Genomic DNA, 126,906 nt, shown 5'->3' on the forward strand with positions numbered 1-126,906 from the left:
TTGGATTATAAAATCTGTCTATTGGGTAGAGACACCATACATCTTGAAGACAAAGATGAGTACTTTTAACTTATCCAAACTTGGAAAAAAAGGCTTTTCTGCCCCGGCTTCAACTTCTGCAAGCCCAGTCTGCCACAAAACGATTACTGTGATGTTACAACAGGAGAAGACTGACACCCAACAGAAGGACACTCAAGCAGTTCTACAAGCAATCCAGGATGCTAACGCTGCCCAGTCTGTTATAGCATCTAAAAACCATCAAGAGTTGAAAAGTGATTTAGACAAAATGAACCAAAGAATTATTAATATAGACGCCCAAATGGAAGAATTTAAAAAGACAATTGTAGAAAATCAACAAGGAATCCAAAAACTGGAACACAAGTCAATGGAGGTGGACTAGAAACTGGAAGACCTGAAAGATGAAAACCAAAAACTGATGCAAATTAATGGAGAACTGGAAGAGTCTTTGGCTGTTATAGAAATGGAGTAAGCATCATACTTTTTAAGATTTCAAAATATACAGGAAGATAAGGAAGAGGATCCTTTGGAACTGATGACAGAGTTGCTGGGAGAGGTACTTGGATTCGGGAAGTCACAAATGATAGAGGAACTGGACCAGGTGTTGTTGTTGTTGTTAGCTGCGAAGTCGTGTCCGACCCATCGCGACCCTATGGACAACATTCCTCCAGGCCTTCCTGTCCTCTACCATCTTCTGGAGTCCATTTAAGCTCGCGCCTACTGCTTCAGTGACTCCATCCAGCCACCTCATTCTCTGTCGTCCCCTTCTTCTATTGCCCTCGATCTTTCCCAGCATTAGGCTCTTCTCCAGTGAGTCCTTCCTTCTCATTAGGTGGCCAAAGTACTTGAGTTTTAGCTTCAGAATCTGGCCTTCTAAAGAGCAGTCAGGATTGATCTCCTCTAGGACTGACCGGTTTGATCGCCTTGCAGTCCAAGGGACTTGCAGGAGTCTTCTCCAGCACCACAGTTCAAAGGCCTCAATTCTTTGGCGCTCAGCCTTTCTTATGGTCCAACTTTCACTGCCATACATTGCAACTGGGAAGACCATAGCCTTGACTATACGCACTTTTGTTGACAGGGTGATGTCTCTGCTTTTTAGTGTGCTGTCTAGATTTGCCATGGCTTTCCTCCCCAGGAGCAAGCGTCTTTTAATTTCTTGGCTACAGTCCCCGTCTGCAGTGATCTTGGAGCCCAGGAAAATAAAATCTGTCACTACCTCCATTTCTTCCCCATCTATTTGCCAGGAATTGAGAGGGCCAGATGCCATGATCTTGGTTTTCTTAATGTTAAGTTTCAACCCAAGTTTTGCACTCTCCTTCTTCACCTGCAACAAGAGGCTCTTTAGTTCTTCTTCACTTTCTGCCATTAGAGTGGTATCATCTGCGTATCTTAGGTTGTTGATATTTCTTCCGGCAATCTTAATTCCAACTTTTGATTCATCTAGCCCTGCCTTTCTCATGATGTGCTCTGCATATAAGTTAAATAGGCAGGGCGACAGTATACAGCCTTGCCGGACTCCTTTCCCAATTTTGAACCAATCAGTGGTTCCGTGTCCAGTTCTCACTGGACCAGGTATATCGTGTTAACTCCAACTATGCTAGAAGTAATAAGGTGCCCAGAGAAGTGCATGTCAGATTTTTAAAGAGAGCTACAAGAGATGAGATCCTGAGAAAAGTGAGAGATGAACCGCTGAAATACAAAGAAAAAGAAATTGTGGTTCTCAAGCAAATCCCTAGATGGATAAGAGAGGCTCAAAGAGACTACCACTTTTTAACTAAGAAACTTGTTGAAAACGGAGGGAACTTCAGATGGTTGATTCCAGAAGGGATCTTAATCTACTGGGATATGAAAAGATACAGACTGGATGCACCACTTAAAGCATTGGAGTTCTTTGATAGCCACAGAGCCTTTCTGGAGACAGATGACTCGGAATCCAAGAAACAAGACGAAGCACAAGTGGAAAGTGAGACTGATCAAAGAGTAAGAGAAGAAACCAAAGAAACTAAAATTACATACTCTTATCCAGAAGATGGCGCAAGACCAAGAGACCAGAGACAGATAAGATCGACTAGGACACGGGTCCTTTGAGCCGTCTCCTGCGGCTCCCAGTCGCCTGGTATGCGCGCACCTCTCCGAACGGGTGGAGGTGCATGCGCAGCTCTCCAAACCTTTAAGGCGGAGCTCGGCCCAGAGAAGCGGGAACTGGAGGGGCCACGATTTCCCCTCCAGAGGAAGAAGGCGCTGGATGCAGCCGGCCCCGCGGGGAAGGGGGAGCGGCGGTGGGGGGGACGGAAAAGTCGCAGAAACGGTAAGAGAGATGCTGACTGGCGGCGGCCTCAGAGGAGGCGGAGGGGGGGAGGGAGGGAAGGGTGACCGGGCAGGGGAGGGGGGGTGAGACAGAAGGAAAAGGGAAACTCATCCCACAGAGCGGTTGCGAAAAGAGGGAGGAGATAAGCCAGCCCGGTACCTAGATCCGCTTCCTGTGTCTCCTCCACTCTGCCATGATGTCCCCGTTTGGTCTCCTGGTGACGTGGGGCTGAGCCAGAAAAGGGGGAGGTGGAGACTGAGGGAGGGAGGGACGGAGGGAGGTAGGGAGGAAGGAAGAGAGAGAGAGAGACGGAGCCAGTGTCAGCCAGCGGGCTCACGAGGGGCAGCAACCTCGCGAGAGGCCGCGCGCAAGCCATTAAGTAACGCACGCGAGCCCTTGGGGAGGTGGGGCGGGAGTGCGGTCCGGCCGCTGGGCTTCTTTTCCCTCTTGTCCGCATCGCTGCAAGAAATTGCGTTGTTTGGGGACGGCGACGCTCACCCATTCACACACTGTCCAAACGCTGGTCATTTGCTGCGGGGCTCCCGCTTGGAAGGGAAGGGAAGGAGCAGTGAAGAGGCCGGGCTTCCTTCGGGGGGCCTTTCATTCCTGTACAAGGGGGAAGGGGAACTCTCTGTGCTTTTGTGTGTGCGTGTGTGTGTGTGTGTGGCCCATCTGCAAAGCTGCCGAGGAAGGAGAAGCGGGATACTGGTTGGCTGGGGGAGCGGCAAAAGTGGGGGAGAGAGAGAGAGAGAGAGAGAGAGAAATGGCTCCGCCTTTGGTTCCCCCTCCTAAAGCATAGGGGCGCTAGAGAAAGTTTGGAGTTGGGTAAGGAAGCGCAAAATTCAGGAAGGAAAGCGGGGCGGCGGGCGAACGGGAGAACCGGGAGCATTGGGGGGGCAGAGGGGAGCGATTACTGTCTCGCTACTAAAACGAGGGCCGGCCACTCCGCTGGGGCGAGCGTGCCTGTCCTGCTCCCTTTATCTTCCAAGCGGTGCTGCTCAGCGGAGACGGCGACGACGACCTCGGAGTCACAGCCTAGAAATGCTAAGAATGCGGGGCGGCCGCCGGCAGTGGAAAGCAGGAAACATCGGGGCTTGAGATCTCGCTTCCCCCCCTTCCTCCCTCTCTCGTGCTTTACATACACACACACACACACACACACGCACACACAAAAGCACAGAGAGTTCTTCCTCCTTGTACAAGAATGAAAGGCCCCCCGAAGGAAGCCCGGAGACCTGCCGCGTTGACGAACATGGCAGCTGTGCAAACGGGATGGCGGCGGTTTGGAGAGTGCGCGTGCACCTCTCCCAAGGATGGCGGCAGCTTTCTGATGCCTCCGGATGGAATTGCATCCATTAGCAGCAGCGCCAAGAGCATCCGCCGGGGTAAACGAGGGGAAGGGCAGCTCCCCCAGCCTCGCAGATCCTCGGGAGCGGCAAGGACCGGGTTTCTGCTCAGAGGGAGGGGGGAGCGCAGCTCGCACGGTCTGGCTTCGTCCTCTGGCCCGGCCCAAACGCCGCCTCTCTCGCCCCCTGCACCAGGGCCAGGGGCCAGGTTGGGCACGCGAGGCGTTGTTCCCCTCCCGCAGGGCAGCCACGGAGCAGACAAAGAAGGGAGGGACGTGCTCCCTCCTTCTGCCACCCTCCGGAAAAGCGGGCGGGGGGCGGGCTTCCTGGCCGGGCTTCTTTGGGATGCTGGCGCCTGAACAAAGGGCGGGAGCCGCCCAAGGTGGGCTGCAGCAACTCGCTTCTCTGCCCCCCTCCAGGCAAGCGGGGCTTCGTCCCCCGCCTCTCCAGACCTGCCCGCAGTGCTCCGACCCTCCCACTTTTAAAAGCCGCTGTTCTTAGGAGAAAAGCCCCCGTCGCCCCCTCCCCCCTGCATGCGCCGGCCTGGCCCCGTTTGACGAATGCGGCAGGTCTCCGGACGGGACGGCGCGCACCTCTCCAAAGGAGAGACCCGTCGCCGTGCAGGTGCCTCCCATTTTGCGCATGCGCAAAATGTTTTTTGCGCATGCGCAAAATGTTTTTTGCGCATGCGCGTGAGTGGACACACGCGCACGCACTTTTTGCGGCTCCCACTTTTTTGTTTGTGTGACGGAACCGGTTCTGAGTGGCTCTTTTCCTTTTTCCGGTTGCTGACCCCTGGACTAGGAGATTAAGACCCAGATATAATTGAAAAAGATGGAGAAAATTGGCATGGGTCTGGACTACCTATGGGAGCACCTGCTGCTGGCGTCAACTTCCCTTCGTCCTGTGCGCTCCCACAGAGAGGGCCTCCTCAGGGTGCCGTCGGTCAGGGATTGCCAGCTGGCAGCCCCCAGGGGGAGAGCATCCTCTGTGGGTGCACCAACCCTTTGGAATCAACTGCCTGTTGAGCTCCGGACGGCTCCCAACCTTCGCTCTTTCCGCCGTGATCTGAAGACTTGGTTGTTTGAACAGGCCGGCCTGGACTAAGAGTTTGAGTTTATTTTAACTATTTATTGTTAGGGCCAATTAATTTAATTTTCTTTTTAACTTTTGTATGTTGCATTTTATTGCCCTGAGTCCTTTGGGAGAAGGGCGGTATAGAAATTTAATAAAATAAATAAATAAATAAATAAAATTGGGATTTTATCAGTAAATATCAATGGCTTAAACTCCCCCTCCAAAAGGAAGAAAATTTTTACACATTTACAAAAATAAAAAATGGATATAGAACAGGAAGAAAGGGTGTTGAGAGAAGGGACAAGAGCAAAAGAGGCAAAAGAGCAAAGAGATGAGAATGAGAGCAACTAAAACTTCAAATAAATAAATATGGAAGAAGAGATAAAAGCAATTTTGATAAATGTAAATGGACTAAATTCAGCTATAAAAAGAAAAAGAACACTAAGTAAATTGGGGAAATTAAAAATGGACATAATTTGCTTACAAGAAGTTCATATTAAGAAACAACATAAAAATCTACTAGAATATCCAAAATTGGGAGAATTATATACCTCACTTGCAGATCAGAATAAAAGAGGTGTGGTATTATATATTCAAAAAGCAATACAAATTACATTGCTATATTCAGATGAAGAAGGGCAAATTTTAATGGTGGAAGTAATTATGAATTGTAAAAAAACTTTATTGGTACTGATTTATGCCCCAAATGAAAACCAAGAAAATTTCTATTCCAAATTACACCAGAAAATAATAGAATTGGAATTCGAAAGCGTATGTATTTTTGGAGATTTCAATGCTATCATAAAGGCCGGGCTGGATCATAATACAGCAAAAAAAACCAAGACCTTAAGGAGAACACTTTCAAAATCTTTTCATAATATGGTGGATGAATTAAATATATTAGATGTTTGGAGAGAAAAATATCCGGAAAAGAAGCAATATACATTCTATTCTAACAGATACATTCTGGTCGAGAATAGATATGACATGGACATCAATAGACTTATTTACAAGTACACCAATTATAAACATAGAAACAAGCGCATGGGCAGAGCACAACCCAGTCACAATTATATGGAAAGGACAAAAAAAAGAGAACAAGATGGACATTAAATCAAACTGTATTGAATGAAAAAGACTTCCAGCAATATATGGAAAAAGAAATGACTTTCTTCTTTAAGGAAAACAAAACAGAAGATACCTCACTTCAAAATGTCTGGGATACGGTGAAAGCATACATGAGAGGACTTGCTATATCTTATATGGGGGAAAAGAATAAACAGAAAAGACAAATTAGGGAAAAACTGGAGGAAGAATATAAGACTATTGAGAAAGAATTAGAGAAAGATACACAAAACAAAAAGATAAAACATTTAATGGAGTTGAACAAGCATAAAATGAGCTTAATAGAAAATGAAGAGGTGGCAAGGAAAATAAAGGCAGCTAAACAAACCTTTTTGGAACATGCAAACAAACCAGGGAGATGGTTGACATATAAAATTAAAAAGGAGAAAGAGAAGAGATGGATTAAACAACTGGAAGATGCTGATACGATAAAACAATTCTTGGAAAAAACAGAGATACCTAAAGTACCAGAAAAATTTAAAAAGCTACTAGAAGAGAAAATAACAATGATGGAATTAACAGAAGCAATTAAAAAACAAAAGAATGGCAAAACACCAGGACCAGATGGGTTACCAGCGGAACTATATAGAATATTGCAGGAACTGTTAGGCAATGTAATGCTGGAACTCTATAATGAACTCCTCTCTGAAGCTAAGATACCAGATTCATGGTCGGAAGCACTTATTACCCTGATACCAAAGGAAGAAACAAAAATACAGAAAATAAAGAACTATAGACCGATTTCCTTGCTGAATGTGGACTATAAAATATTTGCATCAATCATGGCCGAAAGACTTAAAAAGTTCCTAAACGAATTTATACATTTGGATCAAAATGGGTTCCTGCCCAAAAGACAGATTAGAGACAATATGCAAATTATATTAAACACATTAGAATATTATGAAACACATCCCGAAAAACTGATGGCATTGATGTTTTTGGATGCGCAGAAAGCATTCGACAATGTGAATTGGCAATTCATGATAAGACAACTACAGATTATGGATTTTGGGGAGAAATTTATAAATGTAATTAGAGCAATCTACAATACGCAAATAGCCAAAATAATGATTAATGGATATATGACTGAAAAGATCAACATTATGAAGGGAACAAGGCAGGGATGCCCTTTATCCCCATTATTGTTTGTATTGACACTAGAGATACTAAATAGAACTATAAGACAGAATAAGAATATAAAAGGTATGAAAGTTAAGAGAGAAGAATATAAGCTACAAGCCTTTGCAGACGATTTAGTATTTATCTTGGAGGAGCCACTAGAGACAGGACCTGTATTAATAGAACAAATAGAAAAATATGGTGAGGTAGTAGGTTTGAATAATAAAGATAAAACAAAAGATAAAACAAAAATGTTAGTGAAAAATATTACTGAAAAACAAAAAAAGGAATTGATGGGAAAGTTAGAGATACAGATTGTAAAGAAGGTAAAATATCTGGGGATTCACCTGACAGCAAGATGTACAACAATAAAGAAGATAACTATTATAAATTGAAAAGACAAATTGAAGTAGATTTGGATAAATGGAAAAAGGTACAACTTAATGAGTAGGATTGTAATAATCAAAATGAATATATTACCATGATTGTTGTTTTTGTTTTCAACAATACCAATAAGATCGGAAAAGAAATATTTTGAGGGGCTAAATAAAATAATTTTGAAATGTATTTGGCAGAGGAAAAAGGCAAGGATTAATTTAAAAATGTTACAGGATGCAAGACTCAGAGGTGGGTTTAGCTTACCTAATTGGGAATTATATTACCAGGCTGCAGCAATGTCATGGATGAGAGAATGGATTTTACTGAGGCATACTAGATTATTGACATTAGAGGGACATGATTTACAGTTGGGATGGCATGTGTTCATATGGTATGGAAAAAATAGAATAAACAGCTATTTCCAGAGACATCATATCAGGAATTCTTTCTTGATGGGAGAAAATAAAGAGGAAGCATTACTTGAGAATTCTAGATTGGCTCTCAACTATGGAAGTGTTAATACACCCCAATATTTTTAACATGGAAAATATTATAAGATATAAAGACCTACTAACAGACAAGGGGAAGCTGAAAGCCAAACAATTAGAGGAACAAGGAATAAAGATGGATTGGTACATGAGAATGCAAATAAAATCTAGATATGAAAAAGATGCTAAAATAGATGGTTTTAATTTGGGGAGAACAGAGTTAGATGAAATACGGGAACTGAAGAAAAATGGATTAAAAATGTATAGCTACTTATTATATAAGGAATTAGATGAGGAGCAAGTTAGGGAGTCAATGATAAAATGGTCAAGAAATTTTGGATATACGATTGAATTAGAAAGATGGCAGCAATTGTGGGAAAGAAACTATAAACTGACAATGGCGACAGCATATAAAGAAAATATGTACAAGATGTTTTACAGATGGCATATGTCTCCAGAAGGACTAGCTAAAATGTTTAAGGACAGATCTATGAAATGTTGGAAATGCCATCAAATACCAGGCTCTTTCTATCATAAGTGGTGGATGTGTGCAGAAGCTAAAACCTATTGAAACATAATCAAATCAAGGATAGAAAAGATGATACAATAACATATAGAATTAAGACCAGAAATATTCCTGTTGGGTATTTTACCAGAGAAATATAGCAAAAAGAACACGTTTGATTATTCATATAACCACTGCAGCTAGGATTGTGTTTGCACAAAACTGGAAGGCACTGAAAGCTCCTCCAGAAGAAGAGGTGATCAGGAAAATAATGGAATGTGCGGAAATGAATAGATTAACAATGATAATTAAAGATAAGACAGAGTCAGAGTATTATGAAATTTGGGGAAAATTTTACGAGTGGGTGAAAAAGAGAATATGTTTAAAAGACGGCTAACACTAATTTAGATGGAAGAAAAATGAGGAGATTAGGAGGGAGACCCAGGCGACACAGTATTGCATAACCGGAGGTAGTATAAAAATTTATAGAAGTATATACTGAGAAGGTGAGATTTATAAAAATATTGATGTAATAGAAAATTAATGTTATCATACCTAATACAGATATTGAAAATCTAAGGAGAGCTCGGACATTATCCCTGAATTGTATCAGAAGAGGAATGGGAGGGAAGAAATGAGAGGAGAGAGGGGAGAGAGTAGAGGAGCGGGAAGGAAGTAGGAAGGTTGGAGGAAAAGAGGGGGAGAAGTGGGGAGAAACAGGAGGGGAGTGATAAGGGAAAGAGGAGAGGAGAGGAAGAAGAGGCAAGTAGGAAAGAAAGGAGAAAGGGAGAAAGAAAGTAGAGAAGAGGAAACAGAGAGAAGAAGGGTGGATACAGTGAAAGGGGAAATGGACAAGCAGCACCCAAACTTATGTGTATGTATCTATGTATTGTAGTATATTTGTTGACTTGTTTGTGGAAGAAATGGAAAAATAAAAATGAATATATATATAATATAATAAGAGCCTTGGTGGAGCAGTGGGCTAATGCCTCCTTAAGTAACACCAGCTGCCTGCAATTAGTGCAGGTTCGCATCCCACCAGGCTCAAGGTTGACTCAGCCTTCCATCCTTCCGAGGTAGGTAAAATGAGGACCCAGATTGTTGGGGGCAATTAAGCTGACTTTGTAATAATGCCGCTTGGGGGGGGTGAAAGCCCTAATAAGCAGGCATATACATATATACATAGAATGAAGGCTACTGCTAAGCTTGTAAGCCGCCCTGAGTCTTTGGAGAAGGGCGGGATATAAATGGAATTTATATATATATATATATATATATATATATATATATATATATATATATATATATATATATATATATATATATATATATATATATATATATATATATATATATATATATATATATATATATATATATATATATATATATATATGTAAAGGTAAAGGTTCCCCCGCACATGCGTGCTAGTCGTTTCCGACTCTAGGGTCCGGTGCTCATCTCCGTTTCATAGCCGAAGAGCCAGCATTTGTCCGAGGACGTCTCCGTGGTCATGTGGCTGGCATGACTAGACGCCAAAGGCGCACGGAACGCTGTTACCTTCCCACCATAGTGGTCCCTATTTTTCTACTTGCATTTTTACGTGCTTTCGAACTGCTAGGTGGGCAGAAGCTGGGACGAGTAACAGGCGCTCACTCTGTTACGCGGCACTCGGGATTCGACCCGCCAAACTGTCGACCTTCTGATCGACAAGCTCAGCGTCCTAACCCACTGAGCCACCGCGTCCCTTCATATATATATATATATATATATATATATATATATATATATATATATATATATATATATATATATACAAAGCAAGGACTTTGTCACAGGTCCTTGCCACTGATCTTGGAGGGGGGGGAAGAGGTCTGAGTTAAAGAACAGTTCTTGACAAACTGTATATATATATATATATATATATATATATATATATATATATATATATATATATATATATATATATATATATATATATATAAAAGGGACGCGGTGGCTCAGTGGGTTAGGATGCTGAGCTTGTCGATCGGAAGGTCGGCAGTTTGGCGGGTCGAATCCCGAGTGCCGCGTAGCAGAGTGAGCGCCTGTTACTCGTCCCAGCTTCTGCCAACCTAGCAGTTCGAAAGCATGTAAAAAATGCAAGTAGAAAAATAGGGACCACTACGGTGGGAAGGTAACAGCGTTCCGTGCGCCTTTGGCGTCTAGTCATGCCGGCCACATGACCTGTGACAAAGTCCTTGCTTTGTGGCCGTTCTGGAAAACAGTTCCTAAGCTGATCGATATGGTGACGGACAACTCGCCCACCCTCTAGGCCCACTTTGTATGAGAGAGAACCTGACATTTTAGTGATTTTCCCTGGCACTCACAAGTTCCCATGCCCATAGTTCCTGGCCCACACCCTGTCGCCCACTTGCAGCCCCCTCGGGAGTTTTGGGCGAGAGGCCTCTGCTGCCACCCGGTCTGGGTGCAACCTGTCCAATTTCGCGATTAGTCGCCTCCCCCAGTGCAGCTCCACTGGGCTTTTCCCTGTAGCCATGCATGGCATGGAATGTTGGCAAAGCAAAAAGTTGGCCAGTCTGTGGTGCCAGTCCCCAGTCACTATACGCCTCAAAGACTCTTTTGTTGTGCAAACCATACTTTCGGCTTGACCATTAGTAGATGGGTGAAACAGGGCCAATATCGCATGCCTAATGAGATTTGCTCTCAGGAACGCCTGAAATTCTGCCGCAGTAAATTGGGCCTTGTTATTGGACACTACAACGTCTGGCAGCCTGTGCATGGCAAAGAGTTTCCTAAGCACCTGGATGGTCCTAGCAGTAGTCATGTTTGCAATTGGTATAACTTCTAGCCATTTAGAGTGGCTGTCAACCACTATAAGAAAGAGCTGTCTCTGAAAGGGCCCAGCGAATCTATGTGAATCCTAGACCAGGGAGTGTGAGTCTCCTCCCACCTGTGAACTGGAGCATGCGGCATTTCAGGCCTTGATTGCTGGCATGTATAACATCCATGCACCTGGGCCTCAATGGCTCTATCTAATCCTGGCCACCATAAATAGCTTCTAGCTAAAGCTTTCATGCGAACAATACCCGGATGGCCTTCATGCAGTGATTGCAAAACCCTGTCTCTTAGAGAAGTAGGAACTATGACCCTGTTCCCCCAAAGAATACAACCCTTGTGAGCTGAGGGTTCATGTCTCCTTGTAAAATAGCTCTGAAACTCAGGATCTGGGCTTTTATCCAGCCACCCTGTGTGTATCCAAGATAGCACTCTACTTAGAGTCTTGTCTGCTGCCGTTTCTGCAGCAATGTCCCCCGGGTGGAGGGGAAACTCCGACAAGTCCTGGATGGACAAAACGTGGGCCGCTGGGGAACTAACCGACAGAAGTGCCTTCAATTCCTGGAAAATCTTTTTGTGAACGCTAGTCCACTTCCATGAAGCATTTTTATCCAGGAGCCTGTGAAGCGGCTCCGCCACTGCGGCCTTGTTAGGAAGGAATGTGTGGTAAAAATTGAGGAGGCCCAGGAATGCCTGCAGCTCTCCTTTTGTTTTAGGGCTAGGTGCCAACTGAATGGCTTTTACTTTAGACTCAGCGGGGTGAATGCCATCAGCATCAATGCGAAACCCTAAGAATTCAGTTGAAGGGACTTCAATACTGCACTTATTCTTTTTAAGCTTGAGGCCTGCTTCTCGCAGCCTTTGCAGGACGGCTCTGAGCCTCCTTGCTAGCACCTCAGTGGATTCACTGGTGATGAGCACATCATCAAAATAGGGGCAAACCCCCGGAATGCTCTTGAGTGTACGTTCCATGATGCCCTGAAAAATGCCCAGGGCTACACTGACCCCAAATTGCAGGCACTTTACTTTAAACGTCCCCCTGTGGGTTACAATTGTCTGTGCCGCAGCCGTGGCCTCATCAACAGGAAGTTGTTGATAGGCCTGAGCCAAATCTAATTTCGCAAAAATGGTGCCACCCTGCAAAGATGCCAGGATGTGGCTTACTACTGGTACTGGGTATGTGTGCTGGTTGAGTCAGTGGCGTAGCGTGGTTTGTCAGCACCCGGGGCAAGGCAAGTGACGTCACGGCACCGCCGAAAAGACACGACCCGCAGCGGCGTAGACTTTCCAAGAAGAGTCGCGCGCATGCGGGATGCTTCCGGGTCCCTCTCGAGGGCGGCTGGGCGGGGCTCCGACCTGCAAGAGCCACTGCATTCAAGCTCGCACGTGAGCCCCGCTAAATAAAGCCACGCATGCGCACGAAGCTAGGCCGGCCGGCCGGCAGGTCCGTCTTCGCTCGGCCAAGCCTGCCGGGGTGCCTGCGGGGCGCTTGTGGTTGGCCTGAGCCTGGGCGGAGAGTTGGGTGCTTCTATTTATTTTATTCAGTTTATGTGGCCGCCCATCTCACCTGCCGGACTCGTTTCGCTTTGCAAGAAAGAGCAGCTTGAGAGCGGAGCCAAGCCGACTCTGTGCAGCCCTTGGGGCTCCCTGAGCAGCTCAGTGTGAGCGCGCCCCCCCCAGATGTTGCGCCCGGTGCGGCCGGCCCCCCCTGCACCCCCCACGCTACGCCACTGGGTTGAGTGCATGATTAATTGTGCATTTATAATCTGCACAGATTCTGACCTCCCCATTGGCTTTTAGTGGTGTTACAATTGGGGTCTCCCACTCACCCAATCTACTGGCTGCAAAACACCCTGTTCAACAAGTTTATCTAGTTTAGTGTCTTTTTTGTGTTTAAGGGCAAATGGGACCCTACGAAGTTTAATCCTTACTGACATTACATTTGGATCTAGTTTGAATGCTATTGGCGGGCCCGTGTATGTTCCCAGAGCTAAATCAAACACATCTGCGAATTCCTCGCATACTGTCGCTAGACTCGTGACTTGTGTCTGCTTGATTCCTGTTACTTGGATGCCTAGTGCATCAAACCAATAGAGTCCGATCAGGCTCGTTCGCTGGCCCCCTACTACGACAACATCCAGGTGCCCTGAAAACCCCTTAAATTTAACGGCTAGTGTGGCCTCACCCTTGACTGTGACTCTGGCATTCTGAAAATCAGTTAGTACAATGTCAGAAGGCCTCAGCTTGGCCCATCTCTTACTGTGACTACAAACGAAATTAAATGTTTCAAGGGAAATAATAGAAACGGCAGAGCCTGTGTCCAGCTCCATCTTTCAGGGGACCGCTTGCAGCTCCACCCAAAGTCTAAACTTGGGCTTAATTGGACGGTGAGCCCTGGTACGGCAAATGCTTCTGCAGCTGGAGTAAAACCCCATGCTGTACTGTCTCAGGGTCCCAGTACCTCTCCTGGTTGGATCTTCTGACTGGCGATTCGATGGCCAGTCCTTTAGGCAACCTCTGCAGATGGAAGCAATGTGGCCTGTCTTTCCGCAGGCCCGGCACGTGGCTCTCCGGAACCTACAGTCCTAGACATCTAAGGAAGGGATCTGCCTTGTAAGTGGCCTCATGTTGCTTGTTGCTGTGATGCTGTTGGTTGAGTTCTTTGTGTAGCTTGTTGACTTCTTTATTGTCTTTGGGGTCTTCTGTGTGTTTGGCATCCTCGTGGTGGACGGCTTCTTTGCGTTGTGCAGTTTTGGCGGGCTGCATGGCTCGTACGGCCCCGCTGGCAGCTTCATCTGCCATGACTTCCTTCTGTGCATCTGAAAATGATAGAAACTCTTTGGCGAAAAGCTTCTGCTGCAGCTCTCGGTTGTGGAGACCGCAGACAAGCCAATCTCATAATCTCTCCTTGACATCAGAGAACTGGCACAGGCGTGCAGCGTGCCTCAAAGTCGCAATGTACTCGGACGCAGTTTCACCTGGTTGATGTACTCTTTGCTCAAATGCATAGTGCCAAGCAATTACCGACAGCTTGGGCTGGAAATGGTCTCCGAGCTTCATCTTCAAGTCCGCAAAGGATACGGACTCCAAAGGTGTTGGCGCGAACAGGTTCTGTGCTATGTCGAATGTTGGTGGGCCACACACATAGAGGAGTGTGGTGGCCTTCAGTCCGTCCTTGGCGACCTGGTTCACTCGAAGGTAGTTCTCGACCCTGGACAGGTACGAGAACCACTCTTCTGGATGTTTAGTGTTGAATTCTTCCAGCTTTCCGACCTTGGCCATTTCTGCTGGTCTTCGCGGCTGGTGCTTGGCGTCTTCGACTCCTGCTCCTCCGTTGCCCATGGACTGGTTCTCTGAGCGCGTGGTCACTAGCGTGGCTGTGCTAACCGACCGTGGGGGGGAATTGGTTTTCCCGCCAGGCGTGTGCTGCCTCTCCTCTAGTGACTTTCAGCTCCATTGAAGAAGCAGAATTCCACCTTTGTCGCCAGTGTGATGTACTGGGTTCATTACTTAATGGCGAAGATGAGACGAGTGAGTTCAGCAAAGATCATTGTTTATTGCTTGCAGGATCTGAACTGAGAAACAGGGCTGCGAATGCAGCAATTTATACCCTGGCCTCTAGGTGGCAGCCAATAGGTTTAAAGCAACCTATTGCCGCCCTAGAGGCAACCAATAGCAGCACTGGAGGCGGGTTGTCTGAGGAGTTGGGAGCCATTAGCCAGCTTCCCTGCTCAAGCAACCTCCCAGCAATTACCCATGTGGTGTTCCCTTAACAAAACAAGCCCAATACATTACAGAAGGTGGCAGAGAAGATGGCTGCTTGGTAGCTTCATAGGGCCCTGGATGAAATGGATTATCTTCACCTCTTCCAGTCAGCATTCAGGACTGGTTATGGGACATAAACAACATTAGTTACACTTGTGGATGATCTCTGGTGAGAGCAGGATGGAGGTAATGCAACCTTCCTTGGTTTCCTTTACTTCTTGGCAGCTTTCAGTACCATTAATAATAATAATAATAAGTTGGAAGGTACCTTGGAGGTCATCTAGTCCAACCCCTGCTCAGGCAGAAAACCCTATACCATTTCAGACAAGTGGCTGGCCAGTCTCTTCTTAAAAACTTCCAGTGTTGGAGCATTCACCGCTTCTGGAGGCAGGTTGTTCCACTGGTTAGTTGTTCTAACTGTCAGGAAGTTTCTCCTTAGTTCTAGTTTGCTTCTCTCCTGGACTAATTTCCATCCATTGCTTCTTGCCCTGCTTTCAGGTGCTTTGGAGAATAGCTTGACTCCCTCTTCTTTGTGGCAGCCCCTGAGATATTGGAACACTGCTATCATGTCACCCCTCACCCTTCTCTTCGTTAAACTACACATACCCAATTCCAGCAACCATTCCCTATATGTTTTAGCCTCCAGTCCCCCAATCATCTTTGTTGCTCTTCTCTGTACCCTTTCTAGAGTCTCGACATCTTTTTTACATCGTGGTGACCAAAACTGGATGCAGTATTCCAGGTGTGGCCTTACCAAAGCATTGTAAAGTGGTATTAGTACTTCACGCAATCTTGATTCTATCCCTCTGTTAATGCAGCCTAGCACTGTGTTGGCTTTTTTGGCAGCTACAGCACACTGCTGGCTCATATTTAAGTGATTGTCCACTAGGACTCTGAGATCTCTCACACAGTTGCTACTATTGAGCAAGGTACCACCTATACTATACCTGTGCATTTGATTTTTCCTGCCTAAATGTAGAACCTTACTTTTTTCACCATTGAATTTCATTTTGTTAGATAGTGCCCACTGTTTGAGTCTGCCCAGATCCTCCTCTATCTTAAGCCTATCTTCTGAAGTATTGGCTATTCCTGCCAGCTTGGTGTCGTCTGCAAATTTGATGAGTTCCCCATCTATCCCCTCATCCAAATTGTTGATGAAGATGTTGAAGAGCACTGGGCCCAGAACAGAGCCCTGCGGCACCCCAGTACACACTTCCTTCCATGTAGATGCAGTTCCATTGAGGACCACAAGCTGAGTATGCCCTGTCAGCCAACTACGAATCCATCTGGTGGTGATGCTATCTAACCCACATTTTTCTATCTTATCAAGTAGTAGGTTGTGATCTACTTTATCAAATGCCTTACTGAAGTCCAAGTAAATTATAACTACATCATTCCTCTGGTCCACTAATTTTGTCACTTGGTCAAAGAATGCAATAAGATTTGTCTGGCATGAACTGTTTTTGACAAACCCGTGTTGGCTTTTAGTGATAACTTTGTTCGCATCAAGGTGTTCGCTGATTTGTTGTTTAATTATTTTTTCCAGAATCTTCCCAGGTATTGAGGTCAGGCTGATAGGTCTGTAGTTTCCTGGATCTATTTTTTCCCCTTTTTTGAAGATGGGAACTACATCAGCTCTCTTCCAGTCCTCTGGTAGTTCCCCAGTGCTGCAGGATCTTTGAAAAATACTTACCATTTTCTTACCTATCTTAACTTGCGTTTCTATTCTGTTTTTTATGGCACTGGTTTTGGTAGGTTGGACTGTTTTTTCCCTTTGTGTAAAGACAGATGCAAAAAATGAGTTAAATAGTTCTGCTTTCTCCCTGTTGCTTGTCACCTTCTTGCCACTTTCCCCCACTAATGGACCAATCATTTCCTTAACTTTTTACTTGTTTCTTATATGTTGAAAGAAGTTTTTTTTGTTATTTTTGACTTTGGTCGCAAGCCTTAGTTCATTTTGAGCCTTAGCTTCTATCACTTCATCTTTGCAGGCACGGGCTGTTTGCTGATATTGTGCCTTAGTTATGTGCCCCTCTTTCCACTTCTTATACTTGTCCTTTTTATCTTTCAGTTTATCAGAGTTCTTTATGCAGCCATGCTGATTTCTTTTGAAAGCTGTTATTTTTCTTCTTTGTTGGTATTGTGCTAGACTGGGCCTTTATTATCTCACTTTTCAAAATTTCCCAAGCTTCTTGAATTGTTTTCCCCTTTAGGATTCTCATCCACGGAATTCTTCCCAAGGTCTCTCTAAGTTTATTGAAATTAGCTCTTTTAAAGTCCAAGACTCTAGTTTGGCTGTATTCTATTGCTTGTGCTTCCATAATGTTGAATTCCAATATTGCATGATCACTTCCGCTCAAGGTTCCTGTGGCTTCGACACTTTCTATCATTTCATCTCTGTTAGTGAGAACTAAATCCAATATGGCTAATCCCCTAGTTCCCTTCTCTACTTTTTGAGAGAGAATGTTGTCTGCTAGGTTTGTCAGGAATCTTTTTGATCTTCCACTTGCTGCAGAATTTGTCTCCCAGTTGATATCAGGGTAATTAAAGTCCCCCATTACTATTGTGATGCGCTTCCTACATATCTTAGTTAACTGACTAGCAAAAAGTTCATCTATTTCCTCTGCTTGGTTGGGTGTTGACCATGGTGTTGTTTTGAACTGGCTACAGATGGGTCTTATGCTGATTTGGCTCCAATCAGTGTTAATATGGACCAGTCCATGCAGCTCCTTGTGGCAATCCCAGGGCACCGTAGTTTCTCCTGTTTAACTTCTAAATAAAGCTGCTGGGTGAGATTATCCATAACCAAGGGTTAAAGTATCATCAGTACATATATAATGCTCAACTCTATATTTCCACCCTGGATGCTGTTACTGCCCACTCATGGTGCCTGGAGGTTGTGGGGGTCTGGATGGGAGACATGTTTTGACTGAACCCTGGCAAGAGCAAAAGGACTTAAATGTGTAGTGCTTCAAGATCTGGAACTTTAACATTTTTAATTGTGGATAGGCTTGTACTACCACAGACAGACCCAGTGCACAACTTGAGATATCTCCTGTACTCATGACTCCTGCTCAAAAAACAGGTGACAGTTGCAGCTAGAACCTTTGCATTACTCCATATTCTGTGCCAGTTGAAACCTTTCTCAGACTGGGGATCCATACACTCAGGCATTCAAGATGTCAGTCTCATGCTTGGACTATTGCATGCCTGAAGAGTATTTGGAAATTACAACTGCTGCAGACTGCAGCAGCATGGGCAGTTCTAGGGTGGCCCATGTTATATTGCTCTTCCATGAGCCACATTGGCTGCCAGGTTTGCTTTCAGATGCAATTCAGTGTTGGCTATTGCCTTTAAAGCCCTTTATTGTGTACAGTAGGTCCAGGTAATCTGAAGAACCATCTCATCCCAATGGAATTGGCCTGCACCACCTGTGCTGGAAGAAGCATGTGGACCCCATCAGTCAAGGAATTTCTGCTATTGGGGCCCAGGAGAAGATCATTTTCTTCCCTTTGGAACATCAAATCCCACCAAAGTGAGATCTGCACCCACCCTGCTGACCTTCCATAAAGACTTGAAGACCTGGGTCTGCAGGTAAACTGGGGCCCCAACAAGGGTGTACCATTCTGTAGGTGGCTATTGGATTAAGAAAAGCTTCACCCCTCTGTGCGTACTTTGTGCTCCTCTCCTCCCTTCTTTTAACTGTACAGGTAGTCCCTGACATATAACAACTGAGCCCAAAATTTCTATTGCAAGGCAGTTGTTAAGTGAGTTTTGTACTATTTTATAACTTTTTGGCACAGATTATGTGAACCACTGCAGTTGTTTAGTGAATCATGCAGTTAAGAGAAAGTCTGTCTTCACTCTTGACTTTGCTTGTTGAATGCTGGCTGGGAAGGTTACAAATGGTGATCACAGGACCTCAGGAAGTGCAACTGTCATAAGTACTTGCCAGTTGCCAAGTGTCCAAATTTTGATTACATGACCATGGGGATGCTGCTAGCTGTTACTGTGAAAATTGATCATGGGTCACTTTTTTCATTGGTGTTATAATTTTGAACAGTCACTAAACGAATGATTTAAGTTGAGGATATTATATTTGTTATTTATTGTTTTATCATTTTAATGCCTGCCAGTTCTAATGTTTGTAAACTGTCTAGAGCAGGGGTGTCAAACTGCCGGCCCACAGGCCAGATGTGTCATCCAGAAGCCGCGCCCACCCATTGCCAGCAATGGCAAAACCATCCCGATACATTGCGCAATGTCACGTGACGTTGCGAGTTTGACATGTCTGGTCTAGAGTCATCTCTAGATGATATGGGTAATACACAAATCAAATAATAATTTAACATTTTAATTTAAATCTACATTGGCTCTTTATTTTAATGGCTTGCTCAACCTATTAATTTTATTTGCTTTTAGTTTTAAAATGTTAAAGTTTCTTAAATATTAATTGAAAATATTTGTACATAAAATTGTATTAGAGAATTTTAAAAGTAAAACTTTAATTTTCATTTAGATTTTACTGTTCATGGTATTTTTCTATATAAAATTTATTTATGTTTATTTATGTTTTTATTTCATTGAATTTGATCCCACATGTAGAAATAGTCTCTAGTAATTAGACAAAAGTCATTAGGGTTATTAGCTAAAAAAGCTGGATGGAACATTTTAATTTTAAAATAACATCCTTTTTGATTACTACTTGCTTGACAATAAAACAAACTAAGGGTTTGTTATTCTGATGGTCTGCTTAAAAAATGTCTCATAAAATCTGGCCAGCTACAGTGAAAATGTTTTCTAGAGCTTCCAGATATACTGGGAAGGCAAGTACTGTATTACTACCTCTAGTTAACAAATTGTGAAAATCTGGATCTTTGGCTTGAACATCAGATTATTTATGCTAAGATTCACTAAAGATAAATGTTTCTGGGCCTAAAAGTATATTTTCAGAACTTCCTCAAAATTCTATATTTATGCAATTTTCTCGAAACAGTAAGGTAGGTACTAAAACTCACTGTTTAATGTAATTTGGCTCGATATTTTCTCGTAGGCCTAATACTATTATTTTTTAAATTGCCCTTGAAGAATTATCGCTCTTTTCTAAGATTAAATAAAAACCCTCTTTTTTCAAATTAAACATTAACAAAATCCTTTCTTTCAAACATGAGCATGAGCTTTGTTACAAATGAATTCAGATGAAGCTTTTTCCAAAAAACAATATGTTTATGAGTTAAGGGAGGTAGAAAATGGGAACTTATTTTGAACACCAAATCTGAGCTGATCTCAATCCTTTTGCAAGAAATGTCTTTCTGGTTATCCAAATATTCTTAATTTATCCAAGAATTTAGGGAGAATACTATTATTAAATAATTAGGACCTAGTAGTTCTACCAGTAGATCAAGATTAATCTTCTACCCACTCCTTCCACATGTAAATATTTTATAGGCATTTCTCTCTATAAATACAGTATTATTATATTCTGAGCTTGTTCAGAGTTGCTATGTTAGGTAGATGGGCACCATGGAAATCCAATATATATTATAAATATTTAAAATGTGCAAAATGCATAATGTGCAAAGGCTAACTGTAAGTATAACAAAGGTATATTAATATTCTCAATGGTAAGGTACCATACATTATTATATTTTGGTACGCTACTACCAAAATGTACTACACTGCTTGGTGTACTATATTTAACTAATATATGAAGTAGTGGGAAACATGGCTTCCTGCTGAAAACATTCATCCACTATTATACCTAAAAAAATGGCTTCAATCAGCATTGTTTTCTCCCACTTAAGTTCATTTTGAGTTTCAAAAGATTTCTTGGAGTGGGTTTAATTATACAGATGTTTGCCAGAAGTGCATTTGTCGAAATATTAAAATCCTCTCACATTGATATTCCTAAGGAAATAGATGTTTTTGTTAATAATGCAAGGAAACATAGAATTTGTACACTAGTTTGTTTCATACCATTTGAACTAGCTTAACTGAGCAGCAATGCTTCGTTAGGCCACAATAGTTATATCTGAAACCATAACATACCTGCACTTCTTATAACTATATACTCAAATGTTCACTCTTCATATATTAATCCTAGCACAATGTATTCAAGACTGCATTAACATTTTGATGGAATTAAAATCCAAGGAGCAATTTTACCAGGACAGAAATTAGATTAATTGGGAACATACTAAAAAAAATAATCAAGAAAAAGAATTGCACAATCATCAATTTTAAATTAAAGAATTGCCTCTATCAAATGATCGATCTTTAGTGCATTAGTGCTACCATGATACAGGAATTTTATTTTAAAATTATAATATAAAAACAATTTGAATTTTCAAGCACGTTTTTGTTCCTATATAAGCTTTTACAAACATTTGAAGTTATTTAAAAATTTCCCCACTTATGCTTATAACATTCTCAGCTACTTTTGATTGGAAAAAAAATCATACAACAATGGACATTGAACATACCCAATTCTACTTGCATTATTGAAGCATTCCATTATTTTTTTTATAACATGTCCCTTGTATTGGACACAGTTGCTTCTTTCACAAGTGAGGCAAGAACATTTTTATATCTGTCTAGTACCATCTGAGCAGAAGGTCTTTCAGATGCATTTTTTTTACATGCTGCATGTATACTGAATAAGTGAAATCTGACAAGATCACTCCCATCGACATCTCCCAAAAGAAAGTTAGAAACATCAGGGATTTTCCATATGTCTATCATTTCGTTATAGGGAGGCATGAGATGGTTTTCAAAAGGTACTTCTTTTCCATATGGCCATAGTTGCTCAGGAGCAACCCATTCACCTTCCAGTTCCCGATGACCACACTTGATCAATTCACCAGCCCTCCTGTTCAAGAGGGGCAAGGCATCCAAGTCATTCACAACCACATGAAAGCTGCTGGTCAATAAATATTGTGACAGTGTTTTATTCAGATCATTGGAGTCACACATAACAAAAGTGCCAAGGGGGTTGTTGTGTAAAAAATGGATAATGCTCACATAGTCTATGGCAAGCAGAAATCTGTTATGCCATGTATTGTAATTTTTATATTTTGGAAGGTTCAATATCTCATTAACATTTTTCAAGGATCCAAATGGGTGGTACTCTGTAAGAATCGTGAACTCCTCTTCACAATATCCAAGGAGTTTGACCACATGCTTGCTTTGTAACTTTTTTAGTGCCTGAAGCCCATGAATAAAGTCTTCTTGTAACTCTGGCACAGTTAGCTGGGAAAGTGCCACTTTGTTTTCTTTCCACTCAGAAAGAAAAACCTAGAAAGAAAAGGGGAAATGAAGAGAATTATGCATATGTGTCTCACACATACAGCCACTAATGTTCACTATTATTTAAACATGCTATTTATTTTATGAGTTGCTGGGATCCACACCTTTACTAAGTATCCAGTTATAACAAAGGCCACTATATGTCATTATTTCAAACGATCGTGCATAAGAGAAAACTAGTCAGCAGCATTTAAGTAAATTTGTGTTGCTTACAAAAGTGGGTCAAATCCATCTATAATCATATCTATAAACAGATATGGAGTGTTTTCTATAAATGAACAAGAATTTTTTTTATTATAGTACATATACATACATCTCTTCCCAGGTTTTATTTGATAGACATTGGCGTATTTTAAAGTATAGTATCCTTATTTAAATTTCTAAATATTTAATTGTCTCCTTCCAAATGTTAGCTTAGAATATTTCTCTGTCTTTATGAAATGGGTGGGTTTTTCTTACAGCTCAGCTCAGTCATACTCAGTGTCTATAAAGCTAAGAAACTTGAAAGGATTCCACTGAGCATTTCTTTTCCCAAGTAAGTGGAACGAGAAAATGGAAAAAGCAGCTGGGAATTAAAATTCAATTGTTTTCTAATCCAGGTGGTAACAGCACCATTTGGCCATCCCCAACTTTTATCTTCAAAGAGGAGAGTTCATTTATCAATCTAGTAATCAGATGTAAATAACACAAGAAAAATTAGTAAATACCATGTCTATGCCTTATCTCAACAAAAACATTTTGTTTAGAAATAAATACTTCAGTAAATGTAAATAACTTATAAGCACTTATATTTAAATTTGTATTTATTTTTAGACATCGTCCACATTCCTCTGGAATCATCAGCGTTTACTTACAAAACAATTCCAAACACTCCAGAAGTGGTGAATGCTCCAACACTGGAAGTTTTTAAGAAGAGACTGGACAGCCATTTGCCTGAAATGGTATAGGGTTTCCTGCCTGAGCAGGAGGTTGGACTAGATTACCTCCAAGGTCCCTTCCAACTTCTATTAAGAGCCTTGGTGGAGCAGTGGACTAATGCCTCCTTAAGTAACACCAGCTGCCTGCAATTAGTGCAGGTTCGCATCCCACCAGGCTCAAGGTTGACTCAGCCTTCCATCCTTCCGAGGTAGGTAAAATGAGGACCCAGATTGTTGGGGGCAATTAAGCTGACTTTGTAATAATGCCGCTTGGGGGGTGTATGAAAGCCCTAATAAGCAGGCATATACATAGAATGAAGGCTACTGCTAAGCTTGTAAGCCGCCCTGAGTCTTCGGAGAAGGGCGGGATATAAATGGAATTAAAATAAAATAAAATAAAAATTATATTATTATTATTATTATTATTATTATTATTATTATTAACAACAAAAATGCATGTAACGCGTTATTTAGAACTTTTTCCAATAGAAATATTAAGAAAATCAATTTCTTCAGCAGCATCTTAATGGAAAGGGGAAGTGACCAAAGTAATGTTGTGTTGATATGACAGAAACTCTACTCTTTTGTAAATGTGTTGTGACTGCTTATCTATACAAAACAATGTAATATTGATTTCATCATTTTGACAACAGTAATAGATTCTGAGAATGCCTATGCATCTCTATGTATATTGGGGTTATCATTAGTCACAAAAAGAGATCTGGAAGTCCCAAATGTGCTTTTTCATGAGGCAATTGGAGTTTCTTTTTTCTCTTTGAAGGCGTTTTGCTGAAGAAGCTTCTTCAGCTCTGACTGGATGTGAGGAATGGAAGGATTTATACTCCTTGCTGACAGCTGGTCATTTATAGTGTATAAATTCTTCCATTCCCTCCCATCCAGTCAGAGCTGAAGAAGCTTCTTGGATGAGAAGCAAAACATCTTCAAAGAGAAAAAAGAAAGTCCAGTTGCCTTGTGAAAAAGCACATTTGGGACAACCATGACCTGCATGACTGAGAATCTCCATAGACATTTAGTGACCTGGGAATTCATAGAATATTTTATTATGTTTGAGTCCATTAACTTATACAAACCATTTTTACAGCTCCTTCATCAACATATTTCAGTTTACGGACTTCTCTTTTTATAGTCTTGCAAGACAGCCATGGTGAGCAATTCTTCATAGTTCCTAATTTGAAGTTGCCATGTGGGCAGAAATTTTGCTCAACATTGGATTCTCCATTGGAAAAATATACATTGCCAAAGTATTGGTAGAGAAACAAGATCACAAGCAGCAGAGTTAAAAGCAAAAAGAAGGGTAAAAGGATCAGCTTTTGCTTAATATCATTTTTAAAATCACAAGCCTTTTTTGTCCATGTTGTAACTATCATCTTTCATAATTTCTGAAAAATAAACAGTAACAAATTATTAATTGAACATAACAAACCAGCAAATGGGGTGATAGTCAAGTTAAATATTTCAGAATATTTTTTATACTGTTAGGATTTTATTTTTGTACATAGCAATTCTATGGTCTCAAAATATGGCAAGAAATATACATATAAAAAGAGTTAATGTTAAAGTGATAGTTATTTCATAAATCATGATCTATTGAAACAATTTTGCACACATGGGAAAAATATGCTTTGATCCAATTCATTCAAATGCTAAATACACATCTATTTGCATCTGTTTCACTGATACATATTAGATTCAATTAATATTTTCATGTAAAGAAACCAAATAATTTCAAATTATATTTGCTGAAGCAAAATATTCCATTGCCTTCTAGAGAACATGATGAAATATATTATAAGGGAACATATGTACACATCACTTGTGGAGCTATGAAAGGAAAGCAGATTTTGTTCATGACTTGGTTCTGCTCTTTGGTTACATAAGAACTTTACTGTACTACTTATAGGTATCTTAATGAACTATAAAGCTTGTTTGACTATCAAATTCTATGGATCTCTGCTAGAAATAATTAATGTTTTCATCATTGGTATTACCCTAATTCCAATATTTTAAGTCCTGCTGGCTTTAATGATTTCAGCAGCAAATATTTACTTTCAATAGTACTGTATACATGACTACTGACAAATAGGTCTAGCTGAATTCACTAAGGCTTTCAAATAAATTTTAAAAATTTATAAATTTAAGCGTATAAATGAAAACAAAATATAAATTCATGGAAGCCACATTCTTTTCTAACTGCTTTTTAAAATCTGACTATTTCTCAGGGAGTTTTGCGCGTTTTCACTTCTTAGAGATGGTTTTATATAGAGAATGTAATGGAATATATTTCTACCGATATGCCTAAATTAATGTATAGAAACAGATAGGAGCTGGAAAAACTGAGTAAAAAAAATAATAAAAATCTTTCTAGTTTGCAGCATCCCAGAAATTCTAGGCAGAATGAAATAAACTATTATTCAATAGATTTGTCCTATTGTACTAGGCTTACCTGTTTCCTATCTTTACAGCTTATATATTGTTGTCAATATCGGCATAATACAATCCCAGTATTCTCTGCTTTGAGCCACATGAGTTGTCCGTCGTTTGCGCATAGAGATAAAACAGTGTAGAGTCACATATCCCCTTGCTTTAGTCTTTTGGATTCTAATTGAAATGTAAACCTTTCCTGCAGTGGAGTGAACAGATGAAACTTATTTCTATTTATTTCTTAACAAGAAAATTTGGAAAACTAAAAATATAATTGGTTGGCTTTTACTACAAACTTGTGCATTAATCCAATTTAGATCATTTTGGGAGATTTAAATGTTTATAGATATATATTTGAATGGACAATATGTACGTTGTATTACAATAGCTTCTCAGAGCATCCAAATAACAGTCCTTTACTCCCTAGTTCATGCTTTTCTCTTTCTCACCATATCTAAAATCTTAATATGATTTTTTTTGGACATTAAAAATGCAAAATAGAAATGCTTAACTAAAAAATGTAAAATAAAGTGCATTCAGAAAGTATTCAAATCCCCTTCACATTTGTCAATTTTGTTATGCTGCAGTCTGATCCTACAATTGTTGAAATTCACTTTTTTCTCATTAATCTATACTCAGTACCCCATAATGACAAAATGAAAATAGAATTTTAGAAATGCCTGTAAATTTATTAAAAAGGAAAAAACCCTGACATATCACTTTGGCATAAGTATTAAGACTGTTCACTAGTACTTTGTTGAAGCACCTCTGACAGCAACTGCAGCCTTGAGTCTTTGGGGGTATGACAACAAGCTTTGCACACCTGGATTGGGAGATATTCCGCATTGTTCCTTTCACATTCTCTCAAGTTCAGTCAAGCTGGATGGCCTCTCAAGTTCAGTCAAGCTGGATGGCGACCTTCGGTGGACCGCTATTTTCAGGTTCTCCAGAAATATTCATCAGGGTTCAAATCAGAGCTCTGACTGGGGCACTCTAGAACATTTACAGAGTTGTCCCTAAGCCACTCCTCTGTTGTCTTGACTGGTGCTTAGGATCATTGTCAAGTTGGAAAATGAACCTTCGGCACAGTGTGAAGTCCTGAGCGCTGTGGAACAGGTTTTCATTGAGGATATACTGTACTTTGCTCCATTCAGCTTTCCCTCAACCCTTACCAGTCTCCTAGTCCCTGCTGCTGAAAATACCCCCAAAGGATAATGTTGCCACCACCATGCTTCACTGTTGGGATGATATCAGGCAGGTGATAAGCGGTGCCTAATTTCCTTCAGACATAATGTTTACAGTTGAAGCCAAACAGTTTCATCAGACCAAAGAATCTTGTTTCTCACAATCTGAGAGTCCTTCAGGTGCTTTTTTGCAAATTCTAAGCAGGCTTTCATGTGTTTTGCACTGAGAAGAGGCTTCTGTCTAGCCACTCTGCCATAGAGCCCATATCATGGAGGGTTGCAGTGATAGTTGTCCTTCTGGAACTCTGTCCCATCTCCACATAAGATCTCTGGAACTCAGCCAGAGTGACCATTGGGTTTTTGGTCACTTCTCTTATTAAAGCCCTTCTCCCATGATTGCTCAGTTTGGTCGACCAGCTCTTGGAAGAGTCTTGGTTGTGCCAAACCTCTTTCATTTGAGAATTATGGAGGTCACTGTGCTCTTAAGAACCTTCACTGCAGCAGAAATTTTATTGTAGCCTTCCCCAGATCTGTGCCTTGCAATAATCCTGTCTCTGAGCTCCGCAGGCAGTTCCTTTGACCTCATAGCTTTTGCTCTGTTACAGTATGCATTGTCAGCTGTGAGACCTTCTATAGAGTGGTGTGTACCTTTCCAATTCTTGTCCCTATGTAATTTACCACATGTAGACTCCAATCAAGGTGTAGAAATATGTCTGCCATGATCAAGAGAAATGGGGAGCACCAGAGCTAAATTTCAAGTATTGTTGCAAAAGGTTTGAATAATTATGCCACTGTGTTAATTCATTTTTCTTTTTAATAAATTTACAAATAATTGTAAAATTCTGTTTTCATTTTGTCATTATCAGATACTAAGTATAGATTAATGAGGAAAAAATGAATTTCAACAACTGAAGGATCTGGCTGCAGCATAACAAAATTGACAAAAGTGAAGAGGGTCTGAATATTTTCTCAATTCACTGTATATTCCTTAGAGCTTTGCTGCCTTTAACCTTCCACAATTCTTTCCCCATAATTCTAATATGTTATGAAGTTTTATTTTCACTCCATTTTTATACTAAGATATGTCTCTGTCTATAGTTTCGAATCCCGAGTGCCGCGTAACAGAGTGAGCGCCTGTTACTCGTCCCAGCTTCTGCCAACCTAGCAGTTCGAAAGCACGTAAAATGCAAGTAGAAAAACAGGGACCACTCCGGTGGGAAGGTAACAGCGTTCCGTGCGCCTTTGGCGTCTAGTCATGCCAGCCACATGACCACGGAGACGGCATGTGGATCAACTAAGGAAGAGATTTCCAGAATGGTCACTAAGTGAGTATGGGGGTACTAGTTCCTCTCGTAGTTATCAAGCTGGCACACAGGCTAGCTCTTATCCTACCTATCAGCATTTTTAGCACACAGCAGGTTTCGAGTCCGAAGAGGACCAAGACAGCATGGAGGTGCAACAGGAAACCTCTGATCAGTCAGATCAGCCAAACTACAGCGACCACTGCGGCCACGCTGCTTCAAGCTTTGACTCTGGGGTGGGCCTACCAGGTGAGGCCAGCCAGAGCAATCCTCCATCCTCAGACTCTCCAGCACAGAAGAGCATGAACACGCCTGGCCTGCCAGGTAAGTTGGTAGACCACAGAGTGGGTGGAACTCAAAGACGTTCTTCATGGCCTCACAGGCCACCTGCATACCTTGCTGACTATGTTGTCAAATAAGACAAAGTATTGTAAATGGTTTACCAGCTTGTGGGCATGCCCACTGTTTTTTGGATTTTGTTAATCAACATGTAATAGGTTGCATTGCATACTGAAAGGGGATTAACAGAGAAAACAATTCTCAGAAAAGTGTCTGTAACTTCGTTGTAGTCCACTTGTACTTAGGGTAGTGTAATACTACTGGCAAGGGACGCGGTGGCTCAGTGGGTTAGGACGCTGAGCTTGTCGATCAGAAGGTCGGCAGTTTGGCGGGTCGAATCCCGAGTGCTGCGTAACAGAGTGAGCGCCTGTTACTTGTCCCAGCTTCTGCCAACCTAGCAGTTCGAAAGCACATAAAAATGCAAGTAGAAAAATAGGGACCACTCCGGTGGGAAGGTAACAGCGTTCCGTGCGCCTTTGGCGTCTAGTCATGCCGGCCACATGACCACGGAGACGTCCTTGGACAAGCGCTGGCTCTTCGGCTTTCAAACGGAGATGAGCACCGGCCCCTAGAGTTGGAAACGACTAGCACACATGTGCGGGGGAACCTTTACCTTTACCTAATACTACTGGCAGAACAGCAAAGCTGTCTTTAGTCTCATTGCATGCAACCTATACACTGCACGTCTGAGGTCACGTTATGATTATTCTACCTTGAATGGGGCCAAACATTCAATTTAGCATTGGAGGTTAAGAGTGAATCATAATCCTTAAATGTCAAAGGTTATAATGTTTGTTCCTTAAAAGGGGAAGGGGTGTTATGTATTGAGCTTTTGGGAATACCCTATCACTTGTACGCTGGAAAGCTAATGGTTCTCCAGCAACACAGATAGGATTTTACAGTCCAGACTGCAGTTAACTTGGCGGGAATGATGGGTTCAGTCTGATTTGTTGTTAAGACTATGAGAGACTATATAAAGACTGCATGGATACCCTTAACCCTCAGTACAGTTCTAGTTATGAATAAAGCAACTATTCTTCTGTACTTATCTGCCTGGCGTCTTTTCTGCTCGTCTGAACCCGAAACATAACAAACAGTATTATAAGTTGTGAGTTTATTTTGTAAGTATCAAGTTGAAATGTATAATTAGAATTGTATTGGAAATGTATTCTCTAACTAGAGCAATGTTTCTCAATCTTGACAACCTTGCTATGCAAAAGACTTCAACTCCCAGAATTCCTCACCCAGCATGAAGCTGAGGTCCTCGCAGCTTAACTGCTCAGAAATCAGAAATTTATCAGAAATGACCGCAGTGATTTAAAACAGATATCTGAAGGAGCAGAAGTATTTAAAATTGACAAACGACAAAGCCTAAAGCCGAGTGAATGAAAAAGAAAAAAAGTTTAAGTCTAGTCACTCGAGCCCCGCTTTCACAGCCTTTGCTGCTCTCTTCAGTGGTCAAGACCACCTTACTCTACCCAACTGCGGCGATTATTCAATAGCAGCACCAGTCGTTGTTTCATCCCCAAATATCGCGGAGCGCGCGCGAGGCGTGGGGAAGAAACGGAGAGCAGGAAGCGGTCTCCCCCTCCTTCTGGCAGAGCGGCGCACTCCTCCGCTTTCGAGGGAGAGAGGCTGCGAGTATGGTGGCGTCGGATTGTCGGGGCCGCTCGGCTGCTTATCTCGGAGGGGCCCTTATCGCGCTCCTTGTGTCGGGCTTAGCTCAGCCCCACGGTATGCTTTGTCTTCCCCGCCGCAGTATCTCCCTTCGTACCTCGTAAGCGTTGCCTCCTTCGGTCCTTTGCAGGTCTAGCAGGAGCTTTTTACAGGCGCAGCAGAATTCCTTAGCTTTCTGTTTTGCCCAGTGAAAAGAGGCTCGACTCGAGAAGAACTCCCTCAGCGGTGGGAGTCGACAGTCAGCTAGGGAGGAGGGAGAGAGAGAGAAGGAAAAGAAGGAAGGCCGCCCCGCTTTTAGTGAATGGCTTCATCATGCCTTGCTTTAACGGCGCAGTTGCTTGCAGTTTACTGTATTATTTTCTCTCTCTGAAGAGATTAGGAGATGCTTAGAAACCACAATCAAAAACTAAACATGCACTTAAATCCAGTGCCTGAGATAAAAAAGCTGTGGACCAGTTCTTCTTCACAATTCTTGTGGATCTTGTTGGCTCTGTCGTATTCACTCTAGTCTCCAGCTTTTGGCTAGTGATCATACTTGATGTCCTACCTGTCCCTAAATCACAGCTTGCTTCTCTGTCCGAATTAAGTTACCAATTTTGCAAATGCTAAAAAATTAGGGATGTCATAACAGACATCCAACAGCACTTTGGCTCCACCTTGTGGTTGTGTATATTATCTAATGTAGACCAGATGGGTCATTCCTATCAACTATTTGCTCACTGATTTCTTTCTCTTCTTCTGCTTTCACTCAGCTATGGTCTTCCTGATATATAAATCTAAATCGCAAATGAAGAAATTGGGCTTTTATATGTGAATTTATCTTCAGTTTAACAAGGAAATGTCGCGGGACAATTAACAGTCCGACCGGTTCATTTGCATGGTCAATATCAAAGAAAAGAAATCCAAAACATGTTCTATAGTAAAAGTTGTTTAATGAGAAAACAAAAAACCTAGACTGACTGCATTCTCTCATCAGGCAGAAGAACAAAGTAAAGTAGTAACTGTGGGAAACTTTTTCTAGGCCTGCACACAAAACTGTTTAAAACCAAAACATGGCTGGACATAGCTGGAGTCACTATGGTTACATGATAAGATAATAACACAGGTGCAGAGCAGAAAGAGATGTACACTTAGGAATGAGCGAAGCTGGCAAAACTAAAAAAACATGCAGTGACATTTCTCAAAAATATTCTTCAGCAATGAGGGCTTTTCTCTTTTTTTTTCAAAAATAATAAATTATTCATTATTTATTAATCTTAAAATAAAATTAATTCCAGGCTTAGAAAAGTATTTTAAGGAGATGATATGGAATAGCCTTCTGTTACATCTGTTGCAATTTTCTAGAAGTTAGTTAAGACAAAACCTTTGGAGAGTATGTAGCAGTTGGTATGTTATTTGCTATAGTATTATTATTAGGCAGTTTTATTATATTGGTTATTTATGTTATCACTATATAATGCAATATTTAACTATGTTGGTAAGGTTACTTGGTATTAAGAGAACATATAACAATCACATTATATTGCTGGTTATGTTTTCATTTCTGAAATGTTTTTGAGATCTCAAAGTACACAAGAAAAAAGAGACAATTCCAGGATTCTCAATTTTTCCAAACTAGCTAGACATAAATACCCAATTCTGATTTTTTTTAATACATAAATATTTAATCACCTTCATTTTTAATTCTAGATATATCCAGACGTCCTCTGTGGAACTTGAAAATGGATCAAGCTTTATTACAAATTCATAATGAGTTGCTCATTGACAACTTGTCCATTTATTGGGTCTCAGATTATTGTTATGAGGTAATTAAAATCCTGAAGGGAGGGAAAAGTCCTATAATCAAAATACCTGTAAAATGATTCAAATTGGTTAAAATGCTTCATCTGAACAAACTGCAATTCATACTTGTAAATCATGATTTGTATTTGAACTGTGTGACTGTTATGGAAGAAAACTGGTTTAATCAGAAGCAAATATATTCAGCTAGCCCAATGAAATACATTTTATTTTAGATACTAGAATTCTAAATATATAAAATCAAGGTAATTTTAAAATCTTAGAATATAAATATATAGCTTGGACTCACTGGAGAAGAGCCTAATGCTGGGAAAGATTGAGGGCAATAGAAGAAGGGGATGACAGAGAATGAGGTGGCTGGATGGAGTTACTGAAGCAGTAGGCGTGACCTTAAAAGGACTCCAGAAGATGGTAGAGGACAGGAAGGCCTGGGGGAATGTTGTCCATGGGGTTGCGATGGATCAGACATGACTTTGCAACTAACAACAACAACATAGCTTCACCCAGTAACTATTTCTTTTAGAATAAATCACATTGTTTATTTTAGATCCAGTAACCCTTCTATTAGTTTTTAATTTTAAAGATAAGAATATTGGTTCACCTATAGCAAGGCAAATCAATCTGTAATTTTTCCTCATTTTTTTAGTGTTTGGAACAGGAGTTGATTTCTATCCAGATGAACAGAACATCTAAAAAAGCTCACGTAGCTATAGATACTCAGCATGCCCTCACGCTGAGGGTCAATCATTTTAAAGAAGGAGAACTATGCAGGTTAGTCCTTTTAAGATGCATAGCTTCTGCTGTGTGGTTATCTCTTAGAGAAATTACAGAGGTATTGTAAGTAATTTATTTAGATAATTTATCCAAAAAGGGACTGAAATGTCTATTTAGATATATTATTTAATTTTATACTAAAATATTAATGTTATGTAAACAAAATTCAACAGGCAGCAGTAGTTGCTGGCTCTTTAACATATCCAAACATCTGTGAAAAAATTATATTAGAGATAATAAATGGTAGGATAAACGGTTCAAAGATAAAAATCACTAAATTACTGCAAATGAAATGATGTATAATACGAGGAAAGTGAACATACTGAGAATTGTTGAGATTTGCATATATTCCATAAGCATACATATCAATAAGAAAACATCCAAGTATATTCATATTGCTTAAAGCTCTCTGTTTCTTTAGCACTTATAAAATGTTCAGGTATGTTGGAGTCTCCAAGCTATGTGAGCAGTAATAGCATTTTCTGTGAGAAGTATGAAACCTCTTCCTTAAGAATTTTGATAACCTCATGTATCAAATATTAACACATCTGGAAAACCTGGATGACTTTAAGGTTATATTTAATGGAGTTGTTTATATTTAGTTCTTTTAAACTTTTAAGGGCACTATGTTCATATGTTGTCAAAATTGTTCTAACTTGATCTAATTTTGCAAGTATTTTTTTCTTTTTGCTGTCTCTAGGATTCATTATCATTTTGGAGAATATGGAAACTATTCCTTAAGAATTAGGCATCTCCAGAGCAACATCATAAACATTACATGTGACATAATAATCAATCAAAGTCCTCTCAACAGCTATCTCCGTATGTTACTTTAAACTTTTATAACTTGTTTGTTATAATGTTTGCCTTAATTTGTTTAGAAAACTAGTTGTTGTATAGTCATGTTTGGCTTAAGTATTTCTATTTAACTGTACTATCACATCTCAGTTTCAGGGATGGTGAATCTTTTAGAGACCGAGTGCCCAAAGTGCAACCCAAAACCTACTTATGTATTGTCGGGTGCCGGGTGGGTGTGGCCCATTGTGTGGGCATGGCTGCAGTGGTAACAGCAGACTGGGTAGGACTAAAAAGTTCAATCAATCAATTCCAACTTTGCGAGATCTTTTTTCCTCCACAAGAAGTTGAAATTCATTGATTGATTGAAACTTTTTTTTTGCACATGGCCTAAAGTGAAAAGGTTTTATAAAACCCAGCTGAAGGCCTAGGACTGGGGTGATTGCACGTGTGCCTACAGAGAGGGCTCTGCGTAGCATCTGTGGCACACGTGCCATAGGTTTGCCACCACGGCTATATCCTATGAACAAAAAGAACTTAAAACTTACAGAGTGGAAATCTGCTAACTAACATTTCAGCCTCTTTTCTCCCATGCTTGATAATATTATAAATAACCTTTAAAGGCTTCAACAATGGGTCAGCTGTAGTATTATATTTAACTATGATGGGTACAAGGTTGTGCATTGGAAAGGAAAAATTAGACAAGGCAGGGGGAGACAAGATTTGGCATGAAAAGAACGTAGGACATCAGATGAGCAATAGCTGAATTAGTGGAAGCATTCCATCCAGGTTATGGGAGGTAATGGTTTTATTATATTCTGTGCTGATAAGGCCACTCTTGAAGCACTGTGTCTATTTCTGGGCGCTCCATTTTAAAAGGAAGAACATAGAATATGTTTGGTAGTTAGTCTCTGTTGAAACTGGGAATACAAAAAAAAACCCTAATAAGTTGAAATTATAGAATTTAGCTGAATATTAGGAAGAATTTTCTAAGAATGAAGCAATAGTCTTAGTCTGCCTAAAACAGTGGTAAGCTATCCTAAGAGCCATGGTGGTGCAGAGGTTAGAATGTAGTATTGCAGGCTGACCCTGCACTGCACAGGAGTTTGATCCTGAATGGCTTAAGGTTGACTCAGCCTTCCATCCTTCCGAAGTCGGTAAAATAAGGACCCAGATTGTTGGAGGCAATATGCTGACTCTGTAAACTGCTTAGAGCAGACATGTCAAACACAAGGCCCGGGGGCCAGATCCGGCCCGCGAAGTGGTTTCATGTTGCCCGCGAAGCCATCCTGGAAACAGTGAGGGAACGGCCCTGGCTGCCTTGGGCCTGGCCCAGAGACCCTCCTCCTGCCAGAGACCCTCAGATCTGTCCCACTCCTGCCCAGGCCCCCATAGGCACCCTTGATGCGAACGATGTAGAGCTGGCCACGCCCACCCAGTAGGGCATACACACTCTAGCCATGCCCACCCAGTAGGCCACGCCCACCCGGCCTCCTGAGGGCAACTGCAATGCTGATGTGGCACTCAATGAAATTGAGTTTGACACCCCTGGCTTAGAGAGTGCTGCAAAGCACTGTAAAGGGGTATATAAGCCTAAGTGCTGTTGTTATTGCTGTCCCCTTGTGGCTTTGAAAAGTTAATAATAGATTAATAAGGATTGGAATAGAAAACTAACTGTGAGACTCTTCTAACTCATAATGATGTGATTATGCGAATATTGAATATGCTTCTGTTGAGAAAATGAAAGAATATAATCAATTAGTAAGATTCTACATTTAGGCAAGAAAAACCAAATGTACAGATATAGTATAGGGCACAGGTCTGCAACCCGCGGCTCCGGAGCCGCATGCGGCTCTTTCAGCTGTCTCTTGCGGCTCCCGGTCTTCTGCCATGTGCAGTCAAAAAAAAAAGTGGGACTAAAAAGTTCAACCAATCAATTCAAATATGCAGGGTAGGTGCATATCTCACCTTGGCTCCACTCTTCAGTCAAACCCTGTTCTGCGCATGCGTGCATGTAAGCGCATGCACACATATTTTTTGCAGCTCCTTTTGTGAGGGAACGGGTTCCGAGTGGCTCTTTCACTGTTTCAGGTTGCTGACCCCTGGTATAGGGGATACTTTGCTCAATAGTAGTAACTGTGAAAGGGACCTCAGAGTCCTAGTGGACAATCACTTCAATATGAGCCAGCAGTGTGCTGCAGCTGCCAAAAAAGCCAACACAGTGCTAGGCTGCATTAACAAAGGGGTAGAATCAAGATCACGTGAAGTATTAATACCACTTTACAATGCCTTGGTAAGGCCACACTTGGAAAACTGCATCCAGTTTTGGTCACCATGATGTAAAAAAGATATTGAGGCTCTGGAAAGAGTACAGAGAAGAGCAACAAAGATGATTAGAGGTCTGGAGGCTAAAACATATAAGGAACGGCTGCTGGAATTGGGTATGTCTAGTTTAAGAAGAGAAGGACTAGGGGTGACATGATAGCAGTGTTCCAATATCTCAGGGACTGCTACAAAGAAGAGGGAGTCAAGCTATTCTCTAAAGCGCCCAAAGGCAGGACCAGAAGCAACGGATGGAAACTAATCAAGGAGAGAAGCAATCTAGAACTAAGGAGAAACTTCCTGACAGTTAGAACAATTAACCAGTGGAACAACCTGCCTCCAGAAGCGGTGAATGCTCCAACACTGGAAGTTTTTAAGAGACTGGACAGCCATTTGTGTGAAATGGTATAGGGTTTCCTGCCTGAGCAGGGGTTTGGACCAGATGACCTCCAAGGTCCCTTCCAACTTTACTATTATGATTATGAATTAAAAAATGATTGGAAAAATAAGGATGTTTCCCCCTGCTCCCTTCTTACCTCAGAGGAGTGTATGGTTGATAGCTGGCACTGGAGGAAAGCCCTGTGGATATATATTTAGCTCTTTATTTATTGCAAGCATTTTAATGTTTTCTTTTAAAGTTTTGTGATGAACAGATATAAAATTGTTTAGAATATATAAGCAGCATAAATGGAAGTATTATGTAAAATTAATCATGATGGAGCTTGATGAAAAAAATCTTTGACTTACAACAGTTTGTTTAGTGACCTTTCAAAGTTACAATGGAAAAAGTGAGTTACAGCCATTTTTCTCACTTTACTGCTGTAGCATCCCCATGGTCTCATGATCAAAATTCAGATTTTTCAGAGGCAACTGACTCATTTTTTTTATGGTTTCAGTGTCCCGGGGTCACCTTTAGCAACCTTCTGACAAGCAAAATCAATGAGGAAGCCAGATTCACTTAACAGCTGCGTTAGTAATTTAACAACTGCAGCGATTCACTTAACAACTGGGCAAAAAAGGCTTAAAATGATGCAAAACTCACTTAACTGTCTTGCTTATCAATGGATATTTTAGGCTTACTTGTGGTCATAAGTTGAAGACTACCTGTATCAACACCAACTGTTACAGGCCTCAGAAAAAGGACAACTACTGCAACACCATGGCTTCTAATCCCAGCCTCTTGAGTCAGTCCAGAAGGATGCCATGATTGATGGTATCAAAACCCACTGAGAGATCAAAGAAAGCCAGATGGATGAACTATCCCATCCCACATCCACCAAAGGTGATCAAAGGCATAATTAGTGCCACCTTCCATAAAAAGGGGAAGTTGGAAACTGGTTGATATTGTCCATTGTGGGCTTCTTAAGGAGAAGGCAGACAACTATCTCTTTGAAGCAAATGGAGCCACCTTCTCCCATAAGAAAATATTAACCTTATGTGGATCTAAAACAGGTAGAGGAACTCACGTTCAAGGACTTTATCCACTTCATCATAATGAACAGGTTCAAATTCTTCCCAGATTATCACTCAAGAACATGCCTCAGGTAGTGCCATAGAACCTGTACAGCTGTAGTCTAACCCCAAGTGAATCTGAACAACTTCATCCTACAGTTTCCTAGGATGGTCTTCTCTCTGTCATGTAAGAATTGGAATTAAAATTGGTTGTAGCAACAATTCAGTTTAAGTTTAAGATAGGACTTCATAACTGAGATTATATAACAGCCACAAGCATTTTCTTGTGTATTATAAAGAATGACTACAGTATGTGAATATATTCAAGTCTCTTGTGTATTACTTATATAACAGAGTCTGTGTATTTCATATTTGAGGAAAACTAGGAACAGTATTCATTTTTTATTTTTGGATTTCTGAGTTCCTTTTCTCTTGAACATTTCAGTCAAGATGACTGGCAATTCCTTGATCTATTATTAACATGAAGTTCTAGCAATTTGGATTATGTATCTTCTGTTTTTCTTCATCCAACCAACCTGTATCTGATACTAAATAGTATTTTAGGATTTGAGTAATTTCTGTAGATTTCAATTCTTAAGGATTTGAGACAACGAGAAACAGGATTATGCTTCCAGGTTTCTTTATTAAAAATATGTCAGTTTCTTATGGCCAGTCCTATTTGTCTAACCCATAACGTAGGTTCTTCAGTCACCAGAATTAATAAAGATTGTTGTTGATCTATTTTCTGAATGTCTGTAGAGCTTCTCAGTCATCCAGGTCAAAGGTGCTTTTTCAAAAGGCTTTCAAGAAAAAAGCAAAGGAAGTCTAGTTGCCTTTTGAAAAAGCACCATTGGTACAAGATGTATTTTCTAATGCTATCAACCTTTTAAAAAAATATAAAGTGTGCAACTAGATTGCAGTTCTAAAAGCAGAAATGTTTAAAATTCAGTTAATGCTGAAAGATGTCAATTAAAAGAGGCTGATCAAGAATCTCTCTGATTGCAATATAAAAATATGAAGCAGAACTGGGGAGTGGTACAGTAGCCATTGAGAAAGGGAATGTTGGGATTAAACTTTGCATGAACCAGTTGGAATTAAGCATCCCCAGTTTTTACTCCTAACCATATACGAGTATACGTAGAGATGCAGGTAGTTCTCATTTAGCAGGCAGTGACTGTTCAGAATGATAGCAATCATGAAAAATTTCACCCTTAGTTACTACCTATTGAACTGTGCTTGACCTTGTTTCCCCTTCCCCCCTCACAGAGCAGAGATTGTCTAAACAAGTTTCCTGAGCTGCTTGTGGCACAGCATGTCCCTTAAAAAGTGCTAAGCAGTTGTTAACAAGTTCAGCTCTGTGTTCTTAATTAGTAGATTAGAAATCTTCCACCTGCTGGCTGCTGCCTGACACTGACAAGACTTTAATTACTTTCACATTACAGTGAAGGCTTTTGTTACCTAAGCCACTGGCTAGGGAAACAGCTATGGTTAATGCATTCTTTTCAATGTTTATTCCTCATTGTGTGCCTGCTTAGTCTTTTGTAATCTCCTCTTCTCCAAATAATGTAAATGCACAAACGTTAATATAAATACAAACATTAATGTAAATATAAACTTTCTTGCCAATTATCTCAATTTTGGAGTGAGCATTCATTTAATTATTGAGTTCCCAATTCCAATTGTAGTTGCTGAATGAGGACTATCTGTAGTTAGCCGAGCCTCTGAACTTTTATTTCCTTCCCATGTCTGAAAGACTTAAATGTTGCATGTCTTTGGAACAGGGTTAGTATAGATTGGACGAATGTTCTCAAAGTTTTCATCACCTCTCTCAGTTCAATCTTTATACTGATTTCTCTCTCATTCCATAATAGAGGAGAGTACAGGTAGTTAGAAAGTTTAAATAACTCAGGTTTTCCTATCACCATGTTTCCCCCCTAAATAGAGTTTGTCTTTATTCTTCTTTCATGCAAGCTCTAGCCTTAAGAATATTTATGAAAGTTTTATTTCTGACTTTAGCATTTTCCTTTCCACATACAGTATTCTGTATAAAGATATCTTTTTGCAGCAAGAAATTAATAAATGTGAACTCCAAATCTGTTCAAGAAATATAAAAAGAAATGTTATAATAGCACATACTATCTTCTTAATTTACATGCACATCTTTTATCAATTTACTGCTTTTTACATTATTGGTATTTCAGCTGCTTCCCCCACTCTCCTTAGTTATTCTTGATGCTCATGATTTCAACGGAACTGTTTCCATTCCTGTTGCTGCAATATCTGATGATTTCTTTCTGGCAGCTGTCAAAGCACATTAGCAAGAAATGTAGTTATGTAGGCTACTTTTAGGGTATTGTATGGATGCCATATAATCTTTATTATACTTGAACCTACCTTACTTAGTGTTTAATCTTAATATTTTAATATGTTGTTACACTTTGCTATGGTATAATGTATAATCATTTTTTCCTATCCATTCCTTTTCCAGGAAGCCTACATAAAAATGTTTATTACAGTGAAGACCTTTTATAATGGTTCTTGAAAGAGTTGAATAATTTAGAAAATTTGGTATTTCACAAAAAAGTTTGTCAAAATGTGAAAAAGAAATCTATTTTTATGGATTACATTAAACAATGTGGTTAAACATGGGGACACCATGTTTTTCTTTGTGTTTGTACAAAATTTGGTTTCCAACCTTCAAAATAAACTAAAGCCATTTCAATTACAAACCTGATAAATATAAATGGACCTTTTTTTAAAAAAAAAGTATGAAAATAATTGTTTTAGAATATATATACTATTGTGTTTTCTTTTATGCAGCTATTTTATTTGCATTTCTCATCTACATGGCTATTTTCATTATTCTGATGATTGGACAGATTTGCATAAAGTAAGTAAATATTTTAAAATAAGAATGAATTGGATGTATACATTATTTTTTCATATTTGCATGTTAAAGTCAGTTCAACCATTGAACAATAGAGCAGTATATTAAGATTTTTCCTAGAAATCTTTCTCAAAATGTATATTTTTGGGGTAGTATTTTCTTTATTAAGGAAAGGGCCTTCAGGGGGACTTTCTCCACTTACAATTTCATCAGTGGGCTCCCAGAGTTGCTTGTTTTGAAAGCAACTTCAAAGCTTTGAAGAGCTTCAAAGTGCTTGATTGTGACTGGATAATGATGATTTTAGATGAACGTTTGTGGTACTCAAGACTAAAGTTGATTTTCTAAATTTCTGTTTTATAGCACTGAACAAGTCAGAAATTGGTTCTTCAAAAAGATGGATCCTAGAGAAACTGATCGACTTATTAATTCAGTAAGATCTTTAATAGTGGGATCACATAAATTAGTTTTCAGAGTTCACTCTGCTGTTTTCTGAGACAAATAAGTCGTGAAAGCTTAACTATATGGGCTGATAATTAGATTTTTCTCTACAAATGAATTGTCTTCTAATGAGCTCAATTGTGCACGTTGACCATAAAACCTGAGAGCTTTATGATCATGAAATAATTCTGTAAATATTCAGAATTCAAAACTTCAAAGTATTTGAAGATAACCTAGCATCACTGCATCTGAGTTGCTTTTCATGTAAGTGCTTCAGACACTAGTTCTATGATTTTTTGCTTAACGAGATAAAAGTCAATCTGAGTTTAGTAAAGCATATACCTGCATAAATATCATTGTTTCAGCCTAAATATGTTGAGTAATTATCATTAATATGATATTAGTACTGACCTATGTTTAGTTAAGCTAGAGAAGAATGCTATACTTATTCATTGTTATGCTCTAGAATGAGGCCAAATATAATTACGAGAGCACCAGATGTGTCTCTGTATTCCTTTTGCAATCTTAATTACCAATTGGTACAGTGGTGAATGTACAAAATTAGCCCAAGCTGTTGGTGTTAATGGGCTCATTTGGACATTTAAGAATATAGGAAGCACTCTTAACCACGTAGTTGCTGTGGAGGGCATGACTAAATACCACAGTAAAATATCCATTTCTGAGATGGCAAATTATTAAGCAAAACAAAAGCAAATTGATGAGTCTTAAAAACCAATTAACTTTTCCCCTAGTCTTTCAAGAGTTGAGTTCTGAACTCCTCAATACCGAACTATATATTTTCCCACAGACAGCATAACATAGTATTTTATTTTATTTACAGTCAATGACCAGTAATAATACTGTTGCCTATCCCAGGTCCTTGGTAAGGACTCAATAGGTAGACAGAAATGTTAAATCCAGTCTGAACATCTGGCTGACTGTGTGAATAACAATAGCAATAATAATAATAGTAGTAGTAGTAGTAATAGAGTTGGATGGGACCTTGGAAGTCTTCTAGTCCAACCCCCTGCTCAGACAGGAAACTCTATCCCATTTCAGACAAATGGTTGTCCAGTCTCTTCTTCAAAACTTCATGTTGGAGCACTCACAACCTCTGGAGGTAGGTTGTTCCACTGATTAATTGTTCTAACTCTCAGGAAATTTCTCCTTAGTTCTAGGTTGCTTCTCTCTTTGATTAGTTTCCATCCATTGCTTCTTGTCCTGCCTTCTGGTGCTTTGGAGAATAGCTTGACTCCCTCTTCTTTGTGACAACCCCTGAGATATTGGAACATTGCTATCATGTCACCTCGTCCTTCTCTTAATTAGACTAGACATACCCAATTCCAGCAACCATTCTTTATATGTTTTAGCCTTCAGTCCCCCAATCATCTTTGTTGCTCTTCTCTGTATTTTTTCTAGAATCTCAACATTTTTTTATATCATGGTGATCAAAACTGGATGGAGTATTCCATGTGGGCATAACCAAGGCATTATAAAGTGGTATTAACATTTCACATGATATTGATTCTATCCCTCCGTAAATGCAGTCTAGCACTGTGTTGGCTTTTTTGGCAGCTGCAGCACACTGTTGGCTCATATTTGAGTGATTGTCCACTAGGATTCTAGAAAAAAAAAGATTCCAAGGTCCCTCTACTATTGAGCCAGGTACCACCTACTGTACCTGTGCATTAGGTTTTTTTTTGCCTAAATGGAGAATCTTACTTTTTTTCACCACAATTTCATTTTGTTAGATAGCGCCCAATGTTCAAGTCTCTCAAGACCCTGCTGTATCTTAAGCCTATCTTCTGGAGTGTTGGCTATTCCTGCTGGCTTGGTGTCATCTGCAAATTTGATGAGTTCCCCATCTCATCAAATCATTGAAGATATTGAAGAGCCCTGGGCCCAGAACAGAGCACTGGGGCATCCCACTACACACTTCCCTTCATGTAGGACCATTGAGAACCACATGCTGAGTATGGTCGATCAGCCAGCTATGAATCCATCTGCTAGTGATGCTGTCTAACCCATATTTTTCTAAGTAGTAGACTGTGGTCTACTTTATCAAATGCCTTACTGAAGTTCAAGTAAATTATATCCATAGCATTCCTCTGGTCCACTAGTTTTGTCATCTGGTCAAAGAATGCAATAAGATTTGTCTGGCATGATCTGTTTTTGACAAACCCATGTTGGCTTTCGGTAATGACCTTGTTTGCTTCTAGGTGTTTGCTGATTCATTGCTTGATTATTTTTTCCAAAATCTTCCCAGGTATTGAGGTCAGACTGATAGGTCTATAGTTTCCTGGATCCATTTTTTTTCTTTTTTGAAGATGGGAACTTTATCAGCTCTTTTCCAGTCCTCTGGTAGTTTTCCAGAGCTCCAGGATCTTTGAAAAATATAGTTCAGTGGTTCTAAAATCACAACTGCCAATTCCTTCAGAACCTTGGGGTGTAATCTATCTGGTCCTGGTGATTTGAACTCGTCTAGGGTGGACAGGTGGTCACTTACCATTTTCTTGACTATCTTAACTTGTGTTTCTAATGTTTTTTACGGTGTTGTTTTTGATAGGTTGGACTGTTTTTCCCTTTGTGTAAAGACAGATCCAAAAAGAAATAAAGTACTTCTTCTTCCTCCCTTTTACTTGTCACTTCTTGCCACATTCTCCCACTATAATGGCCCAATCATTTCCTTAATTTTTTCTTCTTTTTTATATGTTGAAAGAAGCTTTTTTATTTTTGACTTTTTTCAAAAATTCATTTTGAGCCTTAGCTTTCCTCACTTCATCTTTGCACACTTGGGCTATTTGCTGCTATTCTGTCTTAGTTATGTGCTCCTCTTTCCACTTTTTATACTTGTCCTTTTTGTCTTTCAGTTTATCAGAGAGTTCTTTATGCAGCCATGCTGGTTTCTTTTGAGAGCTGTTATTTTTCTTCTTCATTGGTATTGTGCTAGACTGGGCTTTTATAATCTCACTTTTCAAAATTTCCCAAGGTTCTTGAGTTGTTTTCCCCTTGAGGTTTCTCATCCATTGAATCCTTCCCAAGCTGTCTCTAAGTTTATTGAAATTAGCTCTCTTGAAGTCCAAGACTCTAGTTTGACTATGTTCTATTGCTTGTGCTTCCATAATGTTGAATTCCAATATTGCATGATCACTCTCCCCACTCCTCCAATGTTCCTGTGGCTTCAACACCTTCACATCATTTCATCTCTGTTAGTGAGAATTAAGTCCAATATGGATGATCCCCTAGTTTCCTTTTCTACTTTTTGGGAGACAAAGTTGTCTGCTAGGTTTGCCGGGAATCTGTTTGATCTTCCACTTGCTGCAGAGTTTGTCTCCCAGTTGATATCAGGGTAATTAAAGTCCCCCATTACTATTGTGCTTCCTACATAGCTTAGTTAACTGACTAGCAAAAAGTTCATCTATTTCCTCTGGTTGGGTGGCCTATAGTATACACCTATGGCAATGTCATTTTTTTCCTTTTTCATTGACCCAAATGCATCCGAGACAGTTTTCATCATTGTTGTGCTCTATTTCTGTAGAGATGTAGTTATTTCTTATAGAGAGAGCAACTCCACTTCCTCTTTTATTTGGTCTGTTTCTTTTAAATAATTTGAATCCCTTTAGCTGTGTGTTCCATTTGTGGGTTTCATCCCACCAAGTTTCTGTAATGGCAACAGTATCACATCTGCCGTCATTTACCTGAATAATAAATACTAAAACTGGTAAATGGTATTCTATTTTGTAGCATGACAACTTTCCAGACATGTTGTAGTAAAAATAACCTTAAATATTATATAAAAACATTATTTTAAAACTGTAAAATAAAATTAAAAATTAAGAAAGACAGGAAACTGGTAGGATTGAAGGAAAACAATGCTAGAAATATCCAATTCAATACAGAACATGGCATGTGAAAAAAATACAGTGAATAGATTATGAAAAGACAAGGGTTCTGAGGGTTCTGCAACGGGTGATTCATGGGGATCAAACTGGGTTTATTAGTGGTAGGCAAATGAAAAATAATGTGAGGCATATAGTAGATGTGTTGGAATTTTTGGAAAGGAACAACCAGATCCCTGCGGCGCTAATTTTTTTAGACGCTGAAAAAGCTTTTGATCAACTGAATTGGCAATTTTTGATGAAAGTTTTAGATAAAATGAATTTTGGGGATAAATTTTTGCAACCAATTAGGGCATTATATCAAAAACAAACTGCCCGAATAATAGTTAACAATAGCCTGACAGAAGTATGTAATATTGAGAAGGGCACAAGGCAAGGGTGTCCGTTATCGCCCTTGTTATTTGTGTTAACATTGGAGATATTATTGGTAAAAATACGAAATTCGGAAAGAATTAAGGGTATACAGATTAGAGATCAGGATTATAGATTGAGAGCGTTCGCAGAGGATCTGGTTGTTACAGTGACCCAGCCGGAGAGCTCTGTTGTGGACCTGATGGAGATAATAATGCAATATGGGAAGGTTTCTGGATTTAAAGTTAATGTACAAAAAACTAAAATTTTGGCTAAAAACATGACAGCATCGCAAAAGGCCCTTTTAGAAGGGTTAACTGGACTTGAGATTGTCAAAAGGGTTAAATATTTGGGGGTGTTTTTGTCGCCCTCTAATACAAAATTATATAAAAATAACTATGAAAAATTATGGGGAAAAATCCAAAAAGAAATGGAGAGTTGGGAAAAACTGCAATTGTCTTTGTTGGGGCGAATCGCAGCAGTAAAAATGAATGTCCTGCCTAAATTTTTATTTTTATTTCAAATGATACCGGTTCTTAAGAAAGATTCTAATTTGGAGGAATGGCAGAGAGGTATCAACAAATTTGTTTGGGCAGGGAAAAGGCCACGAGTTAAACTTAAGATTATGCAGGATACTCGTGAAAGAGGTGGTCTTAAAATGCCTAATCTTAAATTATATTATGAAGCTGTTGCGTTAGCAGGTATAAGTGATTGGATTAATTTGACACAAGAGAGATTATTAAATCTTGAGGGGCACGACTTGCTGTTTGGCTGGCATGCATATTTGTTGTATGATAAGAAGGTAGATAAGGTGTTTAGAGTGCATATTTTAAGACAGGCATTGCTGAGAGTTTGGAAGAAGTACAGACATAAGCTAGATTGCAAGATACCATTGTGGGCAATTCCAAAACACGCAATAGAAAATATACATGCTGGCTTTAAACATGATGTGACTACGTACAAGGAGATCCTCAGCTTGGAAAGAAATGTTTGGTGTTTGAAATCATATAGCCTCTTGCGAGATGAGAAGGTTGTTCAAAATTGGTTTCAATATACTCAGTTACGGGCCAGGTGGAAAGAAGACCAGAAAATTGGCTTTACAATGACTGATGAAAATCTGATAAAGCAAATTAGAAATCAGGGACCAGCACATATTAAACGGATATATCTTGCATTGATAGAGATTGATTCAGAAACAGAACTTGTTAAGGACTGTATGATAAAATGGGCCCAAAACATCCAAGAAGTTATTACAATGGACACGTGGGAAAAGATTTGGGTGAGGAACGTAAAATTTACACAAGCTCAAAATTTAAGAGAGAACTTTTATAAAATGTTTTATAGATGGCATCTAGATCCTAAAAAGCTTGCAAGTATGTATCCGAATTATCAGCCAAAATGCTGGAGATGTGGTGATGAAGATGCAACATATTTTCATGAATGGTGGACTTGTAAAAAGATCAAGGTTTTCTGGATAAAAATTTGGTGGAATATGCAGAAGATTTTTAAGCAAAGGATAAAGTTTTGTCCGCAACTCTTCTTGTTGGGAATAATCACGGATGCTACGGTTGTGGACACTAAGTTGATGTTAAATTTAATTACGGCAGCAAGACTTTTGATAGGTCAGTATTGGAAGAAAGAGGAACTGCCGACTATAGAAGAATGGACTTTAAAGGTTTCCGACCTGGCAGAGATGGCGAAGATTTCGGCTTATTTGAAAGATCACTCGCAAGAACGTTATATTATGGAATGGAGAAAATGGATTGAGTATATCCAGAACAAGTATAGGGTTAAGAAGTTTCATGTAGCATTTGAATAAGTCTTCTTTCTTTTTTTTTTCTTTTTTAGCTTCTCTATATATATTTAATATTATTAAGGTTTGTCTTATCTTATAAAAGCTAGAGAGATGGATTTTAGAGTTTATGGTTGTTAGTATATGGTTGTTTACGATTGTTTTTTTTATATATACCTTGTATTTAGCTCTGGGAAGTCGGGGGGGAGGGGGGGAGGGGGGAGAGGTAGGGGGGTGGGAGAAGGGAGGGGGAGGGGGGACTGTTAAAGATAAACTGTATGTTAAAACTTTTCAATAAAAAAAAAAAGACAAGACCTTTATCAAACTTAACAATTTTATAACTAGTTTTTCATACTTAATTTTTCCTTGTCTCCTTCATTTTTAGGAGCTTGGATCTCCAAGCAGAATAGATTCCATTGGTGGTGAATTCCCAGTAGGAGTATGGAACACTGCTTCCTCTCTACAGAGACTTCGTTCCCTGGATACCTTCAGAGGGTAAATTACAGTTCTGGATAATTCCTTACAATTTTTCTGTAAATATCTTTGAGGATATTATCAGCTGAGATTTATAGGTGCAGTAGTATTCACATTCATAAAGTAGTAATGACAGCTATCAAGAGTGGAACCCTTTTGTCCTATTCAGTGATGGTGTAAGTAACAACAGAATGATACAACTGGTACAATCTGGACACTTCCTGTTCTTTACTGTGATTAGAAACTGGACTCATCTCAGATTCAGTTCATATGCCCCTGAAGTAATAGAAATCATTACTTTGGTTTTGGAAGTTCTGATTTCCTGTTAGGTTGTTCTGTTGAACAACTGAACTTGCTCTTAGAAAAGAAAATACAACAGACTTAAGGCTCTTCTGGATGGGATTACTGATCTGGTAACTGTGAGCAACATCATACCTGCTTGAGCCCTCATCAGACTTAAACTTGCCTACTTGGGAGGAGGGTAAACTAGTCTGCTGGGTTTCTCTGAGGAAATGAAAGAATACCTGTCTTTATTTTGAATACCTCTATTTCTTTGATGAACTTTCTCAACCTGTTGTCACTGACATAGCAGTATTGGGTAGCAATCAGGGAAATGTATCTTAACATACCTAGAAAATCCATATTGAGGGACACTATTATTTGTTTATTTCTTAAATTTATGTGTCACCCATCTTATCAGAGATCATGTCAGCTGAAAATCCTTGACTGACAGGGACTGCAGCATGCGTTCTCAGCCACTGGAAAGGATCTTTGGTTTTCAGCTAATCATTGCATTTTCAACTATCCTATTTACTCACAAACGAAGCTCCCCATCTCCCCAAGGTCTCTGTTTGGATAAAAGGTGATTGAGCGCCTATGGAAGCCTTGGAAACGCAGTGATTCACTGACTTTCCAAGTGTCCCTAGGCACTCAAACACCTTTTATCCAAACAGAGACCTTGGGGAGATAGGGAGATTTTTCTGTATGCAATGCAACACTTCAAAACGCAGCGATTCGTTGTCTTTCCAAGTGTCCCTAAACGCTCAAATACTTTGTATCCAAATGGAGACTTTGGGGAGATGGGGAGATCCTGTGTGTGAATACAGTGCTTCAAAACACAGCAATTTGCTGCGTTTCCAAGTGTCCCTAGACACTCAAAATCCTTTTAGTTAGGATTAAGTCCAGATTAAATAATTGATCCTTTGGTTTGTACCTCCATCCTTTGAGTGACAAGGTTGTTAGCTAGGCATGTCGAAAATCTGTTCAGTCTCCAGTTTGTTGCAGAGTTTGTTTCCCAGTTGTTGTTGGGGTACTTAAAATCCCCAATTACTACAGTATTGTTTTTCCTGCACACCTCAGTTTACTGATTAGCAAAACATTCAGTTTCTTCTGCTTGGTTGAGTAGCCCTTAGTTGTCCTAAAAATTGGTTTCCTTCTTCTTCAAAATTTAGTTTATAGCCCTTCAGAGTAGCTGAACCAGATGTTTAACAAACACATTCTTCCCAATCTTTGTGAAATACAGCCCATCTCTTGCCAGTCCTTTCTGCAAATAATGTATACTATGGTCCTGTAATCCAAAGTTCTGTTAGTGGCACCATCTGTTCAGCCAAGGTTTTACCTCTAAATTCCTCCATTCCTTTATTGGGTTTTGTCCTTCCATTGGAAGTATAGATGAAAACACCACCTGCGGTCCAAAACTCTTTTGCCTTCTTGCCTAACTGCTCACAGTCTGTTGATAATTTTTTCAGGCTCTTTGTTGCCTTGTTCATGCCAACATGAAAAAGGAGAAAGAGGTAATAATAGGTGAGCTGAATTATTTAAAAAAGGATCTCTGTCACATCTTGATCTTTGCATTTGAGAGAAAACCTCCCTCTCTATATAGGTTGTCTGATCTACAGATTGCTGATTCTGTTCCTCTGAGAAGTGAGTCAGTGTGTGATAGTGGCGAATATCTGTACAGGTGGAGAATGAGGGTGGAGGTTCATTCTCCGAGCTTGTGGGTTGCTTTCTGAATGTTTCGTTACCATGCTAGGTAATATATTCAGTAGAGTTTAGGGGATGTCAGTATCAGTGTTCTGCTTATAAGGGCCTTGTGTAGTCAGTAAGTCATGTGATGGGAAGGTCATGTTAGGTGAGGGTCACATCAGGTGAGGATCTTGTGATGGGGAGGTCATATGAGGTGAGGGTCATTGGGAGATGAAGTGCTGATTTGTGTTTTGTGTGGGTTGGTTGAAGGTCAGTGCCATCACTGGTTGGCTGTGCAGTTGATTTGAATTCTGGGGGGTTTGTAGGGTGGTTATGGGTCGATGTGTCTGCTGATGGAGTGCCAGGCTTCAATAAATTCATGTGCACAGCGGGCGGTAGTGTGGACAATGATTTTTTTATTGCTCCAATCGAATTGATGCTGTTCGATGTCAATATAGAAATTAGGGATTTGGGATCGTGGTAATTGATTGCCAGCTGGTATTTGTGGATTCTGATTTTCAATTGACGTGATGTTTGTCCCACATAGAATTAGTTGCAGTTGTTACAGTTGGATTAGTAAATTACATTATTTCTTTCATCCTTCTGTATCTTGTTTTTGGTTCTGGATAATTTCTGGATATTCCTAGAGGTTGGAGAATTCTGTCTGTCATTTCCAACATCCCTTTTGTGTATGGTAGGGTTAGTTTTTGTATAATGGTTGATTGTGTAAGTTGGATGCTGTGTGTTAGAATATGAAGTTTTTTGGATAGCTATTACAGAGAAAGACATCTAGCAGCCATTTCTCTTCCACTTTTTTTAGTGCTGTGGTGCCGCAGTGTGTCTTGGCCCTTCTGAAGAGGGTTTGGATGCACTATGTGCAGTGGAATGGTTGCTTATAAAGTGAGGGTCTGGGTTTGCGGTAGTGAGTCAGTACCATAAGCCTTTTTTAGAAAGGAGGGGGAAACTCAGCAGATTAGTCTTCTTTGTGATAATAGTTTTCTTCCTGTCACTGGAATATTTGGTGAAGACCCTTTTCCAGATGCCTACATGTTTTCTCCTACAGAGAGGATATCAAATAAGTTATTGAGCTCCAGTGGCTGGGACAGTCTTCTTAGGGTTGTTTTGTCCTCTGAGTGACATGCTGCCATTACTATTCCCCAAGAGCAGGGGTGTCAAAACTGCCAGCCCTCGGGCCAGATGCATCACAACAAAATCGTGCCCACCCCATTGCTGGCAATGAGGAAAAGGTTCCGATACGTCGTGCAACGTCACAAGTTTGACATGTCTGCCCTAGAGCTTTGTTTTTCCTGGTAGTTGTTTCTTCCTTCGTGTTTTCAGTGTGAATACAGATGTCTGCCTTTGCTAAGTATTCTTCATTTACTCAGAGGAGTCTCAAAGGGGTTACACATGCCTCTAGACTCATCATTTCTTCTCCAGCAATCCAATCAGTTGGCGCTTGGTGCATGTATAATTTGAGTCCTCTATGGGCAGGAATAAGGGACGCAGTGGCTCAGAGGGTTAGGACGCTAAGCTTGTTGATCAGAAGGTCGGCAGTTTGGCAGGTCGAATCCCGAGTGCTGCGTAACAGAGTGAGTGCCTGTTACTCGTCCCAGCTTCTGCCAATCTAGCAGTTCGAAAGCACGTAAAAATGCAAGTAGAAAAATAGGGACCACTACGGTGGCAAGGTAACAGTGTTCCATGCGCCTTTAGCGTCTAGTCATGCCGGCCACATGACCACGGAGACGTCCTCGGATAAGTGCTGGCTCTTCAGCTTTGAAACGGAGATGAGCACCGGCCCCTAGATTCAGAAACGACTAGCACGCATGTGCGGGGGAACCTTTACCTTTACCTTTTATGGGCAGGAATATAAATGTAGTACATTCATTGGAAGCCATCAAGGTGCTAGTCTGTTTCTCTATGACTTGTTACTCTTCAGGGTTGTACAGGTGCAAATAGATCTTCCCTTGTAGATTTTCTGATTCAGATTCTTAGCTTAATCTACTGAACAAGTCCCTGTGATCCCAGTAAATACAAGGAAAACTATCTTTTTAACAATCTTTTCAATACATTGGTCCTTATGGCAAAGAGAATTTTTTGAGTTTAATAAATTCAATAAATTTATTCAAATTCAATAAATAAATACATTCACCAACCTTATTTTAGAAGATTAGTCTTTTGCTCCCTCTTGTGCCTCATATTGAAAAAATATTTAAATACGACGTGAAAACAAATCAGGTATTCTTCTCATCTAATTGTATCATATCAGAAAGCCTTCTATACTCACAAAACACAGCTTATACATCCACAAAGAAGCAGGCAGAGAAATAAAAAAAATCAATCAGGACACACAAGAGAAGAGAAAATTTAGTTATCACTTTGCAATTAATGTAAAAAAGGAATAGAAAAGGGTAAATCCAAGCTTCCTTAGTTCAGTGTATATCTGTCATGCCCCCTCCTTACCATTTCATTTACTGGAGTTCCAAAAAGGAGAAAGAACAACAAAAAGGAAAAGATAGTTTGCAAACCAAAAAAAGACTCCTTTCTAATGCAAAAGGCAAATATGTAACTAAAAATGTTTAAGATGTAGTAGGCAATTTTTATTGTGCATATTTTTTTTTAAATTACCATTTTTCCCAAGGGGAAAATCTTGGAAGCCCCACCTCCAAGCTGAACTCACCTGAGAAACTTCTTGCTTCAGGTTTCTTCAAACCTCTTGTATTTGTTTGGAAACCCAGTAGAGAAATGGGCATTTTCTGCTCATGTGATTACAAGTCTTGAGTAGAGCTTTCATTTTGGCCCCCAAAACTATTAAAAGTTCTCATCACACTGGCTGGGTGAGCGGTCTAGGAAGAAAATGAGCATTTAAGATTGACCAATCGCAACAGAGATATATTGTGGAATGGAGAAGATGGATTGAATATATTCAGAATAAATATGGGACTAAAAAGTTTCATCTAGCATTTGAATAAGTAGTGGTTTTATATGATGTATAATTAGTTATTTGTTATTTGTTAGCAATATGATGACTATGGAGAGTTAAAGTACGACAGAATTTAATGTTTTACTTTTGGGTTGTTAGCATATTTTAGCTTATGTTTGTAATACTATACCCTGTATTCAGCTCTGGGAAGTCAGGGAGGGGGGAGGGGTGGGTTGGGGAGAGGGGAGGGAGAGGAGGGGTTTTTTCTTTTTTTGTTTCTTTTTTCTATCTTAAAAATGTATTGTAAAACTTTTCAATAAAAAAAAAGATTGACCATGCCATTTTGGCAGCTATTTTGTGAAAGCATTCATAAAATCTTTTAAGTATTTCTACTGGTCCCTTTTAATGTTACTATCCCACCCTAACCCCCCCCCCCCTAAAAAAATTCTTTGGTAATGTTTAAAAGAATATTTTCTCTATATTATCACAATTTGGAAGATAACAATATTGATCAAATCTATTAATTTAAGACTTTTTGCAGAACAATATATTTATCATTGTAACAATTGTAACAATTTAAAAAGTTCATTCAGAATTGTTAATATATGCATTCAGTGTTTGATTATGATTTTTGTTTGACTTTATAGCCTGGCACTTACAATTATGGTCTTTGTGAATTATGGTGGAGGAAAATATTGGTTTTTCAAGCATCAGAGCTGGAATGGTAAAATATTCAAAATCCATTTGTCCTCTCACTTTAATTATATAAAATGAAATTGTCTCATTTACTGTTCTTTGGGAGTTTGGGAGTTTTTAAAATTCACTGTTGCAACTAATGTTCAGTAGTTGTGGATGGGCAAGCAGCCATGAAAGTGGGGGGGGAGGAGAGAGGGAGGGATGGGGAGGGAAGAATGGGGCCTGTATGTACCGTAGTTTGAAATAGAAGATTCAGAATAAATATTGTAACAGCTTCTTTTTTTAGCTTCTTTCACTTCAGAATGCTGCTACTCAATGTGGTGACCTTGTATTATGTGTTTTTGAAAGTTCAGAGTGTATTTGTTAACTGTTAATAATATTTTAGAACTAAATATTTTATTTAAGTATCTTAAGAATAGTTAGTAGTTCTCCACTGTTATGAACATTAATTGTCTGTTAATGTCTGTTTCTCTTTATAGGCTTAACTATAGCAGACCTCGTCTTTCCATGGTAATTCATGTTGATTGCTAATACCTTGAATTAAACTAAGTCCATTCAGAAGAAATCCATATGGGAATACCTCTCATTGGACTGTCAGTTTGGTCAGGACAAGTTGACTTGGATTCTTAATTATCTTAATAGTTACTGTTTCCAGTGACTTTCTTTAATCTTTAGTTTTAGTGTAAAATGGTAATAAGTAAACATAGTTCCAAATCTTTATTTTATTTTTTTATTTTTTAAATAAAATTTCCAGTCATTTCCAAAAGATAAAAAACTTAACACTGCCACGCAGTTCATTTAACAGAAGGCTGCTCTACACTTCCCCACCATGAGAGACCCACTGGCTGTTTCTCAAGGAGAGGAATACATGAAATCCTTATCTCATCTGTGTTGTAAATGTTAGTTGCAAATGTGACATCACCAAGTCTTTTGTTGCTCTTTCCACTTCTACTGGTTCAAGTTTCCTGAGTGGTCTATCTGCTCATCTGCATTCCATTATAGGCATATGTTTCATTGCTGAGAAAGGACTGGACTTGGAAGTCCATGCACATAGTGCTTCTTTGAGCTGGCATAATTTTCTGCTGGCTTCCCTCTCTCCTTTGCACTAAGTTCTTACTTTTGCAGTTTTTCTCAGGCAATCTTAGATTGGTAAGTATTCATTCTTTCACAGTCAACTATATTTGGTATTTCAGTAGAGGTCTATTTCAATCTTTTTTTCCATCTTAGAATTTAAAGAACATTCACCAGTGACAATAATGTGATTTCACTGAGGAAGTTATACCACAAGAAGTGGGGAACATCAGTGCTATGTTATTGGCACTTATTCCCGTAAACTGTAACTTTCTTTTACTTCATTAGTGATTGCACTCTGATCCAAAAGCTTTTAAGCATGTTCTGACACAGAGCAGAAGCAAAACATAATGACTATAAATGCTCACACTTTAGGAATATAGAATATAAAATAATAGAATAGGAAGAACCGTGGAGGTCTTCTAGTTCAACCTCCTGCTCAAGAAGGAGACCCTATACCATTCCAGACAAGTGGCTGTCCAATGTCTTCTCAAAAACCTCCAAAAACCCTCAACTTCTGGAGGCAAGCTGTTCCATTGATTAATTGTTTTTACTGTCAGAAACTTCTCCTTACTTCTAGATTGGATATTTCTTTGATAGCTTTCCATCAGTTACTTCGCGTCCTGCCTTCAGGTGGTTTGGAGAATAGGTTTAACCCACTCTTCTTTGACAGCTCCTTAAATATTTGAAGGCTGCTGTCTTCACCCTTACTCCTTTTCTTTGTTAGACTAGACACATACCAATTCATGCAACTGTTCATCATATTTTAGACTCCAGTCCCTTAATCATCTTTGTTCTTTTCTACACTGAGTCTCAAGATCTTTTTTGTATACTGGACGCAGTATTCCAAGTGTGATCTTACCAAGGGATTATAAAGCAGTAATAACACTCTGTTCTTAATTAATGAAAATAGAGCTAGAAGGGAGCTTGGAAGTCTTCTAATCCAATCCCCTGCTCAAGCAGGGAACCCTATATCATTTCAGAGAGATGCTGTCCAGTCCTTTTCTTAAAAACCTCCAGTGACGAAAGCACCCACAACTTCTGAAGGCAAACTCTTCCACTGGTTAATTGTTATCACTGTTAGGAAGTTTCTCCTTAATTCCAGATTGCTTCTCTCCCTGATTAATTTCCATCCATTATTTCTTGTCTTGCCTTCTGGAGCTTTGGAAAATAAGTTGATCTCTTCATTGTGGCAGCACCTCAAATACTGGAATACTGCTATCATGTTCCCCCTAGTCCTTCTTTTCTCTAAACTAGTCATACCCAATTTCTGCAACCGTTCTTCATATGTTTTTGTCTCTAGGCCCCTAATCATCTTAGTTGCTCTTTGCATTTTTTACAAAGTCTCAACATACACACTATATGTGTGAAGTTCAAGGTGCTAACGATGACTTACAAAGCCCTACATGGCATGGGTCCGGACTACCTTCGGGAGCACCTTCTGCCGATGTCAGCACCCCACCGTCCTGTGCGCTCCCACAGAGAGGGCCTCCTCAGGGTGCCACCGCTCAAGGAATGTCGGCTGGTGGCCCCCAGGGGGAGGGCATTCTCAGTGGGTGCGCCAGCCCTCTGGAACACCTTACCAACAGAAATCCGGATGGCCCCTAACCTCCGTACCTTCCGTCGCGACTTAAAAACTTTCCTGTTTCAGCAGGCTGGCCTGGCATGATAGCGTTAATTGGGGTCCCAGTTTGTGTTCATTAGTGTTTCTTATTATTTTTATTGTTCGATCTGTATACCTTCCTTCCTCTGTACACCGCCCCGAGTCCCTCGGGAGAAGGGCGGTTTATAAAAACTAATAATAAATAAATATATTATAAATCTGTGCTGCTTTTTTGGCAGCTGCAGCACACTGCTAGCTCATACTTAAGTAATTGTTCACTAGAACTCCCAGATCACAGTTTACTGCTCTTGGGGCAGGTATCACCTATTCTATTCCTGGGCATTTGGGTTTTCTTGCATAAGTGAAAAAAACTTACTTTTCTCATTACTGAATTGCATTTAGTTGGATAGGGGCCAGTGTTAAAGTATATTAAGTTCCTTCTGGAATCTGAGTCTTATCTTCTAAAGTGTTGGCTATTCCCTTCAGCTTGGTGTCATCTGCAAATTGGATGAGTTGCTCTTCTATCCTCTCATCTGAATTGTTTATGAAGATGTGAAAAGTATTAGGCCTAGAACAGAATCTTGAGGTCCCCCATTACATGCATGCCTCTATATCGATATAGTTTCATTGAAGACTACACTCTCAGTGCAGTTGATCAGCCAACTGCAAATCCATCTGGTGGTGATGTTGTCTATCCCACATTTTTTTATATGGGGATAAAGAAGTAGGCTGTATCTCAGTAGTTTGGGTAAAGGAGGGCTTTTGGATGAAAATCTGGAAAGTAACAGATACAAGGAAGGCTCTTATCAAACTGGTAAGAGTAAAAACAGAATGTTGGAGTAGTTGATCACATAAAAATGTGCTCCACATGGATTGTACTATGGAGCCCACAAAAGAACTGCTGAGAATATGAATGTCAAAGACAACTCAAGTCTTTTGCATTTTCTAGTAATATTGACATGAAGAATTAGTTTTCTGGAATTCGTTGTAGATATTTGGGGAAGAGAGGAACTGTTGAACTATTTCTCTAATATTCAAATAATCCTTCTTTCATTGCCTTCACAAGATTCATGTCTGTTTATCTACAGTTTCTCGGTTCTTGGAGATAATTTCATCATCATGTAATATATGTCTTTTTCTGATTTTCTCTCTCTCCTTTTCCCTTTTAGGTTTGTATTTATTATGGGCACTTCTGTTTCACTGTCTCTCAGTGCCATGTTGAGACGAGGTTATTCCAAATGGCAATTGCTGGGCAAAGTCTTATGGAGAAGTCTCCTCCTATTTTTAATAGGACTCATAGTTGTAAACCCAAATTATTGCCTTGGACCCTGTAAGTGCTAAGAGATTTATATTTTTCATATTGACTAAAAATGTGCCCCTTTGTTTGTATATCATAATAGAATTTTGGGGAAAAAAACAAGAGCCTTGGTGGAGCAGTGGGCTAATGCCTCCTTAAAGTAACACCAGCTGCCTGCAATTAGTGCAGGTTCGCATCCCACCAGGCTCAAGGTTGACTCAGCCTTCCATCCTTCCGAGGTAGGTAAAATGAGGACCCAGACTGTTGGGGGCAATTAAGCTGACTTTGTAATAATGCTGCTTGGGAGGTGTGTGAAAGCCCTAATAAGCAGGCATATACATAGAATGAAGGCTACTGCTAAGCTTGTAAGCCGCCCTGAGTCTTCGGAGAAGGGCGGGATATAAATGGAATTAAAATAAAAAATAAATAAATATGGTGGAACTATGCACAAACCATTGCAACTACATAAGTTGCAAAAGTTACCTTTCATATTGTTTCCAAATCATTGTAACATTCACCCCACTTTAATGCACATAAAGAGGGTAAATCTAAGTACTATAAAGGGAGTGGAATGATATGACTTTGAAAGCAACATGAGAGTTTGGAGGATAAATTTATATTTAATTTAGGTATCAGAATTAACAGTTTTTGTTCTGATTCATTTATTTTTCTAATCCAATAAATCATTTTGGAGACACCTGGTTGAAAACACGTTCTTTTTTCTTCTATTATTTACCTCAGAAGTTACAGAAATTAATGCTGTTTAGTAAAATTCTTTCATGTAGGCATTGACCCTGCCCCTTCTCCCATAGTCTGCAGTCTGAAATCTTTTAATTTATTCATATTATCTTCCAGGTTCTTTATGCTAATCTTGGGTACTAAGAATTTTAAAAAATGGTTAAGGAAAGCTTTACACATTCTTTCATACAGAGATTTAGTACATATCAGTTAAATTACGTGACTTAAAATCCATTTCATGTGAGCAATTTCCAGGCATATACTCTTTTTTTGATCTTTCAAATCCAATCTTTATTATCAGCAGGTTGATACATTACATGGACAATGACTTTCTCTTTATCATAGAAAAATGTATATTGCACAGATATAAACATTATTTCTCTCTTTTAAGCATATATATATAGCACATTATATAAATAGGATTTGGATTTAGGTACTCAGCATTGCTGTACTACAAATGTATGCTTCAACTGTAGATGAAATGATGATGAAACTGAACCTTTTTTACACTTTTTTTACAACTTTTTTACAGTCAGCTTCAAGGTGCTCTTATGCAAATACCAGAAAAGGATTTTTTTGTGTATTATGGGCAATTTCAGGCCAAGAAAAAGTTGCAAGAATAGTAGGCAAGTTTGGGCTAAATGAACAGAATGAAGCTGGTGATCACCTAGCATAATTTTGCCAGGAAAATCATCTCATCATAATGAATACATGGTTTGTTCAATAGAAACAATGTTTAGGCACATGGACAGTACCAGGTGGACAACAATAAAATCAGATAGACTTCACATTGCCAACAACACTGCAAAGGTTCAGTTGCATCTGTTAAGACATTACTGGGATTGATTATAACTCAGACTATCAACTATTAATGGCTAAACTGAAGCTCCAACTGTGCAAAGTGAAAAAATGTACTATCCTCCCAAAATTCAATATAAACTCCATCTCACCTAGGTACACCATAAAAATTAAGAATAGGGTTGAACCACTGAATCTGGAAGGGAAAGACCCAAATGAACAGTGGTGAGAGATCCAAGCTAATATCATGGAAATTGCTGGAAAGTATGTGTCGTGTCAAAACCAAAGGGAGCAAATAAATGGCTATCTGGTGACATCAAAAAAATATGATCAGCATAGTGCCGCCAGAGCCAAAGGTAATAAGGATGAAGTCAAAAAGCTGAATGTAATTTTCCAACATGAAGTCAGGAAAGACAAAAATAAGCAGTGGGAGAAGCAGTGTCAATGTCTGGAAGAAGCTAACAGGAAGGGACATACTAGGGTCGTGTTTGCTGTAGTGAAAATGGTGCAGTCCAGCTTTTCAACACAACAAGGAGTTGTTAAAAAGACTGCAGTGGGGATGTATTGAATGACCAGCAGAAGATAAAGAGCAGGTGGACATAATGTACGGAAGGACTCTATAGCAGTTTGACATATCATCAAGATGACAATGATGACTATTCAATTAACAGCAAACATCTCGAAAGAAGAAATAGAATGGGCCATAGAGAAATGGCTGAAATGGAAAGCCCCAGTTATTAATGGAATACCTACAGAATTATTAAGATCAATGCACTTATGGATTATGGAAAAGGCACACGAATATCAAAATGATCTATATATGTGTTTTATAGATTACAGAAAAGCTTTTGACTGTGTAGAACACAATAAGCGATGTTTGGCTTTGTGTAATCAGGTATTCCAATCCAACTGATTAGACTTACCAGATCACTATACACTGATCAGAAGGCAACAGTGAGAAGACTCTATGGCAAAACAGATTGGTTTGGGATCAGTAAGGGAGTAAGAGATGCAGTTTATTGTCATAGTTGTTCAATGTGTATTGCTGAAGTGATCATGCAGAAATTAGACCTGGAATTGATTTGAGAGTGAAGATTCACTTTGGCCGAAACTAAGGAGGACCTGGAAAAAATTATCTGGAAAATAAAGGACGAAAGTGAAAAAAAGTAGGATTGAGTCTTAACTTCAGGAAAACAAAGATGCAGATGGACATGAGATGTTTAAAATGAACAAGGAAGAAATTGAATTAGTTTGAGAATTTATCTTCCTTGGATAAAAAATTGCTCAAGGTGGTAGTTCCACACCTGAAATCAAACACACGATAACCTTAGACTGCACTCCAATGGTTAATATGAATAAGATCTGGAAAAGCAGAATTATTGATATAAATACAAAAAAGCACACTAGTTACAGAAACAGACTTCCCTATAATGATGTATGGATGTGAGAGTTGGATACTAAGAATGGCTAACCGAAGAAGAATTAATGCCTTTGAACTGTGTTGGTGGCATAAATTATTGCATATACCCAGGACAGCCAAAGAGGTGTGCTGAATTATATAAAACCAGAAACATCAGTAGAAGCCAAAATCAAAAGACTGTGTCTGATTTACTTTGGCCATGCATGCAAATTCATTGGAGAAGTGAATGATGTTAGGAATGGTTAGTGGACCAAAAAGATGGGACAAATAAAAAAACACGCTGGCTTGATTCCATCCAAACTGATTCAAAGATGAACATCCGGCAACTGAAAGAAGCTATTCTTGACAGGGTAGCATGGAGAACATTTGCCTATAAAGTAGCCAAGATCAGACACGACTGAACTGTTAAAACTAAACTAAATAATAATTACATAGGACTAGGGGTGACTGATAGCACTCTTCCGATATTTGAATGACTGCCAATGAAAGGAGGGAGCAACATATTCTCCGCAGCACCTGAAGGCAGGACAAGCAACAGATGGAAGCTTATCAGAGGGAGATCCAACCTAGAACTAAGGAGAAATTTCCTGACAATGAGAACAATTAATCAGTTGAACAGCTTACTGCAGAAATAGTGGGTGCTCCAGCACTGGAGGTTTTTCAGAAGAGTTTGGACACCCATTTAAAATGGCATGTCTCCAGCATGAGCAGGGGGTTGGACTACAAGACCTCCAAAGTCCCTTCCAACTCTGTTACTCTGTTACTGTTACATTCACACACAAGGTAGCACTCTCTTTTCTAACATAGCAAAATAAAAAGTGGGATGTCTTTGTCTGGGCACAGTAGGAAAATAGGGGAGCTCTGATCTTTAAAAGCTAATATGCTATAGCCTTTGTTATTTTGATATTTTCAAACATGAATGTAATTTTATCTAATTACATACTTATGTCATTGTGTAAACTGATAAACTAGGACAAAAAAATATTAATTTTATGGTTAAAATTTTTGGTGTTATAATGCTGAAAAAAATCTTAACTGTACAAATTGCCCTACAACTTTATAATCCTATTCATAGAAAATAGACTGATTGGTAACGTAACCAGTTGAAAAATTTCATAAACGTTGTATCCTTTTGTTAAGAAGTTTATGTTTTAGAGCAATATAGACAGAGTAGCTTGGACACCTAAATAAGATGGGCTAACAAGAAATTGATGACTACTGAGATTAATACTGGAATTATTAACCTCAATATCTCAATATTACTTTTCCCATTTCCAATCAAGAAAATTAAGTTTCCTTTTTTCCTACAGAATCTTTTTTAAAGTAATTGGGTTAATTTGCTTAGATTAAAATACAGTTATAACACTGTTAATTTGGAAACAAATATATATTGGTCAGCATCAGATCTACTTATGTATCCATTATTCTGTACACTTTTATGCTCACTTATATTACTTTTTTTGGTTATTTTTTTTAGTGTCCTTGGATAATCTACGAATTCCAGGTGTGCTCCAAAGATTGGCTTGCACATATTTTGTTGTTGCGACACTAGAACTGCTCTTTGCCAAACCTGCACCTGAGAACAGTACTCTGGTCAGTGAATGGTTTAACAGAAATATACCAACATAAAGTGAAGAGAATATTTAGTTCGGTGTTCAACACAATTATTCCTCAACACTTGGTAAACAAACTGGCCCTATTAGGTTTTAATATCCTTCATATAACTGGATAGGGATGCGGTGGCTCAGTGGGTTAGGATGCTAAGCTTGTCGATCAGAAGGTCGGTAGTTTGGCGGGTTGAATCCCGAGTGCCGCATAACAGAGTGAGCACCTGTTACTCGTCCCAGCTTCTGCCAACCTAGCAGTTCGAAAGCACGTAAAAATGCAAGTAGAAAAATAGGGACCACTACAGTGGGAAGGTAACAGTGTTCCGTGCACCTCTGGCATCTAGTCATGCCGGCCACATGACCATGGAGACGTCCTCGGACAAGTGCGCTGCCTCTTCGGCTTTGAAACAGAGATGAGCACCGGCCCCTAGAGTTGGAAACAACTAGCACGCATTTACGGGGGAACCTTTACCTTTACCTATATAACTGGATACTTGATTTCTTTATTGATAGGCCCCAGGCTGTAAGAGTTGAAAGAAAAGTTTCCAATTCCATCTCCTTGAGTACAGGTTCCCCACAGGGCTGTGTCTTGAGTCCATTACCTTTCACTTTGATGACTCATGACTGCTGTGGCAAATAAAATAAAACTGAATGGTGAGTGAGAACACAGCTATGTAAATGAAGTGATTCTCGCTGAACATAGAGAAGGCACGGTAATGATGGCAGCAAGGAAGCAATAGGGTTTCAGAAATGATTTAGATAGAGGTATCTTTTTTCAGGATGCTTTAAAGAGTACTACATCAGAATAATTTTCAGAGCATGCCAGCCCTACAAAACAGGGCTTTTGTGCTGCTATGAGTGTCATCTGGTGGAGCTGTTCCTGAAAGTTTTAAAGCATTCTTCAGCTGGGTCCAAAAGGTGACTTCAGGTATCCCGTAGAAGTCTCCCATGAAAAATTATTAAACTTTTCAAGAATAACTTTGCTAATTTCTGCTTCTTGTTCTTGTCATTCAATATTTGATATGTGGTTAGATTATAGAATGTTTATCTAGATAGGATAGGTCAGGGGTAGGCAACCTTGGCCCTTTTATGACTCGTGGACTTCAACTCCCAGAATTCCTGAGCCAGCATGTCCACGAGTCATAAAAGAGCCAAAGTTGCCTACCCCTGGGATAGGTAAAGAACCAAAGAAAGGAGTGAGTAATGAGCTTTGGGATTAAGTAGGCCTTTCCTAATGCTTTACTGAGGTGCTTTACTGTTGCTAGCTCTTTTAAAGTTTAATATTGTTAACATTTGTTTGTTTTCTTTGCTAATGAATGTATTGCACTTTTATGGACTGCTCTGAAAAGTAGAAAATGGAAGAATAATGAAATTAAGTTAATAGATAACAAATCAGTTATCTGGCTGTAATACTTGATCAGGACTGAGAACTACTGAAATAGCCTAGGCCAGGGGTGTCAAACTCAATTTCATTGAGGGCCACATCAGCATTGTAGTTGCCCTCGGCGGGCCGGGTGGGTATGGCCAGGGTGGGCGTGGCCTACTGGGTGGGCATGGCTGGAGTGCGTATGGCCTACTGGGTGGGCATGGCCAGCTCTACATCGTTGGCATCAAGGGTGCCTATGGGGGCCTGGGCAGGAGTGGGACAGATCTGAGGGTCTCTGGCAGAAGGAGGGTCTCTGGGCCAGGGCCAAGGCAGCGGGGGCCGTTCCCTCACTGTTTCCAGGATGGCTTCGCGGGCCACATGAAACCACTTCACGGGCCAGATCCGGCCCCCGGGCCTTGTGTTTGACATGTCTGGCCTAGGCACTAAATACAAATGTATGAGCTTCTATTAGTTCTCCTTTGCCATTCTGGAGAAAAAAGATTGGACCAGAACTATGTTAGTCAGTGGCTGAAGTTAACTACTGTTATGAAGATACTTAATAGAAGAAAAATTCTTGAAAGTATACAAATAGTATTGAGTGAATACCTCCAGCAAATCCAGCACTTGTAGGAGTTTCATGATGAAACCTGAATTATTCATATTTTACTTTTCTTTGTGTGTTTTAATAGGAGACTTCCTACCCTGCTCTTCAGGATATTCTTCCATATTGGCCCCAGTGGCTTTTTATGTTGGCCCTTGAAGGACTTTGGCTGGGCCTCACCTTCCTTCTGAGTGTACCTGGGTGTCCAAAGTCAGTTGAAGCTTAAATCCTTTTTCTTTTTTCAATGTTATCTTTTCCGGATACCTATGGGATTTAATATACTGTTCTGATTAATAACATTAATGTTAACAATATTCTCATGAGGAAGCCTCACTGAAATCAGTTGGAGCTAGCTATTCCAAGAGTGCTATTTATCCTTAGGCTGCCTTTTTTTTTTACAGTGATTTGCATATGAAACTCCTAAAGGGCTGTGAATATGGCTTAGATATGACACATAATCAGGCTAAGAATTTTGTCATGAGGTTCCTGTTTTGGGATTTTGATGGAGAGTGGGAATGGCAGTTAGATGAGATGATGGATTGTGGCCAGTTCTGGAAATTGTCAACATATTCTAGAAAACATTGTACATCTATCAGATTATAAAGCTGCTTTCTCTTTATGTTAACACTACTAATAAGAGCTCCTGACCCTTTCAAATCAGCCTGCTCACATCCATGCTAACATATGACTCAGATTTTTTTTCCCCTCCTGTAGAGGCTACATAGGACCTGGAGGTATTGGCAGTTTTGGAAATTTTCCCAATTGTACCGGAGGAGCGGCAGCTTATATTGATCATTTGCTTCTAGGAGGAAACCATATCTATCAACACCCATCTTCTAACGTGAGTTAAACATTCCAAACATCTATCAACTATTTATAAAATGGTTCAACCTGCTGTTTATCACTGCTTATTAAGAATATTGGAAGGCAAAACTTTTATTTTAATTTTTGGAATTCTTCAAAGCTGCTGCCAGCTTCTTACTTTCTGTAGTTATTCCTTGAAATCAAGTTACTGTTCTGCTTATGTTTAGATAATACTTTCATTAGATATAGAATGCTATTTTTAAAAGATAAAGAAAATACAGTTTATGTGATAGAACTTTCTCACAATTTCATTCAAAATAGGAAAACAACATTACTATTTTTTAATTTCTTAAAGTAATTTTATGATTGCATATTGCAGAAATAGTTGAGGTTCCCTGTGTCCAACACTTTAGAAAAGGGGCAGATAAGAAATACAATGGCTGGAGCAATCTCACCTATTTTTCAGTAAGTTCTAGTGCTAGCAATAAGTAGAAGCACATAGCTATTTTTTTCCTGTCTTCACTTCATCCTGTCCTACTGAACAATAATTTCAGTCAGTTACTGCTATTGTTAAAACACCTATACATTTGTAATAGCTCTAAACCAGGGGTGTCAAACTGCCGGCCTACAGGCCGGACATGTCATCCGGAAGCCACGCCCACCCCATTGCCGGCAATGGCAAAACAGTCCCGATACGTCTCACAACGTCACGTGATGTCGCGAGTTTGACATGTCTGCTCTAAATTTACTTTAGGTCTCCTATTTTAAAATAAAAAAATAAATTTAAAATAAATTAAACAAATAAATTAATTTTCTCCATTCAGATGTCTAGCACTAAGTGACAGTAGGCATAGGTAACTCCCATGCAGTTCTTACTTTCTAACTGGAATGAAATAACCGTGCCTATGTGTCCCTGTCTTGTGACATAGAAGTTCAGGGTCAGAAGAAATATCTGAGCAGACAAAATTTCTAGATCTAAAGTTGTGCATAGGGTTACACAAGAGCATTCTGATGCTTCAATTGGTGCGAAGCATGGAGGTCCGGGCAGTCTTTGGGTCCCCTAGAGTGGCCTGTGTTAGGCTGCTGTTCTGTGAGCTGCATTTGACAGCTGGTTTGCTTTCGGGTGCAATTCAAGATAATGGTTATTACCTATAAAGGCGTGCATGGCATGAATCCAGGTTACTTGAGGAACCATCTCAACCATGCTGGGTAGAGGACACATGCTATGGATCCTGTTTGGTCAAGGAATTCTGGCTGGTGAGGTCCAGAAATAAGAGCCTTCTCTGCAATGGTGCCAGCCCTTTGGAACATCTTGTGCCCCCAGGGTAAGATCTGCCTTCACCCTTCTTCAGTAAGAGTCTGAAGTCCTGGCTGTGCCATTTGGTCTGAGACGCAACGGGGGAGTATCATGCTGGCAGTGGTAATGGACTATTAGTGGATCCTATCTCCCCTGCTGCGCATCCTGCTTCCATTTTGTTTTTAATACAAGTTTTATTAATTTGTTAATTTTACATCCAGGTATTTATGAAGCAATATGGTGGTTGGGTAGTTAAATGTAAACAATAGCAAATAACAAAATCATTTGTAAATAGCTCAAATTACATCAACAAAAATTCCCTCTCAGATTCCCTTAGTTATAATAACATAGTCAAATTAATCAAATTAGTACATTTCTAATTGTAACACAATCAGTTAGAACAATTTTCAATATATTTTCACTTATACATATCCATGTCCATGTCCTGTTTTTGAGTTTTACCTAATTGCAATAGAATATTCCAAAGTAGCCTATAATATATAAAAGAAAACTTAATTTTTGGGTAACCCCCATTTCCCCCATTTCATTATATAGTAATTATTCTGTCTAAAATACATATATTGTTCATTTTGGTGCATTTTTATTTTATACAAGTTTATTCTGTTTAACATCTTAATAGTATAAATCAATTCTAATAGCTAACTTTCCTTTCCCTTAAAAGTCTAAAAGCTAAGTATAAAATCAGTATGTATCTTTTAAAGAGTCCCATTAGCCCATTAAGAAAAAGTTTAAGCTCTATCATTGCAACAAATATATTCAATTTATCATCTTAATAGTTCATCAATTATTAAAATATCTTTTATTATATCATTGCAGATTCTATAATATAATTCAAAGTTATGTTCTGATAGCTAATCTATTTCATTATATAGTAATTATCGTGTCTGAAATACATACATATTTTATTTGTCATCAAAGTATGCTTTATTGTTTATGGCTAATTTTCATTCCCTTAAAAATCTAGATCCTAAATATAAAATTAGTTTATATCTTATAACAGTTTCCCTTGGCCCATTTAAGGAAAATTTAAGCTTTATTATTGCAAATCCTAATGTAGAACAGGAAAAAAAATCATTTTTTAAATCTAACTCTAGCTTTCTTCTTGTGCCAGGCAGGCTTCCCTATCATTGCCTTTAACTTCTCAAATGTGTCTCCCTTTCTTCCTACACACGTTGTTTGAATACAGGGAGACCATCCAGTTATCAATTTTTCAAAGAATGATCTCTTTATAGTCATTAGATTTTCGTTCTAATAAATCCAATCTCCATGTTTGGCGTAGTACAGTTGTCATTAATTCAATCTGGTCTTCTTCTCCTTTCAAATCCATCTGGTTTAGATAAGAGGTCATGTATGGTAATTATTGTTTGGTTGGTTAAAGTCTTAATGTACTGTATTTGAAGGCCTTTGGCATCCTCCATCTTAGTATTGCTTTCTTCAGTTTGTGTTGTATGTTGAATTGTACCTTTTATAGTTAAAATCAAAGTTTGGGTATCAAGGCTCTCAGTAGCTTGTACTTGTTGTACTTTAAAGTCCCCTATTTTGTTGTTGATTTCCTCATCCTCTGTTAGTTTTTGGGTTGTCAGTTCGTCAATTGAAGTCAGAGTCTCATTAGATGAGTTTATGCTGTCACATTTGTCTTTAAGTCTGGCTTTTATTTCTGCAGTCATTGCCAAAATTGTATCAAGTATGAGTTTATAGTCAAGTGGTGGGATGTATTCTTCCATTTCTTTAGTATTTTGCAGCTAGGCCTTTAGTGGAGGCTATTTTAATAAAAGTCAATAAATGTCCACCTCCACTATTCCTAAAGGTTGTTTTCAGTGCCAGGTGTTCCCAATTTTTATCTTTAAAGATAATGTCAAGGATAAATCTGTTACAGCCAGATCTCAAGAGTAAAAAAAAGGTTTACTTGCTATACCAGGTTTCACCACAAGATGTCCTCAAGAACATGTACAGTCCTTTTCCAGACTAATATAATATAAGGCTTTTATCCAATTAATTCATTTTTAGCAGTAAATAGGGTAGTAGGTCCCCGCAGAAATAAGCAATAAAAACTTTTTAGTGGCCCAAAAATTCCAAAAGTACAAATAGGTTTGCTTAGTTATTTAGCTTAGTCATTCGATTTCTTTTGAGGCTTTAAGGTTTTAATTCCTCAAGTAAGCAGTCGCCGATCTTTCAAGAAGGGGGGAAAAGATTTCCAGGAAAGTCCCACAGGAAAGTAATTAGGGAAGTAAGAAAGGTAAGGTCTCACCCAAATCTTCCAGATTGCTTCGTTGTGCTTGATAGTGATTTTGGCTTTCAGCAGGGAACGGCTTAGTGATTGGCCATGTTAATGGCCGATCTCTTCTTCTTCGGGCCAGAGGAGCAACTCCGGATCAAACGGAGGGCTGCCGCCCTTCCGCAATTGCAGAGAGCGCCTCCTCATGGTGGTCGCCTCTCCAGTGCAACTTTTAACCCTTTTCAGGGTTCTCCAAGGTAGACCAGACGGCGGGGAGAGGCTTCTTCCTGCATGTCTGACAGCCCCGTGCGCACAAACCGGAAGCCCTGCTTCCATTTTTAACCATAACTTTGTATTCTTACTGTTTTGTATACTTATATACCTCATTACTGTTATTAGATCTATCTTATCTATCTATATTTATGATTTTACTGCTTTTAATGTAAGCTGTCCAGAGGCATCTCACAGGGAGATGGATGGCAAACAAATTTTGTAAATAAAAAAAGTGTTGTTTCAGTGCTAAATCAAAATGTATTTAGGTTAGCAACTAATGTTTCTACAAAATTAAAGGCTAAACAGAATTTCTAATGTACCCTTCTCAATCCCTAGGTATTGTATCTTACTACTGTCCCCTTTGACCCTGAAGGAATTTTAGGAACAATAAATTCTGTTCTTATGGCATTTTTGGGACTTCAGGTATTGTTTTCTCTTGCCCTTCATAAGCAGAAAATCTTCATCAAATGCTATAGATATTATAATTCCCTATATGAGTATGAGGGATGGGAGGTCCTTCCATAGGAATAATAATCCAAGTGTTGTTCAAATAGGCTTTTTGGAACAACACAAGGAAATACTTTAACATTTCAGACAAGACATAGAACTAAAGAATTAACTATTTAATAACTGCTCTTATTTAGACTACATTACAGAAAAAATGTAATATGGTTAAGAAAAACATACCCCAAAATCAGATTAGATGAAGATATTAGTAGAACTATTTAATGCTGCATTAGAGTGCAATGTTTACATCATGAACTAGATCTCAATTTCACTCTATTAGTCTGCTACAGCCATTCTAAGCCACATTTAATGTTGTTGTTTTTCTTTAAGGGAGGAAAAATTCTTTTGTTTTATAAAGATCAGCATAAGCAAATAATTCTTCGATTTTGTGTATGGAGTATAATAATGGTAAGTTACAAATATTGCCTTGTTAGGTCAAGTACTATATTTATTTCTCAATTCTTTTTAAATGTTATTTTCTGGTAAATTTGGCTCAAAAGAGATGAATACTTCCTCAGCTGCAGTAAACTGAATTTAGAGTTCTTTAGAGGATCACACTAATCACTGGGTCTTGATGGACTACATCCCAGAGTTCTGAAGGAACTGAAAGATGTGATTCTAGAACCATTGAAACATATCTTTCAAAGTTCTTGGATCACCAAGGAACTAACTGCCTGAAGACTGGAAAAGAACTGATATAGCCCCCATCTTTAAAAAGGGGGAAAAATAGATCCAGGAAAGTACAGACCAATCAGCCTGATATCATTTCTTGGGAAGATCTTAGAAAATATAATCAGGCAACAAATCTGCGATCACCTAGAAACAAACAAGATTATAACCAGAAGCCAAAAACAGAAGTGACCAAATAGATCAGCAAAATGCTGTGGACCTAGTATACGTAGATTTCAGTAAAGCATTTGATAAAGTAGACCAAAACCTACTTGTTTGCAAGTTACAGATAGACAGCACCACCAGCAGGTGGATTTGTAACTAGCTGACAAAATTGTAACTGTCTTAAGTATAAACCAGGTGAAATTTGGCTTAATGCCAGTAACTTGTGAGAAAAATCTTGGCATCCTAGAAGACAATCCCTTAAATATGAGCCAACAGTGTACAGCAGCAGCCAAAAAAGCCAATGCAATACCTAAGCTGCATTAACAGAGGGATAGAATCAAGATGGTACTGTCCATACAGCTTTCATGGCAAACATACTGGAGTGGTTTGCCATTTCCTTCTCCAGAGCTTCTTGTTGCGGGTGAAGAAGGAGAGTGCAAAGGTTGGGTTGAAACTTAACATTAAGAAAACCAAGATCATGGCATCCGGCCCTCTCAATTCCTGGCAAATAGATGGGGAAGAAATGGAGGTAGTGACAGATTTTATTTTCCTGGGCTCCATGATCACTGCAGATGGGGACTGTAGCCAAGAAATTAAAAGACGCTTGCTCCTGGGGAGGAAAGCCATGGCAAATCTAGACAGCACACTAAAAAGTAGTGACATTACCCTATCAACAAAAGTGCATATAGTCAAGGCTGTGGTCTTCCCAGTTGCAATGTATGGCTGTGAAAGTTGGACCATAAGAAAGGCTTAGCGCCAAAGTATTGAGGCCTTTGAACTATGGTGCTGGAGAAGACTCCTGCGAGTCCCTTGGACTGCAAGGCGATCAAACCGGTCAGTCCTAGAGGAAATCAACCCTGACTGCTCTTTATAAGGCCAGATCCTGAAGTTGAAATTCAAATACTTTGGCCACCTAATGAGAAGGAAGGACTCACTGGAGAAGAGCCTAATGCTGGGAAAGATTTGAGGGCAAGAGAAGAATGGGACGACAGAGAATGAGGTGGCTGGATGGAGTTACTGAAGCAGTAGGCATGAGCTTAAATGGACTCCAGAAGATGGTAGAGGACAGGAAGGCCTGGAGGAACGTTGTCCATGGGGTCGCAATCGGTCGGACATGATTTTGCAGCTAACAACAGGCTCAAGATGATGTGAAGTTCTGGTACCGCTTTACAAAGCTTTAGTAAGACCACACTTGGAATACTGTTTTTAATTTGGTTACCACAATATAAAAAAGATGTTGTGACTCTGGAAAGTGTAGAGCAGAGGTCCCCAACCTATGGGCCATGGGCCACTACCAGGCTGTGGCCTATTGATCACCGGCTGCATGAGTGGCTGGCCAGTGCATGCATACATGTGTGCATGCTCTGCCCTTGCACTGGCGCTAGGAGAGCCGCAAGCTGGCACTAGGAGAGCCATGCACTGGTGCTAGCAGCCGCATTTACAGAGCTCTGTTTGCGCACACGCAGCCACATTTGCATTTGTGCACATGCACGCATAAAGGTGCCTATCCCTCCCTTACTCAGCGGGCCGCCAAGAAAGATTGGTGACCCCTGGTGTACATAACAGCAATAAAAATAATTAGGGGGCTGGAGGCTAAAATATACGAAGAATGGTTTCAGGAATTAAGTATGTCTATTCTAATGAAAAAGGGACGCGGTGGCTCAGTGGGTTAGGACGCTGAGCTTGTCGATCAGAAGGTCGGCAGTTTGGCGGGTCGAATCCCGAGTGCCGCGTAACAGTGAGCGCCTGTTACTCGTCCCAGCTTCTGCCCACCTAGCAGTTCGAAAGCACGTAAAAATGCAAGTAGAAAAATAGGGACCACTATGGTGGGAAGGTAACAGCGTTCCGTGCGCCTTTGGCGTCTAGTCATGCCGGCCACATGACCACGGAGACGTCCTCGGACAAACGCTGGCTCTTCGGCTATGAAACGGAGATGAGCACCGGCCCCTAGAGTCGGAAACGACTAGCACGCATGTGCGGGGGAACCTTTACCTTTACCTTATTCTAATGAAAAGGACTAGGGATGAAATGACAGCACTCTTCTAATATTTGAGGGGCTCTTACCAAAAGCCAAGACAAGAAACAATGATTGGAAACTAACCAGAGAAGCAGTCTAGAACTAAGAAGAAATTTCCTAACAGTGAGAGCAATCAACCCATGGAATAGCTTGCCTCCAGAAGTTGTGGGTGCTCCATCACTGGAGGTTTTCAAAAAGAGACTGGACAACCATTTGTCCGAAATGGTTTAGGGTTTCCTGCTGAAGCAGGGGGTTGGACTAGAAGACTATGAGGTCTCTTCTAACTCTATTATTCTATGTTGTAGAATTGGCAAAGCAACAGCAGAGCAAGTCAAGCGTGACATCAAATAGGAGTTTGTCAGGAGCTGAGCAGTAGGAAGACATAAGTTGTAGGAAGACATAAAGAATGAAAAAGAGCAATCAGTGAAACTGTATGTTCTGAGGGATTGTATGCTGTGAGGAGTGGAAAAAAAATCTTAAAAGCTGTTGATTGGAAGAGGTATATACCGAAAGCTCCCAAATGCATACTACAAATGATTGAGTGATTCTATGAATATAAGGCAGTCTTCCAGAGAATGAACTAACAAAGCAAGTGAGCAGAAAAATCAAATAGAACATTCTGTAAATCCAGCATTTATTTTCATTTAAAATATCTGTGGGTTTTTTTTAGGGCATCATTTCTATGGCGTTGACAAAATGCTCAAAAGATGAAGGCTTGATTCCAGTTAACAAGAATTTATGGTGAGGAACATATGCAGTCATTTTATTCTATAAACTGATATTTGATAGAAAAATCTTGGATTACTTTTTTGATGTTCTTGCAGGTCAATTTCATACGTGACAACACTGAGCAGCTTTGCCTTTATACTTCTACTGTTGATATACTATCTTATAGATGTTCAGAAGGTATGGTCAGGTGCTCCATTTTTCTATCCAGGTGAGTATGCTTAAAAAAAATTGTATTATCTTTTTTCAGATTAAAGATCAAGATGGCTGTGAAGAACTAGGTAGATTTTCTTCATCTTTTGATTCATACTGGGCAGTTTCTATCTCTCCCACCCTTCCGGTTGCTCTCCGGGTGAGATTCAAGGTGCTGGTAATGACCTATAAAGCCCTAAATGGCTTGGGTCCGGACTATCTAAGGGAACACCTGCTGCCGGCATCATTTTCCTGTGTGCCCCCACAGGGAGGGCCTTCTCAGGGTACCACCGGTTAATGAATGCCGGCGGGTTATTCCCAGGGGAAGGGCGTTCTCTGTGGGTGCGCCTGCCCTATGGAACCAACTACCCACAGAACTTAGGACTGCCCCTAACCTTCGCTCATTTCGCGGGGACCTGAAAACTTGGCTCTTCGATCTGTTTGGTCCAGACTGTGGGGTTGTTAATTTAACTGGGTTTTAGATTTACTCTTAGGGCTTGAATTTAATTTAATTGTTTTATTTGTTTTTAATTTTTTGTATTCATGGTTTTAATTGCCCTGTAAACCGCCCTGAGTCCTACGGGAATAGGGCGGTATACAAATCCAATAAAATAAAATAAATAAAAATAAATAAATAAATATAGTAGTTTTACACTGGTTTATATCCTTCCAGCTGCTTCATCAGATGCATTGTTCAATTCAGGTGGCACAGTAAATTTTTGCTAACAAGTGGCTGGATTTCCTGGAATCATGACATATGCCATCATCAACCAATGGTTGAATTAATGGTTCCCTAAAGTATGGGTGAAATAGCTGTTGAAATGATAAGGGTGGGGATACATAATCCCTCCCTCTTCAATCATTTATCTACCCAAAATCACCATCCCTTGCCTATTTTCCTGTCATTGGGAAAAAAATAGAGGGATTAAATATTCCTTGTTATGCAGGAATTGAACAAAGATGAGATGAGAGTTAACAGAAAATGGAATAACAAAGTTGGAAGAGAGAGAGCACTCAAACTCCACATATTCTTGAGATGAATTGCATACCTTTTCATTTCTTGCTTGACTATTCTGTAGCAATATTTTGGAACAAAAATCTAATTAATCTTGGATGAAATTATAAAAGAAACTTGAGTAGCTTTGGGGGCAACTGAAAATACTGGTGGCAGGACCTGTGGGATTGATATTGATATTTAGAAATCATATTGTAAAAAAAACAACACCTTTTGTTCCTTGTAGTTTATAGGATTTTTTTACTTCCTTGATCCTCTTAATGATTATTGTAATTTGATATATGGATCATTATTTGTGCTTTATAGAAATTTTCAAGTTATTTAGAAGCCATGGAAGAGGACTGAATATGAAGCTGGTGACTCCAGGGTAGGGTAGGTGGGATAGGGTGGCAGTGATCATTTGAGAATCTCTTGGCATTCAGAGGCTGTGCTCCACAAGTTTCTGGTTGTGAGACCGTTTCTGAAACTGGCTCATGGGATCAGTTGGGACTGTTGCTATTGTACCAACATCACTGCTGCATGACAATCTCCCTACCTGAGCTGCTGGAGGCCATTTTGGTGCTGGCAGTGGAGTTCCCCAGACTTAAGGTTCTGAGAGACTTTAACCTGCCTTTCCTAGATTCGGCATCTGAAGTGGCCCAGGAGTTCATGGCCATCATGGTAGCCATAGGCCTAATGCAGATCATCTAAGGCCTAACTCGAGACAATAGTTGTACAAATGATCTTCTTGTCAGAGCAACACGATCTTGTGGAGGATATAGCATTATCCCCTTTTATGGTCAGATTGCACCCTGGTATCCTTGAGATTCTCTTATGCCACCACACACACAGCATGCAGGGGGGCCAGCCCCATTTGAGTGGTCTACTTCCGACATGATGGACCCAAATGTGTTCCAGAGAGAATTGAGGAACATTCCAGGGATTTTGCTGCATGACCCAGTCAACATCTTGGAATCAAAGGACGGCCAGGGTTCTGGATAGGATTGTGACTATGTGGCCTCAACCCGTCACTCCCGATTCTCCCCAAGGTTCATGGAGGAGCTGCGGACTCTGAAAAGGATTAAGAGATGCCTAGAGTACACTAGGACCCCCTAGGGTGCTCCATGTTACACTACTGTTCTGAGCTGCACTGGCTGCCAGTTTGCTGCTGAGTAAAATTCAAGGTGTTGTTTATTACCTTTAAAGCCCTGCATGGCATGGGTTCAGGTTACTTAGGAACCATCTCTACCTGTACCAGCAAAGGGGGCGTGCTGTGGGCCCATCAGAGAAGGAATTTCAGGTCTTCTCTAGCTGTGGCTCCTACCCTTTGGGACATCTTATCCCCTGAGGTGAGATTGGCTCCCAGCCTTCCAAAAGGGCCTGGTTCTGTCCGGTGGCTTGGGGAATATCACACTGAAGGTTGAAGAGAAAATGCCCCCTCCTCCTCTCCATCTTTTAACTGTAACTTTACTTTGGATTGTAACTCTATTTTTATTATTTTATTGTTTTTATGATGTTATTGCTTTTAATGTTATAAGCTGCCCTGAGCGGCTTCAAAGCAAGATGGATGTCAAACATATTTAACAAACAAACATACACTGTAATGCGTTACTACTTTTCTGATGGTATTTTTTATTTCTTTGTAGGTATGAACTCCATTCTTGTTTATGTTGGACATGAAATATTTGAAAACTATTTTCCTTTTAAATGGAAGCTGCATGATACACAATCACATAGTGAACATTTGACTCAGGATCTAATTGCTACATCTTTATGGGTTATCATATCATATATACTCTGCCGGAAAAGGATATTCTGGAAGATATAATTCAACTCAACACTGATCAAGAAGTATGGGCTATGTATTCACCCCTATCATATTAATGTCATATTCCCCCCCCCCAAGGGTCATGTATTTGGTTTACATTCCAGATTATTTTGAACTGAAATCTGCTTATTTGGGGTTTGTTGGGGTGCCATTTAGTAAAACAAGGCTTTTGTTCAAAGTTTATTTTCTACATTATTCAATTTCTAAATAAACATACTGAATGATTTCCAATAATGGCATTTTCAAAAGATTTTTTGGTACACAACTGTTCAGAAATTTGTCTCATAAAAATCACAGAGATCACACAGTGGTACGTGTGGAACTATATACACTCAGGAAGATTCTGTTCATTTGATTGTGCCACAACTCCTTGTGAAAACCACTCAGGATTGTAGAATGGAATGAACAACAGTACTCTTCAGGCTCCTTCATGGCTTCAATCCAGCTAGGATATTTATTTGTAAAACTAAGATACCCTTAGCAATAGCCACATCTGGCTTACAAATAACTTATACCAACTTCCAACTTGCCTGTTTGATGATGTCAGGCAGAATACTCGACCACAATGATCTCAGGCAAAACAACATCATGAATATCTGTATCTGTTTTGTGTGACTCATGAATTATTGCAATATGACTGTAATGGAATTATGGATTTATATTATTTACCCACAATTTTTAAATCCACTCTTGGGTCTGAACTGGATTTTTTTAAATAAAATCATGATTTTAATTAATTTTGAAAACTATTTTATTTAGAATACCAAAGTCAAAGTTTTACCAAAAAGTCATGAAGTTTGGCTGTACTTTTCCAGCAACTTTGCTTCAGCAGCTAAGGATAACTGTCTAGCCTCAATGGAATGTTAACAATTTTCTCCTTATTTGCTTCTTCTCAGCTCCAATGAAGGAGCTCAAATGAAGTCTACTCAGCTCAATGTCTGAAGAAGCAAAATCTTCTCATTCATACAAAATCTATGCAATACCATCATCAAGTTTTCTCCACAGCGTGATACTTGGCGCTCCATTGCCAGGCGGAAATCTTCCTTCACACCTTTGGTGATTCCTCTGGTGATTGTGTGATGTCTGGAATTATAATAACACAAAAAAAATAAAGGCCATGGAGCTACATTTTGTAAAATGAAAACTGCATAGTATTTGTTGTAGAACATTCCAGTTAACATTTTAAAATATTTATGAAATGAGAATGTTCTGTGATAAGTATCATACATGCATCATAAGGTTTTATGTCAAATCTCAGATATGGAAACATATCTTATAATCTTAAATCCTGAAATGTCTAGATCTTGATGCAGTGAATTAAAGTATCCATGCCACTGTATTCAGGTTTGAATTTGGCCACAAGAATATTTTTATGACTGCAAGTTAAAAAAGTAATAGAACTAATACTATATTTCATTTTTAGCATAAATTGCTTGCCAAAGTAGAGTAAAAGCAGATCACTAATTATCCCTGCCCAAACACTCTGCATAACTCTCTCCATAAGAAATTAATAATTTATAGCTTAATGAGGAAAGAGGAATCAACAGTACCATTTACTATTAAATTACAGGTAGTCCTCAACTTATGACCATAACTGGGACCAAAATCTAGTCACTGAGTGATGCAGTTATTAAGCAAGTAATTCCAGGACCATTTTTAACATAGTTGTTAAGGGAATCTGGCCTCCTTCATTGATTTTGCTTGTTGAAAGCCAATTGGAAGGTCACAATTCGTGATCACATGACTGTAGAACACTAGAACTGTTGTAAATGAGCTGGTTGCAATGCACCCAAATTACAATCATATGACTATGTGGTTAGTACAACTGTAACTTTGAGAACAACTCATAACTTACTTTTTTCAGCATCATCAGAACTCTGAATTGTCATTAAATGATTGGTTGTAAGTCAAGGATTACCAATACAATTCTAAATTTCCCCTATAACCACTACTGTAGCACCAAGAGCTACAGAAATGATTCATGAGATTAGGTCATTATGGGCATTCTAAATTTCATTTTAGTTTCTCCAGACTTTTCATTTTTTCCTATTGCAATGAACCTGTGCTCACCTATGGATTCTCAAGCAATTTGAAAGGGTAAGATTTAACTATGTTTCAACATACACACACCCAATTGTCTTAATGGGTTGGGACAATAACAGTGCATAAAGGAATTATTAAGAGACCAGAAACTGCTGCATATTCACCATGGATTGCTATTCGGTGTTACACAACCTCTAACTTTTGGTGGAGAATTAAAAAAATGGACAAAAAAGAGGGAGGCAATGGTAAGAATGACTTGCAAGTTTTTAGTCTTCTGACATTTGGTTTACAACAATTATGACTATCTAAAAAAAACCCACTATACAATATCATGAATTAGCTGAGGCTAATTGTTAAAAAAGTAAAAATGCATAATTTCAATTCTATGAAAAATTTTACATTTAAGTTCTTAAACCACATATTCAATATGCTGTATTTGTTTGATTTTAAACAAGACTTCATATTATTAATATGCTGTCTTTTCATTGCCTCTATCTTGGCCATATAATATTTTAACAGATTTTCTGTTAAAGAAACAAATTGCTGAAACCGCAAACCAGAAATCAGACTATATATATTTCTAGGATTACTAACAAAACTCTGCATAGGTCAATTTTCTTCCGCTAATAGTCAAATTTGCTTCTCGAGAGGCAAAGAAAATAGGAGCAAGCAATGCAGTGAAAGGAAAGAATATGAAAAATTATATGGAAATTCTTGCCAATATTAACAAATAGGGTCATTTTTTAGCTACATTATAAAAGAATGGACTAGCTTGTTAGAAAAAAATAGAGCATCATTATTTTATTATATAGTTCCATTTAAAAGTTTAACATACATGGGCCAGTAACTTATGAAAAAAATAACAAATGTTAACAATAGTAAAAACAATTTGCCAAATGATGTAGGCACAAATGAAGAACAAAAGCATGGATAAAACTATTGAATTAACAAAGGTCTGATAACCATGACCAGGAAAACATATTGACAAAAAGACAGCACACTATGAGCAGGGATGTCCTCCTGCTTTGTACCTGTCAGCAGTCTGCATGCTGGGCTGTAGTACAGGTATGAATTCCTGCTGCAGTAACCCCAGCGGAGGGCTAGAAGTCCTTTAAAAAACAGCAAATAGCAGCATTCAAACACACACACCAACTTTCCCTGTGCTACAAAATCAATTCTCCAGTAACATATACATAAAGAGGAGGACTACAAATCAAAAGTCTAGATCCTAGTGCAGGCAGGCATCCAATGGATTTTTTTTAATTAGCAATGATGAAACAGAAAAAGCTTCAGAAGCCTAGGTGTCTTTCCAAAGAAGAAAATTCAAGAAGACAGCTGAGGATTTAAATCCTGTTGGTAGGAATAATGCCTTTACCAAGAAAGATACAATGGGTAAGCTTGGATAATGTTCCTCAGTCCTTGTAAAATTTCAGTTGAGGAAGCCCAGCTAATGTTCACCATGTTGAAGAGAATATAAGATATCCTGAAGCACACATGCTCTGAATCTCTATCTCTTTTTCAAATTGAAGAAAACTTACTGTTAGACTAGGCCACAGGTCTGCAACCCACGGCTCCAGAGCCGCATGTGGCTCTTTCAGCCGTCTCCTGCAGCTCCCAGTCCTCTGCCATGTGCAGTCCCCCCCCAAAAAAAAAGTGGGACTAAAAAAGTTCAACCAATCAATTCAAATATGCAGGGTAGGTGCATATCTCGCCTTGGCTCCACTCTTCAGTAAAACCCTGTTCTGCGCATGTGCGCATGTACGTGCATGCGCACAATTTTTTTTGCGGCTCCCAGTTTTTCCTTTTGTGAGGGAACTGGTTCCGAGTGGCTCTTTCACTGTTTCAGGTTGCTGACCCCTGGACTAGACTATCAATAATAATAAATCAGGCCACCTCTTTCTTTTACAAAATAGAAAGGGGTACTTGGCATCAAATATGCTATGCCTTTTCTTGCCTAAGGACACATCTAGAAAAACTGCAGCTTCTATAATTCTTTCTCCACTATTTTTTAAGTAATTTTGTGAAATCAAATTTCAAAAAGAAACAACAGCAAAACCAGGATATTTTGAAAGAGAAAAGAAAACATAACACTTCAATAGTAATAGCACCTAAATTTATATACCGCCCTCTAGTGCTTTACAGCAGCTATTGGACAGTTTACAATTTCAGCATACTGCCCCCAATAATTTGGGTCCTCATTTTAACAACCTGGGAAGGATAGAAGGCTGAGTCAACCTTGAGTCCCATCAGGATCAAACTCCAGGTTGTGGGCAGTTAGCCTGCAATACTGCATCCTAACCACTGCACCACCAGGGCTTGACCCTGAATACACATTCCAGAACTGACTTACACTACAAATGCTTCCAATCAGAAATTGAGCAGTAAATTAAAATGTGAAATATATTCTTTTTTAGCAATAGCTAAAAGTTTTTGTCACTTGAAGTTTAGTATTATTCATATGTACCACAGAAAATACATATTGTAATTTCTCCAGTATTTTATTTTTGCCAGCATTTTTCTTAATTGCTGTTGTACAATGAAAAACTGCAAGGTATCTACTAAAAAGATAAGAAAACAAAAATTGTATCTCTTTTATATTAGCATTTGAGAAGCCCTGATGGAAATCTCTTTAAAATCTCTTTGAAAGCCTTTAACAGAATTCTACTGAATCTAATTTTCATAAGAAACATAGGAAATGAAACATCTTAATATGTTGATACACAAACCAGACAGCCTTTTTTTAAGTAACAAAAAATCAAATTTAAGTTGGTTAAGTTTACCAAATTGCCTTTCTAATTCAACCCAAACATGACAAAATCTATTAATTCCTTACAGAAATAATAATTACAAAATACCAAATTAATTATATCACAACACGAATGTAGGAAAGGCTCGCAAGGCAGTACTATCACTATAATACCTTCACTTTTTTCCCATTCAATCTGGTCCGATTCTCGGACACTCCTCGGACAAGTCCCTTCAGTTTTCTTGGGAAGGTTTTTCAGAAGTGGTTTGCTTTTTCCTCCTTCCTAGGGCTGAGAGAAAGTGACAGCTGGCTTTGTAGCTATGGTGGGACTGGAACTCAAGAGTCCCACTTTCTAGCCTGGTGCCTCAACCACTACACCAATCTGTTTCTCTTACACCTTTACTAACAACCAAGAAATTGGAAATAGGAATTATTTAATGACAAGGAAATGCTCCTTCTGCAGAGGAATCTTGTTATGTTCATAATAAAATTGTAGCAGGATAAAGCAGGATACATCTAAATATTTGAAACAGAACTTTCAATTATAAATTAACAATAGGTGTAAATAGAGAAATGAGCTAAAGAAGGCAAACAGAACTGTAACTGGGGAATGTAACTAATCTTTTCTCACTACTTCAGGGCAAAGGTCCAATTTCCTGCCTGTTCACCAAAACAAGTCATTTGAATGTTTTCACTGAAGAAAAAAGGAAGAGGATAAAACTGTTGGGTTCATTGTATATGACAGGGCAGCTATGCTTTGCTTTTCAGAAGCTGCTGGAAGATTCTGCTATCAAAGGAAACATTAAGATTTGAATTCCATACAATTACTATATAATGGAAGAACAGATAATTGATTCATAGTTCTATGGGATGGACATTAGAAGGATTAGCAACTGAAACTGTGAGGTAGGATGGAATCAGTTTTATTAGTATACCACAATAATGCATTCCATTACACAGCTGCCAACCTGGTAATTAAAATTAACTGACTTTGAAAAATATAAATTTAACTGGAAGAATAAAATGGAGTGTCTTAAGAATACATTCTTAGTAAGAAAGTGCTTCAGAAAAAGTTTTGTAAAATTAACTCCCCTATTTTTATGAATAGAATGATACAAGGGATTACCTTGTCACTGTGCAAAATAACAAAACTCTTTCCCTACAGGCAGAGCATCTGACTGCTGTTATCTTCTCAACCAGTGGCATGTGTAAATCATAGGTAAGTTGGGCATAAGACTAAATCCCTGAAACTTTAAAAATTTATCTCAAATGTCATATTAAAAATGACTGTAAGTGTTCTTGGATAAAATAGGCTTTTTATAATTGTAGTCAGTGCTTTTTTTGTAAAAGAAAAAGGTGCCGGAACTCACACATGTCATACAACCCAGCTCTCCTACCCTACAAGGTTTCATCCAAAAAAGGTGCCGGAACTCCATTCGGAGCGTTCTATGACAAAAAAAGCCCTGATCGTAGTGAAATCCAGGTTGTTTGATAATGTCCCCCAAATCTTGAGAACCAAAGTTCTAATAAACATTAGGTAAAGGTAAAGGTTCCCCCGCACATGCGTGCTAGTCGTTTCCGACTCTAGGGGCCGGTGCTCATCTCCGTTTCATAGCCGAAGAGCCAGCGCTTGTCTGAGGACGTCTCCGTGGTCATGTGGCCGGCATGACTAGCACAGAACGCTGTTACCTTCCCACCGTAGTGGTCCCTATTTTTCTACTTGCATTTTTACGTGCTTTCGAACTGCTAGGTGGGCAGAAGCTGGGACAAGTAACAGGCGCTCACTCTGCTACGCGGCACTCGGGATTCGACCCGCCAAACTGCCGACCTTCCGATCGACAAGTTCAGCGTCCTAACCCACTGAGCCACCGCGTCCCTAATAAACATTAAGAATGCAATAATAAACATAAGTTATAAGGAAGTTCACTTTTTGGGAGTTACTATTTGGAATAACTGAGAATCTGATGTGTTTGCCATAGAAGATTAAAAATGGTCTGAAATATCTTTTTTAAAAGATAAATAGCTTTTAGTAGTAGTTCATAGAACTCAGTATTTGGTCTTGGAGCCTCACTGGATATGAATGGCAGCAGGAATCCACATTAACAGATAAGCAATTCAGAAACATCAGGATCTCTCATATCCATAAAAATAAGAGTAAGTCTCAGTAATTAAGGTCAGAATGATATCACCATGATTTTCCTTGTGGATTTCTCTTTGCATTATGCTATGTCAAAGAAATTAGTAAAGTAGCAAGCCTAGTGGATACTGGTTAATCACCTCTTCAGCTATTTTTCTGTTTGAAACTTATGAGTTTGTTTTTATACTTTCTTTTGCTTGTAGTCTATGACCACGATAAACTTCAACTAATTATAAAAAATAATCTATGAGCACGTCCTTGCATTATGAGAAAAATAGTTTTTGGACTGAAAACACATTTTCACTGTTCAAACTTCCCAATTCCTGTCTTTTAGAAGCCCAACAGATAATCTACATTAATAGAACATTCACCTCTATTGAAGTGAACAGACTTTTTCCAGACTGCTAAAATACCTACCATGCAAATGTTTTGAATTAAAATTTCTATCATAGGTAACCATAGGTAGCATGGTAAATAATGAAAGAATGTGAGAACTGCAGCATAACACATCTGGAAGACACCAGGTTAGCTACCCATAATGTAGGACTCCAGAAGATGGTAGAGAACAGGAAGGCCTGGAGGAATGTTGTCCATGGGGTCATGATGGGTCGGACACGACTTTGCAACTAACAGCAGCAACAACAATGTAGGGCTTTGTAGTGGTGATATCACTTCTTACAAAGTTATATATATTGCAGTTCCAATAATTGAATTTTTATATATGAAATCACGGTTATTAGGCTATATCATACATGTGATGGACTAAAGTACATTCAGAAAATATTCAGACCCCCTTCACTTTTGTCAATTTTGTTATGCTGCAGCCTGATTCTACAGTTGTTGAAATTCATTTTTTCTCATTAATCTATACTCAGTATTCTTCTAGAAGGCCAACAAAGTCAGGACCAATTCAACTTAAGAAAGAATGATGTTCCAAATGGCAGGTATCAAGGTAGAAAAGACTCTCCTCCTGAGTCAGATCAGATGACATTCCTTTATGGGCAGCAACCTTCAACCTCTCTTTCCCACCAGACCTCATGGGTAGATTTGATTTGATAGAGGAGAGGTAATCCTACAAATAATGCAGCCCTATGCCATATTGGAATTAATAGATCATTACCAGTACCTTCAATTGAACCAAAGAAGCAAACTAGTAACCAGTGTAGCTTGTGAGATGAGAACCTCATTTAAATATGAAGTCTTGTATGAATTTTTCAGTTAATTCAACCTAGTTACCAAATCAACATCCTTTTGTGGAGGAAATTTTTTTGATCACTTTGAAAATCAAATCACAGTCCGTCTGATTCTCTGCTGCCGTAAGCACTCAACAGTTTATTTTATTTAAATTTATTGGGGACACAACTCCAGTAGATTCTGGGCAATGCATAAAACTAGGGAAAAAAACTAATAACAGTTAAAATGTTAAATCTGAGAGCCCAGATGAAAAAAAAATCTAATAGCAAGATCAACAAGACAAAACAGTGACCATTGGACAAATAATAAATATCTATCTCAATCTTGAGACCAAAGCAGATTTTCAAAGCTTTCTGAAACCCTAGGCTAGAAGGCACCATCTTTATGGTGGGGAAAGCTGTTCCAAAATGGGGGAGCTTCAGCAGAGAAGACATGCTTCCTATGTCCCACAAGTTGGCAATGTTTAATGGACAGGACCTGAAGTGAACCCACGTACTGAGAAGGCAAAAACAATTAGAAACAAGCAGTCTCTCAGGTATCCAGGCCCTTTGCTATGGATGTCTTTAAAAATAATAACCAACATCATGAATTAAATTGCAGCTCAATGAATATAAACAAGAGCAGAGCAAAGAGAGATTCATCAAGAGAAAATGTTTAGAAGCCAAGACATTTATCACTGTCTCATTATTCCAAAATATCAGTTCACGTAAAACAGACTTGTCAAACCTGGATATCTCTTAATTATCAAAATAATATCTCTTTGTGTGTTTTAATTTTTACAGTTAAGGAAACAAAATTAGTAAAAAGTATTAGCCTGAGATGTTTATTACATGCTATTGATCCAATTATGAATTCATCATGCTAGAACTTTCATCTGAGAATCCTACATATTTATTATTTTCAATTATTTATTTATAAATTTTCTTCATCTTTAATCCAATATATCAAGGCTATCCATTAGTGAAAATTACATCCACTATTCTTCCAGATTAGCTATTTTTACAGCCCAAGTGAGATATAATACTTAATGCCACATCATCTTTACTATGGCTAAAGACCTCACCCAACTAAAAAAGATCCTATTTACACATAGCACTCCTCTGAATATCTAAGATATACTCAGAAACAAGCCTAACATTTATCTGAATGTTTCATAAATACCATAGTACTTTTAACATCAGTTTAGGCTTAACAAATAAAGTATATGAGCAATCAGTGTAAGTTCACAAACTTTTAAAATTGGGAAAAATATTTTCTTACTTTATTAACATTCCCTGATTTGGCAGTAATTCCAAATGAATTTTTCCACCTTCTTGTGTCCTTAAGTAGGCAAATTCTTCCAGCATATCAATATCTAAAAGAAATGTTTAGGTCCAAAAGAAAGTATCTTTGAAAACAGAGAAATTACTATGATCATTATCTGATTCCTCTACTCTGTTCTAATTTTATTCCTCATTGCCGGTGTCGTTAAAGTTTTTAATCTTTATTTTCTTCACAAACATGATGTATCTATTAGTTTATTGTAATATCCTACTTTATCTGTAGCTGTAATTTGGTCAGAGTTTTATCCATGCAACAGACTAATGCAACTATCCTTTATATGTTTATCTAGGAACAAAGCCCACTGAGCTTCAGAGAACTTACTAAGAAACGTATATACATGGGCCTCTTGTACAAAGGTTCATAGCATCTGATAAAGCATACCATATCTGAAAGCATGTACTTGTTCTTTCTATAAAATAACAAAAAAGGTTCAAGCATCACTCATAATGGTTTATTTTGATCCTGGTTTTCTGAGTAAACAAAATTGGACAGGTTCACACCTAATACAAAAGCCCTAAGTTATGGTTTATAGAACACAATGATTTGGTTCATACAATAACTTAACTAAACAAGCTACATTAATCAGTTTACTACTGATTCAGTATGTTCTATAATCTTAGTAATATTTCTGAACCCATGTTTCTTATAGCACATTTAAAAATTCCATTGTCCTCTTCTTTTATTTGCTTTTTACTTTTTGTTTCAACTATTACTTATACAATTCAATTAGATTTTACATTTCTTAACAATAGATCTCAGTATTCTTAATGATTTGGAAAATATGACCCCCTTGAAGAAACTGTTTATCTCCAATTAACCCACTGAAGACAAAGGATACTTGTAATATAGTTGAAAAAATTTTCATATTGGAAGTTTGCTTGCTGGCAGATTTTATTAACTGCTTTCAAGAATAAGTTTTCACCCCTTGGCCACTCATGCTGTAACAATACAATCACATGACCCAATGCCATATCATCTCTATTGTCTGTGAAAGCTTTCAGCTGTTAGGAGAAAAAAAACAATGTTAACAGCATCTCACAAAATAAATTCCAAACACACAATGGACAGACATACTTCAAATTGTTTTATTTTTTCTAATATTTTTAGTATTTAAAAATATTATTCATATTTTCCCCAGTATGCTACTCTAAACAAGATATAAAATTTGTGAGCTGTTATTAGAGTGGAATATACTGAGTGTTTAGAGTTCTCAAAACAACTAGATGGAGCTTAGAATGAGGCTGACTCAGTTAACATTTATGTCCAGTTATTCAGGCAGCATGTTTGTGTGTAGTATTCACCATGAAGTAAAACTGGATCTTCTCTCAAGTCACATTGTATCAGGTTTATATGCAACTTATGAATGGTATATCGTGCTATTGGAGTATTGCAACGTGCTCTACATTGGACTTTCCTTGAAGACCATTCAGAAGCTACAGCTGGCACTCAATGCAGCTGCCTGGACAGTTCTGGGGCCTCTAGGGTGGCCCATGTAACACCTCTATTATGTGAATTGCATTGACTGCCAGTTTGCTTTTGGGTCCAATTCAAGTTGTTGGTTTATGGCATGAGGTTACCTGAGGAACCATCTCACCCTAATGGGAATCGATTGCCTCATTGTACCAGCAGAAGGGGTATATTGCATCCTCATCAACCAAGGAATTTTGGCTGACAAGATCGAGGAGAAGAGCCTTTTCTGCAATAGTGCCTAGCCTCTTAGAATATCATACCTCTTAAGGTGAGATCCACCCCCATCTCTTGACCTATAAAGATCTTAAAACCTGCTCTGCCACTTGGCCTGGAGCCCAAATAGCGGTGTATCATACTGAAGTAAGACACTGAATTAACAAGATCTCCCTTCCACCTTCTACATACCCCTGCCTATCTTAACTATTTCTACTTAATTTTAATGCATTTATTGCTTCGTTATTTTACTATTTTAATTTTTATACTATAGTTTTATCTGACTGTAGGCTGCCCAGAGTCATATGATAGCAAGATGGGGGAGGGCAAATAAATTCAGTAAACAAACAATCAATACCAGAATTGCTATCTGCATTAGTTAATTAATTATATTTATTTAGAAACCATCCAGCTCCCTCATAGTGGGGCTCCAGGCAGTGTACAAGCATCAGCTCAGTCAACATGCCTACCACAAGAATGACAATATGCAATAATGAAATGAACAGCAGAGATGTTGAAAGTACTAATGCTTCAATGTTCTCACTGTTAGCTAGTAGTACACAATTTATCCTTATAATAAAAATAATTATTCCATTGCTTCACTCATGAAGTCAATCCCCATGTCTCAGAAAAAATCTTTATCTTTATTTTCCAGTCTGTTATGAAACCTTCCTGATGTAGAAAATAATTAATTGCTCCAACAGTTGTTATATACATGGTATACTGTACATTCATAATAAAAAATGAAAACTTAAATCAATAATATTTCAAAACACATTCACAAATTTGAGATGACCTTGGTAGCCAATTATTTTAGTTAATGGTCCTCACAAATTATCTTCATGTGGGGAGGAGAATAAGACTCTTACTTTAACAGAGCTGGGAAAACCCCTGGGATTAACATGAACTGAAAGGTCATTTTTCCTTCACATTCTTCAACAATGATGGGATCACTTAATTCAGATTTACTTTGAAGGCCCCCGGAAGTATCCTACTATGTGACTTAGTTATTTTCCCCTTCCCAAAGAAGCAATCAGCATTTATGAGTCTCGTACAATGTTGATCTACAATCATAAATGGCTATGAAAAGATTCTTCTTAATAATGATGCACTTACTACAAGGAACATTTACTTAGACTGACCCCCACCAAATATATAGAAATGTGTTTCTTTTTTAGAGATTGCTTAGTAATTTATTTTCCTATAAGAATGTTTGTTATTATTCAATGTTTAAAACTCAATTAGGACAGTGATTTGACTATTAACTGGTAATCAAGGTAACTGTGTTTAACTCTTAAAATTGATTCACAGTTCATTTGGCAGTGATTTAATTAAGCTGATTTCAAGTTGTTCAGTTGTTTGTATCTTAATCAACACTGCATTAATATATATTAACATTATAATAAGGATACTGAGGCGAACATGAACAGAATGAAAAATTGGGCACCACAAATAGAATAAATTACCTTAAAACAAGCTAAAAGTAATCGGAGACAATAAGGCATAACAGTTTTACTGGTGCATGGCCAAAGCTTCAGCTCTGAAACTAGACAAATAATAGTTTTGCAAACATTAAAAGCAAACAGAATTAAAAGCAAATATGACAGGTTTAAAAATTTATTCATTTTAGTATCTATAAAGTGTGCTTATGTTATAGAAAGTCAGATTCCAATTGAATGTTACAAAAAAAGCCCTTCCAACTATAAGAGCAGTGTGATAGTGGAACTGACTACATAGAGTAGTGGTTGGCTTCCTTTTCCTGGTGGTGTTCAAGCAGAAACCAGGTATGACTGCTTTAATTTACACTTCTGCACTAAACAGATTTCATTTCTTGGCATAAATAGTTCTTTCTATCTTTAGGAATCCATAGTGTTTGGGTAAATACTCATATATCAACTTTACATCCCAAATAGTAAAATAATTTATTTGTCCAAGTGTGATAAGCTACTCAACATTTGATTGTTTTCACCTGTATAGTGGGGGCGGAGGAGGGAGCAATTACTCCTAGACCAGATGCTACTATATATATATCTCCTCCCATTGAAAGCCACTAGTAAGTTATTAGAATCCAGGGAAGGGGCTTGATAAGAGATAATTCCTTCCTTACCATCATTGATCATTCTAATTATCCACTCCTTTATCTAGTTCTGGGGGTAGAGCTCATAAAAATGTCTATCTAAAATCGATAAGCTGCTCTTACCCACAGTTCTTCTTAAAGGACAACATATATTTTTTATGTCATCTTGTCAATAGTCTTTTCAGGGTTTTACAATTTTCAATATTATTTCAGTAATCAGTAATTTTAAATACTCCAATTTACTTATTTCTCTATTCTTCATCTACTATTTGGAGATAAAGTAATAATTTACCTTTCCTGAACTTTGACTTTAATATAGGCTGATCTTGTATTTTGGCTCCTTCTTGTATGGGAAGTGTCATGTAACACATTAGGTCAAGAATTTTTTCACAAGTCAACTACAAAGAAAAGGTGAGATTCATTATATGTGAAATGTCTATAAGTCAAAAATTAAAATAAAGAAAAATAACTAACAAATGTGTCACCATATTATCCTTAGAAATGAGAGAAAGTACATTCATAATTTTATGATACCATTTCTATCTATTGAGGGGGGGGAAACCAGTAGTAGTAGTAGTAATATTAAAGAGTGAACACTGAAGACCATTATAGGTTATTCAATCAATATATGGCTTTCAGTTTTCACTTCCAGTTTTGCTCACAAAGGAAAACTCTAGTTGATTTTGGTCAAAATAAACTTGGATCCTTTTTAGCAGGGAGCAAATATTGAAATATTTGGGATTTTTTATGTCAAAAGTGCTGCTTAAAGAAATCTCATTTTTGGAAGACAAGAACTGCTGTTTAGCCACCTTTAACTGTGATTGTTAAATTAAAATGTTATGTCACTGAACTTACATATTGCAAAAGGAACTGAGGCTACTTAAGGCTAACAGTAAATTTGTGAATGAAACAATATTTGAATTAGGCAACCTCCCTGCTCAGACTCAGCTAATGCACTACAACAAAACTTAATTACAAATTATAAAGCCCCAATGGATACAATGTGATTCTTCTGCAAATTAAGTTTGCTAAGAAAAACCAACATATGCAATCATATCTGGCTTGTAGTCTTCATTCCAAAGACTTGTCTTTCTCTTAAGATTAAATAATAGTGTTTAAAAACAACACTGAAAAGCACAGCTCATTAACTATCACTTGGGATTTACAGGTTAAACTTGGAGATCTTAATTCAAGATCTGAAATGGCTGCACAATTCTAAGTGGACATATATGTGTAGGTGAGTGGCTGGATCGGTGTAACCAAAATTATCAACCCAAATCAAATCCCTCTTTACTGATGGGCCACAATCTATCATGCTAGTCCTAAGAGTTACTGGTCCAAAATCACCCAGTCAGCTTCTGGCCCTGAATGTAACTGATGTAATTTATTTGTGTGCTTGTGTGTGTGTGTGTGTGTGTGTGTATAAATTTTGTAGTGTACATATAGTTTCTGTTAAGAATTATTTCCCATTTTCATGCAGACCCTGAAGATGGCATATGTAGTCCTCCCTTCTGCTACTTTCTCCAACAATAGAGCAATATTGTGAAGAATATGGCTGGTCCATGGTCAGCCAGAATATGGCCAAAAATGGACTAGACTGTGAATCCTTAATGTCAGTCCAGTACCTTAGCCACTACACTACATTGGTTTATCAGTGTAAATATTATCCACTATATTGGTGCAGTGCTACATTCTTCAACTTACATGAAATGAAAGTAGATAAGCTATATATAAACAAACATAGTATTCACTCATCCTAGTCAAAGTCAAAGTCAAATTCATATGCAAAAGTAGTTTTAAAGATTTTGTCTGGCCTCAACAACCTGCTTTTCTCATAAATCCCAAACTTAGCAGTAAAAAGCAGGCAGACAGGCAGGTGGGCTTACATGGTATTCTCCAATGGCAAAATGACAAGTCGCTAACTGGATTAAAGGTCGTTGATTTTCTAGTGATCCTTGCCCCAGGATTTGTTGTGGAGAATGAGATCCTTGCAGAGCTGCTAAGTGATGTAAACTGGCAATTGCTTTCTTGTATTGACCCTTTTAAAAGAATACAAATCAAATCACTAAAAAAAGTTCCATTTTATACTACAATAATTTACAAAAGTTTCAAGATTTCCAGATAGTAATTTTCATACAGAATTTACATACATTAATACTGACAAGTATAGCACAAGTAGTTAGCTTCATACAAGTTGTTTTTATAGATCTTTTTATAGATCTATAAGATCTGTTTTATAGATTTATAGATCTGTTTTTATAGATCTTAAAAAGATCTAAAAAGAGCCTTATAAAGTTAAGGATATTGTCCTTCTTATAGTCCATTTTTTAAGAAAAAGCTCTGAATTTCATATACTAAATTTATAAATTTATGGAAGAGGCAAGTTTTGAATTAGCAGTTTTATAATTTACCAGCAATTTATATTTTTTGAATATAAAACATCAAAATGCTTTAGATATTTCTTCATTAAATCTTTTTAGAATGGAATGATACTTATTATTCTATTTATAATCCCTCCAATTATAGGGAGTCATAGAAAGAATCTTGGAGAAACACCCAGAAGCATTTAAGGCAATAACTGGTGCAAAAGCAGGCCTTAAGTCCAGGAAGGTTGGGCAGTATTAGAAACAAACTCAGACTGGCTCCCATGCCCCACCACCACCACACACAGACCCCTCCAATTTCCTGGAGTGTAATAAGGAGGGAAGGGCAAACACAGGCAGATTTACAAGATTCTGTTTTTAATCTACCTCAATGAAGTATAATTCCATTCTTCTTTGGGAATTAATGTCTTACAGAGCTACCTTGTAAAGCTAGACACCAATAGACAAATTTGCCTATGAAGATTATAAGGTTACTTAATATGTTTACTTAAAACATGTGCTCATTTATTTAAATCAAGATTTCACAAAATGATCAGTACTGATAAACGCCTAGAGGTCAAAAGGTCAGTAAATGTCTGCAGATCAATAAATGGCTGATAAATGATAGGTTGATTGGGGTTAATTAAAGTTTTGGAATCTCTGCAGAGTTGCACACCTGTTCCTAATTCTGAAGATGAGATGGCTTTTTTGTGAAACTGTCACTCAGAGTTGTATGGTCAATAAATTATAATAAATTATTGTTGTTCACTGCACAATCAGCCAGTTGTTTAGACTGGATTTGGCATTTTTACCCACATTGATTCCTTCCCAAGGACCTCGGACAAGCAGACATTGTTTGATGGTGATGGTATTAAAGTATTCACACAGAATGTAAGCTGTTCTGAGTAAAGCTGCCTTTAATAATTGACAGATGATGATTTTGTCACTAGCAATGGTGTTCAAGTGGTGCTTCAGTTGTTCGGGGATTGTATTTAAGGTGCCTATTACTATTGGTACTGCATTTGCTTTCTTTTGCCACAGTCATTGTATTTCTATTTGTAGGTTTTTATATTTTTGTGACTTTCTCTAGTTATCTCTCTTCTATTTTGCTGTCTCCAGCAACTGCCACATCTACAGTCCAGACTTTTTTCTTTCTGTTATCTGGAAGGTGCTTGTCTATTTGAATTCTAAAATCCCAGAGCATTTTAGCTTCCCCATTTTCTATGACTCTATTTTGTGATTTCACCAGGTCTAGGTTACATGCAAATAGCACTTCTTGCAGATATTCTACCATGTTTTCCCAAAAATAAGACCCAGCCAGAAAATAAACCCTAGCCTGATTTTTGGGGAGGGGCTTTCTTCGATCCCCGCCGGCACCAGCAGCTGCCTCCTCCTTCGGCTGCTACTTGGGTCCTGCAATGCTGCATCACATTGCGTCACATTGCCTACCTACCACCAGCCTCCAGAGCTGCCACCAATGAAACCATACAATACAAGCAGCAAACAGGGTGGTAGCCAAGCAGGGAGTGGCCTGGCTGTGGGGGCCCTGAGGTAAGCGGGTGTGAGGCGCATGGAGCAACTCCCCTCTACCTGCCTCACCTCACCTCGTGGTGGCAACATTAGTATACCACATGCTTTCCTGCCCCATTGTGACCACAACCAGGCGGGATGGAGTGGGTGGGTGGCCGCAAAGTCAGACATCCCCCCAAAATAAGCCCTGATGGGTCTTTTGGTCCAAAATACAGTATATATATATAAAACCCGGTCTTATTTTCAGGGAAACACAGTAGCAATAATTGTGGCTAGTTTATTATGCTGTTGTTAGTAGTTAGTGTATGCGATCTTCTTGCAGCAGCTAAGTGGTCCACTGTTTCTTCAGCTTCTTTTCAAAAGTAGTAATAGTAGGAGTACTATTCATCAAATTATTGTTATATAATTAATGTCTGGGAGTTGATGAAACTTCATGAAGTGTCAACGAGCTGGAGAGTTTGGGATTCTTGATCTAATTGCTTATGAAAGAGGCTTGACGAATAGATCAAAGGTAGGTCTATTTGCTCCTGCACTTTTTACCTGATAGATAATCATATCTGTGAGAAAGATTCTGAACCAAAGCCAGGTTTCTGTCTTCCAAGACACACAAATTCTTGTAAATTCTGTAAAATGAAATGAAGTGGATAAAAATATAACATAATGTCTTTGAAACAGTTCTTCCTGAGTTGTCAGGGGAAATGACATAAGATTTACCAATTTAAATTTGATTATAAACACTTTATATCTAGTTCTGTGAATGTAAATAATTGTCCCAAGTTGTACTAACTCCTTTGAAAGATCAAAACATTCGATTTTCAAGCAGATTCATAATCAAAAAGGGAACAAGTGCTATTGAAATCAACAGCAATAGATTTATTTTGAATTTCAGTGAATCATCAGCCCAGTAAAATGTGTAGGTGCTAATAATAAATAAAATAATTATTCATTTTTAATTTCAGTTTTCAACAAGCCTCCTTCAAGGAAAGATTAGTAATGGCTACTTTTCTGTCAAAAATCTAAGACCCAGATTCAAAATAAAGAATTAGCTATTACAACAAATTCTCTAAATATTTTTTTCACATTGTAGTAAAGTACCTTTATCCAATGATTCCAATGAGTGTAGAAGTTCCCAGCTCTCTCTAGCCAATCTAAAGCTCTCTTGTACTTCAACAGAATTTGGAAGATCTGTTGCATTTATTGTAATGAGCCTATTTTTGCCCTTTCCAGAAGGATCTTCATCATCAGAGCTCTACTCCAGAGACAAAACATAAAAATCCAAACAGCAGTCAACTGGATCAAACCAAACTAGAAAATCATTTCTCAGAGACAAAAATAACCCAATAAAAATTTAAGTGATAACCAAAATTAATGGTATAGATCTTCCTTGCCACATGTACGTCCATCTTCAAATAAGCCATCACTCAAAATTTTAACCATAATATCAAAAAATGTGTCAATCTTGAATACGATATCACTCAAAAGTTTTGTATAATTTTCATAATTGGCTTACTTGTGAGTAATCCCATGGATTATCCATTTTTCATATTTTGGTTAAAAAAATGAGGGTCAGCTTATAGCTTATCTATAGATGGACTTATATACAAGTATGTATGGTGTTACAATATATGCTCATAGATATACCCATTCACAAATGAGTTGAACACATTTTATTTTTGGCACCTAAAGTTCCTGTCTTATTTGAAATTGAAACAGTAATCACCAAAGGCCTTCCAGAAAAGCAAGGTTTTAACTATTCTCCAGACTACTGTTAACAGAAAGGAAGCCAGACATTGAGAATGTATCTTGAAGATTTAAAATTTCTCTTTGGCGAGTGGGCTTTGTATATCAATCAGTATTTTGGAAAGAAAATGTTTGGGCAATGTTCCATATCTACAATAAATTACTATAAAAAATTACTATAAATTTCTACTTAAAAAAATAGAGAAAATTACCATTGTTTTCTCTCTCCCTTCAGCGAGTTTCCGTTTCTTGTGAACATGTTTGCTACGTTCAATATCTGTATCACCAAAAACATTGGACACATCCTCGATGAGAATCAATGGAACTTGGTTTGAAGCATTTGATCCTGGGTATAAAATGAAATAATTATTTCTATTTTTCCTGTTATAATTGGTTTATTAAATATATACTTCTCCATACTAAGTCTAGTTATTAATACCACAAATGTTTATGATCAAAATGCAAATAATATTATATGTCCCTTTGTTTAAATATTTAAACACGCTTGAAAGGCTCCATGTTAGGGAATGTTGCCACAAAAAAATTCAAAATCCCAGTTAGTTGTGACAATAACAGAAGGTAGCTTCTAAATTTCTGGCACCAAAAGGTGAAAAGAAATCTGAAAACTATGAAAACATGCACAGACTATGACCTTATGTCCAAGACTCACATAGGAAGAAAAGGTGGATTGTGCTGATACATAGTCAATTATCACTAGTTAGAACAGTCTAATAATTTCATATGACATAATTAGATTTTAAGTGTAGTATGTATGTAGTTAAGTGTGGAAAACAGAAAATTATCTCAATGCAAATGCTTCATTTCAAAATGCCAATAACAATATTAAGTTAGACTTCACACAAAAGTAATTCTGGCAAACCTGCCCAAAAGGGATACACGAAGGGCATCATTTCAACCCACCCTGAAAAAGAGAAGGCTGAATGCTGCTGACATACTGGAATGCATTCTTGAAGAAGACTAGCATTGTGGAATACACTACTTGGGTCTTGTACTTTGCATGAGCTTCATTATCATAGTTACTTATATATCTGCATACATCTTTCATTTTCAGCAATATGTCACCAAAGCTTCTGAGGATAAAAGAACATTCAGTTATAATGGAATTTATAAGATAAAATAAAGCACATTCTAAAAAATTATTTACTAGAAAAAATAGAAAACCAATTCCTAAATATTTTCCTCTTATTTTATTCCCATAGCTGACTCAGGAATTCTGGGAGTTGAAGTCCATGAATCATAAAAGAGCCGAGATTGCCTACACGTGACCTAGTCTGAGGACTACCTGTATGGTCCTAAAATAACTTTTGCAATTCGCAAAGCCTTTTCAAGGCACAAGCACTGAAAGTCGATGATATATTTCTCATCATTTTGAATCAAGAAGAACACAAAAACTTAGTGTAAACACATAACTCAAAGAAAAAGGAAAAAACAGCCTTAGAAAATTATTTCAGCTTATGTGCCTGATGCAGCATTGCTCATAATGCATTATCACCTCATCTATTGTAGCTTTCAACTCTTCAAAAATGTTAAATGCATCTCCTGCCCATCAAGATTGTCCACTTCTTGTGAGATTGCTAGAGGAGAATCAACCAGATTTCAGCAGAGATTTGTTTGGTTTGAGGTGATTTCATTCTCCCTTGCACTATTACATTTTCCCTACTGCCCCCAATTTTTTTAGGAAAAAAGTAAATAGCCAAGGAAGTACCTGGTAATATTTCTGATATTTGTCCCAGAGGCAAGTGGACTTTCTATATTTTTTTTCTCTTGAAGACATTTCGTTTCTCATGCAAGAAGCTTCTTCAATTCTGAACTGAAGAAGCTTCTTGGATGAGAAACAAAATGTCTTCAAGAGAAAAAACACAGAAAGTCTACTTGCCCTTTGAAAAAGCACATTTGGGACAACCATGACGTGGATGACTGAGAATCTGCATAGACATTTCTGATATTTCCAACATGTGTTTACATTTCTTATCTTAAAACCAAAACATTTCTCTTTAAAACTCTGGACTTATTGTAAAGAAAATACTCTAGTTTTTAGAATATATTTCATTGTAGCAAAATGTCACACAGATAACTTCCAAACAGATATGCAGAAAACTGTGTGGAGATTATAGCAATGAAGAAAAAAAAATCAATCACAAAAATCAACCAAAACAATTATAGAACACTTTAGATCATTCTTTCTAAATTCAGAAAGAAAACTGCTAAGGTTTTAGTACTGATATAAATTTCAATTAGAAAACAGCTTTCTTGTTCCCTCAAGAGAAGTCTAAGAATTAGAACAGACAGTTTTGAAGATATCTACAACATGTTGTCAATCAAACTTCCAAACTATAGGTAGTCCTCAACTTATGACCACAATTGAGCCCACAATTTCTGTTGTTAAGTGAGACTTTTGTTAAGTGAGTTTTGCCCCTTATTACCTTTCTTGCCATAGTTGTTAAGTGAATCACTGGATTTAGTAACATGGCTGTTAAGTGAATCTGGCTTCCCTATTGACTTTGCTTATCAGAAGGTCACAAAAAGTAATCACATGATCCCAGGATGCTGTGCCTGTCATAAATATGAGTCAGTTGCCAAGTGTCTGAATTTTGATCACCTTACCATGGAGAAACTATAATGGTCATAAATGTGAAAAATGGTCATAAATTACTGTTTTCAGTGCCATTCTAACTTTGAATTGTTGTAAGCCGACGACTACCTGTACTTCCAATATAGGTAGCTCTCCATTAGCAAGCATAATTGGGACTGGCAATTCCATCACTAACTGAAACAGTCACTAAGTGGGAAATCCTATGACTGTGTTTTCCTTCTCAAAACTGACAAGACTAATCAGTTTCATGCTTTTTACTTTTGTATGCTTCCTAATCACTCCTCCACCGTTTGGAATGCTTACCTTGGCATTGGGATAATTAACGAGAATAAATTAATGTTTGGGTTCACATTCATTGGAGAGGAAGGGATTACAAGACATTAATCAGTTACAAAATGAGGAATACACATCAAAACCAATGCGCCAGAAGCTATGAGCATGCTATGCTAACATCTCAGCATATTCTTCATTGTGCTTGCTTATTCTCTCCTAATTCTTCCTCACCAATTTCTCTGCTCTGCAAAGTGGGGGGGGGGGGGGAAACCAGATCAGACACAAGACAACATGTACTGTGATGGAATGTGCAGTTGGAGGAGAGGGATCTTGGCAACAGCACTGTGGCTTCCCAGGAAGAGGCAACACATTCCAGAGGGAGGCCCAGAATAAGAGACTGGGCAGTTCTGAACTGGATGGGGGAAGGAGGAAAAGGTACAGAATAGCCACATCCTAGAATCTCCCAGGTATATCTCTTAGGCTAATAGTTTATAGCCTTAGTCTGCTGAGATATCTATTGATTAGGTGTAAATAAATAAATAAATAAATTGGCTTGACTTGATTTTAGTGTGTCATCCTTGGACTTCAGTCTGACATGTACTGACTGTAATGAATATCATGTCACTGAGGGACATTGCAAAGGTTGAAAAATAGATGCTATTCTTTTTATATACAATTAGTCCTCAATTTATGAACACAACTGAATTCAAGTGCTGCTAAATTAGAGAACTGTTAAGTAAATTTGCCCTATTTTACGTCATTTCTTGCCATAGTTGTTAAGTGAATCACTGGAATTATTAAGTTAGTAATATGGTTGCTAAATGAATCTGGCTTTCCCATTGACTTTGTTTGTAAGAACAGAATAGGCAACCATATGACCCTGGAACACCGCAACATAAACATGAATAAGTTACCAAGCATCTGAATTTTGATTACGTGATCATGGGGATGCTGCAATGGTCCTCAGTGTGAAAAAAAGTTCTAAGTCACTTTTTTCAATGCTAGTCTAACTCTGAATGTTCACTAAATAAACTGTTATAAGTCAAGGACTAGCTGTACTGTTCTGCCAAGAAGAATCAGGCCAAAGTTCATTAAATGTTAATTAGATATATTTTAAGAAATTTAATAATTTTTCAAACCTTCTTGCCACATCCATCTGCCATTCACATCTCACACCTACTACAGACAGTATTTTGAATATCCTTTCCCAAGGGTCTGTAATCTGGCATGATTTCTCAATGACACCTTCAATGATATATTTCTGAGCACTTCGTTTATTAGGGGACACAAGATCAGATGTGTCCTGTGTTCCTAGAAATGAACAAAATCAGTTAATTTATCATTATAAATAATAATAATAATTATTAAAACAACTTTTGCTTCCTACTCCAGCAATGTGCCCCAATGTTTGTTAAGACCAAATGATTGTCCATATTTTGAAAATGATTTTAATTATTGTTTTTATATTTTGGTTTCATTTGATTATTATATGTCTCTTCTAGTGGGAAGGGTAGCTACATAAATTTAATTAATTAAAACCAATATGAAGAAAAACATGGGGAAGAAAACAACTAAATTGTATAAACATTGTTATCTTTAATCCCTGAAATTCATGAAGATCTGATTTCTCTATGTGCATTCTTAACTGTGATTTTCATTAATTTAGCTCTGTTATTCTTTGTGCCCCTAAGAAATCTATTCTTAAAGACATAGTGTTTTTTTCTGGCAATCATTATTTGAACTGTTCATTATAAAACCCCTTACTGTGTAGGTAAGACAATCTACATATTACAATTATTTTTCATCTCTTTATTTCCTCAATTCCTCCTTCTTTCTTTTGCTATCTCCTCTGTTATATTTAAATTACAGTCCTCTTGAGGCAGAAATTCCATTCTTTATACGTATACGTATGCTGAGTAATAAAAATCTAGGGATTTTAGAAAGGCTGAGCGCCAAACAATTGAGGCCTTTGAACTATGGTGCTGGAGAAGACTCTTGCGAGTCCCTTGGACTGCAAGGCGATCAAACCGGTCAGTCCTAGAGGAGATCAACCTTGACTGCTCTTTAGAAGGCCAGATCCTGAAGCTAAAACTCAAATACTTTGGCCACCTAATGAGAAGGAAAGACTCACTGGAGAAGAGCCTAATGCTGGGAAAGATTGAGGGCAATAGAAGAATGGGATGACAGAGAATGAGGTGGCTGGATGGAGTCACTGAAGCAGTAGGCATGAGCTTAAATGGACTCCAGAAGATGGTAGAGGACAGGAAGGCCTGGAGGAACGTTGTCCATAGGGTCGCGATGGGTCAGACACGACTTCGCAGCTAACAACAACAGGGATTTTAGACCAATTTTGTTCTGAAAGTATATCAAAAAAGATTTAATTCTTTCTTTTTATATTAGTTGACTATATTACATCTAATATCTTATTTTGCTTTTAGACAACAGTAAGTTTTTCAAAAGAATGCAAATTTCCTGATTCTCTCTTATTATTGTGGTTTCTAGTTTTAATACTGGGGGAGGGGGGGTAAGGAGAAATTAAAATATATTTAAAATATACTACCCAATAGGCTACTGAAGAGTTTAAATCCAACAAACACTAAGAATTGACATTATCCAAATTTCCACTTTATCACAATATTTGAAGATGGTAAAGTAGGCAGAGATGAGAGAAATGGAATGATAATTAAACACGCCCTAATCGTCTTGACTATTGCAACATGCTCTACATGTGGCAGCCCTTGAAAAGTAACCAGAAGCTTCAACTGGTTCAAAATGCAGTGGCCCACATGGTTTTGTGCAGGTCTATATGTGCATGTGCTATCTCTCCTGAGGGAGCTGCAGTGACTGAACATTTGCTTCCAGGTCCAATTCAAGGTGTTAGTTGTCACTTTTAAAACCCTAAGTGGCTTGGGACCAGGTTATTTGAAGGGTCATCTTTCCCAGTCACATCTACTTGACTGTGCAGGCAAGAAATTATGAGTCCTCTCTCCTAAATGGGTTCATCTAACAGAATCAAGAAGGGCCCTCTCTATGATGGCTCCCACTCTGTAAAACATCATCCCCATGATTATAAGACTGCCCCCCCACTTAGAAACTCTTTCACAAGTCCCTGAAAACCTGGTTTTGCCAAAGGCCTGGGGACCCTAGAGTGGAATGGAGCCCATCAAGTGGTTTATTTGACTGATTGATGTTGTTGTTGCCAGAGTAAGGGGTATTACTTTGTATTGTTTTTACTTGGTTTTAATATTTGTAAGCCGCTCAGACTCACCAAGACTGGGATGGGCAGCCACATAAATTTTCTTAAAATAGAAAATAAAAGTATACAAAAGAACCCTGTGGTAAATAACAGTTCCCAAATTTACATTCTTCCTTACTAGGAGGGAGGATCATACAACATAGAAGGTAAGTTTAAAATTAATGTAATGTTATTACTGAGTAATAACATGTCCAGTCTTGTTTTGGTTTGGAAACTGAACAGGACTGGACTTGGATGGAAATTGTGCAGGGAATATCAGGACTATGGGAAAAAGAAAACGCAACTAAGAAGAAGACAATATAAATCATTTCCATTTTGTTGCCATGAATCACCAGGAAGAGAACTTAATTTGATATTCAGATGTTGTAGAATCCTAGGCATTATCTTAACCTGCTGTGGAAATGATATCATCATGTAAGCCACAATATAGTTTGTTTCTTTGAGAGGGACATATAGGTAGTCCCTGGCTAAGAACAATTTATTCAGTGTCTGCTTAAAATTATTGTGGTGCTAAACAAATGGTCCTGAAGTTACAACCATTGCAGCCATCACCACCCATTCACATGATCAAAACTTGGGATCTTGGTAGTTTGCCTGAACTTACAACTGCAGGGGAGCTTCAACTCCCTCCATCCGCTTTTATATCCCCACCCCCACCCCATCTTTGCCGTTTCGGCCATCCTGCATGGCAGCACACCCAGTGGCAGTGCTAGGGCTAAAGTAAAGGCCCAAAGTCTTGAGCAATCCTAGCCAGCTACCACTGCCCTCAGGCACCTATCTCAGCCCAAGTGCTGCCATTGCTGCTAGCCACACCATTGCCAGTGCAAAAGGCCCCTCTGCCCCAATCACCCTACGCTCTATCAGCCCCTTCCTGAGTTACGTAAACATGGCAATACAGCTTCATTAAAGATTTTAAGATTCCTAAATAATATTCATATGATGTACGAACCAAGCCACTGTTTTTATTTATTAGTACATTTTGCTCTAGCATTTTTACCTGGATACTGGTTTTCTGTCAGTGATGATCTAGTCACATAATTAATATAAAATTCTGCAGCTTTATTCAGGTACTTGTATAATAGAGTGGAAGGAAGTCGTACATCAGGGTTGTTAATTATTAAGGGCAGAACATCACAAACTAAAAATGATAATGAAATCAAATTAAATTTGTCAGTTTCCTGCAACATGTCAATATTTAACAAAGCAATATCTATATTCCTTAAGCAAGGTATTTGCAATTCATTTAAAATAAAGTCACATTATTTGTCTGTTTCCTGCAACATGTCATTGTTTAACAAAGCAATATCTATATTCTTTAAGCAAGGTATTGCTTAAGGTATTTGCGATTCATTTAAAATAAAGTCCTGCTAACAATAGCTAAAACTATTAGCTTATTTAAATTAAGCAACAAATGGACACTCTTTCTTTTTTAGGAAGAAGAAAATGATTTTTCAGATGTGCACCTTCTGAAATGTTCATCTATGTTTACAATTAGCCATCCAGAATCATTGGGAGCAGAGTGGTTTACAACTTCAATCAATCAATCAATTACAGATAGTCCTCAATTTACAACAGCAATTGGAGCTGGAATTTCTGTTGCTAAGTAATGAGGTCATACAGCAAGATCACATTGCTTAGCAAAAGCAATCCCTACAATCCCAATATTATATATCATTATTATATAATAACCAAATCCCATGATCATTAGGCATGAGCTACTGGCTTCCCACAACCAAAGTTAATGAGGAAGGCCGAAGGAAATTGCAACTCCCATGCCTGCAGACAGGTGGGGAGGGAGGGAGTGGGCAGGAATTGGTTGGGAAGGGAACACCAGAGTACAAGGGAAAATCAAGGTGTGTAAGATGTATGAGAAGCATGGTGTAGGATGTGTGAAAGCACAGGTCAGAGAAAGTGTGCAAGAGGCAGAATGCAGATCAGAGAGGGTATGACTGATAGTGAAAAGTGCAGCATGAGGGTGCAAGGGAGGGCACAAGAGGCACAGCATGGGTTGAGGAGGGTATGTAAGAGGCATGGTGCAGATCAGGTGTTTGAGGGGATGAGTGAGAGCGCAGAAAAGCTATGGAGGGTGTGTGGGTGACCTTCCTTTCTGGCTTCCCCACTGATTTTCTGTAAGTGCAAATGGGTTGCCAAACTCTCAGAGCATAATCGTGACCACGGGAACGTTGGAACAGTTAGAACTCCAATGACCAGTTGTAACCATCATTTATTCAGTGCTGTCATAACTTCAGTTGCTGAATAAACATTATTAAGTTGAGGACTACCTGTAGAATTTCTTGCAATATGTTTTTTTTTACTGCAAATATGTCTGGATCATTATTCCCTATTCCTAAAGAGCTCATAATATGAAAAAGAATAAAGGAGCTTCAAATATAAAAGGTAAATTAAAGTGTTCTTATTATTCCCCATTGTGATTCTAAATATTTAAATAATATTCATCATTCCCATTTTATTTTTTATCCCAACTGCACTGTCAGTTGACAAACCAAAGGAAAAAAGATGACATAAATAAATGTTAATTAATTCATACAACTCATATACATGCAAATATTTTAAAGATTTCACAACTATGATTATCACAACCTTCAATATATAAAATGGTGCAATGTCTTGTTATTTTAGTTTTGGAACAAAATTATATTCTTACCAAATAATTTTCTAAAGCAATTAACAGGCGATTCTTGATCTTCAATATTTTCTGCTTCTAACAACGTTTCCCCAAGGCCCACCTTTGCAAAATTTAAAGAAAATCAAACTTGTTTCTTCTTCCTTATATATGTTTTTCAAATTGTTTGTAACATATTGCATAAATAAAGCTGATGATTCTTTCTTCAACTTCAAAAAATACAGCTCTTTAACATGCTATGGCCATTACAATCAAAAATACAAATAGTCCTCAATTATGACAACTGGGACCAGAATTTTGGTTGCTAAAAATCGCAGTTGTTAAATTGAGTTATGCCCTATTTCAGGAGCTTTTTTGCCATGGTTAAGTGAATAACTTCAGCTGTTAAGTGAATCATGTGGTCATTAAGCAAATACAGCTTTCCAGCTCTTTGCTTGTCTGAATCTATCTGGGAAGACTGCAAAATGGTAATCACATGGACCCCAGCCACTGCAACCATCATAAATAAATGCCAGTTGCCAAGCACTCGGATATCAAACATGTGACCTTGGAGATGCGGGCAATAACTATAAGTCACTTTTTTCAGTGATGTTGTAACTTTGAACGATTGTAAGCCAAGGACTACCTGTTATCTGTATAAACAAGTAGAGCACTTCCTTTCAAACTAAAAAGGAAGGAATATGCACACAAATCTACCTTATCATCTCAATTAAGCTTTTGGACAACATTTTATTATGAAATAGGCCAACCTTCATACCCCCAATATTGATTATTGCTGCTAGAAATTGCCTTTATTTCCATCTTATCAAACTGTACTTTTATTTACCAAACTACACACATTTGTTTTGTGAAGCTTTACAATATCTTAAAGAAAGAATATGCAAGTATTTAGCATATAATCTTCATCCTCTTACCCCATGCTGGACCACAGTCTCAGGAAAACGCCGTAAAAGCAGAAGTAACATTTCTGCCCTTTCTAAAGTATTGAAGCACTGGTCTGTAGCTTTTAATAACATTTCACACTGAACTCGGCCGGGAAGAGTTTCAAATAAACCTAAAAGGAGAATAATATTGAACTAATGTTTTTAAAGGGTAGGATATAAGTAAAAATTTGAAACTGAAAAGTATGGTGTGAACATAACAGAAAAAAAGACTTAAAAATCCTAGGTAAAACTTAAGACACATTAGCTCAAGTATTTTGTTTCTGTGAAGAGAATGTACTTTTTTCAAATTTATTTATCATATTTATAGCTGCCCATCTTGCAGAAAAGTGGCACATAATGAAAACAATTGTAAAATTAAAATATTAAAACAAGTAAAAATTTAAAATATATCAGCAAGATTATATAGCAAGATAGTAGAAAAATTGATGTTAAAAACAATGCAGCCATCTCATTAGATCAACATTTCTTTTTGATCCCTAAGTTCCTGACACAGCCATGTTCTCAGGGCCTTCCAGAAGGTTATCAAGGTTAACAAGGATACAACTAACCTCATCTGGGGGGAGAGGAATAATGTTCCATAGGGCAGGCACAAGGGCAGAAAAAGCCAGTCCCCTGGATACCAGTTCCTGATGAAACTTGCAGCATGCCTTCTTCTGACGGAACTGATGGGATGGGCAAATGTAATTGGGTGGAGAAAGTCCCTCAAATAATGTAAAAAGGCTTTAAATGTCAAAACAATACCTTAAATTAGACCAGAAGCAAACTGGGAACCAATATAGCTTGCAGAGCAGAAGTGTAATGTGTGCCACTCATTGCGGCATTTTGCACTACTTTAATCTTCTGGATAGTCTTCAAAGGCCATCCCTACTACATTATACCCACATTAGTTTGGAGATGACCAGAGAATGAGTCAACATATAGCAGATCAATGTCATTGAGCACCACATCTGCATTATGGTTGCCCTCAAAGGGCCAGATGGGAGTGGCTGGATAGGTATGGCTGGGTGGCAACAGATAAGTCACCATGACTAGGTAGGTGTGGCTGAGTGGGCGTGGCCGCCTCATCAACCAGAGGATACTTGCCGTCCCTCTCAGGCCACCTGGAGAACCTCAGGATGTTAGCATGAGCTGCCCAGAATAAAATATTTTGTACAAAGGCATTTTCCTATTTGCTTCATGTTCCAAGGTTCTGCACAGTTTCCAAACTATATGTCTATGGCGATTCTGAGTCATTCAGGTCATGATTGTCCCAAAGGTGCTTCTTCAGAATTGAAGAAGCTTCTTGGATGAGAAGCAAAACATCTTCAAGGAAAAATAAAGTCCAGTTGCCTTTTGAACTGGGATTCCAGCCTATAGGTATTTGTTACTTTTCTCTTTTTTTGTATAAATTTTATTACTTTTTATAGGGTTAGGGATGAGGTGGGATTGGGATTTGGGTTTGAGTTAGGATTAGGATTGGGGTTAGGGTTTTTCCAAATAACATTCTCAATATTCGTTACTTTTCTCAACAAAGCTGCCTAGGTCTACAAGGAGCCTTGGATCCACTAAGCACATTTTAGGTCATGAAACGCACTCGTCTTTCTTCTCCCTGCCAATCCACAATGTAATCGATTTATTATTACAAATTGTAATTACTTGGAATACCACTAATACCAGGGCTGGCAAATCAGCTTCAGAATTTCTTCCACCTGCAAACTCTAAATCTCATTTCCCAAAAAGTTTGGGGTGCAAGGAAGTCAATCACATCCACTCATCCATTTGTTAACTCTAAATAAAAATGCACTTTTTATTTATGTTGTGTATTTTAGTTTACAATCTCTTCCAGAAGACAATCAGCTGAATTCCTACTTAGTCCTACCAATAGAAAACAGCTTTAGAAAAAGCAATCTGAAGAACATAAGGTAGAAACCAGAATCTCATTTGAAGAAAAGTATGGTCAAAATACAACAACATTATTTATACTGCATCCAAGAATGAACTCCACAAAATACAGAGAGGCTTACTTCAAGTAAGTATTTTAAGGGATTGCATTATAAGAGCTTTTATTAAGACACAGGCAACTTATTGGATAGTGCAATTTAGAAGAAAAGCTACCATCACCTTGTTCCTCAAAGCTTCCTGCAAATCAAGTTCATTAAAACACTATTCTCCAAGGAATTTAAGTCCAGAATAAATTTATACCTTTTAAAAACTGTGTCTGCTTATCCTGTGAATCATTACGAAGTGCTGATGTGATAATACTAATCTCCCGCCAAACCACTGGTTGCTCTGGAAAATTGACAAACCTGAAATAAAGAATAGGGGAGGGGAGAAATTTCTACTTGAAATCACTAAGAACAGCTGAAATTTTGTTATGAAAAGCATGTTATTGAAGTAAAAAGGTTTTGCCAAACTGGTCATATTAACACAGTACAAGTTATACTAAGGAACAAAAAAAAAACTATCCCTCAATGCTCAAAAACCAACAAGTAAAAGGACAATATGAAGATGACAAAATTCACTGGTTAAAGGATAAAGGAGAAAATTAGAAACCAGCTTTTAATTTTTTTAATACTAAAGACATCAGTATTAAAAGTACTAAACTTAATATAGAAACCTTATTATATAACAAATAACTTTTTGAAGGAGATGGGCAATTCAGAAATGTGAAATATAAATAATAAATTGATTGCAATTTGTGGTTAATCAGTGCTGCTCTTAGTTCTAGATTAAGTATCAACATTAATATTTTAGAAAACATAATTTATATTAATATAACTTTTTTAAAGCTTTATAAGTTATCTAAATTATGTCTTAATAATTTCTAGTCAATACTGTATGGGAAAACTACTGTACCAAAATAATATAATGTAATATTTATGTTTTGTAATGCATTAAACAATACTAATTAAAAGAAAAAAGAAAAGAATCAGGAAATCACATAAAGTTTTTACATAAAAGGACCTACAGCATGATATATTCCAAACAATCATTTAAAGAGTTTCTTCTAAGAAACAGTGTGCATGAGGTATATAATTTCAGCTTACTGTCATAAAATGGAATAAGACACTTCTATGCTAGCAAAAACATTTGTAATGAAAAATCATAATAACAAAGCTGAGACATATCAAGTTTTTTTATTTTCTTTCTATGAAAGCTCTCTTTTAACAGAGGTCAGCCCAGAAGCTTCTATGACTGTTAAAAGGGTTCTAAGAAACTATTCAGTATTCCCTCACTTACAGTGGTGGGATTCAGCTGGTTCACACCACTTCGGCAGAACCGGTAGCTAATTTTTTGTTGCCCAGACCCAGAATGGACTTCTGGGAGCAGCATCCACACAGAGAACCAGTTGTTCACATATTTGAATCCCACCACTGACTTAACACTATTCTTGAAGATAAAGTTAAAACTTAAGAACACTGTTCTTAAAGCTTTAAGTTCCATTTAGCCATCTAGTTAACAATTCTATTACCTATTTCATCTAAGCATCAAAATATGTTAACAAATTCCATATATTAATTATACACTATGAGAAAAATGTTTTTATCCATTCTGAATTTATTATTCATAGATATCACTAAATCAGGGTTTTTCAACTGGTGGTACGCGGCATCGCCTTCCTCCCCCCCTGCCTCCCCCCTGCTCCTTCCTAGCTTACTTGCTGCCGGAAAACATGCTGCTGCCGGAACCTACTGCAGAGTGAGGCCCCGGCCTCCCCTGGGACTCATTGTGCAGCAACCATGTTGTCGTTCCCCCAGAAACTAGCACGAGCCCGAAGGGGACAGAGCCATCCACTCCCTCGACAGGCAGGTGTTATCGTCCACTCGCATCCATCTTCCTTTCCTCCCCCCCCCACGAGCTTGCGATACCCCTCACTACCCTCACATTGCCTCCCTCCCGGGGCTCAAGAGATTTCCCCCTCTCCTCTTCCCGATGTGCAATGTAAAGGGGAAAGCAAAGCGGCCAGACAGCATGCACCCTCCCCAAGGATTCATCCTCTGGCAGCAGGTGGGAATCGAGGCCGTTTGTTTTCCTGATGCACGCCAGGGCAGGTGAAGCCATCAGAACGCAGGTATGGAGGGAAAAACGCGCCCGACTCCCTCCCCCCCCACACTGTTGGCAACTCCGTACAGCTGGCCCTGACCTCTGCTGACTGGAGCCCATTGGCGGAGGTCGGGGCCAGCCGTATGGAATTGGCAGCTGATCCGTATGGCCAGCTCCAACCTCCGCAAGTGGAAAGCGAGGGAGATTGCCAGGAGCACGAATTGGCGCTGCTGAGACACGCCGATCTCGCGCTGCTGCAATCTCCCTCACTCCATTTCAGCTTGCCTTACTGCAAGAAAAAGCAAGCTGAAACGGAGCAAGGGAGATTGCTAGGAACGTGAATCGGCCAATCTCGTGCTGCTGCAATCTCCCTTGCTCGGTTTCAGCTTGCTTTCTCAAGGCAAGCTGAAACCAAGGAAAGGAGATTGCAGCAGTGAGAGATTGACTGATTTGCGTCCCTGGCAATCTCCCTTGCTCAGTTTCAGCTTGCTTTCTGCAAGAGAAAGCCAGGCCGCAGGGCTACCTCCGTGGGTGCTGCTCTAGCGCGGAGAGGGAAAGGCCGGTCCCCATTCGGCCTGCCAGCCCTGGGAGAGCCCCGTGCGAGTGGCTCACTGGCCGCCGAATCCTGTCTTTCAAGCAGAAGCAGCCTTCCCTGCTTGCCTTTAGTTGGCGCCTGCCCCGCTTTTCACAAGCCCTGCTATGCCGCCGCAGGTTTCCAGCAGCGGGAGGCTCCGGGACGAGGGCCTGTCGGGGGTGAAGGAGTTGGGGCTGCTCCGGTGGGCCGCTTCTGTGGCAGTGGGGCATGCTGGTGCCCTGCGCTGCGCTCTGCTGTGGGGGCCGCCCTGGGAAAGGTGGAAGCACAGCTGTAGTCCGGGATGGTCAACTGCTCCGAGCCCTGTCTGGCCGGCTTTGTGCCTCCATCCCCCAAGAGCAGCTGGTTGTGAGTTGCTAGCGTGCACTTCCCTGAGTGCCAGATCTCCCCCCACCTGGGACTCCAGCCGCGTCTGCAGAAGGCGAGCAGGGCGAAGGGCACTTTGGTGCATCTTCCATCCCTCCCGTGTGAAGGGCGCCTTCCTGCCCCGTGGTCCACAGGAGCATTGTTGGCATGCATGGATTGACTCTGAGCGAATACGAGGTGTTTCTGTTGCTGGAATAAAACTTATTAAATGAGCTAGCAACCTCCAAGTATCATTGACAGATCTTCCCCAACTTTCCTCTGGTGCTTCATAGTTAAGTGGGCGTCAGGTTTCTTGGTAAAAATGGATAAGGAAGGAAGGAAGGAAGGAAGGAAGGAAGGAAGGAAGGAAGGAAGGAAGGAAGGAAGGAAGGAAGGAAGGAAGGAAGGGAGGGACAATGGGAGGGAGGGAAGGAGGAAAGAACAAAGAGGGAGGGAAGGAAGAAAGGAAGGAAGGAAAGAAGGAAGGAAGGGACAATGGGAGAGGGAGGGAGAAACAGAGAGGGAGAGAAAGAGAGAGAAAGAGAGGGAAAGAAAGAGAGAGAAATAGAGAGGGAGAGAAAGAGGGGGAGAGAGAAGGAGAAAGAAATAAAGAGGGAGAGAGAAAGACAGAAAGAGGGAGAGAGAGAAGGAGAAAGAAATAGGGAGGGAGAAAAAGAGAGAGAGAGAGAAATAAAGAGGGAAAGAGGGAGAGAGAAAGAGGGAGAGAGAGAGAAGGAGAAAGGGAAATAGAGAGAGAGAAAAAGAGGGAGAAATAGAGAGGGAAAGGGAGAGAAAGAGAAAGAGAAAGAGGGAGAGAGAGAGAGAAGGAGAAAGAAAGAGGGAGGGAAATAGAAGGAGAGAGAGAAAGGGAGAAATAGAGAGAGGGAGAGAAAGAGAGAAAGAGGGGGAGAGAGAAGGAGAAAGAAATAGGGAGGGAGAAAAAGAGAGAGAAATAAAGAGGGAGAGAAAGAGAGAGAGAGAAAGAAATTAAATTAGTAACATGATTGTTAAGTGAATCTGGTTTCCCCACTGACTTTGCTTGTCAGAAGGTTGCAAAAGGCGATCACATGACCCTGGAACAATGTGACCATCATAAATATGAATCGATTGCCAAGCATCCGAATGTAAATCACATGACCCTGTGGATGCTGCAATGGTTATAAGTGTGAAAAATGGTTATAAGTCACTTTTTTCGTGCCGTCGTAACTTTGAACAGTCACTAAGTGAATTATTGTAAATCGAGGACTACCTGTACTTTATCATTTTTTTCCTTTTTTTTTTGGTCAAGTTTTTGACACTTTGGTGGGCGACTGATGGGACTCGGACATTGCCTTGTCCTAAAAGTGGTACAATGGATGAAAAGGTTGAAAAGCCCTGCACTAAATTACAAATTCTAATCATGCCATATATATATGTTAAGTATTTTATTTCCCAAGAAATCAGTATTTGGATCCAAGGCAAGAAACGTTCTTTGGATCCAATGTGAGTACACTTGTTATACCTATCAGAAATAGCTAAAAGAAAACTTGCCAGATTCTGTGGCTACTGAGCGGTCCTAGGAAAATGCACATTTTCCTGGTACTGTATGAATGCTATAAGAAACCTGGATAAAATGAGATTTCTAACAGGTACAAGCGTGCACATGCTGAATCCAAAGCATTTTCCCACTTTGAATCTATCTGGAAATCTTTTGTTTCCACACCTCCATAAACACAGATGTCTTTCTTCAAAAATAAATCTTTCAAGTTATTGATTTTCCATCAGATTAATTTATTATAGATATTCCTCATTTAACATCAATTCATTCAATGACCATTTAAAGTTATGGTAGCACTGAAATATTGGACCTTTAACTGGTCCTTGAACTGTCCATGTTCCCCCCCCCCCCCCCCGCTCCCAGCCTCTCTGCACCACACTGCCTACCTGGGACATTTGGTCTCTATTACTTCTCATAGAATGTTTATTTTTATTTTGTATATCAATTTTTTCTGCCCATTGCCCATCCCACTCACAGTGACTCTAGGTAGAAATATATATTCCTTATGGGGCAAATCTGCATTCTCTAGGAAAACTCTGTTCAAATTTTTACTACTACTCTTTCAATGAATTAGGGCATATTACGTACGTCTTGGTGCAGAAGAATATAAACATGTCTCTAATGACCTAGTTGCAGGGATCTCCAACCTTGGCAAACTTTAAGACTTGTGAACTTCAACTCCAGAATTCCTTAACCAGCCATACTGAGGAATTCTGGGAGTTGAAATCCATAACTCGTAAAGTTGTCAAGGTTGAAGACTCCTGCAGTATGGAATATGTGATATGTACCTCAGGTTTAAAAGGTTGAAATATAACTCATACAGATATTTAAAATGTTTTATTCATCCCACCAGATTCCTGCTTATTGGCATCTGTAAAGTATTTTTCCTCAAAAACTATAGCTGTGATTGTAATTACAGGGTAGTCCTTGATTTACAACAGTTCAAAGTTACAATGTCATTGAAAAAAAGTGACTTATGATCATTTTTCACACTTACAATCACGTGGTCAAAATTCACAGTTGGCAACTGACTCATAACAGTTGCAATGTCCCAGAATCATGTGATCCCTTTTTGTGACCTTCTGACAAACAAAGTCAATAGGAAAGACAAATTCTCTTAAGAACCAAATTACTAATTTAACAATTGCAGTGATTTACTGGGATAAATAGTTTGTCCCATCCATTCAATCCTTATTTGGGAAAAATCCAATAAAATATGTCTTACATGTCATATAACAATCTGCCTGCTGATGCTGTTCGTTCTGCATTCTTCTCAATGGAGTACATCTCATACTAGGAAACAAGAAAGAGTGTGAGGAGACAGAAGCATTCCTACACTGAACATCTTGGTATTGCATATTTTTCTACCTTACCATAACTAAAATGAGAAAAAAATGAAAAACAGAGCCATTAACACTAAAAGAGCCATCAATTCAATCATATTCAAGGTGCTGGTAATGACCTATAAAGCCCTACATGGCATGGGTCCGGATTACCTACGGCAGCACCTGCTGCCGGCATCAACCTCCCTCCGTCCAGTGTGCTCTCACAGAGTGGGCCTCCTCAGGGTGCCTCCGATCAGAGAATGTCGATTGGTGGCCCCCAGGGGGAGGGCGTTCTCTGTGGGCGCGCCAGACCTATGGAACCGCTTGCCGGTTGAGCTCCGGATGGCCCCCGACCTTCACTCCTTCCGGCGTGATTTAAAAACTTATCTATTTGAACAATCTGGCCTGGTTTGATGGGTTTAGGGTTGGATCTAATTTTAACATAGTTTTAATTATTGTATTATATTGGGCATAATTATTTAATTCTTTTTAACTTCTTTTTTAACTTTTGTATTTATATTCTGATATTTATTGCCCTGTACACCGCCCTGAGTCCTTCGGGAGAAGGGCGGTATAAAAATTTAATAAATAAAAAAATAAATCAAATATTAAAATTATGGTGTTCTACTAGTTTCACTATAAGTTTTTCTTCATTTCTCCAAAGTTTCTCAATTACTAAGAATTGAGTTTAACCCAACTGTTTTATGAGATTACTAGAAAACATTAATTGAATAAAATAGGGTGGTCAAGGCATGATGCTTGCAAATTTTATTATGGAAGCCTATCTCCTTTATATTGTAATATTTTTCCAGAAGTCCTTCTTTCAAAATACGTTTATGAAGGCAACTCCTATTTCACCACATTCTTTATATACTAAAATTAGGTCATGGCTGTAAATATCTTCATTTTTATATGATTCTTGATCCCCTAATTTAATTTAGGTAGTATTAGTTGTCAGGAACAATTTTGCCCAGTTATTCTAGTGTACTCTTCTGGAAGCCTAATCCCTTTCTGGCAAAGATTACAATCATCAGCTCTTGTTTAGACCAGGGCTTTTCAACTGGTGGTACGCATACCACCTGTGGTACATTAGCATGTGGCAGGTGGTACGCGGCCCTGCTCAGCCAAGGGAAGTGGGGGAGGGAACGAGGCCCCGGGCCCACTTCCGGCTGACCCAGATGAGAAAGGAGGAGGGGGGGCGGAGACAGGAGAGGCTATAAAAGGAGAGAGTTTGGGAGGGAGAGAGAAAAAAAGAGGCAGCCTTGGGAGGAGGTGGAGTCAGCTGTAGCTGCACTGAAGGGAAGAAAGGAAGGCGGAGGAGGGTGGGGGGATAGGAGATCAAGCAGGCCAGCCATGAGCTGATCTACAACTTCTGTGGCAGCCACCTGTGCTGGCAGCACCATACAGGCAAGAAACGCAGCAGGGGAAGGGTCGCCCTCCACTAGGAATGAAGAAAGGCAGCAATGAAGAAAGGCAGCATCAGCTGGAGGTAAGGCACAGAGGGAGGGAGGGAGATGGAGAGTGGAAGGATTCTTATGTGCTTTTGTGACTTTGAAGTTCTGGGATTTGTGCAATGTGGGCTTTATGTTCTTAAGGAATGTTTGGCAATTTCTATTTGGCTGATGTCTCGTGTTAGCTTCTGTTTCTCTGCTATTGTTAGCTGTAAGTTTTGCTGCAAGGGATTTTGAAGTATTTTTCTCCTGAATGGATTTTGCTTGTAGCATTCCTTTACTTATGAATGGAGCCATTTGGGGAGGCTGCCAGTACTTACTACATTTTTTTTTCTTCCTTAAGTGCTGGCTCCTTAACTTTCCTTTCTAGCCAGTAGCTAATTCTTAACGGGGAATGCGCCTTTTTAAGCTAGTTCCCTCAGCAGTTTGTCTTTTCTGTCTCTGGACGCTTTTCCTTGTTTGATGAATATATGGGAAATTTGGATGGGGGTCTTCAAATTCTTCCTTTAGAAGGAGATGGGCATGAGAAACGAGGGAGGCAGGGAAGGAGGGAGGGAGGGAAGGAAGTCCTGCCTTAGCACTTGGCCACCAGCAGCCCTGCCATTGGCTTTGCTTGTCAAAAGGTTGCAAAAGGGGATCACAGGAACCTGGGACACTGTGACCATCATAAATATGAATCAGTTGCCAAGCATCCAAATATAAATCACATGACCCTGGGCATGCTGCAATAGTCATAAGTGTGAAAAATGGTCATACGTCATTTCAGTGCAACTGCAACTATGAACAGTTGTTGGTTTTTTGGTCATCAAGTTTTTGACACCTTGCTAGGTGATACTCGAATACTGCCATATCCTAAAAGTGGTACAGTCGGTGAAAAGGTTGAAAAGCCCTGGTTTAGACCACAATCCAAAAGACTTTAACCTCTTTTCATTCTATTTTTTTTATCTATTCACCTAGGTTTCGGCAGGAAAGTAACCACAAAAACGATTTATCAAAGTTAGAGGATTTCTCTGTTATTGAAAAGGAGTGCAGGCCATTCCTTTATTAATGTAGTGAATGTCATTCAGACATGTCAAACTCACGGCACGTGACATCATGCAACATATCAGGACGGTTTTGCCATTGCCAGCAACGGAGTGGGCATGGCTTCCGGATGACACGTCCGGCCCATGGGCCGGCAATTTGACACCCTTGGGTTAGAACAAAACTGGAGAGTTTAAAGATCCTTCTCCCTAGCTAACTTTAAATGCTATTCAGCAAGCATTATCTCAGTGTAGCTGACGTTTTGGAAGAATGAAAAAAAAAGGGGAGAGAGAGGAGATACATTGGTCCAATCAGAGTGAAAGAAAGAAGAAAAATTATTAAAGGTCATCAGGACGATTACATCTTCCAGTTTATATTTTAAGAATATTACAAATGAATTAGTTTACAAGATTTTAAAATCTACCTTCAATGCTTTCTAATCCTGCACTAAGAAAAGGAGATGGGGCAACCAGTTGCTCTTCCTAGTGCAGGAAGCATGAATATTTAAATAATGATAGCAATAATCTGACAATCCGTTTTCCCACAAAGATTCAAGTCTGAAGGAGTATGAATTGTTTTTATTTCTACGAAAGATAGAAGAAAAATACCAAATAATATAAATAATACAATCTTGGATTTGAGGGATCTTTGGTGCTCTTTGAGCTTGCTTGTTTTGTTCATTACGCTACCTAAGTAACATCAGTGCTAGCACTGATGTTGCCTAATTAGCGTAATGAAACCTTTGCAAGCAAACAAGCAAGCTCAGAGACTACCAAAGACCCCTCATTTCAACCCTGAGCTACAAATATACTCCTTCATTGGAATCTTGGGTTTCTCTACTAAAGTCTTTTAAAGGAAGCTTTTTTCAACATTATCCCTTCGCCCAAGGAAAAACACTCGTCAAATGCAAAGGATAAACTCTTCGCGAGTTCCAGTTGTCTGGAAAGCCGTAGAAATGCGGTCAGAGGAAGTGGAGTTTGGCTGAAGCGAAGCCCCAGAAAACAAGTAAAAAGGCGGCGTTCAAAACCCCAAACTCACAGCCAACCAACCTGAATGTTGAAGTCGGCAGGATAGAGGCTCCGCGCGGTGATAAGCCAAGCCTTGGCGGCCCACAGGTCTCCTTGGACTAGCTCCCGGGCTCGCTTCACCAAAAACTCACAATCCCCCAACGCCGACATCTTGCAGGACTTTAAAACTACGCGCATGCGTACACATGGTCCAGTAAAGCTCGAGAATCTATTACTTCCCAGGACCAATGAAGTCGAAGAACAATTCTACGCATGCTCAGTATCTGAAGTTAAGCGGTCTTTTTTTACGGATGAAGTAAACGTCACTTGGATTGAATATTGGATTTTCGTATTATGAGCCTTTCAGGTTACTAAAAAATCCACTCTTTGTTTTCTTGTAAGATATTTCGCAGGTGGAGCGATACTGTTCACTGCTGTTAGCTCTGAAGGTATTCCCTGGTTTTTTGTAGCTAAATTCTACTACCTCTCTATCAAGCATCATCCGCTTGGTTAAAGTGTATATGAAGTTTTCGGGGGACTTTTAAAACTTTCAGGTTACTAAAAAATCCACTCTTTGTTTTCTTGTAAGATATTTCGCAGGTGGAGCGATACTGTTCACTGCTGTTAGCTCTGAAGGTATTCCCTGGTTTTTTGTAGCTAAATTCTACTACCTCTCTATCAAGCATCATCCGCTTGGTTAAAGTGTATATGAAGTTTTCGGGGGACTTTTAAAAAGTAAAATATTTATTAAAATGAAGAAAGATTTAGAGTTGAGTTTGTGAATCTTCCACTACTCTTTGGCAAAACAGATAATAAGTTGCTGTCTAATCATAGCTACGTTGACGGTCTGAACCTTTTCACTCTTTTATGTACTTATTTGCTAGTTACAACGTATTTGCAAAACATGACGATAACTTTAAAGTAAATGCATTTCGTCCTATTTATGATCATACTATGTAAGTGACAATTTACAGGCAATTTCTTGGTTTTAAATGAGGTAAGAACATTCAAAGTATTTAACTTGCTTCAGTAAAAATCAGATCATTAGCAAGACATTACAGTAGTGATATTTTTCTTCTGTTCATTTGTCATATAGTATGATCCAAAACAGAGTTGAGATTGCCTGTGAAGATCTAGCACAGGTTTCGTGAACTGGGATGGGGGAAAAATATTTTTACTAACCTCTAGTAACTGAATGTAACTTTTCATTCATTAATGTATGTACACAGTGAAACAATGTATGACCTCTAGATTCCAAAAATGTTTGTTGATCTAAATAAATCTCACTAGCTGGAATTAACTTATACTAAAAAGTATTGCCCTGTTATTGGTCTAATGAATACATAATCACTATATTAAAGGTAAAGGTTCCCCCACACATGCGTGCTAGTCGTTTCCGACTCTAGGGGCCGGTGCTCATCTCCGTTTCAAAGCCGAAGAGCCAGCGCTTGTCCGAGGACGTCTCTGTGGTCATGTGGCCGGCATGACTAGACGCCAAAGGCGCACGGAACACTGTTACCTTCCTACCGTAGTGGTCCCTATTTTTCTACTTGCATTTTTATGTGCTTTCAAACTGCTAGGTTGGCAGAAGCTGGAACGAGTAACAGGCGCTCACTCTGTTACGCAGCACTCGGGATTCGACCCGCCAAACTGCCAACCTTCTGATCAACAAGCTCAGCGTCCTAACCCACTGAGCCACCGCGTCCCTTTACCTTCATTAAACTACACATACCCAATTTCAGCAACCGTTCCCTATATGTTTTAGCCTCCAGCCCCCTAATCATTTTGTTCCCCTTCTCTGTACTCTTTCTAGAGCCTCAACATCTTTTTTACATCGTGATGACCAAAACTGGATGCAGTATTCCAAGTGTGACCTTACCAAGGCATTGTAAAGTGGTATTAATACTTCACATGATCTTGATTCTATCCCTCTGTTAATGCAGCCTAGAACTGTGTTGGATTTTTTGGCAGCTGCAGCACACTGCTGGCTCATATTGAAGTGATTGTCCACTAGGACTCCAAGATCCCTCTCACAGTCACTATTATTGAGCAAGATACGATGTATACTATTACTTGTGCATTTGTTTTTTCCTGCCTAAATATAGAACCTTACTTTTTTCACCATTGAATTTCATTTTGTTAGACAGTGCCCAGTGTTCAAGTCTGTCCAGATCCTCCTGTATCTTAAGCCAATCTTCTGGAGTATTGGCTATTCCTTGCAGCTTGGTGTCATCTGCAAATTTGATGAGTTACCCAACTATCCCCTCGTTCCATCCCTTGATAAAGATGTTGAAGAGCCCTTGGCCCAGAACAGAGCCCTGGGCACCCCACTACAGATGTCCTACACACACATGTAGATTTAATTTAATTTAATTATGGGACTTATATGCCGCCCTATTTCCCGAAGGACTCAGGGCAGCTAACAACAATAAAACAACAATAGAACAATGAATACAAATATTTAAAAGAGATTAAATTTACAAAGCCCCACTAAAAACCAATAAAAATTAAAAACAAAATTAAAACCCTGTCTTCAGTCCAGGTCGGCCAGTTGGAAAAAAGTATGTCTTTAGGTCGTGACGAAAGGACCGGAGATCTGGGGCCATCTGAAGTTCTCGGGGGAGCTGGTTCCAAAGGGCAGGCGCCCAAACAGAGAAGGCCCTGCCCCTGGGGGTCGCCAGCCGACATTGTCTGGCTGACGGCACCCTGAAAAGACCCTCTCTGTGTGAGCGCACAGGGCGATGGGAAGTCGTTCCTGGCAGCAGACAGTCCTGTAAATATCCCGGACCTAAGTCATGTAGTGCTATATAGGTAAGAACCAGCACCTTGAACCTCACCTTAAGGGCAACCGGCAACCAATGCAGCCCACGCAGGAGGGGTGTAATATGGGAGATGCAGTTCCATTGAGGACCACATGCTGAGTATGGCCAGTCAGCCAGCTACGAATCCATCTGATGGTGATGCTGTCTAACCCACATTTTTCTATCTTATCAAGTAGTAGGTTGTGATCTACTTTATCAAATGCCTTACTGAAGTCCAAGTAAATTATATCCACAGCATTCCTCTGATCCACTAATTTTGTCACTTGGTCAAAGAATGCAATAAGATTTGTCTGGCATGATTGTTTTTGACAAACCCATGTTGGCTTTTAGTAATGACTTTGTTTGCATCTAGGTGTTCACTGATTTGTTGTTTGATTATTTTTTCAAGAATCTTCCCAGGTATTGAGGTCAGGCTGATAGGTCTGTAGTTTCCTGGATCTATTTTCTCCCCTTTTTGGAAGATGGGAACTATATCAGCTCTTTTCCAGTCCTCTGGTAGTTCCCCAGTGCTCCAGAATCTTTGAAAAATATAGTTCAGTGGTTCTGAGATCACATCTAACAGTTCCTTGAGAACCTTGGGGTGTAATCCATCTGGTCCTGGTGATTTGAACTTGTCTAGGCTGGACAGGTGCTCACTTACCATTTTCTTGCCTATCTTAACTTGTATTTCTATTCTGTTTTTATGGCACTGTTTTTGATAGGTTGGATTGTTTTTTCCCCTTTGTGTAAAGACAGATGCAAAAAATAAGTTAAATAGTTCTGCTTTCTCCCTGTTGCTTGTCACCTTCTTGCCACTTTCCTCCACTAATGGACCAATCATTTCCTTAACTTTTTTCTTGTTTTTTACATGTTGAAAGAAGCTTTTTTTGTTATTTTTGAATTTTGTTGCAAGTCTTAGTTCATTTTGAGCCTTAGCTTTCCTCACTTCATCTTTGCAGGCACGGGCTATTTGCTGATATTCTGCCTTAGTTATGTGCCCCTCTTTCCACTTTTTATACTTGTCCTTTTTATCTTTCAATTTATCAGAGAGTTCTTTATGCAGCCATGCTGGTTTCTTTTGAGAGCTGTTATTTTTCTTCTTTGTTGGTATTGTGCTAGACTGGGCTTTTATTATCTCACTTTTCAAAATTTCCCAAGCTTCTTGAGTTGTTTTCCCCTTTAAGATTCTTATCCATGGAATCCTTCCCAAGCTCTCTCTAAGTTTATTGAAATTAGCTCTTTTTAAGTCCAAGACTCTAGTCTGACTGTGTTCTATTGCTTGTGCTTCATTTTATGCATCTTTCCTGCCTCCCCTTTTGTATCAACTAAGTACAAAAACAATAAAAATACTACACACAATGATAAAAGAAGACAAATATGCTAAAGAAGAAACAAAAAGGGCTTATATATATATAAGGTTGTAGTATGAATATTTCAGTGAATGGAAGCCATAATTCATTAAAATCACCCATAGCTTATCTGTATTGATTAATTATTGATTCATAAATTGCTGGTAAATCAGTTCTGTAGATCCTGGAATAGTTAAATTCTGAACACCAAACTCCATAGTTGAAGCCCAGGTTGTGTTTCCAATGCTGAACATCAAATCTTTTAACTTCAGGTAAAATCCACATCTTTTCCATGTGAGAGATAAACTTCAAAATAATATGAATATCTAAAAATATTGAATCTTAAACTAATACATCTAATAACTTCTTTCTCAAGTAGAACAATTGTTGGACATTAGAAATATTTCTTGTTGAAAAAGATATGATTTAAAATATATTTGAACTTTTAGTATTTTTAATATTGTTTTTAAATTAATAAAATATGCAAATAAAAGAACAGGAAAAAGATACATGTACATGCATAAATGATAATTATAAAAAAAATTGAAAGGGTTTTTTAAAAAATAGATTTTTAGCAAGAGTTTCTGGTACTTTTCTTCAGATATTGCAGGAACAGTTAATCTCCACCAAATTTAGTAAAAATAGACAAATTCATCTGTGAATACTGTATATTTTGCTTCCATTTTCCTGCCTCACTGATTTCTTGTTTGATCCATTCAGTTGAACAATCTGATTGACCAGACTTTTGGATCAACAACAACAGTCTTGACTCTAATTTAGCCAGAGATTGTCTTGTCTCAATTTGCTTTGCTTCCTCTTATTGACTGCTAGTGTATACTTGGATGAAATGGGACAACTTGCTGCGGCCAAATCGCTACAGCCAATTTGCTGCAGTGTGTTATTCTAGGTAAAGGTAAAGGTTCCCCCGCACATGTGTGCTAGTCGTTTCCGACTCTAGGGGCCGGTGCTCATCTCCGTTTCATAGCCGAAGAGCCAGCGCTTGTCCGAGGACATCTCCGTGGTCATGTGGCCGGCATGACTAGACGCCAAAGGCGCACGGAACGCTGTTACCTTCCCACCGTAGTGGTCCCTATTTTTCTACTTGCATTTTTACGTGCTTTCGAACTGCTAGGTTGGCAGAAGCTGGGACGAGTAACAGGCGCTCACTCTGCTACGCGGCACTCGGGATTCGACCCGCCAAACTGCCGACCTTCCGATCGACAAGCTCAGCGTCCTAACCCACTGAGCCACCGCGTCCCTGTGTTATTCTATCTAGACCCTATTTGGAGATAACTACGGTACACTAGCTCAGAAATAAGTAACTGTAGTTTTGTAAGAAACAAAATATCAGTGTGCTTTGTTCTGCCTAATTTTACATAAGGTACTGGATGTCCTTTTTATTTGGCAGCTTTTCCTTATTGTAATTTGAAAATTGACTAAGTGCTTCCTTACTGAGGACCCAGATTGTTGGGGGCAACTAAGCTGACTTTGTAATAATGCCACTTGGGGGTGTGTGTGAAAGCCCTAACAAGCAGGCATATACATAGAATGAAGGCTACTGCTAAGCTTGTAAGCCGCCTGAGTCTTCAGAGAAGGGCGGGATATAAATGTAATAAAAATAAAAAATAAAATAAAAATACTGTGTAAAAAGCAAACTTCTGTATCACTTTGCTTCACTTAGATCAGTAGAATTTATTTCTGAGAACATAAGTGGAAGATGAGTACTGCTAATTGCCCTGTGATGCATGCTGCCCTATCATTTTTTTTCTGGAGCTACTGCTGAAAAGAGTACCATTAAATTGGGGGGGAGGGGGAAGCAAGGAGGAGGGAGCAAGCCTCCTTCCAGTCAGTGGAAAGAATATGTCAAATTCATATTGGAAAGATGTCCTCAGCCACGGCTGGACAGTTAACAACTCAGTTCCCTGTTCTGATTTGCACACTGAACTCTTTGAGAGTACAGATCCTCTCCCTCCCACTTCTCATTTCCGTTGAAACTTGCCTGGGGCCTTTGAAACTTGTGGGATTCTGCTCCCCCTTCTCTCCATCAGTAGCAGGTTTATGTGATAATGTTCCTTTTCACCATTTCATTCCATGAAGCTTTTTTTTTTCTTTTTCCTGTTTTCCCCATTCTAAAATTGGGAGTTTCTTACTGCAAATTCAGATCACTAACAGCTCTATGCCTTAACAAGTACGACACTTTGCAGCCTAGTGACAATTTAGCAGTACTCAAAGTGTACAGCAGGTAAGAGGTTGTCTTTAGTGTGGTTTAAAAAGAGAAAGATCTCCATGATTTCCAGAGTGACTTATGGAAGATAATAAATTATCCTTATAACATGGAACAAAGCCACAGCTTGTGAATTCTGGAAAATAGCATGGTTGTATTCATAGTATGTCCTGGCAATTATGTGAGTAACCTAGAATTTTTTAAAAAAATAATTTTAATTCTAGAAAATTTAATATTTTGCATGTGTGCTGGTATGTATGTATTTTGTTAACAAATATTTCAGCAGATGAACATTTCTAACATTTTTCCTTTTTGGTTTCCTAATTAAAATGCCAAAAATTTCAATGTAAAAAAGATAATTCACTTATAACTGAGTTGCATTTATTACCTTTTAAAATTGCCATTAAGTTAAAATCAATTAATTTTTTAAGAAACTTGTATTTCAATTTAAGATCCTGTCAGAGAAATATGCAAGCTTATTCAGAACCAGGTTTCTTGAATCCAGTGATTTTAGAACAGTTGCATTAAAACCTGATATGTTATTGTCTACAGAACAGAGAAGACTTCAAATTGTGTAGACTTTTAAAACCAATTGCAAATTGATCATACCTTTTTGGTGAATGGAATTTGGAAATTCAAGAAGATAATCAATGATAACAAAAATATTTTCACTTTTCACCAAAGTGTACATGTTTATCAAATGCATTTTTACTAAGCATGCATAGCTGTTTCCTGTAATATTGAGAATATAATGTTGAGTTGTAGAATGTTGGCTCATTAGGCTACCTCCAGTTTCCATAACTATGTACATGCTTTTTTGCATTTCAGCTGTGCATAGTATGATTGATTTTATTGTTATGAGAGAAATATTTAGCTAACAGTGTTATCTGATTTTGCAGAATAAAATGATTTTTCTTGATTTTATTGCTTGTTTGATGTAAGGGGGAAAAATCTTGGTGAGATAAGCATATAGGTAAAATATATAAGAGTAATGGACTAAAATATATGTTGAAGTTTTACATACTATGAATGACAATTTGTCTAGGTTTCATGGAGAATTAATGGTTAAGGTATATATTAGATCCAGTGAATATAGACAATTTTGATCCAGTTTCCAACCTTGCCTTTTTAAGGAAGGTTGTTGAGATGTAATTGGCTTACACCTACAGAGGGCCCTGGAAGAAATAGATTATCTATTCTAAAGCCTTTTCAGTCATCTTTTTATAGCACTGAGACAGCACTGATCACTCCTGTTGAATGACCTTTAGCAGACTAAGAAAAATTTTAAAAATAAAAAGTACAGAGGAAAGAAAGGGGGACAGGGAAAAATATAATAAGACAAAAAATAAAATATCTAAAGAAATTATTTCCCACTTCATCAAGAGTACAATCAATGTATCTATTGATTATATTAATGTTTAACAAGTAAATCAGTTTTGTATTCTTTTCCTTTCTTTTACATGGTAGCATCATTTTCTCTAAAAATACAATAAAAATATTTTGAAGTCTTTTGTTTCTTTAATGTATCACCATTAAAACTTATTCAATAAAATATATTGATGTTTATTCTTTTTAAGTAATGTCCCAAATATTTTTTTTTATTCTCTCTTTATCTTTACTTAGGAACTCAAGTATGATTCATCTCTTTTATAAGTTCAAAACCAGAAAGTTGTCTAAGTCATTCTCCTGAGTTGAAATCCACACATCCAAATCACTCTTCTGATTTATTATTTGTGTGTCCCTTTTAGCTATTAAAATATCAGCCAGTTTCATGTATCTCATGTAATATCTATGTCACTATCATTCTTGTAGCCTGTCCTTTTAAAATCATATACAAAATAGGCTGATCCTCAGTTGTATCCTCCATCTCTCTTTTAAATTCAGTTGTACAGTAGTAGTCAATCTTAACAGAAAGTTCTGAAAACATGGTTGCCAACTATCCTTGAATTCTTCCAGAGTTACATACTTCTCTTCATTCTACATTAGTGGGTCTCTTCTCTTTTAATTATCTGTAGTTTTTTTTCTGGTTGCCTCTTGTAACTAGCTTTCAAGGTCTCTTATATTTTTTTCTGAAATTTACATTTTCCTAAGGAATAATTCTTTACATTTAGATGCAGAATTTTCATATATACATTTTAATTTTAAACAAACCGTAGGAAGGATTCTTATAATTAGTTTCAAAATCTTATTGCCAGTCATTCTGGCCTGTTAGTCTGCTTACAATGTTTTAATATCAGTGTTCTAATGGCCTTTTTGCTGCTTATTTCCAAATTTTTAAAAAAATCTTTAAGTTCTTAAAGGCGCATGACATTTCTTTCACGGAGGAATAAAGAAGAATCACCCAGTATAATGAAACTTGACCTCGATATTTAAAAAGAAATTTACAAGCCATTTTCAGAAGTGATTGAGAGAGGAAGTGGGTGATCCTTTGAAGGTTCTGAATTGCAGCTTGAGCAAAGCTGATTCTCCCATCTCTAGAACTGCAAATTTTTTACAGTCTCATCAAGAGAAGCATTTGCTTGGAGCACTGTGGGGAATTCCAGGTACTGCCCTCTTTCCAGAAAAGAATTTCAAGGCACCAGTGCATTCCTCAGTTCCTTGTTCGTTGCTTTCCTGGAAACCAATCTCTCGGTGGCTTTCACCGAGCAATCACCAATGATCATAGTATCCTTCTGGGCAGACTCATGGGATTGGGAATGGGAGACATGTGTTAAGATATTTCTCTTTCCTCCAGGACCAGTTCCAGTTAATGTTGGTGGAAGAGATCAAGCCTGAGGCCCCTGACTATATTTTTCCCACTCCTATGTAATATCTACATGAAGCCACTGGGCAAGGTCATGAGCAGGAATAGTGTGTGGTATTCTGATGATAGACCTGGCTAAGGCCTTTGGGTCAGGTGAAGAGATGAATTTTGTTACAGATATCTTTTTCTCTATGAGTGTGGTTATTGTTTATCTCTGGGTACCCTGGGTTATATATGGTGTGAGTTTTTATCTATATTAATCTTTGTAAGTCTCCAGAATCACTTGTGTGAGATGGTCAGATACATAAACCAATTAAAATTAATAAAGCACAATCAGATTGCTCTGATACAAAATAATTAGAAATGGGCTCTTAACTGTCAAGTTTCAATATTAAGTGTATTTACTTCCACCTCAGCAGTTTGTCATAATCCAAAGCCTCTTTTGTCTAACATTTATAAAGCACTGTTTTATGATAGTGAATTTCTCAGAAAGAAAGCATTTTAACATTTAAAATAATAAAATTCTAATGAGATGTTTAATATTAAAACTTGAAATAGAATGACAGGTTTAACATTTGATTTGATCTAATCTGATCTGATCTGATTTGATTCTGCCTGAGACTAAGTGACCCTGGGTGGCTCACAGTATACCAAACAAGATAATCAATAAACAATATCCAACAGATATCATACAACAAACCCAAACTATTTCAAAAAGTTAGAAAATTCATACAGACTGCCTTTGAAAAAAATAGAAAACTGCAATTAGCGCAGAAAGCAATTGGTGCAGTATATTATGGTTAGCAAACCAATGAGTTGGTTTCTGCATATACAGAGACATGGAGGGAAATATTCAGAAGCTGTTACAGAAATAAAGAGGATTGAACCATTCCTTAGGTCGTGGGAAGGAAGAATTTTATGCTGACTCCTCTCTGACTGACTTGAGATATAAGAGAGAGAGTAGGAAAAACACAATCAGTCTTGCAAGATTCTAATATTGTCTATCTCAATAAACTTTCTAACCCTCTTGTGGAGTCTGTTTCCTAATTTGGACAACATTGAACAATTAACATTGCATTGGCAACAAGACAAGACATGTTATTTATAGATCAGCTCAAAAACAGAAAGAAAATGAAATGTGAGATAGCAAATAAAAACCATAGTATAAGCCAGTAATTATAAAATGGTGTACTCAGGATATGACACATTTTACAAATACTGCAGTAAAACAACTCAACCATTTAATGGCCTGGCTCCCAATTAGCTTCTGAACACAACTCAAAGTTCAAGGTGCTAGTAATGGTGTTTAAAGCCCTTCATGGCAGGGGTCCGGAGTACCTTAGGGAACACCTGCTGCCGGCGTCTACTTCCCTCCGCCCTGTGCGTTCCCACAGAGAGGGCCTCCTCAGGGTACCACCGGTCAGAGAATGTCGACTGGTTGCCCCCAGGGGGAGATCCTTCTCTGTGGGCGCCCCGGAGCTATGGAACCAGTTACCGGTTGAGCTCCGGACGGCGCCCGATCTTCGCTCCTTTCGCCGCGATCTGAAAACATACTTGTTCGAGCAAGCCGGCCTGGCCTGAGGGGGGATTGGTGGGGGTTTTTACTATTTTTATTGGGTTTTTTTTTATTATGTATTACTGTATTTTTAATTGGGCATGTATTTAATTATCTTTTATCTTTTGTAAATCTCTGTGTTTTATTCTTGCCCTGTACACCGCCCTGAGTCCTTCGGGAGAAGGGCGGTATAGAAATATTAATAAATTAAATTAAATTAAATTAAATTAAATTAAAGTGCTTATTAAAAACTTCAATGAAATCTGTCCAGTCCAACATGCCACCCACTCTATCCCACCATCTCTCGCCTTGCCGGCCGCTGCGCTGGCACAGGCAACTATGCAGGTGTTGGGATCACCTGCCTTCCCCCATGCCTCTGCTTCCGCCTGCTGCCAGTGCCACCATGCAAGCCTCCCATAAGGAAGGAGGCTGCGCAGTACATCTGGATTGCCTGCCTCCTCCCCCGCCCCCGGCCTCTGCCTCTGTGCTTGGACTTAGGTGTGCTGTGCCAAGGGGATAGTAGGCTGCAGCTGCTTCTGGACACTGTATTTTGGGAAGTCCATAGAATCTGGGTACAATGGAGTCCTGTGGTAGTAAAAATTATATTCCTGTTGAAGTTAGTTGTTTTTCCATTCTTATCAAAGTGAACAATTCCTCCAATTAATTAAAAATGTCAAAATAAATGAAGAAATAATGGTGTCATTTGACATCACTGCATTATTCACATCTATCAACATTGACCTGGCCAAACAAATCATCTATGATCTACTCACAGAAAATCAAAGCCATAACAAAAAGATTCCTAAAGAACACTCCATGTCCACTGATGCTACCATGAAACCTCTGGAATTATGCCTCATAACATTAAATTCAATGGCAAAATCTATCAACATGCACAAGGCACACCTATGGGATCACCTATATCTAGCCTAATAGCAGAAGTAGTAATGCACAAACCTGAACGCACGGTCCCGACAACCATCCAGCCAAAGTTTTAGGTACATTATGTGGATGCCACTTTTACCATCATCAAACACATCAGACTAGAAGAGACACGCCATCTACTCAACAATGTATTCACTGGGATCAGTCTTATACATGAGGAAGAAAAAGAGCAATGACTCCCCTTCCTAGAAATTGACATAAGGAGAGAAGATAATGGTGAATTAACAACCTGCATATACTGAAAATCCAGGCACACAGACCAAATTCTAAATTTCACAAGCAGCCACTGCACTGCACACAAGAGGAGCTGCATCCAGACCCTTTTCAAAAGAGTTAAAAGACACTGCAGCACTGATTTATGAAGAAAAGCAGAAGAGAAACAAACATCTTTTAGATGTTTTCCTCCACAATGGCTATCCCAAAAATTTCACAATACGATGCTTATCATCCAAACCTCGACAAAATACACAGCCAACCACAACACAAAAACATGTCCTGCCATATATCAAAGGA

General features: G+C 38.8%; 3 protein-coding genes across 5 annotated transcripts; 1 reads left to right on the top strand and 2 right to left on the bottom strand.

Annotated features, from left to right (window-relative positions):
* Positions 1 to 20,936: 20,936 nt before the first annotated feature.
* POMK (protein O-mannose kinase) lies at positions 20,937 to 30,374 on the bottom strand. Its single transcript, XM_081345539.1, has 4 exons — positions 30,230 to 30,374; positions 25,654 to 25,830; positions 24,281 to 24,589; positions 20,937 to 22,260 (listed from the first exon to the last, which is right to left on the bottom strand). Exons 3-4 carry the CDS (start codon positions 24,575 to 24,577, stop codon positions 21,490 to 21,492), a joined length of 1,068 nt encoding a protein of 355 aa, XP_081201665.1. The 5' UTR covers positions 24,578 to 24,589; positions 25,654 to 25,830; positions 30,230 to 30,374; the 3' UTR covers positions 20,937 to 21,489.
* HGSNAT (heparan-alpha-glucosaminide N-acetyltransferase) lies at positions 29,986 to 74,962 on the top strand. 2 transcript variants are annotated; one of them, XM_081345537.1, is made up of 18 exons: positions 29,986 to 30,189; positions 31,822 to 31,937; positions 32,579 to 32,703; positions 33,407 to 33,528; positions 40,096 to 40,165; positions 40,523 to 40,592; positions 47,028 to 47,137; positions 52,649 to 52,725; positions 53,177 to 53,207; positions 56,541 to 56,701; positions 61,102 to 61,217; positions 63,287 to 63,408; positions 63,913 to 64,039; positions 68,145 to 68,231; positions 68,646 to 68,723; positions 71,837 to 71,907; positions 71,991 to 72,103; positions 74,725 to 74,962. In XM_081345537.1, the coding sequence occupies exons 1-18, from the start codon at positions 30,099 to 30,101 to the stop codon at positions 74,904 to 74,906; spliced, it is 1,869 nt and encodes a 622-aa protein (XP_081201663.1). In that variant the 5' UTR covers positions 29,986 to 30,098; the 3' UTR covers positions 74,907 to 74,962. The 2 variants fall into 2 exon arrangements, with proteins under 2 accessions (XP_081201663.1, XP_081201664.1); XM_081345538.1 differs by having other exon boundaries at positions 30,061 to 30,232.
* An 859-nt stretch (positions 74,963 to 75,821) lies between these two features.
* INTS10 (integrator complex subunit 10) lies at positions 75,822 to 114,947 on the bottom strand (the record flags this gene model as incomplete). 2 transcript variants are annotated; one of them, XM_081345535.1, is made up of 18 exons in its annotated part: positions 75,831 to 75,989; positions 77,981 to 78,058; positions 84,287 to 84,380; positions 85,188 to 85,350; positions 87,499 to 87,578; positions 88,402 to 88,507; positions 89,996 to 90,148; positions 92,543 to 92,625; positions 93,098 to 93,251; positions 93,955 to 94,088; positions 94,664 to 94,833; positions 97,769 to 97,940; positions 100,883 to 101,023; positions 102,551 to 102,632; positions 103,444 to 103,583; positions 105,655 to 105,758; positions 111,196 to 111,263; positions 114,819 to 114,947. In XM_081345535.1, 18 exons carry the CDS (start codon positions 114,945 to 114,947, stop codon positions 75,833 to 75,835), a joined length of 2,208 nt encoding a protein of 735 aa, XP_081201661.1. In that variant the 3' UTR covers positions 75,831 to 75,832. The 2 variants fall into 2 exon arrangements, with proteins under 2 accessions (XP_081201662.1, XP_081201661.1); XM_081345536.1 differs by lacking the exon at positions 77,981 to 78,058 and having other exon boundaries at positions 75,822 to 75,989.
* Positions 114,948 to 126,906: the final 11,959 nt, after the last annotated feature.

This window comes from Vipera berus (genome assembly GCF_964194415.1).
Source record: "Vipera berus genome assembly, chromosome: Z".
Taxonomy (NCBI): domain Eukaryota; kingdom Metazoa; phylum Chordata; class Lepidosauria; order Squamata; family Viperidae; genus Vipera; species Vipera berus.

What these genes read in the sequence shown, in the direction of transcription:
- HGSNAT (XM_081345537.1), top strand. Translation starts at nt 30,099, where the DNA reads ATGGTGGCGTCGGATTGTCGGGGCCGCTCGGCTGCTTATCTCGGAGGG. An exon ending in GGGCTTAGCTCAGCCCCACG is followed by an intron (nt 30,190 to 31,821) that starts GTATGCTTTGTC and finishes TTTTAATTCTAG; the next exon opens with ATATATCCAGACGTCCTCTG. An exon ending in GTGTATGGAGTATAATAATG is followed by an intron (nt 68,724 to 71,836) that starts GTAAGTTACAAA and finishes GGTTTTTTTTAG; the next exon opens with GGCATCATTTCTATGGCGTT.
- POMK (XM_081345539.1), bottom strand. Translation starts at nt 24,577, where the DNA reads ATGATAGTTACAACATGGACAAAAAAGGCTTGTGATTTTAAAAATGAT. An exon ending in ATGAAGGAGCTGTAAAAATG is followed by an intron (nt 22,261 to 24,280) that starts GTTTGTATAAGT and finishes TTTTCTTTCTAG; the next exon opens with GTTTTTCTTTCTGAGTGGAA.